Source organism: Danaus plexippus (genome assembly GCF_018135715.1).
Source record: "Danaus plexippus chromosome 13 unlocalized genomic scaffold, MEX_DaPlex mxdp_15, whole genome shotgun sequence".
NCBI lineage: Eukaryota > Metazoa > Arthropoda > Insecta > Lepidoptera > Nymphalidae > Danaus > Danaus plexippus.
In genome coordinates, this window is record NW_026869849.1 from 5,478,104 (window position 1) to 5,609,101 (window position 130,998).

Here is a 130,998-nt window from a genome sequence, read left to right on the forward strand (position 1 = left end):
TCATAACAGATGCAAATGCAAAGTTTATAGCTGCAACAACAAGTCACGGATCCATTGGTTCTCATTTTAACCCCGCTACTAAACAGTTGTGTACTCCCTAACCAATTTAAACAAGCCTTTAGCATAAGTATAAAAGCCTTCATTCCTAAAGATTGTATACTGGTAGCCACTAACCTGATCGCTAAGCTCCCTTTCACATTCCTCTATTTTTGGATTGGATTTGAAAAATCGACTCACAACACAGTTTTGCCCTTCCTGTTCGGTAAAAGAAATATGAAAGTGAAAAATGACAAATAAGGCAGGTGTCCGATAACCCGTGTTAGGTACTTACACATAAGCACAACTAAAGCAGCATCACATCTAAGTGTAGATCATCTGTGCAGAAACATTCGGAGAAGCGGCGGTATCAATTTGTGGATGCTCTAACGGAATATATCATGGATGTTTAGTAAACATTTTTATGTCATGGCAACTTAAGATGTCAAACAGGCACTATCGAGGGGAGGGCTATCACGTCCATTCTCTCTGTAAGATCATCACAGTTGAAGTCCCTCAAGCTTCAGTTTCGTCACGAGTAACTTTTTCAGCTTCGCAGGAGTCGATCAAAGAACTGTTTTCGCAGAAGATTTACACCATCTGTAAATCAGAATTTCAAACAACAGCCCAATTTGTTTTAGGCAAATGAAAACGCGATTAGATCCAAAATAAATTCGAGAAAATAGCGACCCAGTCTCCTTTTCCGAAGCTTCGAATTTGGTATTTTATTTATACCCACACTAGAATCTTGTGGTACCGGATGTTCAAACTTATTAACGCTATTTATTCTTTCTACTAGTCTCTCCCCCATCTCTAAAGTCGAAGTAAAATCTCTTATAAAAGCATAAGGTTAAGATTTACTTGATGTGCAGTGTTAATATTATATCATACGCACTTGTCGGTTTATAAGGCCAAAATTAGAGCAAAAAGATTTTCAAATACAAATTCACGGCAGCCTCGCATGTCCACGGCTGCCTCCTGGTTATGAGTTTTAATGAGATGATCTTATATCCAAAGAGATCAGCATGTGACGACCGACAGCCTAAAGTAGAACAATCTTTAACATGGCCTTGTAGCATAAATATACGGACTTACAAAAATTGCTCGACAGAGCTAATTGTTTTGTTTTCAAATAACCCTGATTATAACAATCAAAGTCTACAAGCACTACATAAAATAACACGTTCCCCATGAAGTCAAAGAAACTATGAAAAGCCCTGAAAATATCTTATATTTCTCCTTTTCATCTGCCTAGGCGCTTAGTACCTAATACCTATATTTATTAAATAACTTTTAACGAAATTGTTTCCTAAAATTTTCTAATAGAAAAAAAAAAAACAAATTTTACATAAATTTTCACAATACATGACATCCAATAAAACTTTACTAGCCTTAATTAGTTGAATAATAGCCTTATCCTATTACCGAGAGTTATAAAAATCGATAAGGATTATATTAGAATAATTAAGATATTATATTTCATAAAATCATATAACAATCATAAACAAAAATATTAAGTCTATTGTATTGGTAATGAAGAAGAAATATCCATATTGTTCAAGCAAAAAAAGAAATAAAAATGTATGTTTGCAAATAAAACACAACAATAGTACGTTAAATTACCCTATATTTCTTAAAGACTTAATAGTTATAGTTTGGTTCAGGCGGGTGGTGCGGGAAAGGGGGATGACCAAACGGTGGCGGTCGGTATTGGGGCCTGAAAGACGGTGGGGGTGGCCTCCATGGTGGGGGCCTCGCTCCAGGAGGGGGTGGTGGGCCAAAGCCAGGGGGTCCGAATGGAGGAGGGGGGAAATGATGAAATGGCGGCGGAGGGGGTGGGGGCCCTGGGGGTGGAGGTGGCCCAGGTGGAGGCATTGTTGAGGGAGGTGGTGGGGGAGCAGCCATTGGCAATGGAGGTCGCGATGTCAACGGAGGGCCAGGCGGCATCGGACTTGGCGTCGGTGGTGGAGGAGGAGCCATCAACAGTGGACCCATTATAGGTGGCGCATCTGCAAACAGCTGGTGAGGTCTGTCTGCATGCGATAAAGGATTTTGTGCTGCCAGTAACCTGTAAATAGAAAAACAGTAAACAATATTAATATTACATAGACAAATATTTTGTGTCATAAGAAATTATTGTTTATTGTCTTTTATTATGAAGACATATGGCTTACAAACATTACTGCTACTATTAATTGAATTTATAAACTTCCATATATTATGTTATGTTTATTTATGTTATTTTCTTTATTCACCTTTCAGCTGCGGAACCATGCCTTTCTCCCTTAACATCTTTCTTAAATGCATAAGAGACAGATATAGGACGGTTGCACAAGTACTGATTATTCATAGCCTCTATGGCCGCATCGGAGGCTTCGAAGGATGCAAAGTTTATAAATGCAAATGCTTTTGAGTTACCAGTCTCGGGGTCTCTCATAACCTGTGAATTGATACTTAATAACAACCTTCTGCTTAAAAAAAATATTGCTCTAAGGCTTTAATTGTATTGAATTTAGAATCAAAGGTTTAATAAAGTTAATTTAATTAGTTAATAATGTAAACTATTTCTCTTAACAGCACCTTTATTATAAATTGTATTATAAAACATACCTTAGGCGTCTGCAATATGACACCGAATGCAGAAAATGTATCATACAATAGTTTTTCATCTACCTCGGGATCAAGATTACCAATGAACACATTAGCTCCCACATCAAGGTTCTTCTGGTGTGCAGACGCTTTATTTACCCTTACAGGCTTTCCATATAGTTTTATCATATTCATGACCTACAAAAAAAAAAAACATAAACATAAAGAAAAAGAAAAAGCTAAATATAATAGAAAAAAGAATTATTAAAAACTCCTTCTTTGTTCTAAATTGAAAAAACCGGCAATATCTCTACATATCTAATGCATGAACATTTTACCGGCCAGAATAATAATAAAATTGCCTTATGTAGTCAGTACTTATTTTTTGTTATATCTAAGAAAATGATATTTAGTAACACCAATTAATATAAAAAAAAGGAATACTTCTGTAAAACAATACAATGGTGACATTCCTCATTTCTATAATAGTTCTTTTATTCATATCATGTAAAAATCTTGTAATCATTTACATTCACAAATGGAAAATATTAAATATTGTACTGAACTGTTATTTAAATGGTTCCTGAACACGACAAATATTCATTAATATTATACATTGTAAAGATATGTCATATTTAGTTTTGAACATATGAAAACAGAAAGTTAAGATCTTAATTGCACATATATTTTTTTTATTAAAGCTTATTTGATTTTTTACCTCACAATAAATAAAATATTTTGAACTTGTATGTAGATGAGAAAGATTTTCTTTAACACTTTTATTAACATATGTTTTCTTTGACAACAAATGTGGTTCAACATATATATATGAGCCATACATAGATAAGGCAAAAAAAATTGTTCTTATATATATAATATATTACTGTCAGATAACTATTCCCTTTTAAGTACCTTTATTGCATAATCGGCATCTTCTTCTCCCATAAATTCAACAAATCCATATCCTTGATGAGTTTGTGTCACTCGGTCCTTTGGCATATGAACATTCACTACAAAGAAAATTTTCTTGGTATAAAGATAAATTGTTAATACATTAAATAATATTTGACTAACCTATTCAGGTCCAATTTCACATGAATGAAAAGACACAATTACAATATAAAGACATCAGTAAATATAAGGGACTTTGTAAGAAATACAAAAATAAGATATATATGTCTTGTTTCTTTCAGAGCTAAAATGTGAATAATGTTTAAATTATGTTATGTTCCCTAGCACTATAAATAAAATTCTATACTCATTATATTTCAGATTCACTTACCGACAGGTCCAGCTTGAACAAATAGTTCCCAAAGCAGGCTTTCTGTGACTCTGTCGTCCAAACCACCAACGTAAATCGTTGCATCTGAAATAACATTGAAATCACTAATATATATGATGGAGAAATGGCAATGAATAAATAAACTATTAATCACATAAAGAAACCCACAATATTTTTAATACAATATATCATTATACATTATTTTTCTCTAAAGGCTATGGTTTTGAGCGGCGCGAACGAAACATAACCTTTTCACTACTTCGATTTTATATATTTCTAAGTTTGAGATAGAACAGTACCTTGATTTCTTTCTGCAATTGGTCCTGCAGCCATCGTGGTTTACAAATTAAGCTTTAAAATTATAGAAAATAATCATAATTTATAACCAAGTAAGACGCTAACCACTAACGCTTGTTTGACGTTGCAGAATGACATATGACATCAACGAGAATTTGACACGTATTGGGAGGCAGGCTCAATTGATGACAGTAAATAATCGGATTTATTTTATTTATTACTTATACTTATCTGTTATACCGATTTGGCAAAAGGACGACCTAATTCACACAATAATCTTGCAAAATATTATAATGAGATCTAAGACTTACGCAAGTAATCATTTAAATGCAACTAATATTTTCGGATTACTGCGCGTCATTTTACTATTTTTACAAAGTACATAAGTAACCGAAATGTCGGAAGTATGTAGTTTTCAAAAATAATAAAAAGCATAAATCGGGTCGAATTGAAAAACCTATTCCTTGTTGTAGTCGTTTAAAATTAAAGCGTAGTAATCCAAAAATATTAGTTTCTTCCGAAATATTTTTATTAAACATATATCCAAATGATTTGTGTATAATTATTAAACAGGAAAAAATATAATTTTATAGGTTATTATTCGAAATTAGTAACAAAATTATTTTTACTGTATATATAATTATAATTTTAAAAATATATGACTTTTAGCATGAATATTTTTTTAGTCTGTTATAACATATACATCTCAAACGGACATGATTATTGTTTTTAAATAATTCTTTTATTATGTATCTAAAATTGATAACAAAATATGTAGTTTATTTTAAAACTAAATGATTTATATTATAATTTTATTATTAATAATGTAGATTTTGATCACGGCAGGAAAGAAAGAAGAGTAAAGTGCTATGTTGTTTTGTCATCTCTTTCTTTTTCAAGGCACTTGCTATGTGCACACTGAATACTGATTATATAGTATCTATATCAGTAATACAGAACTTGTCCAGCTAGACTAAAGACGTACCGCTTCTTTTGTAGTTTGTTTATTTTTTTATTGTCATTATTATAATTTGTTAAGCATCTTTATTTAATTTCAAAACGAAAGTAATTTTGCTTTGTACTTAATGTAGATCAAATCAAATAAAATGCAGAGTGCCTCCGATATTATTTCTTCCTTGTTATGGTTCAAAGACGATTCATATTCAAATGAAGAAAACGATTCTCAAATAATCGAGCAGTTTGTTCAAACTGTGGAAGATTTTAGCTCTCAGTATGGAAGCGAAATTAGTGTATCATATACCGCTTTTAATTTAAGAGGCCCCCCGTCTAACTTTCCAGATTATGGAGATTATCCGCAAGCCTTTGTTATGGTAATTAGATTTCTTTCAATATATATTTTTTACTATTGCCGTAGTGAATTAAGTAAGTCGGCATTCTCGAGACATTTGCTTATAAAGACTGTAAACATGTATAAAAAGTAAAAATTTATTATAATTAGTAATTAATATTCAGTGTTTGTTTTTTTTATACTATAAAGCGGACCTATGGAACTTGGTGGGATGAAGCACCATCATTTCAAAAGGATTACATGCCCCAAAACAGTAGTGCAATACCAAGTCAGGATTTTGTGGGTATGTAGATATTTTATTATCATATTTTAAAATATTAACCCTATTAAACTATTACACATCTTTAGTATAACTTGCATATCTAATTTTTGTATTTACTGTTTACTAACATTACTTTTTATTTGATTAAACAGAAGTGTCATTTGAAAGGGCAGTGTTTCCGTTGGAGGTGGCAGTATTTGAGACATACAATCCTGGTGCGTTAGTTAGAATTTGGGCACTCGGACGTGCTTCATGGATTCTGTTGTGGGAAGGGGAGCCAGAATATGCAGGTGATACTCCAAGGATATTCAGCCCACCGATACGACAAATAAATGTTCCAACAAGGTATTTTTTCTAAGTATTTTCAATATGTTATGTGTATGTTTATATATATATACATATATATATATATATATATTTTTTTTTGCACACTTTAACAATCTTCCATCATCTAAATATTATTTATTTTATTAATGTTACCAAACAGAAATCACTCATAGCTATGGTTGCCTTTTGTACTCTTGTCTTCTGTAACATTCTGAACCTAAATTCACCTATAGTATTATTGTATTGTGCTATTCTATTCAATTCGAGGTAAGATAATATCCATAATAAAAATTAACAGTATTACTATTATTCTGTTATATGAAACACAAATATTTATTATTTAAGTATCAATTAAAACCAAATTTTCTATCAAGCATAATCATTTTATATTTCGGTCAAAAAACAAAAATTATATACAATTTAAAAAATATAAAAAATATTCTCTTAAAATTATTAATATGAAATGTCACAGGATACTGAGATTAGAATTCAATCACCGTCTCCTGCCGTACTATACAGAACTTGACGCCGTTCTGCTGAAGGGAAGAGAACCCGCAAATATTGGAAAAATAAAAAATAATTTTTCATATTCCACTCTATTCAAGAGGAGCCAGCCGGTTGTTGAGAAAGGTCAGTGCATATATTAACTTTACGTAGTAAAATACAAGGACAATATAAGCGCTTGATTGAATTAGTTCATTTTCATACTAAATACTTTTCAATATTACTTCAAGATTACCATAGGTCTAGATTAGGTAGCATTAACTGTACTCAGTTTGTGTTATCATAATTCAAATTTACTTTGATAAGCCAGATATTTAGATTTACAATGTCCTACTTACAGCGCTGTAAATAATATCTTCCTATTCCTGCCTGGTCGTTTACTAGCAAATGACGTCATGTACTTAGCTATTAATAAAATGTCACGTGACTCACGTGTTAATGCGAGTGAGATAAGATAATGATATATTTCTATTATTAGTTCTATATTTCTTATACGATTTTGGTATGGTTATGATTATTGTATACATATTTTTTTTATGTTACGTAAATAGTACTTACATTTTTTTAAAGCCTTACAAAAGTCAGTTCAATTGAATGCCTTGGCCGTGACTGCTACGAAGATTGCGCAAAATCTCGTTTAATTGTTTATTTGTTTTCCACGGAACTTGAGAAGTTGCTTAAGAATTTCGCCACAATTCATTATATATATAACCCTTCCGTTAACTTTCCTCTGTTTGATTGTTTTATAATGTTATATATTATTTAAAAGAAATACGTTTTTCACTTTCAGGAAGTTATAAAAATGGGTTGAATTTTATTAACATTTATCCAAAGTATTAACCTTACCTATTTTCATCACTTTGTATGAATTTTACTTCTCGTTATTAATTGAAACAAATCAATAAAAGAAAAAAACAATATTAATATATATTAATTTTTTTCATATATAAATAATTAAATAATATGTTATTAAAAGACGTCTTTTCGTGTACTGAATGATATTTTTACTTCTAGGTATGCTTCTTAATAAAGTAATTGCTTCAAATCTCCACGAAGACATAGTGCAGCCGACGGTTTTGTCCTCAGATAAATTGTTAGATAGAGGGCCACCATTAGGCGATTTTCAGAGACTCCCTGTAAGTATATAGAAAATTATCGTTACATTTAATTATATACTTATTCACATTTAAATAATAATTGTTTAATATCGATAAATAATCGATTTATTTTTTTAACAGTGATTATCTCGTAATCATTGCTCGCGATTCTCACAATCGAATTCGTCACTTAAGCAAATATTAGATTTATTAGTATACGAAATTAGGTAAGTGGGTAATGTACAGTAAATAGAATCGTTATTTTTTTTTTGTTATTTTTCCGTCAAAAAATACAAATGGACAAATTTATATCTTACTATTCTAAGGTTGTATGTATTATGCCAATCTTAAAATTAATGTTTTCAGTGATTTTTTTTAAATATCGAAATTAAGACATTCAGTACTATATATATATATATACATATTTATATAATTCGCATAGAAACAGTGACGTAGATTTATTATGTTATGACAGATAATATAATGATAGCGGAAATTCTCAAGATTATAAATAGTTTTAGTTCACAGTCAAGGTTATAAGGTTAATGTTATAGTTAAAGTTACAAAACAATTGACATGTGACTTAAGTATCTATATATGATGCTTCTTTTGTAAACCATCAGATTTTTGAAATAATTTTCATTGCTTTGTAAATTATTTCCGGTATAATAGGGATGTTAAATATTTCATTGCTTTTATTTTTAAATCTATGTCTCAATTTCCATAAAAAAATATTTTATTTAGAAATATTAGTATTTTAGATGACTAAATATACAAAAATGGAATAATTTTGAATTTTCCCGCTTAAACACTAACAATCGTCACGTAACTGACAGATGTCAATAACCGCAAAACAATAATTGCGGATCATGAATGCTTGCCCTTTTCGTGTTTTCATATTTTTACTTGTTTACAAACAGTCAAAATAATCACAAAGTCTCACAAAATCTTTGCAACCGCAAACTATTAAAAAAAAGCTTGTTTTTGATTAACAATCTAAAGGTGTTCAGTCACGCGAAGGTTATAAACTTATATTGAACATTAATTTGTATTCCACATATCTTTAATTATTATTATTTTTTTCAAACATTTTAAACTATTTTCTTAGTTCAATGTCAAAACAGAATTTATTTTGAAAATTTTAGGTCATCCTCATTTTATTTCATTTGAAATATTGGGAGTTTTTATCAATTATATATATACACATCAACAATGTCTAGGGATATTACATGAAAGACTTCTTAACCTTAAAAACAATTTACTGTATAGATAAAGTTTGTATATAAATCTTCTCCACTACTTCTTTCCAAATTCAAAAAAATAAATAAACTCATTTTGAAATAAAAGAATGTCGATTATTCGAATTTGGCCGTTGAAAAGTTACTTCATGTTACAATAAAACAATGAAGTTCTGGAAAATCAAAGGTCATTACACATTTTCTTCTTTTCTTCAATTTTCCTAATTTCAACGTGTGTTACATTCATTGTTATGTCACGTCGATATTTGACAAGGGAAGAGCAGATTAGAGCTGTAGGCATGTTGGAAGCGGGCGCTATACAAAGCGTGGTTGCTGAGACTGCAAACCGGCCAAAATGTAATCTCCCGGTTATGGTCACGATATCGTGCTACAGGCGATGTCGCTGAACGGTATTCAGGCAGATATCGCATCACCACTCCTAGACAGGACCGTTTTCTTCAATAATACCGCCAGGAGACAACCCAATATTACAGCTATGCAAATGGTTCAAAGGCTACAATCTGATCACCAATTGTTGGTTAGTGACCAAACTGTAAGAAGAAGATTACATGAAGCTGGTCTTAATTCTCGCAGACCACTTTGGTGTCCAGCTTTGTGGCGTGGCAATCGCGGACGGAGACTTTTGAGCTCGAGAACATTTCGTATGGAGTGACGAGCAATGGTCCATGGTGCTTTTTCCTGATGAGTCTCGGTTTGGATTTTATCCGGATTCACGAAGATCAAGGGTTTGGCGAGTTCCTGGTAGACGAAGCCGTTTCCAGCATCCACAAGAAGTCTATTCATATCAAGGCGGCACTATTGTGGTATGGGCTGATATTCGTAACACCGATTTGGACATTTGGATAAGAGGGAACGTGAATGCGCTGAAATACCACAATAAAGTAGTGGAACCTGTGATTATCCTACACAGGGTACAAATGGGTCAGGGGTTCCAACTCATGCATGATAATGCCAGTGCCCATACGGCTGAGCTGGTATCAACTGTGCTTAGGGAACATGAAATCAGGGTTATGGACTGACCTGCTCAGTTCTCCGACATGAATCCCATTGAACACGCATGGGATATATTACAACGAAGAGCTTGGTAAATTTTTCTCCGAATTTGATAACAGAAGAACAACTTTTCCTGCAGTTGAAAAGAACATGGGACCTGATACCACAGCTCGATTTGGATAACTTAATTTTGAACATAAATAACCGAAGCCGAACTCTAATTAATGTTAGGGGAGGAAATACTGATTATTAACTTTAATTAAATGCTTTTTTTTTTATTATTTTATGATTTTAATTTTCATAATATCCTACATAAAATCCATAATGTACAAATTAAAAATTCCACGCAAAAATAAAATCACAAAAAAATTAATTAAAAATCATTGATGCATCTCTTTTTATGTATTGCAAGTATAAACCGCAATATAAACTTCAGTTTCATGTATAATTGTTTCAACAAAATATATACAGAATTTCATGTAACAAGGTAAAAATGAAATATCCCTAGGCAATGTTGAAGTATATATACAAAAGTGGTTCAAAAATCTATCTTGAGGGACCACCACTACAAAAAATGTCCCAAATCATATCTCTAGAGAGATTCATGAGAAAAGCCTGTTATTAAAATTATATTGTATTCCAGGACGAGACTATATTATCGGTGATGAAATATTTAGATATGCAGTCTTTATGTAGATGTGCTCAGGTCAATACACATTTCAAAAGGCTGGCATCTGATGCCATATTGTATAGAAGTATTGATCTCCGACCATACTGGCATTGTGTGAGATCTCAGGTATGTGGAATGTATATAATGAAAAATACTCATATATTTATATGTCTTGTAAACTTATTGCTGATAAATTTCATTAGAAGATTTTATTAATTTTTTGTCGTTAAAAGGCCTTAGAAATATATATTTAAGAGCTTAGCCTTCAAGTATTCAGCCTATTAAGCCTTCAAGTATATAGTATTCAGTACAAGGAGCTGTCTTGAATATTTAGTAGTTGGATCCACGCCATTCCCTTCACCTATAAGTCATTTTAATGACATATTAACAAACAATCGCAAAAAATCTGCTAGAATTTTTTCTTACATTTTTTCTAACTATTAAAAGAATATCCTATTAAATTACTAGCAGATTATTGTTATCTTAGAACAATGATCGATTTTTATGCCTTTCACAGTTTTTAATTAGTTTATTGAAATTTTCTTATACAAGAAATGTGTGTGTTTTTTTATGAGATTAAATATCATGATTTGTAAGAATATTTCTTTTAATTAAATTAGTTTATTAATTTTTTTTTTGTTAATCATAATGTTATATTTCCCAGGTGCTTGTCAATCTATCAATGAAATGCAAATTCCTACAGAAACTTGATCTGTCATGGTGCGGCAGTCATTGCATGATACAGTCCTATTATGTTGTTAAGTTAGTATTCAATTATACGGAAGTTATTAAATTTCTATTATATTCTGTGTCGTTTCGTTTCGTTTCGTATTATATATATATATATATATATATATATATTGAATATTTATATGTATATTTTCACTGTTTTGTATGAATCACCAAGTTTGTGTTGAGTGAAACATGGAATTAAAAAGTATTATAATTTAACATAGCAATAAATACATTAAATATATATATATAAATATACAAATTTGGTATTTTATTTCCAGCTTCTTAAAATACAGCGGCTCTGAATTAACACATCTAAGGATGAATTGCTGTAAATTTGTTGACAACACCGTACTAAGAGCTATTGTTGACACTTCATTTAATTTACAAGGTAAGGAAATACGTTTTATATTTTTTTGTCATGTTCTTGGTTATTTTTTTGGTTTAAATAAAAAAAAAACTACTATTGAAACTATGTTATTGACGAGATAAAGAACTATATTTAATTTTTTATATTATTAAAAAAAATACAGTTTTTACGTATAGTATTGAACACTTCTGGTATAAATGTCATTAAAATTACTATTTGAAAAGCCAAACATACCCGATCCGTGGTTTGATTTGATTTCTTAAAAAAAAAAACCCTTAAATTATTATCAATTGTTCTGAGTGCATAAAAAAAATTAAATCGATTCTTAATTCAAAAATATATATTCTTGTACAACTATAATATCTTAATAAAATAAATGATTTTTTTTATTATTGAAATCATTACTTATTACAGAAAATTCATTAATATAACTAATTGTACTTTTGCTTTGCCATATATATCCAGAGCTATGTCTGCGGTCGGTGGTCACGTGTTCTGAATGGTCATGTTTATCTTCACTCACCAAGTTAAGGCGACTTGATCTATACAGAACTCACATAACTACATCGGCTGCTGTCTCCATTGTTTGGTCAAATCCATCGCTAGAGCATCTCAATGTTGGTATGTTATCTCGTACAATTTCTTTGTGATTTTGACATTGTCTATGGTATATAGCTGTAGATTTTTTAATATGTCAGTCCTTTTCAAATTAAAATAAAAAAATTGTACTCATATGATTTTAATAAATATATGTTAGCTGTTGGACCAAGCTTGATTCAAACAAGTTTTTACTTTTATAGGTTTATCCTTATTCTACATTTTTTTTATGGAAGATGAAAATAAGTTCTTTCTAATCCCAAAAACCCCAGTGGCCCATCATTTCTATTTTAACCATACTGTTTCTCCTTTTTTTTATATATCTTCTTCCCAGAATAAAGGCCTATTTAGTGCCTGTAGCCACTTTCTGTTAAAAATTGTCGAGAGACATGCAAAAAATTAATTTCAATTACTCTTTAACTCTCTCTCCCCGTACTAACGAAATAGTCAGATAATTATTATTCATCTATCTTATATCATATAATACATTGTTGGTCACTCTGAAAGTTTTTAACTCTTCAGGTTCCTGTAAAATTTTCCTATTTTATATTATACATAGTTGGGCTCTCTGAATACATTTAACTCTTCAGGTTCCTGTAAAATGATATCAGCCATGGATGAGGTGGCGCTAGCTCTGGGCGCGAACTGTCCTGACCTGATGTCCGTGGATTTTTGGAAGTCCTACTCATTAACGGCTATTGGTATACGAGCTTTGGGTAACTGCAAGAAGTTACAGGAGTTGGATGTAGGATGGTGGTATGATTTTATAAAATAAATATATATATACAGAATTTTGCTTACATTCACATCAATATTTTTTTTTAGTTTTACATATTATGTCTGGCAAGTCATACAAAAGTATTGTTTTAAAACCCATAGACATTATAATATGAGAGTACTAGCAAAAAAAAAAAACCTTATTTATCACATTCCTATATTTGACCTCGTAACCGCTAATTTACCTTAATAATTATTCCTTCAGTATAGTTATTTTGTTAACAAGGACTTAGTTGTTTTATCATAGAAATAATTAAAAAAAAAATCCTTTAATTTTTAAAATATTGTTTTTTGATAAGAAAAAAAACGTTATTAACAAAATTAAAAACATATAATTAATCTATTTATATATATGTTTAAACTTGATAAGTACTTTAATAAACACTGTTAAGATAACAAGTTGTTTACTTTGCAATTGTTAGGACGTGACATTGAGTTCTCAAACAAATGTTATGAGGAAATATAGAAATTGAATCTATTAAAGTAAAAGTGTTATTTACAAGTTAGATAAGCTAAATAACATATATTCAGATTATTAACTTATGAGTACTTAGCCACTGCAATGCAAAAAAAATATTATAAAGTATGGGAATCTTTATTCCTACATATAAAATATTATATCATTGTATACTTCAGAAATAAATCTATGCTCTTGTGTATTATTGTATTTGTAACTATTTTATTGTTTACAGCCTACAAGCTGGTAGTTCTGGCGAGTGGTTGTCATCTTTGACCGGTGGTGATCTGAGGAAGTTGTTCCTTGGTGCTCTCCGCGGTATCTGTGATAGAGATCTCAGAGTATTACTGCCAAAAGCTACTAAACTGGCCCAGTTAGACCTGCTCGGAGTCAGGGCTGTCAGTCCGGATATATGCTCAGAGTAAGTAGCACATGTATTGTAAACTAACCAGTTCTAAATTTCTCTTCTTGGACATACCTTAATGGTTTTTTTTTTATATAAAGAATACCTATACAAATCTGTTAAGTATTAATTAAAAAGGTTACATATTATTTTTAAATCACATAAAAAATGATACTAAAAAATATATATTTATATTTATTTTAAATTCATAAAAATAGTACATGTATGAGTTTTTTTCCCTATTATATCATACTTGGTAATGTTGCTATAGTTAATAAATATTTTAATTATACCTTTATGTTGAATATAAAAAATACTTTAAAATCTATCGTTTCATTTAGTCATGGACCTAGTGATGTAGATTCTTTGGTTTTCTTCTTATTATGTTAATTTATATATTTCACACCGCGTTAATAGTCTCAGTTCGTTTTGTTACAGCATTTTAGCGGAATGTCGCGAACTTCGCCTACTAGATGTTAGCTTCTGCGATCAAATACAAGAATCTCAGGTATCAAAAATTATATATATATAACAATTTTTTTTTATATATGTATTATTTATGTGTCTTAACGTTACATAATCTAATCCTTGCTCTTCATAATAGATAATACTGCACATAAACTATATATTATTATGAAATGTATGCAATTTTGTAAGAAGTAATTAAATTCATTAAAATCTTGTAGAGTTACTTCTTCATTAATTACATTTAAACTTATTAATAAAAGTCTTTATTGGATCTTAATTCATAATGTTCTTATGTGAAATTAATTCTAGGTGTTGGAGTGGCGCAAACAGTATCCACACGTCAGTATAAAGAGGTCATTTCAATCTGCAAACATGACAACGGCTCCGAACGCATTATTCCTAGCACCCAGCTTGGAATAATCACTGTAACCAGTGTTGCCAGGAAAGTTTTAATAATGCCCGCCGACGAGCGGTCGAGTAGTCCAAAAATAGCTACATAAATCTCTACAGAACTGTAACATATTTACAATACATGAATTTGCACCATCAAATAAATACAATGTATTCACATATACACAAAATGGTAATACGCGTGTATGTAAAATACGAAACACGAACTACATACAAAAGTTGTTACAACCTAACCATGCGAATCCAGGTTTAATATAAAGATAATTTTAATGACTTTTAAAAGTTAAAATAGAAAAAGAAAGCCTTTGACTGGAAAGGAAAATTTATTTTTTTAACTAAAAAAGTCTAAAGGGCTTATGTGGCAACACTACTGTTCAATAATAATTTGACTGAAGCTGACAACGGTCGCTCATCACAGATTACATATACGTAAAATTAACTTGACTCAACACAGATTATACAATACTAATATTATTACTATTTAATTTGACCTTTTTGATTCTCATTTCAATAGTTTATTTTAAAATGTTTGTTTGTCGTTTTTTTTTGTTTGTTATGAATTCAAAATTTTATAGTTAAATGTGATCTATCCGTCAATTAGTTAACAATCTCGTTTTCAATAAGACTGAAGTAATATATATTTAAGGTTCCTTTATAAGGAATTAATAATCACAAGAGTTGATAGCTAGAAGTCATATTTTTGTTTCATATTCATATTAAATAAATAAAAAAAATATTTTTTTGTTCATTTTGTGATTAATTTCGACTGAATAGAGGATACTGATACGTTAAAAAAGGGAGTAATATTATTTTTTTTTTTGGTAATTCTTAGGTTAACGTATCTTTGTGTAATGTAAGGATATTATTGTTGTTTTGTACTTAAGTGTTGTCTTAATTCAATGTAAATCTATATTATACCGCTTCTAAGTTACTTAAATACTAATGGCTAGTATCAGATATGATTTGATTATATTTTTCTAACTCTTTTATTACTATTAATGGGATAGTCACTAAGTACTATTGCCACAATTTTTTCAGTCACACTAAATACGGACAGTTTTCCGTTTAAATGGTCACACGATAGTGTGAAGTGTATGAATGTAACTGGCAACTGTATGTGTAGTCTTTGACAGTGTGAACTCATAGTAAAGACACCATTCAAAAGCTTATTCATATTTTCTATAGAAAACATTGGAAAACTATTAGTAGTTTTGTTTAAATTTTGAATAATATGTTAAGTGATATGTCTGTATTATAATTTAATTATATTCCTTTATAACCAAAAGCGTAGACGTTTTTAAGGACAGACTCTTTAAGTGCCACAGAAATGTTGGTTAAATTTGTTGTTTTAGTTTTTTGTCACAAGAATATAGTCTTTAAGGCTGCATATTTAACAGAGCTTTATTATTGAATCTAATTCATTGTATGATAAGACAGCTCTATATATATATTTATATATTGAGAACTATTTATTTATATTTGGTTATTATATTTAAAGCAAAATGTTCATGTTATAAAAGTACATATTATATGTCAGTCGCAGTCTGATATGTCAATTAGTTGTCTATGAGTCATAATGTAAGATAAATGTTTCTATGTATTATTTTAATTTACAAAATAAATTTTTGTGAATAAATATTTACATAATACTTATCGTTTTTTTTTTGTTTTATGTATATATATAAATATTTAAAGTGACTTTCTTATCTTAACTATAAATATTCCCATGTTATAAATAGTGTGAGATGTTTACGAGTTATTATTTAATATATATATATATATATATATATATATATATATATATATATATATATATATATTAAAAAACGAACAATCAAATGAGATGCATTGTTATGGCAAGCTGATAATAAAGCTATCCGCAATGGACACTAAACCCAATAAGCTCTAAATTAAATGTAAAGCTATGCCGATTGCTTAATAAACTTAATGAGGTCATTTAAAAGGGAACAGACTATATTAAATAGTAACTCGTAAACATCTCACATTATCTATAACATGGGAATATTTATAGTTAAGATAAGAAAGTCACAAGAACCAGTACTGAACGTGAAACCTCGTTAAACTCTTATAAATTATATTAACTTTGTGATTTTATTAAATAATAAAAATGAATATTGTGATGTTTATTTTACTTATAAATTTATCTCACGGTACGTGTATTAGGACAAATCGTCTATTAAATAGAACAACAATAGTGCATCTATTTGAATGGAAGTGGCTCGACGTTGCCGAGGAGTGTGAAAGGTTTCTGGCCCCCAAGGGTTTCGGTGCTGTGCAGGTATTGATTTATCATATATATATTATATATAGATATATATATCATATATATATGATATATATATTATATATAGATTTTTAACGATATCATTGAAATCACTAAGAGTAAAAACAATACATATTCATCTTTAGTATATAATTCCGCAGTGATACCTATTTATTATATTTATTAGGCTCCAATCACTAACGAATCATTGCTTATCACATACATAAAAAAAAATGTTTACCAGATAACAATAAATTTTAATACTTTGTAATACGAACATATTAACATTAAGACAAATCATTAATACCAAAAGTTTAATATCGGTAAACATTTTAGATTTCGCCGCCGTCAGAGAATTTGATCATAAAAACACAAAATGGTCTAAGACCCTGGTACGAAAGGTATCAAGTGATGTCATATAATTTGGAAACACGCTCCGGCAACCAAGCTGACTTCTTGGACATGACAAAGAGGTGTAACAAAGTTGGTGTTAGGTGAGAGATAATTTCTAATATAAAATAATAGATGGCACCACTGATCGAAACAACGGATCACATACTGAAACATACGCATAACAAGAAATAAATTGGATTTGACAATAAATTTATAAAATCCATGCTTAAATTATAAACTGCAGTAATACAGATTGCTATTTTAGATAAGAGTACTCTGTGCGTAATAGTAACAGAAGTATTCAATAGCTACAAAATAAAATCTGATTATAATAATTTCGTCACATATCTTTAGAAGTCCAGTATATAAATTCGCATTAAGAATGATACAAGAACTAAGAAACAAGCGATACCTTCCTTTTGTTAAATGCCGTAAAGACGGATCTCATTGTGATTGATTTCTATTCACTCTGTTTACAAAAACTCTTCTAACAGAGATAAATATTCTCATATTATATTGCGCCTTATACAAAACTGGATAGGTATAAAACTAGTGTCAAAAGAATGAATTTTGTCATTTTTATAAAAGTCTAGGTATAGATTATACAAATAATAAATATTTTTTATAGTATAAGTACATTATAGAATATGGAATTAATAAATATCAAGACAATTTTGTATGTACCTACATTCGAGAGGGAAAAAGGTCATATTTTGAAATCCTCAGAGAATAAGCGTTTCACGCGTGAAAAGGTTCTTATAACTTTTTCAGTAGACATCCTTGAGAAATTGTTTTTAAGAATGTTGGTGACTTTTTTAAATGAAATTATGTAAGAAAAGTCTTATTTTACACATCGTACAACTGATTGTTATCATAAAAGAATATACTCGTATCTATGCAACGTAAAAGATGATTCTAGAAAATTAATTATAAATTCACATTAAGATTTTGCATTAATACGTGTGATATTAATAAAATTATCTAAGATATCTTATGTTTTACGATTAAAGCGTGGCAAACGACCACGTACTTTATTCAATAACATATATTTATCGCTTGCTTTTATTAAATATCCCCCTTATACTGTTACCATCACGGAATACCCAATACTATTTCTGAATTTAAGATATCTCTTTCATGTTTTTTACCTTATTATGATGGAATATTTGTTTTAAATATATTACCATATTATAGGTCTTACTTGAAATAATGTATTGTAATTAGTTAGTGTATAATCAATGTTGGAATCGTTTCATGTTTTACATGAGACTGCAGCTAAATTGCGTTGATAATTACGACGTGGGCAAATTAATTAGTTGAACACAAACAGTGTATATATTGATGTTTGTATTATCATGAATAATTATACGGATTTGTATTAATGTGTTGTAATCGTTGGATAAATACACTTTCTATTAATGTCGTAAGCTGACTCGGGATCGATTTTGTTTGCTGAGCCCATGGCTATTGTTGGTTATCAATCAATTTTTCGAGTTAATATGATGTTTTATTTTAAATTTTCATATTTAAAATTTATAAACTAGTTTGTTTGTTATTACTAGTATAAAAAATACGCGTGTATGTGTGTGCACAAATACACACACACACACACACACATGTACACGCACAGCATCCGTAGTTATTATGCACAAAGCGTGTATAAAGTCTTCTGTGTGCTTGTGTGTTCGTTTGTTTGTACGTATTCTACTTCCTAAAGACTATAATATTAAAAATTCAACTTATAATACTTTATCCATACAAACTGATTTTCGCTGATTCCATATATATTGTTTTAAGTATGTACAAAATACTTCTTTTCCACCGAACGAAATTCCGATATCCACGAGGACGAGGATTAAAACGAGGGCAAAAACTAGTAACAATGTAAAATAATTTAAGGATATACGCAGACGTTGTTATAAACCATATGACTGGTTCACATAAGAGCAATAAAGGAACTGGTGGAAGCACTGCAGACTTTGACAAGTACAGTTACCCATCCGTCCCATACACCGCTGAGAATTTTCATTCATTCTGCATAATCAATAACTATTACAATGCTACTGAGGTAAGAAACAATCGAGGTAATGTGCAGAAATAACACAGCTTTAAAAGATTCATTAATTTTAACTAAACTGTTAATTAATTAACAATTAAAATATTAATAACTACATTAAAATTTATACGTGTTAACTGTTATGTATTTTGGGCCATAGCTACAATTTAGAAGCTACCTTCATTAATATGTAGTTTTTTTAAAGAGATTAACAAAAAAATATTCGCGGTAATTTTCAGACCCTATGTGGTTTACAAAGTAGAAGTTAATGTGATCTTCAAAAAAATTTTTTTTTAATATTCGCTTTTTGCGTACATTAAAAGTAGCTAGTATATTTAATTGTATGGATTCGTATATATATTGCTTTAGGCTGAAATACGGAATTGTATATTTTAAAATTGAATTTAAAAGCAATTACTGGGGATTTTGTTTAGTTTTTTTCTATTCCTCACATTTTTCAAGTATAATATTAGTTGTAATACGACTTCACTATCTAACATGTAAATACATTTATATTAAAAAAAAATATATACATGCATATGTTTATATTTTCAATGTTAATAAAAAAATTACTTCACATAAGAAATCTGAATTAAAACACATGAAGAACATTATATTATATACTTTATAATACAGGTTCGTAACTGTCAATTATTAGGACTGAAAGATCTCAATCAGACCGAAGAATATGTAAGACAAAATATTGCAAATTACATAAATAATCTCATAAAACTCGGCGTGGCTGGCTTAAGGTAATTACGTTTTTTACATTAAACAGTATTTCAAAACTCTGAAGTAATTTTCCATAACTGGCCTTTATTGCTGCACATTTTTATTTTTATTTTCCACCATAATATTTTAACGATCTAATTGTAAATATTTTCTGTTATTACTGTGCATATTTTCTTAAGCGTTACGAAGTTTAATAACGAAATTGAGGACCCATTAAAAGTTCCGTAAAATTATAAGATGCCATATTTTTGATGACATTTATTTATATATATATATATATATATTTAATACTATGGTTTTCGAAGTGTCTGAATCAAAAACAAATGTAAAAAAATATTTACTGCGAGACCACATCGCTTTTATAAACGTCATTGTAGAATAGATGCCGCCAAACACATGTGGCCAAGTGATCTCAAAGAAATTTATACAAGGTTAGACGATTTGAACCCTGAATTCGGTTTTCCACCAAACACAAGACCGTATATCTATCAAGAGGTAATTTATTATGGAAGCGAGCCGATACGACCTGAAGAGTACACTCCTCTTGGAGACGTCACTGAATTTAGGGTGAGTTTGAAAGATTCTTATATCTGCCGTAAAACGATTTTTTTTTTAAATAAAAATGTGACGAACATATTTTCAACAGGAAATATTATATTAAGGATTTTCGTATTTCCACAGACTGTAGCACTCTCATATTAAATCAAAGACGTCGAAAATGTGTATTTTTTTTAATAATGTTAAAAAGAGGTGTGGAGATAAAAAGAATTAATTAAGATAAGTATTCTTGGTGTTTTCTGGTTACTTTACTTAACCAAGGGCGATATGATCAAATCAGAAATAAATGTGTTGGCATCTTGAATCTAAAGTAGTATAAATTTCTGTGTTCACAGTGTAAGTGTTAAAATTGCAGCTTTAAAAGCAACTGTTCAAATTAATATTTTCTCTTAAGCAACTTGATACGGTTTCATGGAAAACAATGACTTTCACTTTACATATTTTTTGCTAATTCATCGTACAACAGTTAACTATATACCTACTCGTATATTTAAAAACTCTTCACGCCGGACATGCAATTAATCTCCTACAAAAAATTAATACTCACTTTGATGACTCATATATACACATATTTAATATTTGATTTAAAGAAAAACTAAAACTATTCATTTCCCTGTTAAGAATATCTTTTTATTTTATGTTTTCTTTCATTATTACCCTCTTAGTCAAATAGTAGTCCTGTAATGAGAAACTACGATATCAACATTTTATTTTCAACGTTACAAGTTTAATGTATTATTATTATTATTACCTACCTATAAATTACACACGTATCTGCTGCAAAACAAAACCAGACTATTACTTTTTAATCTCTTTGTTTATGGATTTCCTTTTATGAAAATGAGAAAACAAGGCTCCTACGTCTGCAGTAATCCGTGTCACCTTTAAGCGTTTTTAAGTGATAAGGGTCATCATTAACATTTTCATTGGTTGAACAAGCTATAAATTGATGTTTTCCGACTTAGTTCCCATAATAATGACCTTACACATTGAGTAAAATATTTCTATAATTTAAATATGTACTTAAGACGAATATATAATATTTCAAACTATAAACATTTAGGTACAACTTCAGTTTATTTGGATGATACTAAACATGTTTAAGAACTGGCCAGTTAGAAGCTGAAGCTGCTAGAAATTGGTAATAAAAACTTTTTTTGAATTCCATTTTACAACTCTTTGATAACCTAATGTAATATATTGCATTCATTTGTCATTTGTTTTTGTGAATTGGCGGCAAATCTTAAACTCTTGTTACACGAAAAAAGGACTCATTTTTTTGTTTTTGTATAGCAAAGAATGTGGTCATCACATATAAAGCCCTGTGGGGGCAGGGTGTTGATACGTGAGGATGGTTAAAAAAAACCACCCCAAAAGGAGGCCGCCCGATCCATTAAACCCCGGTGAGTTCCTGCGCTACGCGAAACGAATGAGGCCGCGGGAAAACGTATCGTAGCCTAGTCAACGGCTGTCCGTATATGGACCCAATGCTGTAGAAGAGATACTTCACTCTACATTTTGTCGCCTCCGGAATCCAATAGAGGCACACAACATCCGAGGACTTAAATTAAAGCTTTGGTGGCAGAAACCCCCGTCCGCCATGCATCCTGACGACAGTCCTCTCTGACGACAGAAGACTCTACGACGCTAATGACGCCGTAATGTAGACCCTACGTCGTCGACCCACTCGAATACAACGGATAGGGAGACAGTTACGATTGTGCTTCCTCTCCCTCTCTGCCGCCTACATTTTAATCAATTCCCTTTCGGCGAATACTGAAACGGCTTGCCTTCTCTCTTCATTGCAGAGCATCGAAGCAATGAGAGCTGGTAAAGAAAGGTCGGGCCCAACGATTTGCCCAAGATCCGCTCCAAACTCGTTCTAGGCAGGACATACCTGTCGTGTATGTTGTGCTGTGTCTTCTTCAACTCCAGAGTGATGGTAGGTGGTTATAGGCTCTTTTTGTACCGCTCGACACATATACCGAGCAATGCAAAGCAAAGCAAAGTAAATGCAAAGCAAAGCAACTCCACTGAGCAAATGGTCTGCAGGATCATATAACAAAGATCACCACCAAGGACGCAGGCACCAACGTAAGACAGCGTTCGGTACGCCGAACTACTTCAAGCGCCAGAATTCGTTGCCGACGTCGCAGAAAAGCCAAATTGCGAGATTCCAGAGAACCCACCCATATCGGTGTACCGTAGAGTGCCATGGAGCGCACGACGTTTACGTATAGTCGTCGACTTGCACTATCATCCGCCCGAGACTTCCAGCTGCAGGAACCAGTTTCGGGGCCAAGCGCTGAAAATGTTCCAAGTACGACGTATAAATGAAACTAACGCCAGAACATTTTCATTCACTGACTTTTGATTACTTTCGTTGTGGGCTTACTCAAAAATAAAGCTGTGATAGGCTGCGATTAGCATTTCTTAATGAAGCCTCATTTTGTGCCAGTATTTATAATTGGTTTAACGAGTTTAAGCGTGGACGTAGCAATCTCAATGATGATCCATTGGTATGAATGGATTTCAAAAAATATTACTAGAACATTTAGGCGTCAGGAAGCTTTGTACTAGATGCATTCCCCATACTTTAACCGACGACCAGAAACACCTTCGCATGGACTGGTGTCGCCAAATATTAGATGAGTTCAACGGCTTTGACTCAAATGCTTTATTTGATATCGTCACAGGTGATGAAAACTGGATATATTGCCACGAACTCGAAAACAAAACGCAATCAGCTCAGTGGGTTTCCTTTTTGAGGATCGTCCAACTAAGGTAGAGAAAGGAAGTAGTCGAAGAAAAAAGATGATTGCCTCATTCTTTGGTCGGAAAGGTCATATCGCGACAGTTGTGGTAAAAGATGGAAGGACAGTTACTGCAGACTGATATGTTAACCGCTGTTTCCCTGTTGTGTTGGAAAATATCGACAACAGCGTCTTCGAAGTAGGATCCTCCTCCAGCACGCCAATGCTTGAGCGAACTCATCAAAACGGACTGTTGAATACTATGGAAGATGTCTAGATAAGGAGTCATCCACCATACAACCCTAATCTGGCGCCCTGCGAATTTTATTTATTCCGAAAAACTGAAGATAAAATTCGAGGTATTCTCTTTTCGAGTCATGACCATGCGGTGATAACATACGAATATTCCATAGAAGAGACTCTTAAAGAAGAATGGGCCTACTGTATTTTCAGTGATTCCATTGAATGCGACGATGTGTAGAGAGGAACGGAGATTACATCGAAAAACAATAAAAGTAATGGCACCTTCCTACATTAAGCCGTTTTACATTTTCTAAACATTTTCATTGTTAACTATGTAATACTTTACAATTATTTAAATATGCAGAATAATAGGAAAAAATCATCAATACGAGCAATATTCGAATCTGAGATTTCCGAGATAACGTATAGCGCTTTTTATTCCTTTTGTAAATTACACTATCCTGACCCAGTCGAGTTTGTTATTTAGTTCGTTGCTCGAGTTTGTTATTCCTTTTACACGTCATATTTCAAAGAGAGAACTATGAATTAGGTTTTAAAAAAATCCTAATAAATGTTTTCAAAGTTTTCATCTTAGATGACAAGCTGTAAATATATCTGTACTGATATTTCATTTCAATATTCAATTATTTATATTGTTTTTTTTAAACTAAATGATGTAAGCTTTTAAATAGGATATAATTTTGAAAAGGCTAATGTTTTTCCATTATATTTAGTTATATTATTATAGCTCTTTAATAATATAATCCAGGATTGTAATCCGCAAATTTATTTAATTTAATATTAAACAAAAATGCACCTCAAACGAATTCACAGCATGAGAATATAAAATTTTCACATAATCCCTACGTTTTGCTCATATTTAAAATGAAAAATCAAAATCATTGAACAATAACGTCACATGTCTTAGAAAGTTTATGAAAATAATTTTAAGGTAATGTCAAGTTTTTAAGAAGAATGGAAGCAAATCACGTACATGCTTCCAAGTTCGTCATGTAATTGAAGTGTTAAAGATAACAGAAAGGAGAAAGTAGCAAATATAATTAGTTTAAAAGTTCCGGGTGGAAAGTTTGCCTCGTGCTGGTAGAAAATTCGAGGATAATGCATATTTTACCCTTTTATTAGGTTTGCGGTATATTAACTAAATGAAATCAAGTGCTTATTTCACTTGATTATAAAAGAATCATAAAATGGTTTGAGAATAATTAGATACTTATAAAGATATCCTACTGACCTTTCCCTTTCCTTACCACAAAATTAACGAACCGAAACCTCGCCTAAATCTCTAATGAAAAAGGAATTAATCTCAGAAAACCGTCTACTTTTCGGCCACCCTTGAAATTAACTTTCACGAAGATAGTTTATAAATTTATTATGGTATTAATCTTTAAGGTTGGCAATGAACTGAAGAACGTCTTTCGTGGAATTAACTCTATGAAGTGGTTAGTGAATTGGGGTGAGAAATGGGGACTGTCACCTGCTAAAACTGCCTTAGTTTTCATTGACAACCACGACACACAACGTAGCAGTAACATGTTGACATACAAAGAGGCGAGAGCTTATAAGGTTTGATGTTAAACTATTAACCACTAGCTTTTAATCACTGACTCAACTAGCTGTAACTTAGGTTATTATAAAAAAGGAAGTTGTTAATTAGTTTGTACTGAATATAATATAAGGGGTTTTCCAATAGGGACGCTTGAACTTTGACAGCTGATTGCGGCCATGTTGTTTGAGTGACAGCTGTCAAATGCAGTGTGTTATATTCATTCCGTCCTCCCAAACCACCATGGCAGGTTACAGTGTCGAGCAGCACGTGCAAATCATAAAATTGTTTTATGAAAATGGGTCTTCAGTTCGAGCAACGTTCCGCGCACTTCGCCCGTTTTACGGTCGCGATGATCGTCCTGCCGAGTCGACTATCCGTCGATTGGTGGACAAATTCGAGTCAACCGGGTCAGTTAACAATCAGCCGGTTCCCGTGCGTCAACGTAACGCGAGATCTGCCGAGAATATCGCCGCTGTGCGCGACAGTGTCCTCGAAAACCCGCGGCAGTCAATTCCGCGTCGCGCACAGGAACTCGGCCTTTCGCAGACGACAACTTGGCGAATTTTGCGTTGTGACTTGAGCCTGCACCCGTACAAGATCCAGCTGACCCAAGAGCTCAAGGTTAATGACCATAGACAGCGCCGTGTGTTCGCTGACTGGGCATTAGAGCAGTTGGAAGTTGACGCCGATTTTGGCGAAAAAATCATCTTCAGCGACGAGGCGCATTTTTGGATGAATGGCTATGTCAACAAGCAAAATTGCCGTATTTGGGACGAGACCAATCCACACGAGGTTCACCAAGTGGCAATGCACCCGCAGAAAGTGACTGTTTGGTGCGGATTTTGGGCCGGAGGCGTGATTGGTCCGTATTTTTTCGAAAACGATAATGGTGTGGCCGTCACCGTCAATGGTGAGCGATACCGGTCGATGATAACCAACTTCTTTTGGCCTGAAATCGAGAATATGGATCTGGACAACATGTGGTTTCAACAGGACAGCGCTACGTGCCACACAGCACACGCTACGATGGAAGTTCTGCACGAGCAATTTCTGGACATGGTCATCTCGCGCGGAGGCGACGTGAACTGGCCACCGAGATCGTGCGATTTGACCCCGCTGGACTTTTTCTTGTGGGGTTTTCTTAAGTCGCAGGTCTATGCCAACAAGCCGCAAACCACCGATGCCCTCAAAGTCAACATACGCCACGCCATCGATCAAATACAGCCCGATTTGTGCGCCAGAGTCATCGAAAATTGGACCTTTCGTGTGCGCGCCACCAACCGAAGCCGTGGCGGTCATTTGAATGATGTCATATTCCATACATAATGGGGTCGATAGACCTTCCAAATAAAAAAAAAATTTCGCAAATATCTTTCCTACATGTATTTTTTTTTTGCATTTCAAAGATCAAGCGCCCTTAATGGAAAACCCTATATTACTTTTATACGTAAGTCGTTTTTGTAAATACAGATTTTGATGCATTTAATAAGTACTGTGCCTATGTATAAATCTAACATCAATGGTTCTTATAGGCCGCCATAGCATTCATGCTAGCGCATCCTTATGGCCGACCTCGGATTATGAGCAGTTACTTCTTCACAAATAATGAAATGGGACCTCCTAGTGATGATAGTGAGAATATACTGTCACCGATAATACACGAAGTAATTGTTTTATCTATACTAAAATCACAGATAAAGCTATAATTATTTTCCTTTATCACAATAAAAATGTTGTTTGATATAATTTTATCATTTAAGAAACTGATTATTGTCACTGAGTTTGAAGATTTAAAAAAAAAACAGACATATTTTAGTACTTTTTATATATGTTTCAATGCAATTGATTGACTGTTGATGAGACTATTAACATTCAACGATTATTTGTAAAATCGTTTGCAAAAATATTTGAATTCGCAATGGGATTGTTTAGTACGATTCGTTAACGAGAGCCGAAGATTATTAAAAAAATATTAAAAACAAGATTTAACATGGACCGGAAGTAAATGTATTTGGGATACAAAAGTTTTCCCCCTTGGGCCTTGACCAATATCTAAACAATAACAATAGACCTTAATTTTCGAAAGTAGTATTTATTTCTTAAACTTTAATGTAAATGGGTCTCCATTGTATCAATTAACTGAAATCCCAATTGAGGAGATTAAAATACTTTTTACGCGTCAAAATGAATTAGCTTTACAAACTGGAAATTAAAAAAGTTCCTTCGGTCTGTTTTTGCAGATTGAAACGAATGAAATGGAACTAACTATTCATTTATCTTAAGAATTCAGACAATTCCTAATTATATTAATTAAAAAATTCATTAAGTTCATTATTATAGGATGACACATGTGGCAATGGCTGGGTGTGTGAACATCGCTGGCGTCAGATATACCAAATGATCGGATTCAGGAATGCTGTCCTTAATACAAGCATCAAAAACTGGTGGGATAATGACAACAAACAAATTGCTTTTGGGAGAGATGGAAAGGGATTTATAGTATTTAATGGAGACGAAGTTGAACTTAACGTTACTTTGCAGGTTTGTTGGAGTAAACTGAAAATTTATTTCCATTGTTATTCTTATGGGACATATATTCAATTATTGTATTCATATATCTGGGTATACACAATACACGTTTTAGTTTTGCTCGTATTCCAGACTGGACTTCCCCCCGGGGAGTATTGCGATGTAATATCGGGTTCGAGAGTTGAATCTCATTGCACAGGGAATAAAATATACGTAAATAATGATGGTAGAGCGCACTTTTATAAGTCACAATATGCTGAAGATATGCATATAGCTATCCATGTTGGCAAAGAGGTGAGGGTTAATTAATTAAAATAAAATTTCGCCCTTTCAATTGTGATGTTAATTTAGATAGTTTTATGAAATGATTTTTTTTTGGCTTAGCTCTTTTTAATTGAGAAAGTTAATTTATTTTTCAGTCAAGAGAACATCATAGAAAACGAGATAAATGATGAAGAACAAATTTATTATTTAACATAAAACATTGTAAAATACCGATGTTGGTTTGATTTTAATTAAATCCTTTTTCGCTATTTACACAATTTCTCGTATCTACCAAATTTCCTTGACATGGGTTTCAAATAAAAGGCCCTAACCATAACTGTACAATAGGTTTTATAAACAACATACCATATAACTGACCCTGCAAAATGGTAAAATGCCTTCCAAAATATTCTGATCTTATCTATACATATAATATTTGCAGCAATAATATATAAGTATATATAGTCATATATAAATAAACAACTGGACGTAAAAATAAAACATTAAATCTTTAACTAAACTTCTTGTAATTAATAATTCTACTACTTAGCGCCATATGTCAGATCCAGCATAAGATAATGGGCAACCCTTCTCAAAATCTATACAAAACCTTTTAGATGTGTAAATAGGCCTTAATAATTATTTAAAATCATATTTAAGATTATAAAATGAACAATAATAAATTGATTCAAATAAAATTCTATTTTTGATATTTAACTGGCGTACAATTTATTTAAAATCTCATTTTAAATCCAATATAAAAAGTAAAATAAAAACAATTAAATTCAAAAAAATAAAGCTTAATTTAAGCCTTAGAACCATTTTGTGCTCGTGATAATTAAGGTTTTTAAACTTGTAAATAATATTATGCAAATATCGAATTGCGTTTGAATTGGATATGTATTTTAATGTAATATATTTTGTTATATGTTTCACAAACAGTTTCTGGGTATTGAGCAGTATTGCAAAATGAAAATTGTTATTGTGTAATGACTAACCTAAATTTACAGATAAATATTAAGCGGTCATTACGCGTTTTTATTAATTTCGCTCTTACATATTTTAATGTATATGTTTTGTAAATTTAAAAAAGGAATTGTCAGGGATATACAACAAAAAAGGGATATAAATAAAACGGCATTATGATACGAGTACGTAATGATGATACAAAAATTTTTTATTTTACGAACTTCTATTATGTTCTCCTGAATATAATTTTGTTATAGTTACTATACCGATCTATTTATAGTTCAGCATATTGTGTTTAGTCTTCCTCTGTCCGTCAGGATGTTTTGTATCCATGGACAGGAATTGTAAGTATTCAACAACTGGAATACATAGTCATTGTCATCTCAAATAATTGTATCGTCTTGCCTTTTCAATTTGATCTCCAGAAATATAATGCTTTATGTCCTGTCCATGTTCAATGTTATTAGTTTCCGGTTCCTTTGTGGCCTATTCTGTACGACAAACTTAGTTTTGAAGGGGGTCCTACAAAGCAAAAGATAAAAATGTATTTTCTTCTGTATTTACGATAAATATTCAGATCGCTGCTGACTTTATTATGTCCTTTATTGACTTTGTAGGTTCTTAAGAGATTATCTAAGTACGTATTTATTTTGTTTTTTACGTTCATTTATCAATGAGGCCAAAGAAAGAAAGAAAATTAATTAATTTTAGATACGACACGGACATAATTTAAAAATAATCGTCAGTTTTTCATAAATTGTCTTGTGACGGAATACTAAAATTAGGAAAAAGTATGAGCCTAGTTCATTGTAATGCTGTATAACTGTAACTATATAGAATAGGTATTGGCGATGTATTCATATATAGTACATAAAAAACGCTTCGATCAAGAGAACCTACTTCTACCTCCACAAACATAAAATTATACTCTAAACTAGGTCTATTAAAATTATAAAATTCTATTTCTCAACAAGTATAAACTTATATTCCATGACGAGATTTAAATTTATCAATAAATTATTATTTTTTTTGGTATTTTTAGATCTTATCACAGATTAAATGGTACATTATGATAATAAATTATCTAATGAAATAATGAGATTTTATCTAGCCTTTTATAAGTAGCTTGTCAGCTGGAGAGTCAGTTGGTGGTAGGATTATAAACGCGATTACATATAGAGAAGGGATTTTGGTAAGTTGCTTCATTAAATTATTATTGTTATTAATATTTTCAGTGAATTGTTAGAGTTTTATTGTATATATTATAAAAGTGCTCTAAACATCAAATTATACATGCGCTTTATAATAAGAGATACATAATGTCTCCATAACTACGATTAAGATATAATGTTCGATAGTTAACAACAGGTTAGTCCTAAATTCGTCTTTTTTATAAGCATGTAATATAATTTATATACCGAAAAGTGAATATTAGGTAGGTATTTAAAAAAAATATCTATTAATAAAAACAGTTACAACATTTCTTATAGATAATAAAAATTACACGTGAAATGTTAAATAGAATTTTATGACAAATTTAATTATTAAATGAATCTTCATCTCGAATATCACAGAAATATTTTGTGCAATTATATAATTATACATAATATAATAATACATTATATTATTATACATAATATAATAATATGTACATTATATAGTTATACATAATATAATTATACATTGTATAATTGCACACGCATTATTCTTAATCAAGTCATTTTGGGGTTGGGTGTAGACTTCATTAGCAAAGTTAGTTTTCCATAACGTTTCTTAATCTAACTTAATTCAAGTATTATCATATATTTTGTCCCAAAACGTGATTTAAATTTGTAACAAAATTACATGAAATCAATAACCGTAATTATTTCAATCTTTTATATGGTTGCTGTTATTAGACATAAACATCTTGTGTTCCAGGAGCAAGGATGATGCGTTTCATCCTTTTGCTGTGTGCCGTGTCTTTGGCTGTTGCGTACAAAAACCCGCACTATGCCTCTGGACGTACCACAATGGTCCACTTGTTCGAGTGGAAGTGGGACGACATAGCAGCTGAATGTGAAAGATTCCTAGGTCCAAGGGGATTTGGTGGTGTTCAGGTACTATCTGACATAATGATTATTTATTTTTCGATTTACGAACGAATTTTATGATTATTACGTACTTTGATCATGTTGTAATAATTAAAAAATTAGTTTGCTCTTTGTAAACGCCACTTATCGAAGTTAGTTGCTCTTGTTACTTTTAAAAGTTCTTTCGAAACATTAAAATTATGTTAGTTGAGGGTTATATTAGTTGTTCTTATTAAAGATACATTTAATAATAAATAAATTGAGATTTGTCTGGGCCATTGTAACATCATTATTATTTGTTCGTAGTGAGATTTATATAAATAATAATATACACAATAAAACTGTTTCTTCTTCTTTCATTAACATTTAATTCTTTTATACATTTTGAAGAAAAACAAATTAGTCATGGATACATTGAAAGGTTTATTTTTTATGTTTCTTAATAATTTACTGGGTACCTTGGATTCCTTTCTTAATTAGTAGATGTCATTGAATGATCAACGTTAGGGTACTAAGACCCTGTGTTTGATTAAACGTACAAGGCATCGGGGATAAGAACTCAATTTATTTAATGAATTGTGGCTGATTTAATTAAATAAAAACTTTTTTTAAGGATATTTTGGTTAAAATATGTTTCCTTCTTTGCTATAAACAGCTGATAAATAAGGAATTAAGAAATGTTAATATTTAAGAAAAATACTCGTCATGCCTTAATTGTAGAATTTGTTTAGATTTCTCCACCCAATGAAAACCTTGCTATCTGGTCTCACAACCGGCCATGGTGGGAGCGATACCAGCCCATATCCTATCGTCTCGTAACCAGGTCTGGCAATGAACAACAGTTTTCGAATATGGTGCGAAGATGCAACAATGCTGGTGTTCGGTAAATACAAATGTTTACTTAGAAAATCAGAATGAAGTAACTTCTAAAGTATATAATCTAAAATTAAAATGAATATTTGCATGAAAGATAATTGAAATCTGGGAAATGAAAAATATATAAGAAGAGTTAAGCTAATTTAATATCGGTCCATTCAAACAATTTAAACTTCTTCCTTTATAACGGCGGGGAAAATTTAATTCAATGTATATATTAGAATATGATTCAATTATAAAGACATTAGATTGCCTCGTTTTTTTGGAAGTTTTATAATTGGTAGCGGATTACATCCTCATTGTAATTCATAATAATGTTAACATAACCTGTTTTTTATATTACATTAAAACTTTTCTTAAAAATACGGTTTTTATAAAAAAAATCTTATATAGGATTTATGTAGACGCGATCATTAATCACATGACTGGAACATGGAATGAGAACGTTGGAACCGGAGGCAGTACAGCCAACTTTGGTAACTGGCATTATCCTGGTGTTCCCTATGGCAGAAACGACTTCAACTGGCCTCAGTGCGTCATTAATGGCAATGATTACAGAAACAATGCAGCCAGAGTAAGTCATTTATTATACTAAAGTATTTGTACGCATCCTTCAAAAGCTGCTCGTTCAAATTTAACGCCTATGCCAACAAAGCATCATGAAAGTTCGGAATAATCAAAACTTTTCATCCTTCTATCGGAGACTGTGAATTTCATTATATTATTTTATGTTTAACTTTAAGTTATAGAGCAGATTCTAGACAATACGTATATTTTTACGGTCTATTCATTTATACTTTAACTAAGGTATTTCGCTTTTTTATTAACTTAAGAAACATCAGTAGTATCATATATATATATATAACATGTGAAAGTGAAACGCTATATAGATACATATGTATTTCATATGTATGAATATATATTATTAATTATAATTCACAATACATACGGTAAACTCTACAGTTTTACGACTCTTCAGGACAGCTGCAACATGTATTACTATTAGAACAATATTTAACTGATACTAATTAGAAGAGCGTGTGAAATTTAATTTTTAATAAGGGAGTATTAAAGTCAAATTATTTTACCACGGGTAGTGAAAAATCATTTAGTTAAATACTTATAAATTCGATAAAAAACAGTCATAAATCTAACGTTTAGCAAAAGAAGAAATTGTTTGAAATTAAAACAATTTCATATGAATGAAAATAATGTTAATCGAAATAGCAATAAAAAGTTTTTGTTCCAAATCTCTTGAAATTCATTTTTTTTATAAATTTGTATAGAATCTTCCGAATAGTCAAGCGCTCCAATTTATTTATTGTAAATATTACAATAGATGCCTTTTTTCATAATTTGGTTTTTCATGATATTTTCTTATCATTGTAATGTAATGGATTTCTCTAGAAATTAGAGGCCAATCGATATTATTTGTGATCATTTTATTTAGATAAGATCACATAGAATAATAATTTAATGAATTTAAGTAACTAAGATGTTTTATCCTCCTGTGTAACAAATTATTTACTTAATATACTACGTACTAAGTTCGCATAAGTAAGATACAAGTCCTTCATTTAAGAGTTTAATGCCGAACCTGTTGTAATTTATTAAAGTCATATCCTGTGATCCTGCGGGATTTATCTCGGGCCCCTTTTTTTATTGGCTCCCTAACTAACCATTACCGTGGGTTTTGAGATGTGTTCGTAGATTAATTAATATATCAATCAGCTGTATAGACATATATTGTTACAATTAAAATATTTTATAATAAATAGTACAACATACGGTGTCATTCAACGTAAAATGTTAACGTCAAATTGGAACATAAATTTTCAGTTTCGATTAAAGTTAAACGCAATAAATTCAATGCTATTTATGAATAAATTTCAGTATTTCACTTTGAACATACACTCATTTCAAATATGTCATATCAGATTTAGGAGGGTGCGAAATTAAATTGAAGGCTTTCATTGCGAAGGTACGAATACTTTATGAAATATTAATTTACTTGAATCTACACTTCGCCATATAAATGCAAATATGAAATATAAACACCGGTGACAAATAATGATTCAAAGATAATAAATCGGACGGTATCGAAAAATCACGTGAACTATTTACTTTACCTTTTAATACAATTTCTTTTAGGTCCGCAACTGTGAGCTCTCAGGTTTGAAAGATTTGAACCAGGGATCAGAATACGTCCGCACTCAAATTGTTAATTACATGAATCGCCTCATCGACTTGGGAGTTGCTGGATTTAGGTAAAGTTTGTTCTACAACACTTTAATAATAAAAAACAACAAATAGTACAGAATAAGTGATATATTTAGTTACGTAAAATTTATTTTACTCATTTGTGTCTTCTGTGATTATAGAATTGACGCCGCAAAACATATGTGGCCGAATGATCTGAGGATCATCTACGGCAGGCTAAAGAATCTTAACACCAGACATGGTTTCCCATCTGGTGCTCGTCCCTACATCTATCAAGAAGTAATTGATCTCGGAGGAGAGGCTGTCAGTCGTGATGAATATACACCTCTCGCTGCGGTAACTGAGTTCAAATATGGTATGGAGCTTAGCCGAGCTTTCTCTGGTCACAATCAACTTAGGTTCGTATACAAAATCACCTTTTAAATATGATAAGTCTTATTATTCGTCCAACTAGACAACAGTTAGTCAAGAAGATAACGTGCAGTTGAATTCCTCTCGTGGACGTCTGTTACGTCATTTTTATTTATATTATAAATAGATAACAACATAGATAGTCTCTCAATCAATACGTAGACTATTTAAAACGTACCTAAAATTATCGTTTATCATATTAATAAGGAATATGTTGAAGAGATTTCCTTTATTTTAGATTGCAATATATGTATATGGGAAAAAATTATTAATAAAAAAATAGGTTTAATATACATACAAGGTAATACATTTTCTCAGATGGTTGGTGAACTTTGGACCTCAATGGGGTATGTTGGGTTCTTCAGACGATGCTCTTACTTTCATCGATAACCATGACAATCAAAGGGGGCATGGCGCTGGTGGAAATATTCTGACCCACAAAACAGCTCGCAATTATAAGGGAGCTATTGGCTTTATGTTAGCTCACCCATATGGACGACCACAGCTTATGAGCAGTTTTGGTTTCCATAATACTGAGGCTGGACCACCAATGGACAACCGAGGCAATATTATTTCTCCATCCATCAATTCGGTTCGTATAATGATTTTGGTTGATTTTGGTTGATTAATGGTAAGATAATTTAGATTTTTTTTTTCAACAGGACAACAGTTGTGGCAATGGCTGGATCTGCGAGCACAGATGGCGTCAGATCTATGCCATGGTTGCTTTCCGTAACGTCGCTGGAAACACTCGTGTTTCTAATTGGTGGGACAACGGTAGCAACCAGATCGCTTTCTGTCGAGGAGGACAAGCCTTTATAGCTTTCAACCGAGATGGCTGGGATTTGAATCAGAACTTACAGGTATCAAATAAAATATCCTAAATAATAAAGAAGTACATTTCTAACTATCATAATAATAAATTATAAGGGTAAAATAGCTTTGATTACTTGATTTGATTGGTACTGATAGTAACTGTCTAAAATAGTTAATCTGAAACTAATCTCCTTTTAGACTTGCCTCCCGGCGGGTAACTACTGTGACGTTATCTCCGGAGAGAAGAGAAACAATCGTTGCACTGGCAAAACTATAACAGTCGGAGGTGACGGCCGCGCCCGTATTCACGTTGGAGCCAACGACTACGACATGTTCCTTGCCATTCACAGGGGCAGCGAGGTAACATAATTTATTTTATAATTAAATATTTTAAACATATGAAGAATGTTAATTGGTGTAAAAAAAGAGAATTGTTTGTATTTAAAAAAAACGTTTACTGATTGCTTGTTTTTATTTCAGTCAAGACTGTAAAAGGTGCAGCAGTTGCTTAAAACTACAACACATGTGATCGAAGTTAAAAATAAAAAAGTTACATCCACTCTATGATTTGTAAATAAATTATAAGATCCTAAACGTGTTTATTTCTCAATTTTTACATTTACGTATGTATAAGCCAGAAAACAGATGTCAAAATAATGTATCGAGAACTTTAAGGTAGTATACAAAACTTAAACTCTAAATTTAGTGTTATTCGATATAGCATAAAAGATTAAAAAAAAATAAACTATTCAAATTTTTAATACAAAGTAAAAGCTTTCATTCCATTTTTGAAGTAGTTCAAAGTTTAAGAATCCATAAATAAGACCAAAACATATAATTTTTTAATGACATATGACATGACAAGAAAATTATCATTTATTACCAAAAACTTTGACATAACTTGATTATTTGATAAAAAAATGTATTTGTATATTTAAAGACATACTCTAAGTGTAATTATAAATTTCAATCATCAAGACGTGTGGTATCGCTGGCTGAAACAATTAAAATTGGTATTAAAGAATAAATACACATTCGTAACATAGCTTAGCCCGACCTGGGAAATTAATTAGTATTATGACACAAAAACCTGCAAATGTTCCTTCATTACGTAGCTATAAAACATTTGTTATCCCTTAAATATAAGTTAAGTCACCACGTTAGCTCGTTACATATATTCCTTCGATTATATATACATATATCAGATTTGTGCATAACAAGTCGCAGTGCAAATATTTTCTGACACATAAATTCGTACAATGTTTATAATACTACTGGTAATACTTTTAAAATGAGAACAAAATGGATTCGCTTAAATTCAATTTTGAAATATTCTGTTGGGAGAAATTTTAAATTGTATTTTGAATCTTTCATATATTTTTAAAGCCTGGATGTAAAATCGCTTTGTTCAAAAAGGTTTAGAAATAGAGTCGTTAGATGTCATATTAGCAGGCCAGTATCCAGGTCAGTCGCTTCTTCTATTTAGCTTTTAAATTGTAAGAAATATTAGAACGGCTTCTACATCGTAATTGTCTTGTAAAGATAGATAATCCTTAATGAGATCTAATACTTTCGCAAATTTTATTCATTTAAACGAAATTAATATTTTCGTATTACAACGCGTATTTTTTTTTTAAACTACATACTCCCGATAAAGTAATTCGAAAATATTAGTTTCATTTAGATAGAGCATCCTTTGAGCACGAAGTTTTAAGTAATATATTATAATGAGACTGGAGGTATTTTTATGGTACATTTAGATTATCGATATTATCTATTCTTTTAAATGAAACTAATATTTAAATGAAACTATTATTTTTAAGAATATAAAATCCCATGTTCGTGACAACACCGCAAGACCTCGGGTGACCGTAAGCGCATTCTGCCAGCATTCAGACCGGTACGCCAGAAAATTAAGAGATGGATGGTCGTAGATGATAAATAACAGGACCAACTGACAGACATCCACATCTCGTCTGCTCGTGATCACGGTTGCTGAAAAGTCACCGAAACGTCGAGAGTATGTAGTTTTAACAAAAAATAAAGCTCGCGTAGTATATCCGAAAAATATTAGTTTCATTTAAATGAATAAAATTTGCGAAAGTCTTAGATGTCATAATCTATTCTTTCAAATGTTTGATAAAATTTAAACGATAATTTATTAAGGATTTGTAATAATGCAATAAACAACCTAAGCTTAAGTACTTTCTTTATATACATATGAGAATTAATAATTTTACAAAATACTCTATGAATTCGTTTAACAGATAAATAAACTAGTAATTATTTTCAACTGTAATAATCAGCGTCGATTTACATTGAAATTAAAACTCTTTGTTGATTTAATAGTGATATATAAGAGATAATATTATTATTAATCTTGGAACCGGAGACGAAACAGAATTCTGAACTGAAATAACTTCATTCAGTATGGTGACGAATAAATTACTAGTGATTTATATGTTAAATAAAAATACAGTGGTTTATGGGATTTTTATCTTTAAATCTGCTCATTTTAATACATTTGAGTTTTAACTAAATCTATGGAGCTATAAAGTCTAAATTTGAAATGGAAGTACTATCAAGTCTAGACTGCATAATATCTAGCGTTTTAGCTAGATATTAGCAAGTTTCTCGTTACTACTTGATGCAAATTCCCAATTTGGTGAAGTACTGTTATAAAATGTATTGCTTAGTTTGTATGCAAGATAGCGATAAATACTTGGATTTATTTCATTAAGAAACGCGATAGTTTCTATTGTATTGGTTGATTATGAGCATTATAAAAAAGAAAGAAAAATTCTAAAAAGTTTTGAAAAGACTTTAATAAATGCTATCAAAAATTTATTCAGCATTTTTTTTTATATTAAGTTCTGTTTTCTTACAACTCAAAGTTGTTTTTGCTTCTATTACCGGATGATGGTACGGTTCACGTTCAAAAATTCATGTTAATATCAATTTTTTCAATACACAGTGGTAGAAAACATTATTATCCTATCATTTGATTATTTTTAAAGGGACGCAGATTCAAGTACTGTTCGTCCAACTTCATTTATAACTACGTACGTAGTTAATTACATAACCTAAATTTTAAATATAGATATCACAATTAATAATTATCATAAAGAAAATATTAAAATCTATTTAATTGTAATTTAAACATTTTTGCAATTTGATATACTAGTATTGGGAGACAAAACAAATCCTTATAATCAAATGATAATCATTTCTATTGGAAAAGCGCATTTTTTTCTCTTTTATGGTAATTTGGCAAGGCAGTTTTTGCAAACAATTAAACGTAAGTTTTGTAATATATTGAGATTTGAAAAGGCTGTATTGAATACGATTTTAAGGGAAACAAATGCAATAACACAATCTATCGCCTATCTGACAAGAGAGTATTAATTGTTATGTCTCGGTGTACACTTTCTGAAATTATTGAGCCAAAAATGGATATCAAATGTTAATTAAATCATGTTAAACTTTAAAATAAGATTTAAGCAAAGAATAAAAAGCATAGCGCAGACTCATGATTTGTCATTCGGTGAGTGATATATGTTGCAAGAATAGGATTTATTGTACATTTTTAGCTTTCTACCAAAAAAATTGCACATAAATATAATCGAGATCAAAATGTTAAGTTTGCGTTTAAAAGCAATTTTTTTTAAATAAAATGTCAGCATTTGAGTAGTTGAACCAAGCAAGAAATACTCTATTTATATATTTGTAAATATATCAAGAAAACAAGCAATATTTAGGCAATTTGCCTTATTTTTACGTAGTTCGAGTTTAAATGAAATTTTCGTTCAATATCAAAAGTCAAAATAATTACATTTTGTATACAATTAATATTATACAGTAATATCACAATGTGTAGTCAAGGAGTTGTTATTACTGTCTTTACAACATTTCCTTGAACTGATTTCGGTAAAATGAGGATTTTGCAGACACCAAACAAACAGATAATTATAAATTTTGAGCGACAAAGTTTAAGTTTTAAGTTTTATAATAATCCGTTTACCTAGTATTTGTATACGAAACGTGATAAATAATTTTAGAGACATTTAGCTAAAAAGAAATAGGACTGTAATAATATTTTATTAAAAAACTTTTAATTAATTTCGTCCTCGTGTTATATAACGCTTTGAAAACTGTTAAAAATATCCTGCGATTTATAAAAACCACAGATGTGGATGAAACAATATGACAGTGACAAAGCCTTATATCATATAAGTCACATAAATGTCTCGATGAATTGTAATCACCAGTCCATTTGGTAAAAAATAATGTAAATTTGAAATCGTCATTGACACGATGTTCCTCACAATAAATTACTGTATTTTATTGGGTACACAAGATTTCCTGTTCCAAAAATACCTACATTCAAAACATGTTCACAGTCTTGCTCCAAGATCGGCCTTGGAAATTAAATTAGATTTCCAAAAATAAAGATTTTATAAATATGAAAAACTGTCATTTTCTTATATTCAAACTACTGAATGCGAATTCTTTACACTTATGTTTATTAAAAATGTAAATGTTGGCATATTGTACACATGTACGTAAATATTTTTTTTTAATTTCATGAGAGAAGTAGCCAGTACCTACAGTGAGCTTAATGGTACTCATTTAAAGCTGTTACAGCTAATGAACATCTGCTGAAATTTTAGGAAATAATATCTAGGATCATAATCATTTCAATATTTGATTATTTTAATGCAGTAAGTATTGTGGTGTTAAAGATAGTAGTGGTTAGTGTTGCTGCAAGAAAAATATTATATGACAATAAGTGTAAATCCGTAAGTAATCTGTAGGCCGTTAATCCGTAAACTTCCGTATATGATAATTCTGATGATTTTATGATTGATATATGTAAATAATAACAATTATTTACAATATAAATAGGCTTTCGGGGGATTTTGATTTTGATTAAAATTCAAATGAAATTCACACTAAGTAATACATTTACCAAAATCCTACGAAAGATAATAAATATATTCCTAAGCTTCTGGGGATTTGTAGCCACTCCTATGATCAAACAGTATTGGTTTTGTTTTTCATTACACTTTTATTCTGTAAAAGAAATGTTATTTAAAATTACCTATTTTATTTAAATAGTTAAATGCCCTACCATCGTTATTATAAATTTGTCACACATATTACTATTTTAACATTTTGAAGGTTTTTAAAAATTTTAATAAGAGATTTGTTATGTATAATACAATAATATAATGTTTCTTGAAGTTTTGCAAATAAAAATTTTGTTTATAAATCTGTAGACAATAATTTTTTCTCTTTAAGCCTTGTGATATTGTGACAATTTAAAAAAAAATCAGTTTTCGAAAGACTGCCAGCCCAGCGTTTTTTTAGTTGGCCTCTTTTCCGAGTTTTGCCGCCTTATTTGTATAGCCTGGTCAAAGTAGTACAATTTCAAATGTAACACCATTCAAAGAGTTTTACCCCTGGACTCTGGTCAACACATGTCCATTCGAAAAAATGTTTACTTCCTCAAAATGTATGATGAGACCCATTCGCCTTAGACAATCATTGTCCCTGTTATCAATATACATTTATTAAACCCGATTATCTTAAAGACTTTATCACTATATAAATTCTTTCACGTATTGAGAAAAATTGGTAAAGTTTAGAAGATCTTCCCATTACAATAATTAATTTGGATGATTTTTCAGCTTCACTTTTTAAGTTGACATTTGAACATTTTAAATCTTAATAAAAAAAAATATGTACACTGTAAATAAGGTCTCTCTATATTAATTATCAAACAGGCCATTGCTTGATGGTATCACACTCTTGTTCTAGACAAAGAGGCTGTTAAACATCGATGGCTCTGAAGCGATGTAGGCCATAATTTAAAACGAATAATCTAGCAGACTTGAAAGTTTTACGGATAAGTGTATAAATTAAATATTATTCTGTATGAAACTTGAATATTGTTCTAAAATTAATAATAGTAAATAACACTACAATATTTTTTTATCCAGCCAGTTATAAACTTTCCTAGTAGATTACGATGTATTGTATAAATTATTCAAAGAATTTTATATCTGTTGAACCGATTTTATACCTGTCTATGAATAATTTTATTCTGAGCAACTAATCACAAGTAAAAGTAATATGAAAAGTGTTCATTAAATGTACAAAATAGTTGATTATTATATTATTGTTAGTTTTAATTATAATTTTAATCCGAGATTTTCATATTCACTTATTTATTATGGAACCTTTCTGACATATATATTGTATCTATATAAACCAGACGGTTTACAATTTTATCATTTTTCCATTATGAATTCAATGAATTGTAGTAGAAAAATACTCTAAGTGTGGAAAAAATTAGCAGCAAACTATCGAAGCGAAAATAATATTTTTTTTCTATACATGAAATTCATAATAACAAGGGCTTTCTTATTATTGATATCACTAAGTTTCGTATGTTTGTAAATAGAACAAGTAATTTTTGTTAGGTTTATAATAAATATAAGGTAGAGTACATATTAATGGTCGTGGACAACTTTCATGTCATCATTATATTATATTTATTTTTTTTGTCTTTATAATATGATGAAATATATAAATGTTTTTAAAAACAACGATGTCATATATTTAAAATGGACTTAACCGTATAAAATTTCAATAATTTAAGAATAACTGCACTGCACTATTTGAACATAGGAAGCGTAAAATATTTCTTTTTTTTTTGTTTGCCTAGTTATGGTTTACAAAATTATTTCGCTAATATCATTATTCATAACAAGGCTTAGTTAAGAATTGTTACACATCTTATTTTTGTTTCATTCTTATGTACGTTTTTTTTAAACGGTATTTTCAAGTGAGATTTAAACATTGTTATAAAAGCGGATCTCTCCGAGTGGTGTGAGATTTCACAAAGAGAAAATATATAAGTAAAACTCTATACACATTAATTTACAAAAAAATAATAAACTACCTCCCCTTGGCCCGGTTTCAAGTGAACGTTTTTTCTCTGAAACCAGTAATAATTAAAGTTATTGATTTCCACGAATTATTCATTCAAGGCAAAGTAAATGGTATCGACATTCGATACAATAAACGAGGGGAAAAACCTGTTATTTAATACATTTGTAACATATGCCTAGGAGTAAGCGTTTATAAGCAAAAAAAATAATAATGTTATTACTACGCACTCGTCTTTTAGGTGTACAGTTACAATATATAACAGCTATCAAGATAGTTTGCAAAAAAGTAGCTCTATTTTTAGTTGGATTAATGCACTTTATTAATATCGTCGAACAAACGATATCGCAATGACATTTAAGTCACTTTGGCGATCGTCTTATCGTGGTATGGTACAAATGGTGTTAGAATTTTCGCATTGGCGCCAGAGCTATTTAAAATTAACAACAACAACAAACAGCAGCCAAGAAAATAGCTTAACCTGATCGTATATAATACTAAATGCTTATACAATATAGTATAAACATATATAATACTGAATTTACAAGGCATTTCAAGACAAAGACATCAAATATTCAGTATCATATAATGTAAAATTACCGTGCAAATCTTGAAACACCACATTGTTAATTATTATATGATATTAAAACTTTACTATCCATATAGTACATGTTTTACAAGAATTTTTCACGAAGAAAAAATAGGATATAGTTTAGTTTACTATTGTTAATTTATCGTTACACCTACCAAAGGCCAACCCACCCTCAGTCGAAAGTTAGCGGGCGCCGGCGACAGACGTGTGTGGCCCTCGTAGATATCTCCGTGAATTTTTAATATCGATGTTTTAAAACCTCTCCCCTGACATAGAAAAATACTTTTATCTTCAAAAATATTAACAGTAAAGTGAAAGTTTATGACAAATTTTTGTGAATGTTTTTTTTCTTGGTGTCTTAAGTTTTTGAATTGCTCAAGAGAAGAAGTCTCCGAGCGGACGTACTGAAACTTATTTATCAAGACGGTAAGTTTTATTATGATAGGAATTAATATCAAGGCACACCATCAAAACTATCTTAAATATGGTTCAAATTCACGTACTACAAATAACGTAACAATCTCACAAAGTTTAAAGTGAACAGGTGCTTCCGATAGATCACTTGAATACGGAAACTAATTAAGACAAATTATAATTCAGAACTTTGAGTTTTATAAAAATTAAATTAGTTATCTCTTATTTTTTCTTATACTTCTTAAGTTAATTTGTTTTAAGGGAACGTTTTAAATCTTTCGCCGTATGATATATGAATTCTCATACACGACACATCTAAACCTAACATTAGCCACATTAAGACCATACACCCACATCCTATAACACCACGATATTTAACCATTAATCACTTATTATATTATGACGCAATTTACTTTTTAATAATGATGAAAATTTTGTTGTGTAGCATGTGCGAACAAATAATAATTTTTACATAATAATGTCACGACCTCAGTTACATGTTACTTTTAAATATTAATGATACACCTATGTATGTTATTGATTCATTTAATAGTCGTGGCGTTTTAAGTGTATTAATTTATTTTATTCACATATTTAACTTCAGACAAAAAGATAAATAGTATATAATAATACTGTCAATGTATTTGTAAGCGATTTCAAAAGAATTTCACTACTCAATAAGAATGAATGTCAAAATATTCATTTGTAACGTCTACATTAATCTAGTTTTGTAATGTATACTGTTCGACTAAAATTAGATCGACGTGAGTTCCTAAGACAACTCCCTGTTTAGACTCAAGATACTTAAAGAGCCGTATTAATGGCTGGTGTTCTCCAATACTCATTTAAATATTAATAGAGACTCGCTTTTATGTACATCATTTAGTAAAACATACATTATTATTTTTTCATTTCATGAATTCGGATTACACGATCAATACTTTCTGACCTCTTTGTTTTGTTTTGTTATGTTTTTTAATAGAATTTTTTTATTAATTTCCACTAATAAAGAGTTACTTAGATGTAACATCTAAGTTTTAATTGTAAAATGTAATCACAAAGGTTACCTTAGGTAATTTGTTATGTGATACGAGCAACAAAGTAAATAAACATTCTCATAAATAACCTGATTTCGTGTTATGAAAGAAAAAAAAAGGTTTTTGTTAATAATTTGACATTAAAATTGTTCAATGACAACGAGTATATTATTTGAATTACTTCTTTTTGTGCTTTTTATTATTAATACTTTGTCGAAAACTACCTAACTAGAGGAGATAAAACAGTTCAGTAAATAATATTTCATCTCAACCTGGCATTTCAATTACTCGTTTTTAATAGACAAAGTTTATTGACAAGGCTTCATCAGTTGTCCTTCGATTTTGATAGTTTCTTCTACGTTTTAGTAGTAGACAGTTTACAGCAACAGTTTCAATGCTTTCCTTATTAACTTCAAAACATGGAATTTCTTTTTAAATTATTGTACAAAATTTCTATACTTATTATAATTGAAAAAACAATTATTTAAATATATACCTGTAAAGGATAAAAAAAATTCGAAAGAAATACTGAGCCGGATCAGTGACCAAGTTAATTATATGTAACAGTCCATAGAACCTTGATAGAAAACGGCCTTTTAAAACGAGGGTTAAAAAGATGTTATTAAATAGCACATACTTATTCATCAGTATAAAGAGAGTCAGTACTTTGTGTATTGAAATTTACTCTGGGTAAATGTAAATTTTCATGAAACTCGGTAATAACACAAACATTCATATTCCAAGTTTCCGTATTTCAAGAAAAAGAATTTCCATGTTTATCCATCTATGCACGCTCCCGTTTAAGTCGTTGGAGCTTCTTCTAACCTGTCCTACTTTTGAAGAGACGCTCACTATTCTGACAAGTTACAAAACGATTATACTCATGCAATTTTATGTAGTTCGCCTGTTGTTCATAAAAGAAGGTTTCGTTTGATAACAAAATTAAATTTCATATTTGTAAATTATAGCTATACATTCGAGTTTTTTATCCGTCCGGGAGTGATGTATAAAATGTTTTTTTATTTTTTTTATTCTGTATTATTTGCCTGTGTTCATACAGTTTTATATTAAAAAAAAAACTGTAATAGACATGAATGGTATGTGTAAGTTTATGAAATGATACATTTCCATTGAATTCAATAACTTTGATCACTTTAAAGGGAACAGATGTTCGTCTAAATGAACTCCTCTGAAATAAAATTTTAAACAACCCCCCTGTTTTGAAATTCTAATGGAATCTTGTAATCAGTCTCGGGAATTATAATTTCTCCTGCAAAATTTGTCATACAATCAATTTCCTTCATTTTATGAATTCAACCTGTGTATATACAAAGATTTATGTCTTTCTCTTATATTTTTGCGTTAAATTTATAGGTAAAGTCAAAAGTTTTATGATTCTAGATGTATAAAGAAAGTGAGTAATCTGAGAGGATTCAAGTAGAGAAACCATGAGTGAATACAAGTTTAATTTGACATTTAAAAAAATATTTAACTTAAAAAATACATCGTTCACACAAAAAAACTTTTAATAGAATGTATTCAATTTTAGAAGTATGTCACTCTGACAGTCTGACGTGAAATGTGCCGAGAGATTTTTATCTTTTCTGTTTTTAGTGTCTATAGTTAATTAAAACTTGAAAAAAGTAACTGTATTACTCAATAACAGTTACGAGATATAATAAAAAAATGCTAAAATAAAGATCAAATACTAAAAACTTATGCAGATTATTATTATAAAAAATTTAAATTTCGTTGTTTTTCACATTATTTATTGCGAAATTAAGATTTATTTAGAGTTATTAAAGATATTTATACAAAATCCTCTTTAAAAAAATTATATTTTATTAAAATAAAAGTCATAAAGGTGTACATACGTTACATTCTATTAAAATACAACACTATTAAAATTTTGCTACCTCAACTTTATGTATTTAAAGACTATCTTGTCTGCCAAATAAGCAAAACTAAACTTTGGTTATCCTCTTATGCAATTCTCTTATCCTCAATTTTATTGAATTATATATCATACCTCATTCATGCTGATGTAAAAAGATATAACAAGAATCGCTGAATACATAACACACCTACATAAAATATAAAAACGTCCAGTCCGATTGTTTCAGAACGAGTTATCTCTTGATTAAATTCGAAAAAAAGAGTGATAGAAAATATTTTTTTTTCTTAATCCAAGTGATAACTTAAAGTGTAGATCTATGAAATAAAATAAAGCCATGTTTTGCTCTTAAGTAATATCCCCATGTAACTTTTCAAATTAATATTTCTTATATGCTTTCACCGATATCCATATTAGTTCAGTTTCATTCAGTTTTTATATTTAAATTATTAAAAAACTATATGAAAGTATAGTAATGAACTTTTTAAATATCTGGCTTATTTTAAGCATCAAACGAGGGTTTCACAAATTAAATAATTTTAACAACGACTTTAACATTATTTAGCAACACAAATTGAAGTCCTTTGTAACTCCATCCACTGTACAATACAACAATGTTGTTAAGGAAAACAAAGATGGCCCGTTCAATTTTTATACCTCTACGTCTCTTTGTGTTTATTTACTTGCGTCGTTTTTGTTGTGATGGAGATGTGAAATGTTTATATATTGGATAAACATAATCATAAAATAAATATGTATCTAAAGTCTAAACTGTTTAAAAAACTTTATCATAATCTTATTTGTGTATTTATTTAATAAAAAGAAATTAAATAACTATTTCTTGAAGTTTATTCCTTTATTCCGCATTTATTATACACTTTGTAATATTTGATCGTAAGATTTTTATTGTTTGATAAAAAGTTTATTATTGATTTATATCAAGATTATATTAGTGATGGTCCATTCCATTTCTTTTGTCTTATTCTACTCGCCGCTCTAAATCTGTCTTTTCCCAAGAGAGACAACGTTTCCGTTTACCCACCTTATGTCGTGGTTGTCAGTCAGTCGAGGTGATTACTGGGTCTCTGGTGATTTGCCTGATGAATTATACATGATCAGTCATTCCATTTTCATTCATTCATTCGTTCATAATTCAACATTTAACTAATTACTTTAGTAACGATAATTTATATAGCCAAACAGAATGTATATTGAATTTTCTATTTTTATACATAAATTCGTAATAAGTAAAATAACTATAAAATTTACGTTAATCGAGTTAAGATTTATAACATAAAACGGTTGCGTAAACATTAAGAATATCTAATTTACATGGTACTGCGTGACACAATAATTTGATATCTAAGCCTACCTTTATTTGATTACGAGCATTACGCGCGTAAAAAATGTAACACAATAAGAAGGCAAACTCATAACACGAAAAGTAAGATATCCTTGCGATAACCGTTAAATAAACGACTGACTCCTTAAACTTAGAGAATGGAAATTATCCAATATTATTTAACTTTTATAAAGTCGTTAAAAAAAATTCAACTATATATGCATGTCGCAATACAGTCGGCAGGGGAGTAGGGATAAAGTAAAAGACGCACGGCAGATCAGTTAAGGCCAATACGACGGCGTTAACCGTGCGGTATTTGTATATTTACTCTCTATGTATTTTACATGTTCCAGAGTATTTGTGAACTTTTGATCAGTCAGTGAAATAAATATTAAGTTCAGTTTTTAATATTTATCTATTATCTGAATTATTGCATTTACTATGTAAGCATTCGATGGTAGGTTGACATAAAAATTCATAGATGTGTACCTTCTCCATTGATTATGTTATTATAACTAATTATATAGATAATATTAAAATCTTTAAATTATTCTGTGGTTTGTGTGTTGTTGGATTTGATGAACGCTTCTAATTATTGTTATTTAATGGGTTAATTAGTATATTCTATATAAAAAAAATCTCATTAAACTTTTGTTTAAGTTGGTTTCTTTTTTCGCACTCTCAGTATAGCAATCAATTCGCAAAAAGACATTTGTTTATCCCTTTGCTACATCTAATACGCCTTATTTATTTTGTTTACTAATTTGTGACTACCGGCGACAAATAGTGTTATGTATTTCAGTAGAACCAATATATCGAAATAGTTTATTCCTCTCTCCTTTTAGATCCGAGGTCAGAACACTCTTGATTTTCAGGTTACTCGTATTAACCAAATGGCTAACATTAAATTCGAAGTGTTTGTAAGACAATGCAAAAAATTTACTAATCTTTATTAATTGATTGAATATATTTTCTTCACACAATCTTAAATTCATACATGATCAAGTGACCTTTTATAAAAAAATCAGTCAAGATATTTCAGTTTGTGAATCCTTTCGGACAGATAGATCAGTACGTCTGAACCTATAAGGAGAATGAATATTATCAGGTTTGGTGTAATATTTATGAAACAAATTCTTTGCCTTCAATCATATAGTATATGTACTTAATTTGAATGTTTATTTATTTTCATTTATTATACCCGTTACATTATTATAACACCATTTTTGAATATACTAGTATGTCATAATGTAAATATATTTTTTAATCACCATCAATATGATATGGCTACAAAATTACATAACAAAGTTTTAACTTTGCAAATTATAATCATATTTAAGCAATTGAAATTGCCTCTTCTGACATCACATCAATTGCTTTTATTTACGATCTGAGTGAACTAGTTTATTGGACATTATTACATAACTATTTGTAGATAAAATCTTAGAACAAAGCAATTTAATAAGAATGACATGAATTGTAACCCTTATTTTTATGGATATAAAACGCATAATTAACTTGTTATTTGGAGTAATGTCCAGAACGTGACCAGGCAGAAAGGCCTTACCAAATGTAGGCGTCACCAATGTCACGAAAAGTGACCGGAATAACTTTAATGAACTAATCGAGCAACGGAAGATATACTAAACGGTTTTGGTCAGGTTATTGTAGAGGATAATAGATCATTCAACATTGGAAAAGATTTTTGAAAGAGAAATATTGTTGTACAATAAAAGGTGGTTCAATATTATCTTTTTTTACATTAGAAATATGATATTGAAATTATATATTTAAAGATATACGAATAATCGCTTATTATTTTTGTGTATAGAAAATGACAATTGAAAAGAAAGGAACATCTTTGGTAATTTTTACGGAATATATGTGTAAAAATATACCTCTTATTATATCATAATAAATAATCTTATTTTGCGAAAATTAATGAACTTTAAATTTGTAAATGAATTGGAAACTTTGTTTTATTAATATTTCTTTTTAAATAACACATATTTAAAATTTAAAACAAATGATGGAAATGTCTTAGAGATTTATTAAACGACTTTAATTTATTCAATATTTATCATAGACCATTAAAAGCATTACACACAATAATAAACCCAGATCAATGGGTGGATTTTTTTATATAATATCTCATAGCTAATTCAAGGTATGCTTTAAAATAAGAACTGAAAAAGTATACAGCAAACGAAGTTGCGCGTTTCCGTAGCCATTTTAATTAAGTTCTATATTAAGAGACATGTTTGAATTAATTATTATACACACATTAAATTTTATGAAGAGTTAGTTAGTGAATTGAAATCAAACATACTTAAATTAGTTAATATAAGACTTATAAGCCTTTGTATTTGATACCTTGTCGGATATGCTCCTTGATCTTTAAAAATAAGTGGAAATTCTTATTTATGTCGATATTATCTTGGCATATTATTTATTACGTTATAAACAGTAAACAAAACATTGTCAATAATACGTGTAGACAGACAATAAAATACATCAAATTGTATCTTTATATTATTATAACATAAATAAAGGTTTTGATAAATTTATTCATAATTTTCTATCAAGCTGTCCTGATCCGCGGATTAAAAATCGAAGCCAATGATTATAGATATCTTACAACTAGTTTGCAAATTAATTGAAAACTTCATTATTGTTTTCTATTATTTAAAATTCAAATGAAGCAAAAATTATTTTTGTCTTATGTTAGAATAAGTAAATATTACTTTTTGTTGTATCAAATATAGGATGAACAAGCAAAACAGTCACACCTTATGAGAATAATAACTCACCGCCCACGAGACCTGGACACTCTGAAAAGTTACCACTGCAATTCTAAACTTTAAATTGGGAATACGTTTTCCAGTCGCATGTATTTGAAAAATTACTGAAAATCTGACCGTAGTATATGAGAAAAAAACATTTAGAATGAAGCTATACCTCATCAGTCACAGGGTTATGCGAGGATATCATTTCAATAAGGGATTCAAGAAATAAGTTGACTTAATGATTTGGTGATTTTGGATTTATTATGTGATTTATTATATACACTACATTTTCACCCGAGGTTTCGATTACTTTACAGCGACCGTGATCACGGGTAGACAAGGTCAAAGTGTGAGGCTGTTTTATTTGTCATCCATCACACAGAAGGAGCTAAGCTAAGTTTAGTATTGTGATCTAAGACAACGGATTTTTAATTTTCGAAGGGATCCCAGGTGTTAGATAATTAGCAGTTATTTTTTTGTTTGCTCTTGAAGTAGCAGAATTGCAATGAAAGCGTTGCAAACACAGTTGTTAGTACCTGTGTACAGCTTTGCTACCACTATTCTGAAAAAGAAAGGCAGTATGAATAGTTACCTCCTGGGGAAAATTATTTTTTCGCATTAATTTTGGTTGAAGGTAAAAAAGGTACTCCGGTTACCTCACTAAAATAGGAAAGTCCCATTTATGTAAACCGATGCTTACCCCCAAAACGAAATTTATATTTAACTAAATAAAGATAAATGACAGTATTATCAAAGATTTAACCAAACAGAGGTTTCTGGATGGTTTTGTTTAATAAATATTTATTCAATAGTGGAGTTAATAGCAGTTTTAGCAGTTATATGTTGCCGTATATGATCTTAGTGTAGAGATTTCTCTAGAGCTGTTATACCGATTAAGCCACCATCAATATGTATTTATTGAAGTCTTACAAGTATACCATTATGATAACATCACTGGTATACATCAATCAATAAACTAGTAATAGTCGCTGCCCATTGATTCACTCCAGAAAATCTTTATGTTATTATATCCACTGATGATTTATAAGGTATCTTATGATTATTGAATTAAGGATTACAGATTGTTCCAGATATATAATTTTTATGTTGTTCTGCCTTCATAACAAACGTTAAGGTCTAACGAGAACTACGAAAATAAACGCTCCATATCAAGATACATTAAGTTTCAAAGACCCGGGTGGCCGAATTGATGTATTTATTGTTTTCAGCCAAATAAACGGTTTCTTTAATATTTATACGGTTAAGTATTTTTTTTATAATATTCGAGATATTTTGTCGCAGTAAGAGTGAGATGTTTGTTTTTACTTTTGATAAAATAAAATATTCGTGCATTTAGTAGTTTTAATTTGTTCAACACACGTTTCACTTCTTTTACCGCAACAGCGTATGTTGTTAGTGAGAATAATTTATGATTACCCTTGTATTTGCTCGAGTATATTTAATTTTTTTTGTTCATTCCTCTACTTGATTACAAACATTTATAAGGAATAAATGTTCTTCAATGTGTGTTTGAAATTAAAAAAATTATAGTATTTATGCTCATGGAATGAATATCAATATTATTTAGTGTAGTTTTTTCCTTTATGTTACAATCTTTCCTTTGTGTTCCTTTTTGTTACAATCTCCTAATATTATAAATACAAATGCTTGTGTATATGTGTGTTTGGTACCGCACCCTGAAACGGAGAGTTAAATGAGGTCAACGTGGTAATTGTTATAAAAGTTATTAAATATCGAAGTAATTCTATAAGTGTGTGTGCGCGCGTGTGTGTGTGTGTGTGTGTGTCTACATATAGCTTCATATATGGATATATTTATTGAGATTTAAGAGACATGCGAAAAAAATATTATCTGCCAACGTTCCGTGATGTTTGCAGATAAAATGAAAAATTTTTCAAAGCACTTCTGTTTTATTCCGTTACTATTTCATACAATTTCAGATATATATATATATATATATATATATATATATATATATATATAATAGTGACTCTTTGGGTGGAGCCGTGTTATAATAAGCTATAGGTCAACACGAGAATATACATATAACACACGTATAAATGATTAAATTGCAAGTGCTCCATTATATAACATGAAATATATCTGATTTTTAGTTCGTCATACAAAATATATGGGAGTGTTGCTACAAAGGCCTTCACTTAATGTCTGGGATCCAGGTTATTAGCACTAAGTTAGTGTATCTGACTGGTTGTAAATGTGGCTAAGTAACCTTTCGCGTTTCACTTAGAACTTACATCATGAATATGGTTCTGATATTGTACTTATTATTATTATACTTCGTTTAAATTGTGAGAGAGTAAAATATTCAAGTTTTTATATAGCATTAAGTGAAAAAATATTATTTTTAATACGTCCCAACGGTTTTTTGATATTTAAAGCAATTGATATAAGTGTATATTTAAGGAATCTTAAAATTATTTTACAATTTTCTTTCTGTAATAAACAATTGATTTTATTATAAAGAAAATGTGAAGAGGTACGTTGAAATTTTATAATAATTTAAAGTATTTTAACACAGGTTGTTATGTATTTAACAATATAAATATAAGTATTTTAATACAGTATATTTTTTGTAAGTAATAAACATATATCAGTTATGTATTTTAAATATTCATATTATTTGTACTTGTGTATAAAATGTTTTAAATTTTGTCACTTCTCTCAGAGTGCTTATTCTACGTTAATATAATGTTTAAATGGAATGTACTTAATGCATAAGAGTAAATCGCTAATAAACTTACATTATTATTATCGTTAATCTTAATCTTATTGTTACTAAATAGGTTAATGTTATTGTCTTAAAATGATGTTGTGAAATTGTTATTCTTATCATGTTGCTTCATTTTGTGGGTCTATTTTAATCACGTAATTAATATTAATTAGTGTTTAAAACCTGAACTACAACACAATATAACCTTGGAGTGAATTTAAGCAGAGAATAAAAAATGTTTTTTTAAGATTTTTGAAAAAATATTTACAATATATCCGATTGTCGTGTTAGACTAACTATGCTAAAAATATTTTAGGTTTTTCTTGCGTCACGCCAAAAGTTCAAGGTCAGGTATATTAGTGGGTTTATAGCCTGCCACCACTTGGGCACATATAACACAAGTGTTAGCGTGATTTGTTCTAGAATATAACGCGATGGTTAAAGGTATAGGACGAAAAAAAATTATTATTTCTTCTTACAAATGGTTGATACAGCGACAAGCTGTTCTCTGTAAGAGAGTAGACAATGAGATATAATTATGGAAGCTTTTATAAGAATAAATTGAGTGTACTTATATCGAGATGCAAAAAGTTGCATTGAATTTTATGGGGTTCTTTGTGTATATGGAGAATTAATGAATAATTGTAGTGTGTCTTTCTAACTTTGATTTTTATGTACATTAACCTTTTTGATGATTTTAGTTTGATTTTTTTTTTGTGTTTCATTTGTTGGATTGGGATTCCATTTATTTATTTTTCAGAATTTCCTATTATTCTTGATAGACCAATATTAATAATAATGTGAAGTCTAGCTGACCTGACAGATGTTGATTTACATATACGTTACCGGATTTTAAAAGGATCTGCAAAGTGGATAACGTCTAAAGTCACGTTCTCCTACTTGGTCGCATAAGAAGCACAAAGAATGAAAGAGGGAAGATATCCGCAACCCATTGGTTGTAGTTGTTATCTTGTACAAAAGGAATATTGCTTATTTTTTGTTATAATATAATCTTTCTGAGCAACAAAAGACTAGACAGAATTACAGAATTATATATATGTACATCTCAAAGTATTGCTTAAACGACTTAAAAATAAATAAATATATATATACATATATATTGCTGTGTCAGATTATTTCATCGAATTGATCGTTTACTTTCCAATAATTTACCAATGATTTGATCCCATCTTTGATATTCAAAAAATAACATATGGAGAAAGAAAATATATACAATTGACATACAAAGGAACTTTATACCCCTATTGAATATTTGTTACTTGCACATTGGACAAAATTTTTATAAATTGTTTTTTTCTTTTTTATTCATTATTATTTTGAACAATAACTTCTCATGGCTATACTTTTTTCTCTATTCATGAATCTACACTATCCACATATAACTTAAATACAGTGCTATTTTATATTCAAACAAATACAACGTTACGTTTAGTATACGTTTTAATATTTGTTAATATTTAACACGTATGACATGATTCAAAATATTAATAGGGTACTTAGTAACTGTCAGAACTGAATATGATAGCTGTTCTAATATGAGAATAAAATTTATGTTTAATATTCTTACATAGATATTTATTAAAATGAATTTATGAAACGCTATTAAAAAGCCAAATTATTGTATACCAGATATAAAGTCAACACTTCAGTAAATTTTTATTAATTCCATGTTTTTTTCTCAACTTGATATAATTCATTGCATTTATTCTTATATTTTTGGAGGAAAATTCCCAAACGGTAGTTATGAACTGAATAAATATTGATAATAAGACATATTCAGTATATATATTAGTTAATTACTAACTAAAAGTAGGGAAAAGTAACGTTCATGACCAGTTCTTTATAAGTGTTCGAAGTTATGTGGTTTGTTAAATCGATACTGTGAATAAATAATTTATTTTAATGAGAACTGGTGTTGGTGTGATGTGTAATTTAAATTACACATAGAATTATTTATCTTTTAACCATAAAAATTTTCATTATGCCATTGTTTTTTTTTTGCCTTGATATACTTACATCCTCTATTTCTTTATAAGTAACTTCTGTTAAACATGACGTTGTGAATACCAGACACTAATTTATCACCCGTGGTTGCAAGAACTAAGAGAGTTCTTATACGAGGAAACTGTGTTTAGTTATTTGATTCGGTTGCACCAGAATCACTGAAGAGTAAAAGTACAGTTGGAACAAAACGATTAATATGAATAAATTAAATTTAATATGTATGTATATCGCAGTCTTATTGTAGACTAGGTAATAACTATTACTGATGTAGTAACAAAAGATTACTTTAACATCACTTCTTTAAATCTAGTAAATTATAATATGCAAAACTTAATTGATACAATAATATTACTCATCTAAAAATAGAGCTTAAGATAAAATACAAATGATTGACATTGGAAAACATTATTGGAATATTGCCATCATATAACTAACACCAACATCTCTTATAAAAACGCTGACATGTGGAGAGGCCCGAGAACTAGCCTCAGAATCATTTGAAAATCAACATGATTTAACGTAGTGAATTTTATAGGTCGTGTCTTCGTTGATTGCTATTGATCGATGCCTGTTGATACATCTAAATGCGATATCGGCCCGCCCAAGCTAGTACAGTCACGTAAAATCAATAGATTAGTTTGTAATGCGTGTCTTATGTAAAGCTATGCTAGTACAACATTTCCTGTTTGTTTGAGTATTTCGAACCGATGAGCTCATCATAAGAGCATAATAATAAAATCTCATCGGATTAGGATGAGCTGTTTCTTGTTTTTTATAAATGTTATTTGAATTTCGTATTGGATTTATAAAAGCTGAAATGTGATATTTTCGTATAAAATTGCTATCATAAAATTAAAGAGCTTCTAATATGAAACACTGCCATTAAAATTATATGAAGCTTATGAAAATTAAAATAATCTTTGATGGATGCCTTTACTTTGTCTAAGATCTCGCATCTGAATTGTTGCACATATATATTTAAAATGATTTATGCTACACATATTTTTTATAAGACAAAATGATCAAAGTAAATGCTTCTGGTCTAAATGCTTTTAAAAAGATTACATTTGAATTGAAATGTAACCTTTGTACATTATTCGGGATAAGTTGCGGGAATTAAATATGCAAGAAAATGAAGGCTGAAAAGGGAAGTTTATATTGACTTAATTTTCGTCGAAATTCGGTATGTTTATTCTCTCATATGTAAATGAAAATTTTGAAGTTGAAGCGTGGCTGTTAAATGAATTTTAAAATTGATTGTACAAGTATAGAAAATTAAATTACTTCATTTATAAAATAAAAGGTTTCAAATGCACTTTTTAGAAAGTAAACCCTCTGTTCTATGAGAGGCTTAAGGATTGTACAAAATAAAATATATCAAACATATTATTACAGGACTTTAGATATTTTTGGAATTATTATTTATAACTTCAAAGTAAATAGTGGTTATTTTATATTTATGTTATATGAAGGGAAACGTGACATTCCACTTGATGTTTGGGGCTTTGGTCATTTATAGACATGAACGTTACGGTGTGTTGTCTCAGAGGTCTTAAAGGATTTATCGAGGAGCGGCGAGGAGCAAAGGGGAGAGTTGAAAAGTTAGGGCTCTCATTACTCTCACTCGGATGAAACACAATATTAATAAGGTTATCAAGCAAATTTTTGGTGGCATTAAGTCTTCTTTCATAAGAGTTTTAGATCAATCTTATTGCTATAGATCTATTTAATTTTTTCCTCGTAAACGCCGTATAAGCAGCCTAGTAAAAGGTTTAATTTATCTTTGGATTATTACTACGTAAAATTTATTAGCTGCTTTTCTTAATTGCGCTTTTCTGCTTTTGAACTTTGTTAAACCAAAAAACATTAAACGTTGAAGAAAATCATGAATTAAAAAAAGACCCAGTATTTTTTTTTATCATACACGTTTCACATACTCTTATATCAAATGGATGTAAAGTGCATCTTTGTGAAGTTAATAATAAAACAGACGATACGCTCTATAAATCCTTACATTGTATAATGTAAGTAATAGTAGATTGATATCATTGAAAATAATCTTTTATGTATGCTTTTTCCGTTATGGAATAACAATTTAAATGAAGTTTGTGCTATTTTATCTGTATTTGTCTAATTATTCATTCTATAACCATACTAAATTAAACCTGGCATTTGATTTTAGGTCGTATAAAAATACTTGCGTAATAATTTTTTCGTCACATTATACGCGGTCAAGAAGGGACTATAAAAATTAAGTTTATTACGTGGCTAATTACAATAAAAGTCTCTCGTTTACTTTGAAGACAAACTCCCGGAGGCTGTGGTCCGTCCGGGACGTGAGCGGAAAATGAATTGTGCCTTTCCGAGTTAATCAGATTCTACCTCTTAATTACTACTTTGTTCACAACAGCCTGCTAACTATATTTTCTTAAGCAGGATGACGAAAAAAATATAGTGTTTTAGAAGTTAAAGAGTAGGTAGTACCGTGCAGTACTATGTCATCGTCTATAACAACAACTATTTAAAATTGTTTTAATTAACAATAATAATCCTTAATTGATAGACATTCTTACTAAACTTTTGACTGTTGAATCAAACACGTGCAGGAAACGGTAGTACAATTACGACCGATGTACGTTTACCAATGAGTGTTTTGTTTGAAAAACAAGCTCATACCAGTATATGAAATACGACATTTGAATGCCTGTTTAGTCAGAAACATCTATTATTAAAGGCTTATATATTTTAAGACTAAATGATTTTAAGATGCGAATTATTTTCCGTATTCAATTTTAAGTTTAAGGTCACGAGGAACTAAACAATAATATGAGTCTCAGCATTTATGGCAATACATTCAAAATGAAGAAAAGTCGAATATAATTTTTTTTTCACTCCTTATATTTAATGTAATATTACAAAAATGTAGGTAGAATATAATACATTAGTGCTGTAAAAACTAGGAAGTCCTCTTTATTTATGAAGCAACATGATATTAAAGAGTGAAATATTGCTTTATATTCTACTTGTAAATAAACACATAAAATGAAGGAACACTCTGGTTTGAAATAAAACAGTACGTATATGTCTTATTTCAGCTTTAACACAACAAGTTTGTGTGCATATATAAATATATATGTAATAACGATTATAACAAAGAACCCATAAATTCCCTTATGTAAATCAGAGGTCAATGCCATAAATCCTTCAATATCGTAACATTGCATTATTAATGATAGTTTGTGAACCATATCAGTTTCGGCTTTCTATCGACAGACGATCGTAATTACTAAGCGAGCCTTATAAATAATGGATAAATTCAATTATGCTAATTGTTGGTTCAGAAGCTATGGGTTATTTTAATGTTAGAATACATAAAAACACTGTCTAATATACGTGCTCACTTTCTACGAAAATCAAATTAAATGTACATGATTTTTACGAATCGAATTTCGTTTATCATTGACAATCATCATTTATTTAGCGTAGCTTTAAAAATTATTTGACCTCAATGTGATTTAGTGATTCCGGCCTATTTCCTCAAATTTGTAAGGAATTTTGTGAAACTATCTTCATTCTGATTTCACAACTTTTAAAACTTTCGCGGTCTCTACGGTGAATTTTACCCGTGAAAGTTTGTACCGTAATGTATAGAATTTACAAACTAAGTGAGAGTAAAAAAAAAAGGTTCCTTCAGAAAATTTATTTAGAAAAGTCTAGTATTTAATATTCAATGTGATAACAAATAAAATAAAATTTTGGTAAAACATTTTTTACACATTTTGAAATAAATACATTCTCTTCAATTAATCGATACTAATATTATAGAAGCCAAAGTAAATCCGTGTTTTTTTAACCACTATATCTTTAAACCACTGATATTATTTGAATGAAATTTTGTGAACTACTTCTTTTTTGGAATTAGCTTTTTCCCGTGTATAACATAAATTAAGTTAGTACTTTATACAACTCTCTGCGATGACTTTTATGAAAGAGTAGTAAAGAAGATCCTAGAGTGTCAGAAATCAGAATGTCAGAAACATCTCTAAGCTCTCCTATTGTGTGCAATATTCAATAAGAAACTAGTTATATAATAGAAATAAGTTTAAATAAATTATTTATTGTTCTTTTAAAGTCTCGTATTTTTTTGATTTAATTATATTTTAAGGTGCTACAAATCTATAGTCTCGAACAATTTATCTTCAATGAAAAATAAATTGCTATTAATTGACGTCCTGTAAGTAATACGTGTGTGACAATATATTTAATTTCAACAAGTATATTTTTATTAATAACTCTTAAAAGATAACTTCGGAAACTTTACGCTGTATATTCGATTGATATAACACTGAAACTTTTTAACATTTCAATATTTCAAGCGAACAATGATCGAGTTGAAATTTGAAACGCCTTTTGATTGTGAATCAGACTAACGGGAAGCAAATGAAATGTAAACGTCTCGCATCGAATCTTCGTCTTTGCTTTCGAGTAAATTCTTGATCATCCCATTGACATGTTTATTCAAGTTCAGATTTATGAGATTTTTATTACGTTTTCGCTTGATTTTCTTCAACGTTTTTTGATTTTACGTTGTTATTTGTTGAGTGATTGTATTTGTTTGAGTAATTTATCTTGTTTGAAAGGTGCAGTCTTAACAGAACGTCGAGTTTATTTTTGGATAATGACCGGGACCAGAATTGTTTAAAGGTTAAATTTTATAGAAATAAAAGAGCCAAATATTTTATTCGATTCTGTTTATTTTTATTTTTATTTGTATATTTATAGTTCAAGGTTATTAATGTTTTTGCAAATCGCATATAGCAATATAATTTTTATGTGACGATTATTTTGAAATACTGTAAAAGTAAACGTAATATAAATTGGCATTGCCTGTTACCTCGCCTTTCTGAGGCTGCCTGATAAGGGCAGATGACCAAAGTTATTGATTATAACCGCATAATTAATCTGTTATTGATGGTTGTTTGGTAGCTCACAGTAATTAATTCTAGCCACAAAAGGGTTGATATATTTTAATTAAGGAAGATAATCAAATAAAATAAATATAAATCCTGCAATTTTTGAGTCTTTCAGGCTCGTTTACTTCCCTAATTAAATTGTTATGGCGCCACTTAAGTCACTACTTAAGCATCATATATATTTTATTCTATCACTATGAAGGTATCAAGTCAAAGTTTTCTTACAAGCTATCAATGTAATGCTTCCTAAATTTCCTGTTTAAAAAATGTCAAGGTCATCTTTGTTATTAATTAACCATGATCATAAAGAGATTAGACTTATATTTTACATTGATTTATTCCTTGGACATAGATATTAAATGTGTTTTCATAGTAATAAATATATATATATTTCAATAAGATGAAAAGGGTAGCTAATCCATTTGCAAGAAAGGGTGCGACCTGACGGAACATGTGTTCGAATATTAGAAATAAATATGTTTCACTCAGTATTGTAGCTATGGAATTTTCGTTTTATTTAATGTTTTATGAAATAACCACTTTGGAGAGTGTAAAGGCGTATATTAACAGTTGCCATTTTCAAACTCAAATGATTTACGTTAAAACATATTTTAACTGAGATTTAAAGTCTCATAAAAATAGGTAATAACTGAATTTAAAACTAAACCAAATAAACGTGCAGTTGAAACCTTTAAAGCTAGCAATAAACTTTAAGTTCAACATCAATCTGACATTCAAAACGTGTGATTTTAAATACTTGTTAAGTAAATGTTTGATATTAAGTCAGAGTTACTGAACATTGAAACCTGTTTCAACATGAAACAATTCAATCGAACATATCAGTTACCAATTAAAATTGAAGCGATCAAATAATATTTATGAAAGAGAAATATCAGAGATATGAATACCATGTTTAATTTTATCTTACTTATAACAATTTTCGTATGTTAGTCAAGTTTTAGTACTTACATTTATTTTTATATAACTCGTAACTTCTAGTTTAAACGTATTTTAATAGGTAGGACTCTTATTGACAAAAGTAAGAGACCTTTTAAAAATGTTCTTTAATTTATGTTGACACGTTTCATTATAGTGAGGATATTCAATGAAATTAAAGACATTACATATATATAAAACAAGATATCAAGACACATTTTTGATCTTCTAATTTATTTTTGTATGTATAATCGTAAAATTTGAGGGATAATAAAATTTAATACATGTGTTACGTATTAAAATATGTAACTACATTTAATATTCAGATATCATTGTTTCTGAATATTTTTTTGTAACGAATAAAATAACACATGTTACCGTGCATTTATGACCCTGTTACTGAATTCGATACGAAAAAGAACATTTTCACGGACAAAAAATTTCACAGTAATTCAAAAATAATTTTCTCTGAAAGTAAGAAATAGAAATTGAAAATGTGGGCTAATTCTTTAAGTAATTTGAGAATAAATATCATAATTATAAAAAGTTTTAGGTCTTAGATAATTTTCTTTTCCATTTTCATTTTTCTTTCCTTTGAAAATAACAGTACAGATTGTCCGTGCAGTGGATAAAATCAATTGACATTTTGGTCACAGAGCGCTTTATGCATCACAAGGCGTTATCTTAGTTTTCGCTCTTATTTTTAATTGCTTGCTGGTACATAAAAGTATAATATCAAAAAAGCTATAAAAACATTTATATGGCGTCAGTTTATATTTGTTGATACTACCTTAAAAGTTGTATAAATATATTAAGGACGTAATATAACGTAATTAAGGAGTAAGATTAAAAAGCAACTTCTTGTAGAACCATTTTACTACTGGAAATAAAATAATAATAATAAAATCCGTTCAAATTTTCAGATCTCCAGTAGTTGAGTATAATTTGGGGTATAAAAATACGTAATTATCCTTGTTTGTTTTATTTGATCTTGATTGAGAAGTTCAGAAGTCGTTTAGGACAACTTACAGTTCCATTTTTGAAAAAAAATCGATTGACAGGATACTATTTGATTAGTCAATAAGATATTCAAAGCTAGATTTTATTTAAACTAATTGCTAGATAAATATAATTTAAGTTAAAAGTGATGTCAGATTCTATATTTAATAGTATGTTTTATTTAAAAAACTGTTAATCGGGTCATCAATCGATCTGTGATCGCCTAAATATAAAATTCGAGAGCGTCAGCGATATTTATTTTTGAAATATATGAAATATTCAGTACAGTGAGGGATTTCACACTTAACCAATTTTTTCCTTTTACGCCAGCTTTGCGTGATAAGCGCTTATGCATGTTTAATGCGAAGCGCCTCTCCTACAATGTTCTATTATTTTTAGGCCACCTTACAAAACTCACATTATTTAGTGCAATAGGTCGCTGACGATCGATTACAACGGAAATAGAACCCGACTGTGAGTTTTATCAATGACCCAATTTCTTGGTACTATAATAAAACACATTATTTTGTCATTTTTAATGTAAATTAAAGTGCATTGTTATTAGTGGCAATTTAAAAGTTTCTTTGAATAGAATATAAGTTAACTGTAGCCTATAGCAATATGTGGTAATGTTTAATTAAACATAAGTGTATTAAATGGTAGGAACAATAAATATTAAGAGTGGAATTTTTTTCAAAAAAACCCCTAAGCCAATTCCGTTGAAGTGAAGTGTTGTAAAAAATAAGTGTTATTTGGGACGTGTGTCGTTATCAAACTCGTTATAATATAGGCCCATTATTAAAATAATCCTTGGTTATACTGTAGGGAGGAAACGAGTAAAACCGTTTGAAAAAAGGGACAGTAAAATAGACTTTTACTTTATATTTAACTTATTTTGACTAACAGTGTGAAAATGATGTATAAAATTCGTGAATAATGACGTCAATTTGTAGATATTATTATTTTTATATATATGTCTTTACACTGATGATGATTATTTACTATATACATACATTTTATTTTCCGGTTGACGGTGTCAAAGCCAATATCACCAACAACAACTTGTCTATTCTGTTTTCGTAATGGCTTATAATGAAGACTCACAGTTTTCAAGATCAGTTCTACATTTATAGAAAAAGGTTTAAAATTTTACTATGATAGTGAAGAACTCCTGTTTTACATTCTTTAATAGAACATTCGCATGGAATATTGATAAATATTCCCAAGAGTAATAGTAATATTTCATTTAAAATGTTCATTCAAGAGTGAAAAGCATGATAGAGTTGTCAATAGAAATTTTTCATTGACTCCTTTGTTGATATTTTAATTTTTACGTTAAAAATAATTCTAAATACTTTTCATTTCAATTCCATTTAAAGCTCATTGGAAAAAAAATAATGTATTTCTTCATTGTACTTAAAAGCATGTGAATTTTTTGTTACATTTTACTGTTATCGCTTTTCGCCGCTACATTTATTTTATAACAACTGTATGGCTTTTGGAATTTACTGTAATATATGTGTTCTACATACTAACGAGATGTAAACAATGACAATTATTAAATAATTTGCTCAAGTTTCCAAACACAATGGAATTTCAGAATTCAAGCATCTAATACGCTTCAACAATTCAAACTAATGCATAATAGTTTTGTTAGCGATTCTGTATTTATCAAGCCATTTATCAGGTGATTTTAGTAGGGTTACGGATAATCTTTTATCGTGATTTTAAGACAATATAAAATTGTTTCAAACAATATTTGGTTTTTGGTAGATATATTTACACATATTTAATTGAATATAAAAACTAAAAATTAATAAAATGTTCAAATAAATTATGTATGTACGTTTTTAAATAAAATTCTTTTAAATAATATAAAAAAAATTAGTTATTATATTTTTTATCTACTACAAATAAAGGTACATATTTACTGTATATGATTTTTCTAATAATATGAATAAGTTAATAAAACTCGTAACATAAATCAGATTTAGTATAATGAAATTAATATTTGTACTGAAAGAGATATGATGATAGGATCACGATTATCTGGAGACGTCAGAGATATTTTAAATTAATTACTTTCGTTTTTAATATGTGTCACTAAATATTCTACATAAAGTAGGTAGTTGAAGTGTTTTCAACCTTTGTCAAAATACACGTATAGTATTAATATAAGATAGAAATTTCACCAACAATCCAATAGATTGGATAGTAGTACGCGACTTACCATTCTGATGTCAGTCCTTCGGGAATTCAAGAAATAAGGGTTTCACGAAGATATATAACTAGGAAACTAACAAGCTGTGTGATATATATTTGTTAGTATTCCTATACTAGACTATTTATCTATTTTAGGTCATACAAATAGTGCTAAAATAAAACTGCTTTTCATACTACTCCTTTTAATAACTACTTATTTCTTCTTCTGTACATATTTTAATTGTGAATCAATTGAATTTACTTTTATGTTATTTCCGTTGTAGATAAGGTTCAATTCTTTGAAGTATTCATATAGTGATTAATTAATAGTGTAATTCCTTTAGTTTCTGTTTATTGAGAATTACGTTTCTGTGCTCATTGACCTGAAATGTTTCGTTCTAGAAATGGGCCCAAAGGGAATCCTATATTATTGATGTTTAATGATGTGCCGATATATTATTAGTACGTATTTTTAAAAACCATTCAAAGTGCTGTAATCATTTTACAATGTTATTCTAACAACATTGTGTGCCGTGACACAGCCTTTGTTCTACTTTAAGCTATCAATTTGAACACAAATTACTTCAGCATCAACAAGTGTTTTGTTTGCAACACATTTCATCAATTATTATGTAAAGGCAAATAATACTGTATTTGAACAGGTAAGCACAATAGGTATTTGTTAATTTCAGAATATTAAACGTTGCACATTTGGTTAGTTATTTGCATTGTTTTATTTTGTTATATAATAGCTTAAAACATTAGTTATAAGATATGAAACTTAAAGTTTTTAACAACTTTCTAATATACTTTGTTACACGCTTTGTTTTTATATATACTGGTATGTTTCAAAGTTTAATCTCAAAGCAAAATTTCATTTTAATTCACTTTTTAATATATTTTTTTAAAACGTTATACGGGACTGCAATTTATCATCCTAATTCTCTAATTTATGTTTTCTTTGCGAGAAATTATTTGGACGTTAATTTTTCTTAAATTAAGCTATTCTTTAATTTGAGGAAATTATATTTACACTTTTTGTGTCTTCTACTAATTTAATGAATACGAGTGTGTAATATATATGGGTAATACAATGCATACATATATGTACATATTGTAAACATTCCGATGTTGCAACCATTATAGCTATAGCTGTTCTATATTTTTTTGTGATTATCTTCGTTGTGTTTCCGACTTCCTAATAGTACGGAACTAACCCTTCAACTTTAGGGCAACGCACAGCTTAGACCATATGCAAAAATGTATCGGTACCACAAACAAACAATACTAAAGGATTTATTAGACTTCCAATATTGACTTTCATGTATGTTTGTAACTGAACTAACCAATTTTAAAATATGCAAAATTCTATATTCAAAGTGGTTTATGGGTATTGACAGTGAAACCAATTAACACGAAGGCTGAACTCGTTGGAACGCTCCAATAAGCTAATTGGCTTGTTGGCTGTTTTGTTTAGGCATAGTACAGATAACAGGCGAGTCGAATTAAATTACACAATAAATATTTTGGTTGTATTATTATTGTGATAACAATTTTTAGTTGATAGTACAGGAGTGATAACAGCTTGCCTTTATTATTTTCACTAGCAGTTGCATATGGTGTTGTAAGTTATTTGATTCATCATACTGTGGCTATTACAACATGTTATATTTTTATCTCATTTCAGGTGATAGATGATGTGATCTCTAGTTTTGGAGATAAGCGTTAGATAGATGGTTAAATAAATATGTAGAATATGTGTTGGCACTTATCTTTTTAATACAAAAAGTCGTGTTTGTGTTTCACAAAAATACAATACCCAAAAAGGGCGTGACAGCGGTTTATTAAAGGTGTATTTTTTATGTGATTAAAAATAATATTATGGGTATATAAAGTCACCTGCATATTTTATTTAGAAATTATAAAAATATAAAGCATTATTAGCAATACAGAAAATAAGGAATACTTGATTCTTAAGGACTACTTCAGCTTCGGACAAATTTTATCTTCGCTAACAAGCTACGATTTATGCTATCCTAGTATTTTCATTACATGTACAGAAAAATATAGACATCTAAATTAATTATATTCTTATTATTTATTATAAATGTTTATATATCATATCTTATAACCTTCTCAGGTAAAATGAAATCAAACAATAGTCATTTATATTTTAATAACATAAATGCTTATACTGAATTGGGGAAACTTTGTCATAGTCGAAGTAAATCTGTGTTGTTTTTATAGTAAGTAGTAGATAGTGCTGTATTTTAACATTTATGTGACTTTATCTATTCGTTTTCAGTACTTTAAAATAGCATTAAGCTTAAAATTTATATTTTATATAGTCTTAATGAGATCTAAGACTTTTGCGAGTATTCATTGAAATGAAAATAATATTTTTATATAGTCTTGTTTTTTCGTCACTTTCGTTTGAAACACACTCATTATGCTCTGTGTACTTAAATTCTATATAAGACGCTTAAGAGTTACGTTTCAATTAGAAGACTGTTTCGTCTTGTGTTGTAATCAATGGCAGAAGTGTCGGTTTCACTGTTAACGCATTACGCCTGTTTAATGAAATGGTCCCGAAAGGGTTTTCAAATGCTTTTACGGTATAATGGTTAGATATAGTCACCCTATTTGAAGAGGGTAAATATTGAAAAACCTTCCCAAAAGATGAACAGCCCGAAGCATGAAAGGAAAGCATTTTGGGAATTACTAAATACATATGTTACAATTTTATCCGTTGGTCAAGCGTAAGGTAAAAAGGTTTCATGATAGGTTTCAATTATTGATTTTACTATCATCAAAATACGAGAGACACGTTCTTCATAAATAGCTAGTGTAATGATTCAGGTCTTTATATATTCTTTTAGTTTGTTTTGTTTTATATTATTTTCCTCATTAATTAGCTGGTCAATAAATATATTTATATATTTTGAAGAATAATCAACTTTAAGCTGTTAATACTACGGTTTAAATTCTAAGTATAGTTCGAGAAAAGGCTTTTTCCTCTTTGACTTTTATAGTGTGGAAGAAAAGTGCAACTCGAGCCGTATTTGGATTAAGGAAAATCAGTAGTTTTTCGTCATTACGTTCCATCTATTCACTACAGATTAAAAAATTTTTCTTGTTGTTACAAGGGAATATTTTTTTGATAAAAATTTAATTTTATTCTATTATAAATTATTTTTTCATGAATATTCAAAGGGTCATAGCTAGACATGTAGCTTGTACGATGTGAGTTACGTTCACACTTATATTACATTTCGTGTAAGTGTGAGTGTCTTAAGAAATATAATAAAGAAAGGTCTCAAGGATTTTTCTTTTATGTTTTGTAAGCCAGTGTTTTCTGACTGGTCGAATAACCTTCCATATTTGTATTTTGTGGGTGTGCCATGTGAATTATGTGGTAAAAGCTTTTCTTCAAACTTACTCTTTCTTTGTCTTTTGCTGTTAATATTAACATACAGATTTTGATAAATGGCAAGCAAAAGCTCAAGTAAGCAAAAATGACTAGAAACTGATTTCAAACATTAACGATTTCAATTTTTAACAATATGTACATTATACATCTTAATAATTTATTGTATAAATAAATTATCAGTTCAGTTACTGCAATACTCATTAATTATTATAGTATTACTATTTAAGTTTAGTTTTGGACATTTTTATTTTATTATAAATGAAATGTATGTATTTATCTACACAACATACACATACTGCGCTCTAATGATGTAATTTTTAAAGACCACCGTGTTTTGTGTGTCTTTTTAGGAAAATTATTTCTTCATTCAATTCTTTAAAACTATTTTTTCTTTGCTTGGCGAATTAATAAAACATATAAAATTAGGACAGAGCGATGTTTTTACAAACCTTCGTTTGAGAGAGCCTACTGTACTTTTATTTCTAATTATTGAAAAAATTATCATGAATTTGAAAATATCATGTTATAGTACGTTACTAACAGAGAAACCCTGGTGATAAAATCTACATTGTGATCCAAGATATGCTATTAATTGCGTCGCCTAAACTAAGCCTCCAATTAAATTAGAATTCCCGTGTTCTAATTCAGTTAGAACACATTTAATGTGAACATACATGCATATATTTAAGCATTTAGTACCATATACCACCTACTACTTAATTTCCACCTTTAAGTGCATGGAAGACAAGTATTATCTAGTCAAAATAAAAAAAAAAATCGTTAGCTTAACATTGACAACTACCATAGTACTAGTTTATTTCAACCGCAACGAAAATATTATGTTATTTTTCATTTTAACCTAAATTTAGACTGATTCAACAAACGTTCTTTGAAAAAAACCGTGAAACATGCATATTGGTGTTGCCCGTAGCATTTATCACGCAAACTGTTTAATTGTACGGGTAAAGTAAACAAGAGTTATGACACATGTCTATTTTAAAACCAGATAGTATTTACTTTTATAGTTGAAATTCTGTATATGCACTAGAATTTCTAGTTTTATCACCAAAACAGATTCAGAATTTTGAAACAGCTTTATTTAAATATGATCAGTTGGTTTTAGGACATTGACTGTGTTTCAGATTTGTGAGAAAAATCTCGTCATTATCATTGTATACATATGTGAAGTTTGGTATTTTATATTTCTTTATGAATTAAAATTTTCAGACTCAGATATATGTTTATTTATACTTTTTTATTTTGCCATTATAAAGACATTTTTGTGACCATCACAGAAAACGAATCTAAAGCATATTTGAAGCTAAAAATTTCAAAGCATTTCCTCTATATAAGGAAAATTAAATTACGAAGTGGCAGCTAAAATTTATCACACATTTTTATCCCAAGGAAATCCAAGACCCAAATTGAGATGGATAGATGAAGTCCAGAAAGACAAATCGGTAACGTCTGCTGACTCTGGGTCAGCGTTTATCATATTAAGTGAAACTGACAATTTGAGATCTTGACATTTTATATTAGAAAATATTGCGTCGAGTAGAAGTTTCTGGAAATCTCATTAGGTATGAACACGTTTGCGAAATATTATTGAAATTTTAAATAAACTTCGTTTTGAGAAGGGAAGACGGAAATTTAAATAAAATAAAAGTTTAGTTTTAGCGAATTAGCCTTGATTACCTAGTTAAAGTTTACAGTCCAGTTACATAGTTTGAAATTGTATTAGCATAAATTTTGAACTTCATTTTGTGAATTTATTCGAAGTTAGTTTTATGAGTATAATCCTTGCAGGGATAAAGGAAAGATGACGATGTGTGAATTTTTTCATCACGGTGAAATATTTTATTAAATTCGTTTAAATATCTTAGATAATTTGTCCAAAAAATTTGCTAAACTTTTAACTGATCGAACGTGACCTATTTGCTATGACAGCTTTTGTCAATATATAGAATTATGTGCCGCTTTTCCGTTATGATAGTTTTTGTATTGAAAGTCTTTATCCCATGCTTTTCTCGCATGATATTTATTTTATATTTTGGTTGAAATTGTAATATATATACTACCAACCGGTATTAATGTGAGTTAAGCAACTTTTGCAGAAGTACAGATATTACTTTTCTGTTTTAATATAAATTTTTCTTTTGTTATTTTAGACAGAAAAGTAAAATATTAAATCAACCTCTTATCTAATCAATGGAATTGGAATATGGTATGGTCATTTTATTTTCCATTAACCCTAAATGATAAGGTGCCACCTATTGATAGCTGTTAGGATCCAATTGGACCCAGCGACTACGAAAGTTCATTCCTTGAGACCAATCACATTATCGTGAAATTCACTCCTGAGTATAACATTTGGGGTGAGGTCATGACCTCTTTTTTTTTACTAACGCCTACAAAATCTCTTCCTACTTTTAGTATGTTATCTTTTGCTTTATTTTGTTTTTATTAAACCAATCAAATATCTACCACAAAAATGTTTGGTTAAGAGTCAATATTTGAAAGTAAAGTATTGTTTCAAAAACTTAATGATATAATAAACGCATGAATATCGTACACGAAGCATATTTTACAATAAAAGCTTGTGCAGACTATGGATACTAAGAGCTCGTTGTTCCTTTGAAGCTTTTTACAACTTTATATCCATTATAATATACATCAGTGTTGATCCACTTTTATATATTGTGGTATTTTTTTATTATTTAATCACATTAAAAATAAAAAAAACAACAACACTAATAGTAGAAACAACAGTGATTTTGTTACTCTTTTTTATTGTGATCAATAATTTAGTAAATAGTTGAAGAGATAACATTCAGATTATACTTGATTGAATTGAATTGAACCAAAAATGAAATATGTGTAATAAGTCGTTTCTACTTGATTTAAATATGTAAAATGGGTAATTTAAAAGATTTATATGAAAAGAATTTATTAAGTTATGTTCTAATAAACAGATAAAGTTTTGGAATTGGTACAGTGGTAGCTCACAGACTATTCATATATATAGAGACGAAAGACGAAATCTCTTAGCATTCAATGGATTCACCGTGCGGCTTCCATTCCATCCATTCCATCGCGTTGCAAGGAGAGGAGCTTCAACAGTGCCTGGGACTTGCGACCCAGGTGTAGGCTTTACTAACGCGCGTTAAACGCTCACCTTCACTGTCCAAGCTCCTCTCTCTACCTAACCAAATTTGAAAAGAACCTACTAGGGCTGCCTTCGAAGTACGTTCCAAGAATGAATTGATGTGAGTTCTGGACAGGCCCAAGTCTTTTAGTAGGCTAAAGAGAGATTAAGCCGTTATACCTCTCACTCCCACTTCTACCGCGTATAAATCCACGACGAACCTATTTTGAGTGAGTTCGTTAGTGAGTTTGTAATATTTGTTGACCTTGATGGTATGGTCTTTGGAGATGTTGGTTTCCCAAGGAACCGTAAGCTCTATCATCACAACGCCCTTTAAAATTCTCGAATACATAAATATGTCTGGTCTGGAGGCCGACGCACAAATATCCTCGAAGATTTTGTATTGTTTTTCATACGTATCCATCATTATAGTCGAATTCGTAGCCGCTTTAAGGATGGAGTAAGGCTTGACATTTGATTTTATAGCCCTAGTGTCCTCTCTCACAAAACCTACTGATCGCTCGTTTGTGGTTATGTTATACCTTTGCGCTGTGACTACCGAAAGACTAGCTGCTCCACATATGATTTCCAGAACCCTATCGTGACGACGCGAGTATAGACCGCTATCCAGCAGTACCTTTTATTCCACTAACAATTGCCAAGCAGTTCTAACTGCCTTCCCACAGATATTGCAAGTCTTTTCGGTACCTTTACTCCATCTTACTAAATTACTCTGATCTGGTAGAGTTATCTGGAACGCATTGAGATAGAATTTTAGCAATGCTGGCGACTAATCATGGTTTAATGGTGCGCCATTTTAGTGCTAATGGGATGCAAAAATCTCCTATGTATTACCACTCGTTCTGCATTTCTAAACTCATTGCATGGATCTTATATTTATCATTCTCGTCTTGCCGAATAAAAGACTTCAATATATCCGTATATTGGACTTTCTTACTTGATCTACTCTGTTACTTTGTGATCCTATCATAGACTGCTTGTTGAAGTGAAGCCTTGACTCTAGTTCTGGGGCATCTTTGTCTTTTGAGAGCGATGTAACGACGTCATCCTGGGATTTACCCAGGTTTTATTAAAAAACATAGACGAGGAAAGTCTTAACGTCTTAATATTTTTAACGTAAAAAAATTACTTAAATAAAAAATATTAGGTTTCTATAAAATATTATTTCATTCGTATTGTTTTTAAGTATGTACCGCAATAACACAACAATATATAATAAAAAGAAAATTGATATAGCATTTTCTACTATCATATTAGTATATGATAATTTATATGAGACATGACACAAAATCAACTCATGACCCCGACTTGACCGGATTTCTCAAGCGGGTCATGAATTATAGTAGTATATTATCTTTTCCAGATTGTAGATGCAAAAAACTTTTAATATTTTTAATAATGATGTAATTTTCTTGCGAAGCAAATTTACCCGATACTAATTATAATTACGTTGTATTTTTTTTATTTAGCTTGTTAATTTAATAGAAAGTTTAAGAAGAACTAATTAGAAGACTAACGTTTGTATTAAGAATTGTTAATTAAGTTCTTTCGTCTCAGGCACATAATATCTCCGATTAGAAAATTTTATCCCTTACCATTTATTATATCCTGTTGAAATCACATACAGATCTTCAATCATTCTTAAATTTTAGTGTTAAAAAAATTAATATACATAAAATCTATTTCATTGATTGTATTGCGATATTATAGTCATTCTATATATAACTTTAATAAGTTGTTCCAACTCCTAATCTGATTTCTTCGGTTCATTGCTTTCTTTTATAAAAAAAACCTAAGATAATTCAGCTTATTGATCCCTTTTGTAATGGACCATTTTCTTTCCTTTTAACCTTTAAAAATAAGAGCACTTAAATTGAGGTCCAATGATTATAGTCTGTACGTTTCTGCCAATTGTGAATGTGGAATTGAAATGCGCCTTTCCATTTGTCACGTTCAACAGTTCCTCGCGTTGGAATTATTCCATTACAGAATTTTAGATATATAATTTTTTTTACATTCTATTACAAAAACCTGGTTCAATGTTAGAATTGTATCATTCTTTGTATGTATTATAAGTTTTTTTTTGTTTTGTGTTTGATAATCTACTGACATTTTTGGTAATGTTGGTAATTTATGTCGAAAGGATTTGTTGAATTCTGATAAAATATCAGATTTTCAATATTGAAATTGAGTTACATACAAAAAGAAAAACCTATTTAGTCACACACTAATAGTAGCTGTAACGGCCGCATGTAGGTATTATGGAAGAAGTAGGAATTGTGTAGATTTTATTTATTAATATTATTTTATTAATAGATTTCATTTACGTAAAGTAATATCAAACTCAAAGTAGGAGAAGAATCTTCAGAATATACTAAAAAATCTTAAGTAACCCTCTTTTTTATATTAAACTTAAAATAGGATTTTGCAATGAGATAAGTATTTTTATGGGTCAACTAAAAACAAGATATATAATGGATGAAAGGAAAAGGAAGGAAGGAATGGAAAGAAAAAGAATTTTTAAGTAAATATTTCTGTTAATGCGATAACTATACTTAAAATTTCGACATTCTTTGAATTCAAACAAATGTCAAAACTTTCATTTGAATTGTTCATACCATAAAAATAGTTTTAAGTATTTATTTTGCTTATAGAACGAACGAATATGCAACGAACAAAAAAACAGAAAACCTATACAAAACGATACGTTTTCTTGTACGCTTTACAGTATATCAGAGTAAATAAAATAATCTTGTTTTTTAAACAAAAATAAAATGAAATTTCACCTCCTATGACGTTTAAGTGGGTAGTGTATCTTTGAAGTATAATGCAATTAAAAATTTAAGCTATTGTTTTACTGGCTGAAACAAAAAAATTGAAAAATGTCGTTTGGATTGTTGAAGAACAAAAGCATACTAATTAAGGCAAGTTAGTGAAGCATCCTTTTATGTCACAAATTTAAAATTTCGTTAAGGGCTTTCTATATGACAAGTTTCACTCTAAATTTGTATGTCTATTTTTCGTTTTTTGCTACTACAGTTAATAAAGGTTAGCCCAGCAAAAACTATCTAATGTAAAATTAAGATAATATATATATTGAGTAGGTACATATGTTTAAATTTGAGGGTTAAATTTATTAGGGTTTAATATGATGGTTGCAATAAAATTGTGGTAATTTCGTATAAAACGCATAATTATGAATTTATTTTACACATATATTTAATAGTGAACAGTACGTATCGGTTACATGATCAGATTACAAACTTGTAGGTGCTTCCTAATGCCACTCTTTGTAATAGAACACACTTAGTCCGATTTACATATAATCAGTTGTTCAAATTAAGTTTTACGTGACATTGCGATGCAATGAACCTGATTTGTAAATACACACGAAAGAATCGACATAAAAGATATTTTAAAAATTTTGTTACGAATAATTTGTAACAGGAACTTGATAACAAAAAGTATCCATTTAACAAATCTCAGTTACTGTGCCATCCGTACGTAAATAGCTGCAATAAAGTTATAGTTGCGCTTATTAATGGAAGAACAGATAATTGTTTACCTAAAATACAATGAAAGTTTTGAAAAAAGACGGATAACTGTAACATCACAGTGTTATTTAATTTCAAAATGTGTATTTTTGCGGAACAAGTTCTGTTGTCGAAATTAAATGATAGATTTTATTTTTATGCCTTTTACATTTAGACATGTGTCGAAGTATGTTTATAAATGGAACAGTAAATAGTTTTTATAACATATTTAAAGATCTTCGGTTTATTAAAAGATATAAAGTGTGTTTAAAATACTTTTGGGCTAACATATCATAAGAAAAGGGATAATGCTGCTAAAGCTAAAAGGGATAAAGGAACTCATTTGATTTTGATGAACTCATCAGACAGACAAGACTTACAAGATACAAATGCTCTTCAACATACTATATAATTAATTTAAAATTTTTTCAACAATATTCTAAAAGGAAAATAAACAATGCGAACATAACATTAATGGAATTTCGGAACCTTTCTAATTTTAAACTGTCGAAAAAAATCGGATATAGAAATACATATGAGTTTAATTTTTTTATGGACATAGTTACTTTGTTACACAGTATAAATATGTATTAAAATAAAATACAAATTGTTTAGTATTTAGAGATATATTCACCGTCTATTTGAACGTTCCAACGATAAACCTTTTTTATAATGCTCTGGTGCAAATATCGTGTTACCAGACACCCGGCTTATAATTAAATTAAAGACTGTTTTTTTTCGAATGGCTCAATATTTATACCGAGATATTCAGAGTAAACTGTCGTTTGGGTTACAGCTACTTTTTAAAGCAGATACTTTTTTAAAATGCACAGTGAGTGACCAATATTGCGTTTACGAAACTTAAAAGAATATCTCGTAATTCGTACATATGTAATGGATATATATTGTCGTTTTGATATCTAAATTATTTTTTATGTTTTATTTTAAACGTAAAGTTCCAATGTAGTTTTCGTTCGCCTTTATGAAATTATTAAAACAGATGTTTAAAGTAACAAAATAAATCGAATTCACAGTCTCTCATTATTCCACAAAATCCAATATTATTTTAGAGAATAATTTGATTAAACATTTGAATACTTCAGTACACTTGTTACCGCTGGAGGGCTGCGGATATGTCACTGACCGACCTCTGTTTCGATTAACTTGCTTGGGTATCATGGTAGGCAAAAATGAAATTCATACCAGAAGATTATACTTTGGTAAAATGCTCTCGTTCATCTGTTACGCTTAATAATGCTTACAATTCATGGGCTTAGCATGTAAAACTAGGAAGAAACATAAAAACACATAACTATAACTCTATGGATGTTTTTATGAAGTCCACCTTTAGTTTTCCGTATTAAGTTTTGATAACAATATAAAAGACTGGACGGAGTAATAATATGAATGTTTAAAAACATTGATTTTGAAAGAACTGGTAGTAATAACAAAGATTTTATACGTATTTTCATTTATCAGTACCATTAAAATATTAAGATCTTGAACTTCGTACTAAAGTTTCTAATAATACTTAGTAGAACAACAAGCTAACACGATTATACAACCCCAGAGTACCGAATCTAAGACGGTGAAAGTAATTTATAAATTAAAATATCATAAAAAATATAATTATATATAAGATGTATAAAATTAGGATAGATCCTTTTATAAATCATTTAGTAATTTTGAATAATTTATTAGTGAAAACTATTTCAACCTCTTTTGTATTCAAGGAAACAAATGTGCAATATTTTAGAAAACAACATAATATAACGAAAACTATGAAATTCCAGAGTTAAATGAAATGAAATGTTTTCCTTTGAAAAAGACATCAAGTGGAAATTCGCTCTTCGAAACAGATTTAAATCTATTTTGAAATGCAACGAGACAGATTTTTACATAAAATTTCAAACGAGTTTTATTTATAAATTATTTTATGTTCTTTTGATATCAACGTCATCAAAACAGAAATTTTAATATCTTAATACATAAAAATCGTGACACCGAAAAGCGTATACAATGTTATTTAATATTGAAAGTATACTAAAAAAACGTATTTTATTTGACTGATGATTCTCGTTATGCGTATTTATGTACTAAGGGAAATGTTTATAAAATATTTGCCAAGCTAGTACATTCTATTTGTTTTTTGTTGTATACGAGTATATTTCAAATATTCTCACTCAATTCCACGCATTAGTAAAATAGAACATGCCTGTGATTTCATATGATAAATTAATTCTTTCAAGATCGTTACTTTTACGGCGCTGTAGGTTTATTTTTTCAAGTTCGTTACTTTTACGGTGCTGAACAGCAAAGTATCTATACAGATATGTTCTATGTGATTTTGTGTGCAATTTAAATATAAACATTGGATTTATTTTGAATAAGTGTTATACAAATTTAAATTTTAAAACAAATAGTAAGCAAAATGATTTTGATATTACAATATGTATTCATAAATATCTTTGTTCGTATTGCAGTGAATAGAACATTTTCAAAAGGTTGATTTTCTATTGTCGATTAGTTATTTCGTTTCCTTAATTAAGGATTTTATAATTGAACCCTTACTTAGCAGTCCAGTTTAATGTCCATATATTTCTGTTTTGTTTTATTCTGAAACTTAATACAACATAATATTTAATCCTTAGAAGTTGTAAAATCTAAGAATTTATTAATAAATATAAGCTTCAAAACAATTATAGAAGTAAATTGTTCAGGTTATACTCATTATTAATTTGCCTTAGGAGTTTTTTTTAAAGAGAAATAATAATCTTACATTTGAAGTATTGTTTGAAGCAGGTTTTAAGAAAAAACTATTCGGAACAGCTAATGCTACGATCACTATCACAATTATAAAAAAATATTACAAAGAGATGAGACTTATATATTATAAATATATATTACATACACATAATAATGTTGATTACAAAAATTTCATATAAATGAAAAATATATAAATATTTTAAATATTTAACGTTCAAATGTTCTCTTCCAATAACTTTAAAATACACTTCTATGTTCACTAACTCCATTTCAAGTCTATAACGTCATCCTGAACATTGATTGTGTAAATTTTAATTTAGAAATTTTTGTAGTCTTTAAACAAATTTTTTTACATTAAGAAACTCTTGATAAGTGAATAAAGTAAAATAATATTAACGACTAATAGACATATTTTTCTTTTCAACAGAGGCATGGCATGAGCGGTCGCGTGGGCGCGACATGCGGCGAGCGCCGCTCGCGCAGCCCGCCGCCGTCGCCATTGCAATATCCTTGCTATTACGCTTTGTTGACGCAGGTTTGTATCAAATATTTTGACAGAATCAAAGCCAAAAAGAGGATTCATACTTTAAAATCTCAATTTATCAATTAATTTTCGAATATTGTTGAATTTTAATACGGACAAACACATACACTAGATGCACTTTAACAATTCAAGATTACTCGATCGCTTCGAGGTTCGATTAGATAAGCTTTACCTGGTTTATTCAGTGAACGCTTAATATGTGCATAACTGAAGCTAAACATTTGTTCCGTTTCTATCTGTTTAGTTGGCTTAAAACACATTGGGATTTCAAACTGGTTTAAGGCTTTTCAGTATCCATAGATACCACAGTAGAATGTATATTTTGTATTACAAAAGTTCGTTACAAAAGAAATAAATTAAATGTATTGAAACGAAAATAATATTCAAAAATATTTAATATTCAAATTAAATGAGATACTTCTCGATCGGCATTGCGGCTGCCTGTACTCGTACTGGAAGTTAAAATGAAATCCTCATTATTTTTTTTCTTATATGAAAATATAACTTTTAATTATTATCAAAAATACATATTCAAACATGTAAAAGAGAAATTTTCCATTAAAACTTTTAATATACCTTTAATTAAGGGTTTTCAAAAATAGAAAAGTAGATTGAAGCCAAAACTTCTAAATAATAGCTCTTATCATTTTTCTTTTCAAAACTTTATAATAATCTCCGTTAGACCGAATATAGTAAAAATATATAATATAAAAATTATTAAACTGATTTCATGAGAAGCTCGATAGCTAGATAGAAATAATGTTAATAACGTTAGGAGACTTGCATTGCCTTTTGACAGTCTGCCTATATTTTATCCACACGTTTTTAAGCACAAGATTTATCACGTCACCCACATAGATGTTTTTTGTTATATATGAAACCTTTGTTTATCTACTATCTTTAAAATACATTACAGGTTCAATGGGCCCCGGAGTACCAGAGAATATAACTGTTACTTTCCTAAATCCGACCACGGTGCGAGTATCCTGGTCTACAACAGCTGATCTAGTTGAGAAATATGACGTCACTTATAAACCCTCTGATGCCAGGTAAGATGATTTCGCTATTATCAACTTATAGTTGAACTTTAATATCTATTCTATTAACTTTCATCTATGTTTCGATTCTTATATAATCATACATCCAAAATTGTTGCGCAATAATTTAATCTGTTAAAATATACATATATATTATTTTTAACTCTAACGTATCTTAATTGTTAGATTGTATAAAATTTATTTTAAAACTCCGTTTAACATATGAAAATTGTCGAATGACCTCTTGATTTATGAATTAGATCGGAAGGTTAAACTAACAATAACTACGATTTGCCAGGTTGAAATGACATGCATTATACGTTTATATAGTGATGTAATGTTGAATAAATTATGCTATATCCGAAGCGTGCTTTTCATAAGCTTTTGTTGCATGAGATCAATAATTTGTGAACATTTTTCTTATTGAATAAATCATCATTTTGAAAGTCTCACAGACTTTGTATTGACATCTTTTTTGTGTATAAAACTATTATCGTATTACCAATTGATATAGAGGAACAGTTGTTATTAATATGTTTTTAAATTTGAGATATTTTGATTGAAATAGAGACACATCATAACGGGTAGGTAGTCAGATAAAAATTGCAAACCGATTCGTATACAGCATAGCAGGTTACAATAAATATGAGAACAGATAATAAAATAAAATTAAATTAATGTGATAAAAATACAATAATATGATAACAGTCGTCATTTATACTTATCCTATTGGATATCTTTTTTAATCTTAAACCTAACAGTGCAATTTGATATTATTATAATAATATTAATAAGCTTATACTATTCCTTATACATAGTTTGCATTATTTCAAAGTTAGTATATGTTATTAAACGAGTTAACGCGTTTTGTCTATTTAAATAATAAGAATATTTAAAAGATATTATTTTTCCATCAGCGGTTTTAAAGAATACACTTCAAAAATTCACGATACATAAATGTATAATTCTTATTTTAAACAATAAAACCCAAAAAATATATTTATCATAAATTCAAACTAACCAGTTTTAAATCGTAGTCTTGCGTTAAATATTGTATAAGTATAATAAATTCATATACAGCCATTATAACATATCAACCTTATTCAATGTGACATGCAATGCGGGGTGGTCTCATTAACATGTTGAGGCCAGTCATTAATTGAAGCGCGCACTCTTTGTATGGGAAAATTCTTGACTATCAATCGTGTGGATTTTTTCAGGGTCTCCCCGTAATAGAGGCTTTAAGAGCCAGACTTACTGTCTAAAAATAACCATAAATCATAATGAAGTGAATTAGAATCAGGACTAATTGACATTTTTAGCAGTGATGAATACCAGGTAGTTCGTTTCTAGACGAGATTGGATGTATCTGGTTTATGATCTGGAGCCGAGTTTTGCTTTAAGAACAATTTTTGGTTATCGAACACGATGTTCAATAACCAAAGGGACTTAGAGACTCGAATAACTCCTCAAAAATGATATCTTAACAATCCGTGTATGCCTTTTGATACCTTTTTCATATTAATATGCCTCAGTCAGTCCATCATAGCTAACAATAATTGAAACCATCACTGAAGTGGGGTAATGCGCACGTTATATTCTTTCAACTAATTAGATGCCTTTTTCCAGCCTTCGAAACAAACAAGGTACTTTAATTGTTAAAATATTATGACCTTTGTCAACGTTCTTCTTAAGTACTTAATTTTGTTTATGACTCTATCTTTTCTTTAATTATCAGTTCAGAAATGGTTAGTGCGTCTCTTATAGACTGTAAGTAAAGAGGCATCGTAGCTATCTATTAAAACGGATATAGCTGTAAGTGTTATCTTCATCTGCCGATATTATATTTCTTGCTTTCGAAAAAGATTTCTTAGAATTCTTTCCTTTACTGCCATGATTACCTCCTTCATATGAACACTACGTAGTGACAGGGTATTTCTCGGTCAAAAACGGAAGAGATGTCATTGCACCTAACCATAGCCCGGCACAAAAGCATTTTTCTAATAGCAGCCGTATGGAAGACTTAAAAAATATATTTATCTTCAATAACAGCGCTTCGGTTTTCTTTATCATTTATCTCCTCATCCAATTCAATATAACAAAACATTTTACAATATATAACCCTGAAAATAAGACAAAACATGACAGATTCCAATTTCAAAATGAGTGTCCTCTCTATTAATTTTAATAATCACAGTATTCATGACAAGACAAAGTTTAATTTAATTAAACTGTGAATCCTATATAATGTTGAATACGAAAATTTTGTTCAGAATGATGTAGCTATTCAAAATTCATGATGGTTACTATAATATTAAAAACCATTTATTACTTCTTTAATGGCTATCGCAGTCAGGTTAAGGGTGAAATTTTTGTAGAAAATAAAGAGAACGTATTCAGTCTCAGGTGCAACTAAAGTATATTGCTGAGCTCAGTTTTAAAACTCGCTATATGAAAATACGAGAACATTTATGTTTAAATTAACGTTGCTTGTGCATTCCTTACATTACTACTATTTTTATATACACTGTAATAAGTTTTATTTATTCATTCATAAAACGGTATGGTAATTGTTTTAAACCATATTGTTTTCTTTTTAGCTATTAACGAGTTAATTCATTGATTTCGTTCATTATGTCCGACTATTCTTTTCCTGACAATTTTGGTCAATCAGCACTTTATCCGAGGGCTTTTTTAACTTTGACCTGGCAATAAACAACTTAGTTGTAATCAGATCCACAAACTGTCTAGTAGATCTATAATTATTTCATTAAGATTAAAATCTAAAAACTCAGAGTATTAAGCAGATTGATTGAAATTATTTGAATTGAATTGAATTGCAGTAAAATATTAGTTTCATTTAAATGAATACTCGCGAAAATCTTAGATATCATTAAGCAGATTGACTTTATGATAATTTGGATGCCAGCTCGTAACTAGTTTTCCAAAACTCACAAAAAATTTGTGTGTAACCAGAAAACTCCTCGGAGCAAAATAAAAATTTTATTTCGTTTGTAATAAGTACAACCTTTACAAGGTCCTAAATATCGTCGACTAATCGATTTTTTGTCATAATTAGTTGATTATTTCAAGTTCATTAGTAGAATAGAAATGTTCATGATTTTGACATTTTCCGACGATAACCTTGAGGCGTCTTCACGTCATACTATGTCTGGCTAATATATATATCAATACATATTGGAAAACAAAGTCCCTCGCCGCGTGTGTCTGTCCGCGATAAACGGAGAAACTACTGCACTGATTATCATACAATTATCACAGAGTGATTCTCAAGGAAGGTTTTAGTATATAATTTGTTAAGTTTGCGTCTTTACTTCCGTGTACATCAACGATATTTGTTGACGATGTCGGGAAAACATGAGCCGTCTGAGAGCTTTTAACGAAAACGCTGCCTAAAGTCTTTGAGATATAACAAAATAATATATTGTGTGTCTTATATAGGTTTATAGAAAAGTCCATGGTGGCATATGTCTATACCTTAAGGATAACATACCATATCCATTTTACAACTTTTAAAAATTGTTATTCTTAAAGCGTTTATTGGAAAGCTATTTACATAAATCCGGTATTAAGTCTTATCAAAATAAATTACTTCATTTTCAAGCCTACATAAGTATCTGTAAATTACTTTTTAAATCATTTAAATCGTGCGTACCATTTGAAAGTTATCATAATATAAGTTTAATAATTCTGAAAATTAAATAGGCTATTTTATATTTTTATAAAGAGCTTGTGCGAAGCCGGGGCTGGTTCCTAGTTTCAAATTCGAGCATAAACTCTGACTAAGTAACAATTACGCGTTAATCCGTTATATTAATTCTCTCAATAAGGAAACAAATTTTAAACTTTTCTTAATATGATTATATAGAAATAAATTTAAATTCATTAACTGATTGAAACAAAGATTGTCATAATATCATTATCATAATGATACACATAAAGTGTTATAGAAGCATTTTGTTGGGGATCTTTTTATTATAAAATAAAAAAAAATGTAAGATTCTTTTATAAGAAAAATAGAAATTGCTAAGACTGAGAAATTACGACTGTTGATATAGAATTCCGATTTCAATTAGCTATTCGATTTTTAAATTTGTACAAGATTCCTATGAATATTCAAGAACATTCAATATGGTCCCTAAAATTATAGACGCTGAATTTTCATGAAATAATAAAATTTACTTCGTCGAAAATTATGTCGTTCAATATATTTATTAATATTTTCAGTTTAAATTGTGAGTTCGGGTAGAGCAATTAACACTTTTTGTGTGTCATTTATTCTACAATAGTTAAAATAAAAATAAATAGTTAATCGTTTCTAATGGAACCATTATTATTTTAGGCTTCGAAAATTTTACGGTTATACCAAAAAAATTCATGATAAATTTTGTGAATAAAAAAGTATATGCAAAATGTCAGTCTAGCATGTAAGTAGTAAGTTATCTGATGAAAAATCAACAGAAATCTAAAGCGAATCTAAAATAACAAAAACAAATTACTAAAGCACAAAAGCTACATAATAGAATCGACAAATGAAAGAGCAGAAATCAAAGCGTCCAACGACAGGTAATTTAGCCACTTCCTGAGGAAAACTAGTGGTTCGGTCGTTTAGAGAGTTTTGCCAATTTGAAGTTTATTCAATTTCTAAAAGGTTCGTTTTCTTTTTATATGTTTTAACTCTATTTTAACAATTTGTAACATATTATTTCGTTTACACAAGTTAAAGTAACATAAATAAGTTTTAAACTTTATTCAATTCGTGTTCAAATCGGATGTCACAGGTGCAAAACGATTTCAGCTTGCTGGGGTCTTTGCATTTTTGATACCTTGGAAAATAGCTGATATTCCAGTATTATGGAAATGATTATAACTGTTGAAGCCAACTAAAGCGAATTTACATCGTCTTTTGTATTGTGTGTCTTGTATCGTGGGTAGAAATGTATTGATTAAATTTAAATAAATTGTGGAAGATATTCTTTATATAAAACTTCTAATTCACTGAAAGTTATAAATATTAATAACCTCGTACTCTATATGAATTTTTAAAAGAAATTATGTTTCAGAACTGAAAAAGTATTGACTATCTTTATTTATAGGACCTTTAAAACTAATTAAGCCCTTTATATAAGGTTTAACTGTTGCTTTACCAAGTTGTCGTTATTATGCGGTACTAAGTAATAATATTTCTAACATCTTGTTGGTTTGTCTCTCTTTTTCTTCTGTTTTGAATACTTTTGTTAGCAACGAGATTGTTTGTCAGAAATATTTACACTTCCGTGGTTAAAATCCATTTACATACTTACTAGTAACGTCCAATATAAATATGAAGTAACTAACCATTTTTATAACTTATGTGGACATAAAATATAAGTCCAGACTTAGTAATATTACTACGACATAGTAAGAAACAATGAATTATTTTACACAAACAAAGGTTAGCCAAAAGCTGCTGTAATAAATCTTTAACATAATGAAACGTTTAAATAAATGATATAGACAAGAATATTAATGTAATAGTCATTCAACTATTCCTTTTCCGTTTCTCTTTCTTCGCCTCATTTGTTCAGCTTGGAGATAGGAAGCAATGAAATTGACTGATTTTCCGTTAGTTACAGAGTGGTACTAGAAGTAGCTGGTAACTCTGACGCAGTGATACTTAGCGGACTGGAAGCAGACACGCAATATCAAGTAACAGTCGCCGCCTTGTGGGGCGGACACAAGTATAGAAGCAGGCCTATAGTCTTCCGCACGCTGGGTAAGTAAAATTTTATCGAAGCTGTTATAGATAGCACTATATTGGTCCCTACTAATTGTTCTAAGACTTACGTGAGTTTATCTGTTTATTTTTTTCATACAAATCAGAATATGTAAAGTCAATAATGTTGAGAAGAACATCAGATAACGAGACTCATTTAAAAAAAGTAGAACTAGTTCGTCACTCGGAATCTGTAGAATCGATTATTCGTTTTAAATATAGAAATTGAGACCTTTAAACATTTTTAAACTTGCCAATTCTAAAATCGCATATTTGGCACTTGGTGTAGTAGGCACAAAATTTCCTGAAAGAAAAAAAATTATGTAAATCTGATACTGCATCGAAATTTTTTATTCAGGATATGCATCGAGTCCTTCAGAAGCACAAAGTTAAGTTTGTCACAAAACCACTTTTGTAGTCTGACTTTACGTCAAGGTACTTTGTAATCCCTTTTACTTGTTTTCGTTAGCTACAAAATGTCGGAAAGCGTGTGGAGATACATAAGCATATACGGGTTACTCGTATTAGATAAAGTCAAAGATAGTTTAAAACAAGCTCTTTTTAGTGAGCATTTTGCAATTACACTTTATGAATCTTCATCATAAAATACAAATATTTAGAATACTTCACGCTTTTTCTCAAATTTTAAAAATATCACAGGGGTTAACCTCTTAAAAGGAGATCAATGCTATGGATAGCGTTACTGCTAAAAAAATTGTCATTTTATTTATTATACATAAGTATTATTGATATAAAAATTATCGTCTTTCTAATACCATTTACTATACAACAGTCAGAATTAAGTCTTTTTGATTGTAGCCCGATTATATTGAATAAACATACAAGGTAATATAATAACTCTAATATATTTTTATAGTAAGAGCCCACCTGACATATTAAATTAACGTTCTCAGAATGTCAATAACACAAACGTGTAACGTATTTTATTGATGCAAAATATATACGCAAGTTTTCCATTCAAATTCACTTACTTTATATATACATATTTTTAAATCTCATAAATACCGCATGGTGGTGTCCTCGATTGCATTTTCTATATACATATATAAAGCTGAACAGAAATATATCTTACTGCAAAAATTAACAGCGATTACGCATAATATATTATATATATTTCAGGTTAATATATTTTAGTAAAAGGAATCAGGCAAATTATATTTTTCGGATATACTACGCGTGCTTTATTTTTGGTTAAAACTACATACTCCCGACGTTTACTTATCAGAATATCCAAAAAATATTAGTTTCATTTAAATGAATAAAACTCGCGAAAGTCTTAGATCTCATTAGTCAAATCATGTTCTTGGATGAGTTGTAAGATTGAGATTAAATTAACTAACGACCAATATAGACTTATATCCTTATTTCTTGTAGAAGAAATCATTTTTATTTTGTAAGGACGTTCATTTTTTGCAAGCTCCTGCTAGATAAATGTGTTATAATAAATAACCATGTTTTTTAACAAATATATATATATATATATATATATATATATGATGAATTTAATTTCCGACATTGCTAGCGTTAAAATTAAATATTGATACGTTGATTGAGTTGAAACTTAATTTTAGGTTTACATTTCATCTTACACAGTAAACTAGGTAATGCAGATTTAGCTTATTAATATTTCTACGTGTTAAGCATGTGTCAAATAACTGGGTCAAAGTGTTATATGAAAGGAGTAATAACTTATGTAAGGCGTGGTAGTGGTTTTTCTGATTATTATAGTGAGTTCAAGATAATTTAAATTTCAATTATATAACATAAAATAGTTTGTATTAAACAGTTATTGAAATATTTCTATACAGAAATCGAATAAAATTTCATTTTTATTTTATTTATTTTAATGTAAATTTCCGTTTGCATTGAGTGATTTCTATTCGAAATTTTTAGAGGTGAGTATGTACGGAAGAACACAAAATAAACAATAACATTAAATGTTTTTTTTTTGTTGTATAGTCTTTTTATAAAACAAATTTTCTATAATGTATTATAATGAATCCTCGATTGTTATATTGAAATAAATATTTGATGGAAAAACAAGCTGATGCTTCAGAAATATTTAAAATATTGTTGTATATTAATTCACGGCTCTCCTTTATAGTATTTTACGAAATGTAAAACATTATTTTGTAAATTCCCTGAAGAACAAAAACCCTTCTTACAAACGGGAACTATGAATAACTTATCTCTTTGCAGGGAAACGAACCGAATAAATGCATTTTATATTTTTCTTTCAGGATATATTTATTAAAATTGTAAAAAGTTTATTAAGAACAACCCCTATTTAATGTGATATAGTTAATATAGTTGTATAATGTAATGAAGTTAATATATTTTCTAAATAAAAGTAATAATTTATAAAATTAACTAAATATACGAAATAAATTATTTAATAAACATAATTATGAAGTCTACTATTAAAAAAAATGAATTTTAAAAATTCTAATGAATTATTAACAAGTCGTGGTGGCCTGGAGGTTAAAGGACCGCCTCTCATGCGTGAGGGCGCGAGTTCGAAACCTGGCAAGTACCAATGTGATTTTTCATAGTCATATGTACTTTCTAACAGTATTTAGACGCCACTGACGGACGGTGAAGGAAAACATCGTGAGGAAACCTGGACTTATAATATCAAATTATAAGTTTGAAATCGCCAACCCGTCTTGAGCAAGCGTGGCGATTAATGCTCAAACCTTCTCCATGAGAGAAGAGGCTTATGCTCAGCAGTGGGCTTCCGATAGCCTGATGATGATGATGATGATGATGATTAACACTGCAATTTTTTGTACATTTTTGATTCATAATTAAAATTATATTAAAAATATATAACTTATAAGATTTCGTTAGGTTTTTCAAATTGTCTATCGAACTCTTTCATTTATTTCTGAAGTTTTACAGAATATATCATTTTATCAATCATCATTATTTGATCGTCAATAGAAACGTATAGAAAAAGTCATTATTTATTTGTCTGTCAAATATTTGTACTTCCTAAATAAAAAATAAGCTGTTTTCAAATACTAACTTATGAATATATATGAATGTTAAGATATAAATATAGTACGTATAGTCTTGTATAAAAGAATGCCTAGTTTAAAGTAATAAGATTTGTTATTATCTTGCATGCAAAGAACTCGTTCTGTTAAAATTATTTTCCTTACCGTAAAGTATGCGGTATTCACTACATTACATTAACCTTTCGTACTGCTATGTTAATATTAAATAAGAATACAATTGTAATTTTCTCATTGTTCGAGGGTTCTGTAATTAAAGAAAAAATATGTCTTATTTCTATTAAAAAAAAATACTTTAATTCTTATTAATTATTTAACCATGAGGTCATTTTCAATTAATTGACTGAATTGTCTTAAACGGAGGCAATTATTTTTTATGCTTTATATCTGAAACTAATAATTTATTGTGTATTAATGTAGCACGACTGTGTTTATATATTTCAATAAAAAAGGAATATACTCTTACTCAAACAAGAAGCTTTAATTAAGTAGGGCGAGTATGAAGTAAGTACTATAAAAATGCACCTGTTGCGTGATAAACATGCGTGTGTTTCGTCCCTATGGACATGTATTATTTAGCCTCTACACCACACAGTTGTTTTTCTTTTGTAAATTATGACTTATATTTATTAATGCATGTTGTTTCACTGTCGTTAACAAAAAATATACATTCAATTTAATATTGTAACTTTCTGCTAACGTAAGTAATCGCTAATTTTGTTTCACATTCATGTAGACGCTTTAATTTCCTTCGAAATTTATTATTATAAGATTCGTATTATTGTCGCCTTTAAATCTTAATCTTTGCTTGACTTGGAAAATATTGAAATGCTTTTGAAGTGAATTATTTTTTACCCAGCTACGTGATCATACTTGTAATGGATAAAACGTCTTTAACCGGAAAGAAGAATGAGTCTGATTTATTTTATGTTTTACAAAAAATAATTTGAAAATTCATTGCGAATAACATTTATTTTAATCATTACTAGTATTAAAATATTTATCCGGTTATAAACTGAGTGGCAGTCAGAATCAGTGACGCTATTAATTAATATAGAATAAACCGCAGTGGAAGTTTTATAACTCGTTACAGTCCTTACCTGATAGTAATTTTATTATAATACTATCGACCCGCCCCGGTTTCGCACGGCTGCAATGCTGATCCTAAATATACTACAGAAAAACTGTGAACGTTGTGTATAAAAATAAAGCTGCCCGCTGCGTATTCGCACGGACAAAAAATTTTAATCATATGTCCTTTCTTGAGTCTCAAACTATCTCCTTACCAAATTTCATTTAAATTTGTTCAGTAGTTTAGTCGTAAAAGCGATCAGCCCACCTGAATTTTCCGATGAAAATGCGTCATTTACCCGAGGTAAAACGTTGCCTATGTCCTTTCTCCGGTATCAAAATATCTCCATACCAAACTTCGTGCAAATTGGTTCAGTGGTTTAGACGGGATTGAGTGACAGACAGACAGACAGAGTTACTGTCGCATTTATAATATTAGTATGGATTATTAATGTCTTTAATATTTAAAATAAAAGGAAATAAAAATAGCAATATATGTAATCCTCACGTGTTTATAAAAAACCAGACTCTTATAAACAAAACAAATGATATGAAGAAAAAATAAGCTTCACCCTTATAGATGAAATTGCTTTTTTGAAATAAAGAAAAATAGTGGTTTAACAAATTTTGTTTATATTAAAAAAAAAGAATATGAATACAGAGCATTGTATAAACATTCGATCTCAATGTAAGTATAATTTAATAATCAAATTTTACTCTTCCTAACATAACATTCCTAAGTGTTTAATAATTTATGTTTAATATTTTGGTCTGTCCTGAATAAATCAAGTAACGATAACTATGTTCCATTCCCTTTTTGAAATAACGCTATCAAGATAGAAGAATAGAAAAATACTCTTGACATAATTTTTAGTTCAACAAAAAATTAACGTTTTATAATTTGTATCCTTTCACTGTCTACTATATGTCTTTTAATACTCTTAAAGGAAATTTCTTTATATAATGAATACTGAAGGAACTGTGAACGCGCTTCATGTTAAACAAAAAAAACAAATAGGTCTATACAAAAAATGTTAAGCAATGCTAATATAAAATAACTTGGTCTCATATTGGAACATCTGCTCTTCCGAGATTGCCAAAGATTCAGCAATTCATAAATAGTTTCGCAACAAAACTTAATATTATACTGAAATAAAAAAAGACGGTAGATCGGCACGTTAATGCTTAAAATATATTTATTTGATTTTCATATGAAGTCAAGTTTTTTTTATTTCTAATACTTTGACGACAAATCTTCATTTTTTATTATTGGATTAAAATCTTGATAAAATATTTTAAAATGATTTGTCTTTGGGCAGTACTTGTTTGGATTTTTAAAAATCCATAATTATAAAGCCGTGTGTGCTAATTGATAAAATATTTTTTTTATACCAGTAATATTTTGTATAATAAAATGTCTAAACTCCAGCATGATAGACTCTCAGTTAATGTGTAAAATAATTTTATTAGAGTTAAAATAAAATGGTAAAATATTTTCCCTTCTCGAAATGTCCAATAGAAAATACTACATGATATCCAGAAATTACTTCCTAAGTTATTTTTATGTTCCTAGTAGGTTTAGCTTTGAAAATGAACGCATATAGCGTCAAATATCCAAGTAGTTATTTGAAAGTCTGTAAAGGGTTTTGACTTTACACGTAGGTAAAAAATAATAAATTTAAGTTGTAGCCTAAATAAAAACGAAATGTGCCGTGTTACTTTATACTGGCTGCCAAGATTCATTACAACCTTTTATATTGTCAATTAAAAATATACGTGTTTCAAACATGCTGGTGCTAAATTTCCTCGTTGGCTTGCTTCCAGATAGTTCATTTACCGCATATGATCTTCCGGATGCACTCTTGACGTAACACAAAAGGGGTCTTATTCTGATGTACTATTTCCTTAATGGCTTTTTATGCGAGAAAACTGTCCCAGATTTTTGAAAGATTGCAATTATTATGGACAAAATTTGTGAAGTTTACAGACATTATTTTCTCATTAAAACTCGTTTTAGTAAAATGATTTTAATAATTTTGTATCAGAACAGAATTATTGTCGCTTCTCGTATCTGACTTGACATGTAAATTAGTTTTTTACATCTTGAAGGAAACATTTCTATACAGCGCCTTTTCTTAAATTTTCATTCGAATTCTTTTAAATATTTTACATAATTCAGTTTTTGCAAAATGTATGATATATTATTCATATAAAATTTATATGTGGGCTTTCCTCTATTAACTCATTTAAAGTAAATATGTCACCACGACAGATGAGTATTGAACTGAAATCTTATTTGAAACTTGATTGCAAATGGGTTTTCTGTTCAACATTGTCATAAGGAATCCTACATAGTACAGTAATAATGAAATTACTCCCTCATGTCTATAACTTGCTTCTTGATGAATGTTTTTAAACCTTTTTTTATTGTAGGTCAACAAATAGGTTTATAAAAATTATAGTAAAAACTCATAACAAATAATAAATGAAAATAAATAAAGAAATGAATTGGACGTATTCGGTATATTGCACGTCATTCTTTTTTCTTCAATAATGAACAGATCTAGCGCATGAACTACAGAATATGGTAGCGCATGAAATACTGTATCGAGCACGAGTGCTATGACCGACATCTAAATTTGGCCTCGACATTTGCAAGCTTAGTTTGAACGGAATTTATTTTAAAATTTTACAAACTTTTTACAATTGTGCAATAATAAAGTTTGAAATGAAACATTACCTTAGAGCAAACTTGAGTTTGTTTATTAGCAAGTTAACATTTATTCATTTAAGAGGTAGCTGCATTCAGAATGCGTTCAGTTGTTACTTGATATTTTGCAAAAAAAATAAATTATATATATTAGAATAAGCTTAATAAATGTCTATATATATATATATGATGCATTTTCTTGTAGTACAATATACAAATATTTAATTCTTTTATTATTTTGACACTATTAGTTACAAAATATACGTCAATTTATTTGTTTACTTCAAGCATCTTTATAAGCAATACTTTCCTTAACTGGACCAGACTTGACCCCAGACGAGACCTCTCAGCATTCCATGGATTCAACGTGCGGGCGCCGGGTCCATCGCGTTGCAGGGACAGAAGTTTCAGCAGTGTCTGGGACTTGCGATCCAGGTGTAGGTTTAAGGGCCCCCTTATCTAAGGCGCGTTAAAGGCTCACCTCAATTGTCCAAATTCCTCTCTCTACCTAACCAAATTTGAAGCGAACCTACTAGGGTTGCATTCAACTCACGTTCCAAGAATGAACTGATGTTAGTTCTCGACAGTCCTAAGTCTTTTAGCAGGTTGTAGAGAGATTTGGCTGTTACACCTCTCACTCCTACTTCTACCGCGTACAAATTTACAACGAACCTATTTTTAGTGAGTTCGTTACTCAGCTCGTAATACTTGTTGACCGTGATGGCATGGTCTTTAGGATGTGGGTTTCCCAAGAAACCGTGAGCTCTATGGTCACAACGCGCTTTAAAATTCAAGAAAATAAAAATATTGTCCGGTCTGGACGCCGTCGCATAAATATCCTCTGGGATTTTATATTGCTTCTCATACGTATCTATCATTATAATCCAATCCGAAGCCGCCTTAATGATAGAGTAAGGCTTGACGTTTGATTTTGTAGCCCTATTGCCTTCTCTCACAAAACCTATTGATCGCTGGTTTGTGATTATTTCTTTTTGCGCTCTTGCTACCGAAAGTACTGTACTAGTACTGCTCCACGTGTGATTTCTAAAACTCTATTGTGACGGAGCGAGTATTGGCCGCTATACAGGAGTACCCTACATCCCACAACATGCTTAGCAGTTCCAACTGCCTATCCAACTGCCTATTTGGGGTTACGTGTCAGTACTGCGAGATCGTCAGCGAAGGCTAAAATGTATTCTGTGTATTTATTATTGAAAGATTGAAATATTTTAGCTATAGTGTTTGTTAAGGTTATCGGTCTAGTATCTTTCGGATCCGTAATTCGATCATTTTTGGGAATGAGGACAAAAATTACTTTCCCGAAGGACTCCGGGATTTGCTTCCTGACCAGATTTTACCCTATATATTTCTAAAATGTTTACCAACCGATGAACATTTTTTAAACAATATATATGGGATACCATCTAGTTCTGGTGCAGATTTAGACGATTTTTCCTTGTTCTGATAACTTATTTTGTCTATCGTTGGTGAAAAGCCGTGGAAGTCGACGCGAGGAATTTCCGGTTTTTGTCTGTCAGGATCCCTATATAGTCTGATACTTTCTGGCACTTTATATGTGTTTTTAAAATGGTTGTAAATTTGTTAGTTGGCCAAGAGAAGGTTTCCGCTTTCTTTCTTAAAAATGGTTTTGGAATACACAAAAGGGTTGTTATCAAAATCTACTTCTTGCTACTTGCGCGGTTTGCGTTGATATTCCTTGAATTAATTTTAGAATTGACCTTGACGGCCTAGCTTGCTAGTAACAATGTTATGATTTTTTGGCAGAATTCGTTTCACTAATTCGATATAATATAGACATATAATTCGTCATCATATTTTTGGATTCATTATTATATACTAACTACATATACGTTTGAGTTAGTAAACATTTGGTAACTATCTTGAACTAATATTTGTACTTGATTATATTTGTACTCAATATGAAGGGTCTCAAATATATATGCCAATATTATTTGGAGTACATACGTATTTGCCTAGTATTACTAAATACCACGCCAACAAACAGATTATTCTTAGTGAAAACCTGTGAAAAAAGCGATACGATGTTAGTCTTAAAATACATCTACAGTGGTGGAAGTATAAAACTTTGATAACTGGCTTTTGAGCTTCGAAAGTGCAAAGCTCCAGTAAAATTATATTTCGACCATCAAACTAGCTCTGATGTTAAAGTTCTTCTTTTTGCGATTTCAGTTTTATTTTGGTAGGTGATAATGAAAAGATAGTGTTTCTATATTGTATTTCGTAACATTTTTACACTCCGAATTTAGATTTACAAATCTAGAATCAAAAATATACAATTCTAAACCAAGTCAAATATATTTTTTACATTTTGTATTTAACTTTGATTCAATATTTTAAAATATAAATTGAATGAGAACGTTACTTTGATTCAAATAGTTTTTATTAAGTTATTTTCATCAACAAATAACATTTAGTTTTAATTTTTTATAGTATTGAATTTGCAATTCTATTGTGCATCTTATGGAAATATCATGTGCTTTTAGAATGGTTATTCAATTGTTTTGTAATGTCTAATGCCAGTATCTTCTATGTACAGAGCTCCCTCGAACGTCACCGCAACAGGACGGGGGTCTAGAGTCAGCTCGCTCCTCAGTGACCCCCCCCGATCCTTCGCCAACATTTCCAACGGTAATTTTAATACTTATTCATAGAATACTTATACATACATTATTTGTTCAAGTTCATTTAATAGTTCCTATTTTTAGCTTATATTTTATTTAACAAATACGTAAAGGTTGTCAAAGGTCAAAAGTTACCAAAGCAATAGTTAAACAATAAATCATTATGATAAAAGGTTGTGTTAAATTTCAATATTGAACTTTCAATAACATTTTCAAGTCAAATAATCTAGATGTATTTTTATATTTGTTGAAATATATATGCATATTATTTCAAAAGAAATTTTAAAAGTCTCAACATATAAAAAGTACGTGGGTTAGTTCGTTAAAATTCTTGCTTCTCTTAAATATTTGCTTCGCGCCTAACAAATTTCGTCTTAGGTGTAACTTAAGCGAAAAATCCTCGAATGTTCCCACGAACGCGTTTAGTTTGATATATTACTTTGTAAAAAATAAAAACTCATTTTGGAGGTAACACGCTTACTCATACATTTCATGTATATACATTCTTTGGGCACTAAGAAAAGATATTTTTGTTTATCATTCTATTATACCAAGCCAGATTTTCGAAATACATTTTTTTTATGAAACAAAATCTTCTGTTTTATTAAAACCCTTTTCGTCATGGTTCGCAATTAATAATTGTCTTTGTGTATGGTTTGTGATTTATTTATGTATAACGAATGAAACGAAGAAAATACAAAAAGAACTATGGAAATATTTTTTTTTTTATTTTCGTAGAATCTCACTTAAATTAGCAATAATATAAGACCTAGCTAAAGTAATATATTCTTGTAATTATTTTGTTTGTATTATATATAATTTTATATACACTTAGCTGACTTTTGATCAAAATTTTGCAGATCACGTTCCTAAAATTCTGTTCATTAACTTGAACATCTAAGTTAGGGTAATCCATGTGAGCAACGTAGCTTAGTTTTACCACTTTATTAGATACACGAAAAGAACAAAATTGGCTTAAATTAAAAGATAATATTGACATCACAAGAAATATTACGTAATACGATTAATTTGCTCAGTTTCATTAATGCTAGCAACATTGATATATAATCACAAAAAGTGGAACTAAGATTAATATTTTTTTATAAAAAAATATGTGTGTCACGAAAAGGAAATCATTTTATAACAATAGGAATGTCCAGCTGATTTTTATTGATTTGGTTATATTCTATTTCGTATCTTGTTATTTTAATACGAGTCTTGTAATCTTACTAATATGAGAGACTGAAATAAACTTTTAATTTTGCTTGTTATGTTTTTGAAATCTTTACTACAGAACCGATGATTTTGGAAATTAACTTAGAGCTTATATTAAGTCCAATAAAAGTTTACTCATACATGCTTTATTTATATAATGATTGGAGTGTAAATTTATTTTTTTATAAGAGATCGACAACATTTTCGGTCAGAATAAAAAAAAAATGCTTTATTTCCCAAACAGATACGAGGCGTGGAAATTGGGATCGTAGTTTTAATACTGATAGTATGGATCGGAGCTATAGCTCTATTCTTCAATAGATGGGGGAAGATTCGAATGTTGCTGCCATACCAACCCGACTACAAGCAGGAGCAGCTGAAGGTAATACACTCAATAGTAACAATTACGACGAAATTACATTAAATTATGGCACATCAAAAATTAATGCATTTCATATTACTCTTTACGTAGTACTAAATTTCGTTTCTGTTCGCTCCATTTTGGATAAAATTTTGACAGGTTGAAGGACGACCAAATTCTACGCCATAGGACCCGTGGTGTGTTTTCATTATATCTAAATATAATTGCTACTAATCCGGTAACAGAACGGTTAATGTAATGGTCCTACTAAAATTTAAAAGCCTTTAGTTTTGTAAAAATTGCGCCTGTAAAATGATATTGTGAATAATTTTCGTATCAGAACGCTATATCGTCAACTGTTATTCGTATTTTAGTTGCTATCCCTGTAGATAACGCTGAAACTTTGCTATTGTGTTCTAAAGCATGTATGTGAATTCTACTAACAATTTTTAACCCTAAATATTAAATCCAGAAAACTTAATCTAAGAAACTTATATGTAAATTACTTTCATGATCCCCGTTAGATAGATTAGTGTTAGTTATATCTATGAGCACGAATTAAATGAGCTTGTTTCGTAATAAACTTCTAGTTAGGTGGAAAGGTCCCGTGATATAAAGGTACTTTATTATGCATCCATTGCATTTATGTCACTTTTATTGAAATGACTGCGTCTCAGGTGCCCGGAAGCAGCGCTTTGGCTGCAGCAACGGCAGGCGGAACCTGTGGTGCTCATTCAGCACCGTCAGCATGTTCGGTAAATATGTTATACATATATTTTTAAAACATACTTTTTATAATTTTCCCCTTAACAAAATTAAGTAGATGTTATATTAATATTTCCTTTCTGATTCTTTCAATCCTTTGCTAGACAGAATTCGATTATAAAAAACATTTGTGTTCTATATAGTTTTATCTGTTTTGCTATAACATTAGGATATTGGATTCCATTCGAATGTAAGATGATTTTATTGTAACAGCACCAAATAGCTGATAGTTTCGCTTACACAACCACATAAACGCATTTTATGATATTAAATGTAGTGACAAATTCTTAACAAAGGTTCGCTTAACCTAGAACTTGACACCTCAAGGTAAAGGTATAAGATTGCAGTATACAAAGACAGGCTAGCGTGATTCCTATTCAACCGCATTGCACCATTTCTATACAATAAAGGTCGAGAAAATCTTGCAGTTATCGATATATATAGATCTAACGCAATTTTATTTCCCAATTAATTCATCGAAGTGTAATGCAACGAAGTGTAATGCGCATTTCATTTTTAACCCTCAATATGTTTACTGAATTGGTTTACAAACAACATTGTGTTTGGTATACTTTTAGCTTTGCAGCTTTATAAACGAAATCGTTAACATACGTGCCTATACATTTTGTATCGGAAGTACGGAAAATTCATTTATATTTTAATATTTGTTGTTTGTGTCAGAATAATACAGTATGTGTATTGGTATCGCGGTTTTGCACGCAATGGTGAAATTAAAATAAAATCAATAATTTTAATATTTAGTGAACGTTTGTAACACATTGAATATGTATTAAATAACTTCATAGTCGTGACATGTCAGAAGCTTACACGTTTAGGAACTTTGATCTATGATTTATTTTTATTATTTTGATTCGTTATACCAAAAACGTGTAAATAAAAATACTGATGTCAAAGTTACTAATGATGGAGCGGGCAGCTAAAGTTCTTTTAATGGATTCCGCAACTTATGGAATTGAAGTAGCAAGTTCTTGGGTAGCTAATGAGGAACTTAATCCAACAAGTCTTTGGGTATTAAGGTACTTTGAATTAAAAATATGACTTAACAATCCTTTATCCCCCACTCTTTTCTTATTAAAAAATCAAGAATATTTAAGATATATTCGCATAGACTACGTTTTTCTCAAATGTATTTGAAATTTTAGTTATATATTTCATTTTAAACTCGTTTTTTTTTTAAGTTATGCATTCTTTAACAGGTCCTTAAGCGTTTATTATTAATGATTGAACGAAAAGTCAAAGTTTGTTAATTATAAGTTCGAAATTCACAATCAAGAAGTTTCTTAGCGTCTTAAGAGGATATTGTTTACCAACTTGTTTAGTGAAATCTAATATAGTATTTACTTGAAACATTTAGTATTATTTAAAATATCTGTTGCACTTGTTAAACTAGTTCCTTAATATTCTATGTAGAGAATTCTGAGACTTAAACGAGTATTAAATTTATCATAAGGGTTAATATTGAAAATATTAGTCGAATAAATGAGAGAATTACTTCCGCAAAAATAGTTTTTTTTTAATCACACATTTCACTTTCATATTTTAGAAACATTGAGCTAATGATGTTAGGTTCATAGCGTAGGATATAAATGTATATTTGAAATATATATATGTATACATATTAAAAAGTAATTAATTTATTGATGATCTAAAATATAATTAATAATAATAATAATATATTCTTTATTGCACTAAACTAGAACCCTTAAACTAACAACTATTACAATTATCTGTGAAATCAGTACACAGGGTACATTAAGATTTCAATTATTTCCTGTCCAAGGTCCTGTTCTACGTTTAATTTAAAACTGTCATTAACCTTGCAGCGATTTCAGACCACAAATAGAATAAATTTATTATAATATTATGGTTTAGTCATGTTCACAGACTTCTATTAACTTTTTATTACTAATAATAGTGTTTTTTACATTTGTCAATACAATAATTTACTATTCTTAAAAAAATTATAGAGTTCTTAGCTATAGATTGCTATTATCGTTTTCAATTCGGGTTGAATTAAAAAAAAAATACGCCGTTTCAAAAAAAAAAGCTTTATTTAAATGTTTTAGCTAAGCAAGTCATTGAGACACTTTTTTGTCCTAAATATTCTCGAACAATATAATGTCCAAATACACATGCAACTACGCAAAAGTTATTTACACAAACAGTATAATTGCTAAGTTGAATTTGTTCAACGTACGTTGTATTTGTTCTTACTAAATTTAATTATTAAACAAGAACATAAAAATATAAAGTATAGCATGATTATTTACAGCACAGGATAGATGTAATTGTAGAATTAAATATTTTTTTTAGACTATTACATAACTAACCGAACAACATAACGAATTCCATGATAAAATGAAAAGTTTACAAAAAATAGTGAATGTGTAACTATGGTTTAGTACAATGATATAAATACAGTAAAATTACCAAAAAGTGTATCACAGCAATGTGTAATAAGAGTTACTAGTTCATTATACCTTTACACATTTTTATATAGGACAGAGTATTTATAAAACTAACATTTTTTCTTTATTATTTATTGCCAAAGATATCTCTAAGCTGCTGTGCATACAGTAAACGACTTTGTAAAATAAACATGAACAAGCTATTATGAAAATATTGTGTAATATTTTTGCTGTGTACATATAATTTACAAATATTTATAATATAATGAGATCTAAGACTTTCGCGAGTTTTATTTATTTAAATATTTATAATATATTTTCATCCCTTTTTCTGAAATGAAACGTTAACTATAGTTGTATTTAATTAATATTAATATTTAAGTATAACGCTACAATATTGTAATGTTATAACAATTATTTAAATTCTTAAAATAAAGTATGAGAGCTTTTATACCCAATAATTTAATTATACTACAGCAACAGAATAAGTCCTATAATAAATAATTAGATCTAAAATCCAAAGTAAAATCATACAATAAAATAAACGTAAACTTGGTCAAAACTAAGAATATCATTTATGTTTTTGTATGACGTTGCAAAATACCCTTAGGCTAATAAAATGTGCGGGACAATGCTCTACAATCAGAAAGAGCACTAAAATTGCGCTACAAGCGTAACCCGAAGACCCATTCGATCGTAACCGCGTGTCAGATTGCGCGGACATAAAAATCGTATTTCAAATCCAGATATAAAGATAATTCATGTTTTTATACAGTCAAGCAACATCTTTACAACATGATGCTCTTATTTGCCTAGTCATTGTAGAAATTCTAAAATAGTAATATATTATATTAATCTGTAATCCAGTTAGGATAACGTTTTAAAAACATTGATAGGATAATGTTGTTTTAGGAGGGAAACTACTTTTGATGTCGATGCAAATAGCTTGCTTTATCTGAGATGTAATATTTGTGTATTAAGCCGTAGCAGCTGTTTCTATTTATACAGTTAATATTTAAAGGAAATACACAGAACTTTTCTTCTGAGTATGGTGCGTTTTATTAAATGATTACATTTTCATTATTTAAATAAATTCATAAAGCATTTACACTTAATTTCCAGCCACTTTTTGTAATTTTAACTTGAAGACAAGGGAATAATAAGACATATAGGTGAAATCTATAAAATGTACATGTATATTTTTAAAAAATATAAAATATATATGTGTAACATAAACATAAAAGATGTTTTTGAGTATAATTCGTTTCGGAACCACATTTCTATTACCATCTCTATTTCATTTAACAGCGTCGTATTTCTGCGGTATCGTAAATCTCACAGTTACCACGATCATTAACTCTTTTTACAGCGCATAGCTTTATGTATAATCAGTATTATGAATGACCATATTCATGATCCATAAAAATGCGCTCATTTGAGATATTTAATTAGTAACCATTTTATTATTATAGGAGCTTAATTTTCTTGAAGGATTTTTTATAATTATTCTGTATGTCTCTAACTGTGAGCGGTGATTAATATGTTTGGTTGTATTTAAAGTATAAACATATATATAGTGCCTGTTCTTTATTATCTCTTTATTCAGATATACCTTAAATGTAAATATTTTTTTTTTTATTTAAGAAGCAACAAATTGTAGTGTCATGAATGTGTGACATACTTATTTGCCTTCTCACTCACAAAAACATTAATAATTTTATAACAATACATATAAAAAAATTAAACAAATAATCCCTCATTAGCGGTAAGGGCCTCTGGTGATTCTATTTTTCTTCTATAACATTATCATCTCAAATAAGTTTTGTGTGATTAGTAATTTTATTTCATTAATATACTTATATTGATGATATTTTTTGTCACAATTCATGAGAGAATCAATTCACCGACCTAATAAATATTTATGTGCTATAGACCTCTATTCACTCGAGGGTATTCGTTCCTACGACAATTATTTTTCACGGACCCATGGATACGGGATAGAAAATCAAGTATAAAAAATGTCACGGGTATCTTATTTATTTATACCCTTTATATAATATTCGAAATATACTACCAAGATTTTTATTACCTCATGAATAAATTAAAAATTTTTATCAACTGAACACTCAGGATTTTTATTGTTATTTTAGTTACCTAAACTTTAAATCCTTTTGATATTAGTTTTGGACATTATTTCGAACAAACCAAACACAAAAACTTTCGTAACAAAATTTTATTTATTATAAAATTGAGGAAACTGTCTGTAACAAAAGATGAACAAGGATATGATAAATGCACTTATATAATAGAGAGGAAACCTCTCAGCATCCCATGGATTCATTGTGCTGGTGAAGGTCCATCGCGTTGTAGGGAGACGAGCTTCAACAGTGCCTAGGTCTTGTGGCCTATCTAACGCGCGTTAAACGCTCACCTCTACCATCCAAGCTCCTCTCTCTACTTAACCAAATTTGAAACGAACTTACTAGGGCTGCCTTTGGCGCTTGTTCCAACAATGAACTAAGGTTGATTCGGGACACACCCAAGTTTTTTTGTAGGTTGTAAAGAAATGTAGCTGATAGAGTTTGAAGAGGTATAAACTTGTGAGTTCGTTAGTGAGCTCGTAATTCTGTTGACCTTTATGGCATGACCTTTGGGGATATTGGTTTTCCACGGAACTGTGAGCTCTATTAGCATAACGCGCTTTAAAATTCGCGAATATAAAAATATAACTGGTCTGAATAAAAATATCCTCTGGGATTTTATCTTGCTTCTCAAACATATCCGTCATTATAGTCCAATCCGAAGCCGCTTTAGTGATAGATTAAGGCGTAATGTTGATTTTGAACCCTACTGAGAGCTTGTTTGTGGTTATTTCGTTTGTTGCTTTGGCTACCGAAAGACTAACCAGTTTAAGTTGATTTAAAAAAAACCCTATCGTTACGATGAAAGTATTGAACGCTTTCCACGAGTATCCTATATCTCACCAGAAAATGCTTAGCAGTTTCAACTGCCTCCCCGCAAATGTAGCAAGTTTTTTCGTCACCTTTATCTCATCTTACTAAATTACTCTGATAAAAAGAGACATAAAATTTTAGCAGTTCTGGCGAGCAGTCATGAATTAAGGTGCGCCACTTTAGTGCTAATGGGATGCAAAAATCTCCAATGTGTAACCACTTGTTCTGCACTTCTAAGCTCATTGCATAGATCTAATATTTAGAATTCTCGTCTTTGGCCTTCTTACTTGATCCTAACTATACTTTGTTACTTTGTGCTCCTATCGTAAACTGTCTGTGGAATTGCAGTCTTGACTCTAGCTCTAGGGTCTAAAAAAATCTTTGTCTTTTGGGAGTGATGTAACGTCATCATCATGGGATTTCGTCAGGACATGTCTCTTGGAAACTTTTTAGGTTCATCCCAAAATTATTGCTATCCCTGAATAAGGCAGACAAATCAGCCAACATCGCGAGCCCGAGCCACAACTTCAACACCTTTATGATGCTTGAATCTAACTTTGATAAAACGGTTTTATTAAAATCATAGACGAGGAAAGGCCAATTCAAACGTGATATTAGATAATTATCGTAGATCCAAGCTCTTTTGATGTTACTTATCGGTTGGTTATCGACCTTGTTAAGTTCGTTCAAAAAACTATCTGATATTCCTTCTAAGGATGGAGTACGACTTATATATATTTTACCACCAAGAAATTAAAAAGGAGCCTTTTCCTTGACCGTAAAAAAGGATTGAGCCCTAACGATACTCTAAAAAGTATATCTTGTATTCCGCCTATTATTTCATTCAAGAAAGTGGTGCAATAACCACAATTATATAAATATTTCTTACTTATTTAATTATAAGCTAAAGAGTAAAAAATACTAGATGGAAATGGAGAATTCTCAAATACGATCTTTTCTCATACAAGCCTTCAGCTACATATTATGATTCATATAAACTTAATTTAAATTACTAACCCACGGAGGTAAAGATACACATATAAAAAAAGTTGATTTGATGTATTCATTTAACTTAATTTTCTTTAATTTTCAGCCAAAGTCATGGGAACAACAGAATCGATTGTTTCCGATTTTGTGTCAGAAGCCGTATAAGATTAGATTTAAATGGGTCAAGCTCAGAGAAGTGAGGAATTTTTCACGTCGCTCAAGTTCTTTCCAGCTACATTAGTGTTTGTTATGGACAACCGCACTATACACATAGTATTCCTGGATTTTATGCTAATATCAGATCCACCCCAAAAACACCTCTGACTTCTGTCTGGTTAGGTCTATATCAAAACTATTTGCTACTTGATCAAGAGTTTGGAGACAAATAACACTTTGGAAAAAATAAGCAGGTTTGAATACGATGCGACAACTCTTTGTTTCTTATTTCAGGTGGCAGGTTTGATTCTTTATTTTGAGAACCGTCAAGAGCGGACGCTATAACTATGTAGCGCTATAGATGTGACGAAAAAGTACTTTATTATGAACGCTACAAAACTTATCCTCGTTTCACGGCCCACTGTGGTCTAGCTATAAAAAAACAAGTATTCGTTGAAATATATTCTCGAAACGTCAAAATTTCATGTAACAGCTACTTCCATTACTTTTCAGTCTTATATACATGAAAGTAAAGGTCAAATCATCAAATCAAATGACGCACACCTACAAAAAACTTAAATGCCAGGACACCGACGGTGGAAAAAGAATATTTATTTTATTAATCCAAGCTACTGCATGTAAAGTTTCATAAGTCTAAATGTTGAACTGTTGTACCGTCTCTATTGTTATCCTATGTTAGCAAATCTGGAAGTATATCAGATCAAAAATATATTTTGTACATAAAAAGAAATATATGTATGTCGCCAAAATTGCATTCATGACCTTTGTTATTAGTTAAGTATTTTATACACGAAGATAGATGTGTTATAATGAATATCATGGTATTAATGATTTCTCTACGTTATTTATTCTACTAGAAGTTATGATCTGTATTCAAAAAAATGTTAGTTTTGTAAATTTACAAAAAACTATAACTTAAACAATAATCGATTAATAAACAATGTTAATCAATAACAATTTTTATAAAATACTAGGTTGCAATGTTAAGTTTGGGTTATCTAAACATTAATTACTAAAATATTCCTGATATTGAATATAGTAGGAGTACATCGATTTATAAAATATTTTGAAATTGACAAGAGTCACTTACTGATAAAATATAGTTTAGGTACTTATTTAAAAGAAATAGTTACTTAATTTTCTACAATTTAATATAAGAATGAAACTGTTGTTGTTGCTATCTCTTCCATAATGTTAAATGGCTAAAAAAGCAGTGTGTGTCTGTTTTTATATATTTTTTTGGTCTATATCCAGATTTATTTAAAAAGTTTATAAGAAATAAAATTTCTTCAAAAATCAAATAATATATCATTGCGCAGGTATTTGGTAAATAATATTTTACTCTTCTTTCATGGCGTGTCACGTGCTACGACGGGTATATTGCAAAATTTTGTTTAGCTAACCAGTTAAACCTTTTTAAAATTGCTTCACCTTTACTATTCCACTAATAAGTTAAATATTATTTCTTGTCACAAAAACTCAAAACTTAGAAGTTTGGTTTATGTATTTTGTAATCAATAATTTATAACACACAATTATATTTAAAAAAATTGTAATTGATTGATTTTATATGAGATGACATAAAATTTTGAAAACACATTATTTCATTTTAAATTTTTGAATATATTTCCAATCTTTAAAGGTTTTAAAAAACAAAATACTCAGTGTATACTCCGTCATCCAAACTAAAATGTACTCTAAACAGTTCATTGTTCATTTAACACAACTTAATTTTCAGGTATATTACATAATAATGTATAATGATAAACAAAGTTTTTTACAATTAATACGTACATCTTCCTAACGCTCCCCACCACAAGATGGGAATAATAAATGACCAGGAGAGAGACACCTTCCTAACCCTCTGCTGAGTATAGCTGTCCGCTAAAGCAGTATTGCCATTTCGTCGGGTATTAGAAACAAAATTTCAAAAGAGTTCACTTTGAAGCGACGAAATAGAATACAGTTGAATATATAAAGTTTCTTAGCTTTCATAACAAAATACTTATTAATCGTATTTATGAATTTGTTATAAAATGAAACAAATACAAAAATTCCCTGTGATAATAATGTTGCAGTTTTTTGTTGAAGTTACTATTTTTAACAGAGTAAAAATAATTCAGCCGTTAAAAGGTAATTGACCTGAAAATAAAAATAAACGTCTTATAATAAAAAAAATATAGGTAGCACATATTTTCAAGATAAAATATAATAAGCGCAGCGGCGATCGTGACAAACAACGTGGAATTAATATAGATGATATTTTTTTTACATTTTCATGTGTAACGTAAATGATGAAAAAAATTAAAATTGCTCTCAAATTAATAAATACGAAGAAATTTTTCAGAAAATAACTTGTAATATAATATTTGACAGCCTTAGACTCAGATACAAATGGCAATGGTAACTCTTAAGCTAAATTCATACTATTTGATTAATTTTATACAATGTTAAAAATTTTATATGATTATTATATTGTAGTCATAAAATTTTACATTTTCATATTTTTTATATTTTAAATTGAATTTAAAATTTTACAAACACCTTAAATATAAATAAAGAATAGCCATGTAACAGATAAAAGCAAACGCAAATACAAGCGGGATTGAAAGCTGGGAACTCCGGAATATGCGTTCCAGTTGCTTTTACAAGTTAAGCTCTCATACTCTGACCAGTGTTAATGAATTTTCCGCTATACAGTCCTGTTCTAATTTTAATTCATGAATCAGCTCTGTACTGTCTGATTTTAATACCTAATTACACTAACAACTATAACTTATTTAAATTAAATTAATATATTTCGGATATACTACGCGGATTTTATTATTTTAAAACTACATAATCCCGACGATTCGGTTACTTTTCAGCAACCGCGATCACGGGCAGACGACATGATGATCCGTGATCATCATTTAAATGAATAAAACTCGAGAAACTCTTAGGTCTCATTAACTATTACTTATTATGGGGAATAAGATTTTATTTTGTATTAAAATTAACAAGTAAATTATGAATTTATTAGAATGTATAGAATTTGTTAAAGTTTATTTCTGGGTATGATATGTTAGTTAGATATAATTCTTCGTTCTGAATAGTTGTTAGCATGCGATCTATCGATAATCTTTCAGATTAAGGTTAATCACTATTTTATGATAATGTATGATCACCACACCTCTAGAGTGTCTTGATTCATACATTGAGAGTTGTATGTAAGTTTGAGAATTATACTTATATCGTTCAATTGTCCTATTAGAAATATGTTATTTCCAATCACATCTGAAGTACGTTTACGGGGTCTATTATATTGCTTAGCCATATCGTAAAAGGTTGTTCGGATATGTTAAGAAGTAAGTCATTGAAGGAATAATGCTTTCATATTAATATATGCTTAAAATTACAATTACTACAAAAAAAAAAAAAAAATTGTTCAACAGTTGAATGACTTTCTTATCATAGAATTCAAATCACCTTGAGATCGCAATAAATGTAGAACTTTTTCTTCACATTTGTTACAGTTTTTAATCTTTGTAAAGGAACAGAGAGTGTTTTTTTTTACTTAAAAATTGTATTTAGTTCATACAATTTTATATTACAAAAACAACGTAGACACCCTAACTGGAAGGTTATATTAAATAGAGATAATCTAGTTACAGGTAAAATTAAACCTGGCCTTATAATTGTAATCAATTACTAGAATATACATATTTTATATGGAACTAAAACACTATAATAGTGAAACTGATATTGCGATGTTTACAAAATCATTAATTAAGTTCTAATAAAAGATCATTTTCCTTTCCCTTGTTATAATTGTCAAGGACCATTTTTTAAATTGGTAAGAGCTTGGCTTATATGGATTTGCAGTCAAATCCTTGCTAAGAAACATTGAAACTTCACTGTCATTTATTATTCAGGATTATCTTCTTGGTATTGAAAATAAAATGATAAAGGAAAAAAAAAAGAAATTGAATTACGTCGCTTCGACTTTAGGATATATATTTAGGGTAATAAAAAAAGCTCTTTCAGCATTCCAAAATACTTAGTACACGTTTTAAATAAAACTACATTTATCAATTTAGTTATTGTTGGCAGACAGACTGAAATAAAAATTGATTAATAATCCTGGTTTAAGGTAAGTTCAATTCATGGCTGCGTTTGTGTTAATAGCATTTTATCTTTTTTTTTCCCCAGCTTATTTCACTTTATGTGTTATGTTTAGATATTTTATGTCTATATATGTCATAGGAAAATACAAATATAAAGGTTATACTTAAAATTAAATGTATTTTGGCCTTTAACATTAATTGTCAACTGGTGATTAAAACCTGTTGAGTAAGTTGGCAGAACACTAACTACAGATTCCAAACGCCAGTGCCTCGTTATTTATAACATAATAATAATTTGTTACCCACAAATATTGACTAGCCTAAACTTGAAACTCTGATTTCGAAGGCAAATGGTCATTAGACATGTTTCTCTTCTGACGAAGATTATCCGGATACATATACATATGTATATATAACTCTTTAAGAAAAGATGGTGTTTTAAAAAATAAAAAAGCCCCGTAAGCATTTCCCATATTTTACTATTATAATAAAATCTGGAGAATTTATTGGGGAATGGCGTATGATATTAATTTGTATATTAAAGGGTTAAATAGAATTAAAGACTTTTTCGAAGTCTACATACGATGTGCATAGAGAAGCTTAGTGTCAATTTCCCTTAGAATAGCTATGTGGTGTACGCTTCTAATCTGTCGTGAAATCCGATCACTAAATTCGTCGGCTATAACGATTACATCCAAAGCTCTTACATTAGTGGAAGCCATATAGAGGTAAAGCGTTATAGGGTCTAGATTAGACCTTTGTTATTTTTGGATAAAATATTACTCATGTATCTTATCCTATGAAGTTATATATTATTAAGTTCTTTCAGAGACATAAGTCATAATTTATATTATTACATACTTTACTACACATCGCATGAAATAAATCCAGTCTAATCTCTTCTATGTTTAAATGTTTCTGAGGAGGTTTGAATATAATCGAAGTTTAAAAAAAATGATTGTACATATCATTGTCTCACGCTAATACAATTTTACACAACACGCTATTCATTTGTTACTACATTAATTATAAGAAAAACCTTTATTTAACATTTGTTCGCCAACTTGTTTAATTAGGTAGAGTAACTTCATAGCTATTCGGATCACAGAAAATGCAAATGTAGACTTTATATTGAGTGTAGTGAAAGTTATATTTGTAAAATTTTTGTATATTAATTCATTAGTTCGTGAAATACACTATTAAATTCGAAATGTTCGGTACAGAAACCATCACATCCATGAAGCTTTACTGCTTGTGCTTCGTAGAATATATAAAAGTTCCTTACGTATTGTTTTATGTTAAATTTATTACATGGGTATAAATTAAATCAAAAGCTCTTAAGGTGAGAAATGTTTGTTTTTGTAACCCATATTTCTTATTTTAGATATGGAATTAAAAATGACGATTAAACAATCAAACATTTTTTATAAATATCCTATAAATTGCAATTGGTCAATTCAAAATATTGTCCAATAAATGTATTTATTACATTCACACCATAGAAATGACTAAAAGCAAAATTGCCTCCAAAGGAATTATGTCTGCTGAATTCATTTTAATTGTACTATATAAATATCGTAATTATTAATTGACTTAGAAATCTTAAGCTTTCACTAGCAAAGTAATAAAAAAATTGTCGGTACTCAAAAACGAAGTTATTTTTTTGTAATAAAATTTATAAAGAGTCGATTCTAATTACTTTATAAAGTTAATTCGAGGGAAAATAATTTTCTGTGTTGATTAATTTAAAAAAGTTTTTCCTACAATCGCTTAAAAGATTTTAAGAGTTATTTTTTGCTTAGAAGCAATGGAGAATAATATTTATTTATTATATTTTTGTGTTAATAAATAGAACTATAGTCGAATTATAACAATTTCATACACAAAAACGTAATAACATTATCCTCTAATGAAATAGCAGACATTCTCTGAGGTAAGTGTATAAAACTGTCGCGCAATTAAATGATTGCCTGTAATTTTCTTTTATATAATTGTCTTTTAATTGAAATAATTGAATAAGGTCTAAATGTCATCATTTTTGCTTATGATAATAGTAAAATGAAGTGATACTTGTGGGTGCTATCAAAACAATAATAGTATCAAACAAGTTTCCTCCAGTACTAAAACTAATGTAATAAAATCGTGACTTGGAAGACTCATTATTGTTTTTTAATTTTATCTTCGTAATTTTTCACCCCATGATAACAATTTATAAAAGTTAGGTTTTGTTTAACGATCCGTTACCAAACTCTTTTACAGTTACAATATATCCGGATGATATTTGTTGCTATTTCAGTGTATTTCTTTACAGAGTGAATTGCTGTTTTCGTGTAACAAGCAAATTCAGTTAGTTATTGACTTTCAATGGAATGTCACAAAATGGATAGGAGTTTTTTCTCGTGGCCTTAAAAAATATGGTGCGCAGGACGTATGCTGTCTTCTGGACCGTTGCTTCCAATATCCTCGAAGGAGTGCTCGAGACTGCGGCTGTCAATTCGCCCTGCTGCATGCAGCTCCAGACGAAATTACTCAGAGCAGCTAGCGGAGTCTCGCCCGCGGGAGACCGCGGGCTTACCCTCAATGCCAATCCCGGTGTACGGGTTACGACCACCAAGTAAGCTGTAGCACGCTTACTAGTGTGTACCAATTGCCAGTGACGTCACGCAACACGTATTTGCTATTCTGACACGCACGCTCAAAATTGTATGGTTTTTGCACAGGCAGCTCTCATCACAGTTGGATTATCACAGTTTCTGGAATTTTCGATGGCAGGATCGTTTTCTGGATTATAACTCATTTTATATTCCTTTTTAATAATAAAATAAATTTATTTAAAAATAAATTTATTTGAACGTACGATTTGTTTTAACACCCTTTTGAAATTTTTAACGTTTTGTTGTTGAGTGTCTTTATTATATTTTATCAAAATGTATCAATTCACCCATTCTTTGAATTACGTAAATGTAAGTCCCTTTCATGATATTGTACATGATTTTAAAATAATAATGGTTCGATTTTTTATCTGGATTTATATAATAAGTTATTATAAAATGTGTCAACTTATTGCTTAACAGATTTTGAACTTACTCTTGACGATTTTTGATTCCTCTTGTCAATTTTGCGATATTGATTTTGTAGGGGATGACAAAAAAATATATATTTTTGACTAATACATCGTCATTGACTGAACTGAGAGAAAAAATGAACAGCACTACTTCAGCAGCTGGTGTCATTTATATTTCGATATGAACAACGTATCCTTTACTAGATGGAAAATGTAACTTTCGCATACCTTTGCAATAAATTTAGCACTTAGCACATTTATGAAATTTATTTTCCCCGTGACGATTGAGTGGATTAACTGTTGAAGCGTGGAATTCATAAAAAAAAATTACATATATCATAAATGAACCTTTTAAGTTCCTTAATAAATTACATTCATAAAATCACTAATCAAAATAGGAAAATAATGATAGGAAAAAACGTCTACTTCTATTACCGACATAAAAATTTTGTAGAAAAACTATAGCTTTTTTCTAGAGAGAAAATACAAAAAAGGTCCGAAGGGCAAACAAGTTTTTGTGTTTGTTTAAAAAAAAATGAACTCATCGCTTTCAGTATGAATACGATTTTTCTTTTATATTTATTCTTCCGTAACATTAAAGCCGTTTAGGTTCTTCTTCCTGTACTAACTCACGGATCGCGTGCACAATAACAACACTGTCAAAGTTTGAACATCGCATATTTTATTGGCATAAGAAATGTATTATCGTGCCTTGGATAATTAAAACTTTGACTAAACTTATATATTCAATTTATATAACAATGGCGCCGTGACAAGCATGAAAAATTTTATTTCTTTAAAACGTCCTGAAGAAGTAGCACATCCTATTTTAAATTTTTATTTATGAAGATGAAAAACTGAGTTCCTCAAAGTTATATCCTTAGGAATTAAGTTCCTGTTATATAAGTGACCAAAGTAAACAAACATTTAATATTATAACTAAAAATATGGTATTTAGGTTTATATTATGACAGTTGATGTACAGTATAGTGAGCCAGCCATCGTTTGAACTCGGCTAACTTTCTAAGCTCGGAGTTCTGAGGAATTTGATAATGAAATGGGAGTCCTAAAGGCTTTAGATGTTATTAATTACTACCGTAACGATGACCATATGTTATTAACAAGGCTGAACCGAGTAATATATAATTAGAAATCAATTGACTTTAGATGAACAATTGAATAATAAATATTAATTTCATTTGAAAATGGAATTGTTTTTTGTCTAAGTATAAAACATTAGATGCCTTCATTTATAAATATATACAAATATATATCAATCAGAGTGACTTTGCAAAAAAATTCAGAGTATATAAGGCCTTATACGATGATGAAAATCTTCTTCTACAGGGACATTTCAATTTTGCCACTATCTAACATACTATTTGATCTCCGGTTTTCGTATAGAACGTCAACCGGAACTGATTATATTTCTCATTATTAGATCAAACTGCAAACCAAGTCTTACATCAAACATTTTTATAATAAATTCTTTTGGTCCCAATAACTTATAGTATTTCGTATTTAAAAATGTTTAAAGAACTAAAAAACCTTTTCATCATTTCTATTATTTTAGTATTTAAATTGTTTAGTAAATAAATCTCCAAGAAATCCTTGGTTTTTTGCTGTATTAAAAATTTAACGAAATAGTGCAACTACTTCTTTTATAAGGTGTCGGTGGAAGTGTAAAAAAAAATTGTTTTGAATATCAAGTGGTTTTCCCAGAATTTGGACCATTTAAATAAAACAGTTCTTTACACTCAATATTATAGGTATAAAATATGTAGTTCTTTACTAAATTTAATATTTTCAGCACATGCGTTGGTCTCACACTCACACACAGAGCCTTGAATGCGAGGAAGGGTTATTGGCGCGCTGTAATCGTCCTCGCATCAACTCTGCTATCTTCGTTTCAGCCGAGCCCACTAGTTTCGCCGGATTTGATCCTAGCGAATTCCTCAGACGACACGGATCACAATCTCAATTGTGCCGTAAGGCCAGGTAATAAGAATAAAATTGGTATGTGTTGTAGAACGAGTATGTTTACACATTTTTACGTATATATTGTTTTCTTTTTAAGACCTACACTTAATTTTAAGATTACTTTTGATAGTTTAAATAACATGTCGTATTTTTTTATTTGTAACTTTCAATATGAACTTCACTTTATTTTGTCTGTTGATGTAGAATGATTCCCATTATTCATAAAATACTCATGTATTCTAGACAGTTAACATTATATTTATCCTTTTAGATCAGCGGATAATATTCCTCTTACGACAATGAGTGATTCTTCAGAAAGGTTATGTAAAATAAAGGCTCCCCGAGAAGAGACAATCAACGAAGAAGCTAAATCTGAAGACAGTGGTAGTGTTGAGACGGTCAGACATTTTGGTCTGCCGATTTTGTCCGTATCAGGACCATCTCCCCCAGATGAAGACTACGACCAGATAGATGAATATCTGTAGCATTTCCATACAAGTTTCCAGCTCAAATATGTGCTGGAAAAGATGCGGCCGCCATGGCCGAGTCCGGCACAAAGCCCATCGATGGAGGACTTTTCTTAAATTCTTGGAACTATTGTGTTTTCAGTGTGAGTGATTCTTCTTAGTGATTTAAAGCATAATACTACATCGAAATACAAAACTTATCTATTTAATCAAACGTGTCTATTTAATCAAAGGTGTCTTGACGAGGGACCATAAACTGTGCCCGAGCTCTCTCATTCTACTAGTGATACTTTAGTACATAATTTCAAGTCTCTATTGAGTGTTATTATAATATTACGAAATAATTTGATTATCCTATAAATGTATTGCAAATATAAATAAGAATTGCACAATAAATTACATATATCTATCTACATTTTATTGTGCCAGGTTATACATGAATTTAATGTCTATGATAGTATTCTGGTAAGCAATTTTTATGTATCGGCTAAGAAATAACTATCTATGTTATAAAATTATCTTGAGTGTCTTAAAATATGTAGTGACTTAGTTTCTAGTTCATTTTTATAGACGCATAATTAGTTTTCAATTGCCTGTAGTCGTAATTGCATTTGTCTTAAAGACTTATTCTATGTCGTTTAAATTAGATTAGAATTGAAGGTTGAACTTTGGTCCAAGAATTGTATTATCTGCACACATGGTGTTTTAGACAGTAAGCGAGTGATACATTTTATATTATAACAACAGATTCTACTACATCTATACAACTTCGTGTAAAATTTTCTATTCTATTCATAGTAATTAGAAATAAATAATGTTTATCTTGAAAATCAATTTCCCAAGCATATTGTACTATAGATTATATATACTTTTTAAATCATTAAGTCAATTAATCATAAATAATTAGAAAGTTTAATATTTATGCTAAATGGCACTAATTATATCTATTATGGAAACAGAAAAGAGAATATGACATATTTGAAACAAAATTAACTGGGAAGGGACCAGAAGGTATGTTAGGTAATTTAGGAGTGAGGGCTACTTTGGCCGGACACCTGTTCTCGAAGTTAAGACTTCATTATTCCCTCCACTATATATAGACTATCTTTCCAACACAAAAAAGCACATTTGACATTATCATATTATATTCATATATAAATTAAAATTATGTAGATGAAAAAAAAATATTGCGTAAATTTTTGTCCTTTTGAAACAAATAACATTTCAATCTAATCGATTCAGAACAGTTGGTTTGACGAAAATCGATATAAACTGCTATAATTAAGCTTTTAAGTCATGTCTGACATTAATTGAACGTTAGGTAGTGTAGGCGTAATGTGAAGAATTTATTCATTTTTATAATACTGTAGATTTAATAAATAGCCTTATACTAATAGCGAGTTAATAATATCCTTATTCCCGTAGTGAATTTTAATCTTCTACAATATTTCAATGTATGTAGTCTCTATATACTGTAGTCACCTTGTGCCAATATTAACTGTATTTTGGTTGCCCATAGACATGTTGCATTAATTAATATATTTTGATAACATAATACAAGTTATATTGAAAGCATTTCATTATAGATATAAGTCAACAATTAACATAGATCGGATTACTGATCATTTTATATTATTTAGATAATAATAAGACATTATAATAATATTCGTAAGATGTTCATTGAATCGGTATATTTCACCGATCGGAAAGATTTCTGTAAGGTTAGTTATTTTCTGCTCAGTCAGACGACCCATGGGTTGTAAAATCTTGTCTTGGTCTTGTTTATACCTCATATTGTAATCCTTACCGCTTCTTCGAAAGCTATATCCAATAAAATAAAGATAAGCCTATCATTATCAATGAGTAATAATTTAGCTTTTTCATTTTATTAGAAGTGTATTTTATCATGGTGGAATTCAAATGTACATATCTTCACGATGTAAATCAATGCTAATTATTCGATTGTAAATGACATGAATTCTAATGTAATAATAAAATTACTATTTATATCCTTGATTCTATTTACTATCACAAAGAAATAAAGTACTATAAAAATAAAGCTTGTTTAATTAAATTTTTTGATTCCTCTTTTTTGTAGACAACCATTTTAATGATTTTATTACCTTAATATTTTAATATAAGCCTACCAAGTTATTTCGTTAATTATTTTGATCACGCATGTTTGCGACATTCATTATTATATTATCATTCAGCCACCAAAATATTTGACCTACCTGTACTACTTCTAATCGCTATTATGGTACAGTTTTGTAATAAGTGAAAGTAATATGTAAAATTAAAACAGCATAGTTCAAATATATAATTTAATTCAATAAGAAACTCACAAAATCTAATTTAATCTAAAAAAATTTCTATCTGCAAGAGTAATAAAAATAACTGTAAGTCGTATTCTAATTCCAATTGACACTAATTGATGTTGATTTAAAGTAAGTATAAAAAAAAGGGATAATTCTATGTTAAATATAAAATATCTGGCTAGGATAAACTATTACGTTTGTTTTTGTGCTAAGAGTAGAGAGCTGACAAAAAAGATGTTCTCAATCCTCACTGGTATCCAGAAGTTAACTATGTATTTATATTTGTAATTAAATTCACATTAAGTACTTGTTTTCAATCGTGAGACCTTAAGTAAATTAATTTTTAATATTTTATTTAATCTTTTGTGAAAATGGATTGAAGTTCTTTGTTTTTTGCGTTTTCAAAAACCCTTTTCACTTTTTAAAAGTCTCTCAAATAGACGTAGCCCTGGTTAATATTTCAAATAAATTATTTTCTACAATTACTAAATTCATTACAATAAGTAAGTAATTTAATGAAAGCATCCGTACAATTTGCTGCACTAGCGAGTGGTCGCATAGCATCGTCTTACTATACAGTACATTTGTTACTATACATTCCATCAAACAACATCGCGCTCGCTTAGGGGAGAATAAATGCAATGTATGCAATTTAAATACATCAGTTACACAAAAAAGGATGAACTGTAAAAATTGCCAAACATATTTTGAATTTATTATTCATCATACAGCTAGGACGCCTATTGGACAAGGGCAAAGGATTTATGCAACTTATAAGAATAAGTTTTCATCTGCATTACTTGACTGTAAGGAATCTATTGTATCTAAAAAAACCGAAGACACTGTAGTTTCTCTAAGCGATCGACCATAAGATGTTCATAACAATTTATCTTTAGATGTCAGTGAAAAAAATTGTAAAGAACTGAGTAATTTAAATCATAGAAAATCATCTATAAGATACTTATCTAGTTTCTTTAAAACAGTAATATAAGAATAAGATCAAGTACAGAAGGAAAACTACTTAATTCAGAAAGACAAGATTGAATTTAGGAAAGTTTTAAATAATCTAGGGCTCACAGTTAATTTATAAGATGGAGACGCTACGGCTAGTAACATTAAACGTCTCTGTATATGTAATAAAATGTACTGGTTAGAATACATCATAAACGTTAATTTACTCGAGGGAAGTAAATTTACATTTATTTCTAATAATCAAATTGGATGATATTAGGCTTAATACAATAACTAACACAGACTATTTCTCTATGCAAGGTACATTTACCTCCACCCATTAAATAGAACGTTGTTGAACGTTGTAGAAACATTGTTGAGAGTATAACAATTAACAAGCAACCACAGACAGTTCTCTTATGAGATTTCAATATCCCTCAATGAAAAGGACTCAAGACTATAACAATAGTGAAATGGTTTCACGGAATAACATTTTTTAATAAAAGAATTACGGATTTGACAATTCTTTTTCAAAATAACTGTGTAAGTATAAACCTTTGTCAAAGTTAGATGCGAGCGTCGTGAAGGTGTTGATGTTGGGGCTCGGGCTCGGGCTCGTGCTACCGGCTGAGTCGTCAGCTTTATTCAGGGATCGCAATAGTTCTAGGATGATTCTAAAAAAGCCATCGGAGTTCTATAAACACCCAAGAGTTTCCAAGAGATATATCCTGGAGAAATCCCACGATGATGACGTTACATCACACCCAAAAACAAAGATGTCCCAGATCTAAAGTCAAAACTTCAATCCCATAAACAGTTTATGATACGAGCACAAAGTAACAGAGTAGGGTTAGGATCAAGCAGGAAGGTAAAAAATACGGATATATTAAAGACTTTTATTCGGCAAGAGGAAAATTCTAAATATAAGATCCATGCAATGAGCTTAGAAATGCCAAACGAGTGGCTACACATAAGCATTTTTTGCAACCCATTAGCACTAAAATGGCTCACCTTAATTCATGTTTGGCCACCAGCAGTGCTAAAATTTTATCAGACTGATTTAGAAGGACGGGGTAAAGGTACCGAATAAATTTACTATATCTGCGGGAAGGCAGTTGAAACTGCTAAACATTTGCTGGTGGGATAAAGGTACTCCTGGATAGTGGTCAATACTCGCGTCGTCGTGATAGGTTTCTGGAAATCATACGGGAAATGGTTAATCTTTCGGTTGCCAGAGCGCAAAAAGAGAAAACCACAAATTAGGGAGCATTAGGCTTAGTGAGAGAAGGCACTAGGGCTATAAAATTAAACGTCAAGCTTTACTCTCCCCTCAAGTGGCTCTGGATTGGAATATAATAATGGAAACGTATGAGAAACGACGTAAAGTCCCGGATGAAGTTCCAGGCATTGTTAAAGCTCCTTTTCCTGGAACCCGGCACACACGGTGAATTCATGGAATGCTGAGAAGTTTTGTCTCATTACTTTCAGTACTGATAAACTCAAAACAAGTGACTGTGTCGCGTTCGGTTGACAAAATTTCATTCTCATCTGCAAATTGGGAACATAAAACCAGGAACATAAAACCAAATTAATACATGCAAAGGCCAATGTTAGGTGACAATAATAAATTACTTTCAGTAACTGTAATAATGATCAACATAATTAATAGAAAACTACCTTTAGTAACATAGGAATGTATGTCTAAAAATAAAGTGAAGTATAATTTAAACTATTTGGTAGACGAATAATTTAAAAAAATGGTCCAAGAGAGACAAATATATGTGGGATCATTTTTAAGACATGTTAGGTATTGTTCTAATTATGAAATAGAATGAATATTAAAGTTGATCTAATACTTTCGCGAATATTCATTGAAATAAATCTAATATCTTGGAATTAGTACGCGTTTTTAATTATTTTATATCAGACCAGACTAGAATGCAGACGAGATGAGAATTCTCATTTCGTATTCCCCTGATCACGTTTGCTGTAAAGTAACCGAAACCTCTGGAGTATGTAGTTAAAATAATTAAATACGCATATATAATGAGAAAATATTAGATTTTTTAGACTGCACATTAGAATGAATATTAAGAGACAAGTGTAAAAATTCAATCAAAATAAATAGGAGTTAGTTTTGATCATAAAAGAAGTTGTATGATACATATGAACTATGTTTTTTACTCCATTTTAATTATAAGAATTTATTTTAAGTGCTTTTTAAACACCTTTCAACTCATGTATTTTTCAATTTGACTTTTAAATTTTAGCAGAATTTTATATATCAAGAAAAATAAATAGAATTGAATGGTTACAAAATAATTTTAAAAACATTTGGCCTTTAATTCTAAAACAAATGATAGTTACAAACAACTGTTAAAACTTCACTGCACTCCTTCACTGTCCAATCGTAGAAAGTTTATGTTTTCTTCTAGTATTGTAAATGAAAGCGTTGATGAGCCCAAATTTGTGAAACAGGTTCGGACTCGTGATAACGAAATACAATTAAAATCAACATTAATGATGTTTTTGGGAATAACATCTCCCAAAATGCCACAATCATAGTAATAGCAATTTATTATAAAATATTGGCTTAAACATTTTTAAACAATCTCTGTAAGGCTGTGACTTGTCTCCCTACTTAAGGTTACCTATGTGGAATATATTACGAAATATCGTTTTTTATTCTTTAATTCGTTGTTACTCTTGAATATGCTTTAAATATTCCTTGTAGTTTATATCTTTATATTTTATACTACATTTCTTGCACATAATTTCTTCTTAACATAAAAATTTTAGTTTCTAAATTCAAATTGATAAAAAAGAAAATGCTCTATTTTTTATTTCCAATACCACGCATGTTGAGTGGGACTTGTGACAATTTATATAATTTTAGAATCCAACTTTTGTGCATCCTTGGCTTTCAATCAAAATAAATATTTATATTAACAAACGATAATCTCAAAAACAATCTTAAATAAACAGAGAGGCAGCCATAAACTACACAGAAGTATAGTAATTAATAAAACATATTTTGTGAACGGTGCTAGTGAATTATAATATCTTGAATTGTTTAACAATTGCGTTAAACCGCGAGTAGTCCTAAATGGTATAAATGTTAAATGAAATGAGACGACATTGATTTATAAGACTGACAAATACCGATTACAATACATTATTTATTAATGCTTTATATTTTCTTCTTTATATTTATTTTATTAAAACAAAAGGAATACGTAACATTTACAACAAAGTTCTATCTCCAAACTAATTAAAGCTGTCATTAGTTTTAGATAAAATATCCATCAAACAGATCCATTTAGCTTTAGAGATCTAATTAGAGACTATCGTTCGGATAAATAATTACCTACTCCAATAAATACATACCATTTCATATGTAAAAAAGTTCTTTTATATACATATTACATATACTTACATATATGCATGTATATTAAATTATCCGTGAATATTGCTGTTGTTTAAGAATGTGGTTGAACCGTCGTTTAATTATAAATCTCGTCTGGTCCATCTCGCATCAGTTCTTACGATCTGTCTCGTTTAAGTGATAGCCATTTAGACCGTTCGTGCACAACTCAAGTTTAATGTTTATAGTTAGTTTTGATTTGCCGGTTTAAATGGGTCGGATATTGCTTTTTTACAGTCTCATACAGGATTTACCGTGTGTGTCTTAGCGTAAGTGCTTTCAATAAATAAAACCTTATCCACATTGCTACTTTAAAAGTAAAACTAGTATGTGATTTTGTTTTGTTGGATTCAATGGACATATTAATGTCAGAGTTATAATATTTCAATAAAGTCATGAAGCATATTTTATGCAATTACTTCTTTTAACTGATTTGATAAGCGAACATATAATTAAAACTTGCTACTATAAAAATAATATAGAAATTTGATAGGTGATAGATTAAAAGAGAATTAATATAAAATTATATCCATGTCTTTCTTACTAAGATTTAAAGGCTTCACTCTATAAGAATCTACGGCATGCACCTTTTTTTTTAGCACATGTTAGAAACTATGCAATCTATTTCACTAGTAGTTACTATGAAAATTTTATTTTGTCACATATTCGATCATCTTTAAGCGTATTTAAGAAGTTTATTTTATGACAGTGGAATTTTTCGAAAATATTTATCCCTTCGACAACTTTATAAGTCCAGTTTAAAAGGTAAATACTACGAATTCAAATCTTGAATTGACGATAGATTGCAACTTATACGTCATATATGTTTCAAAATTATTTACAGTTGACATAAATGTGTCAACATTCGCACCCACTGAGAATAATATTCATTTTTTACTTAATTATTTTTAAATAATATTTTATCTATTTACCTAAAGAATTTTCGTACAGAAGTTCAGACGTAGGGAGTTCTAATAAACGTAATCGAACAGGACGAGTCCATTATTACATTATAACTTATTGATACATCAAATATCATAATTTTATGGTGTCAAAGTATTTAAAAATTTCTCTAAAATTATTTCCTAATGTTCATGAAGTTGTAAAATAGTATATTTGGATAATTCAAAAGTTGCATCTCATGAAAAATATCATTCATTTTCTCAAATATGTACTTGAATTTAATAAGAATACAACTATAATGCTACCTAAATAATCCAAGGTGATTGAAAAATATAGAATTGTCTTAAAATATTTTTTTAGAAAAAGTCAGCACGAAGAGGTAAAATTTAATTCAAGTCACGTCTGCTGCGCTCGTAATATTCATAGTTTATTATACTTGAGTCGAATTAATTATTGAAAATTATGTTATTTTAGTAAGAAAAGTAATAAAATTATTATAAATATATATAATATGATTCAGCTCACTGTTTCTGGATTGTTTTTGGACCACATGAAGAAAATAAATAAAAAGCAATTAGATCCTAAAACTTTATTATAGCCAAGTTTGATTTGCTAAAGAATAATGTCAAAAATGGCATATTCATTTGTTTTTTTTCCCCATTCATATGAAATATTTCTAAGATAAATTAATTTATATTTCTAAATTAACTGAATGAAATCATTAACATATTAGTAATGAAACTAATTCATATCGTTACTTCAAACTCCTAACGTGATAAGTCTATATGTATAAAATTTAAATACTGTTATAACTACATTTATAGCGTCATATTTAATATTACCTAGTGAGTCATTTTAATAAAAAAATTAAAATTTACTATGCAAAGGACCGTAAGTTTAATCCTTTGAAACATTTTGAAATGTCAATCAAATATCCAAATCAACAAACGTCATTGAAATGCCAACATAACTCATGAATGTGGAACTTATGCAGATTCTATATGGCTGGTCATATGAAGATGACGTCAACAGAGTCTGAGAGTTGTCATTCCTAACACGCTATGATTCGGAACCAATGTGCATTATTCCTAGATATTTAGCTCGGATGCTGGAAGGGTTGAAAGTAGTTCGTTTGACAATGAAAGCGATATTTATACATTAAATTTTAACTTGCTTCATAACAAGATAGATTATTCAGTTATAACTCCTAATATGCGTTTTGTTTTTTTTAATTTTGAATTTTACAGATTTATTTGAATTGTTAGATTAAATTTTTACAAAGAGAATAAGTTTTGAAATTGTTGTGTTTGTTGGTTTAATAAAATAATTAATGAATATTAATACTTACGTATAGATAAATCGAACCAACCAATCTGACCTTCTTCTCTCAAGAAGACTTCAGAAAGAGTAATGTTATTAACAGAGAATAGATTTAAATTTCCAGCAGATTATCAAATAATGGAGTTAGAAAAAGTGGGACAAATGTACCTGAAACAGGTTTCTACCATTGGAGTAAACGGCTTTCCCACACATAGAATAAAGCGAGAAAAGTGAATATTTATTCAGGGTATTTTATATATAGGATGTCTTTACTTTCTTAGAAATTGACTTTTTAAGATTTATGAAGTCCAGCTCCTAACAAAAGCTATTATATGCGTTAAACTTCCATAACTCCACACATGTTTCGGATATGCTATATCGCTGATCTTAAAAATTAAATGGCTGTTCTTTTTTTGTTTATTGAAAGCCAATAACGTTATATACATTTGTAACAGCCTGTCTATCTGATGCCCAAGAATGCTATATTAATCTCAAAGTTTAGCCGTCTTGGAACCCTTATCTTACAGATTATAAACCCTAATATAATACAATGAACTTTCACAAAACCTCCATCATCATTTAAGACAACCCTGCTATAATTGATCTGATTATATGAAATGTAAATAGACAAACAATGAGTTCTACTGTGAGACAATCGTCTGAAAGTTGGTTAATTGTTCGTGTTAATGTACTGTGTGGGATTATACTGACAAAATAACATGCGTGAAATTGTTTGAATAATGTTTTGTATCGTCGCCAACAAAACTGATTAATTATTCAATTTGGTTGGCTTATCGAATACCTAATTGTTATACTGATTTATATTATCGGCTAAAGTCACTGTCAATAAAACAATCTATATAGGAATAATAGTGTTTACTTTGTAGTTACCCTAAATTCAAAGTTTGTTAGTAATCATGCTTACAAACTCTATGAATTTTGATTGCTACCCAAAATTGCTTTTAGGTACAGTAAACAATATGAAAAGGTTCCAGGTATTCTTAATTATCGGCTAAATAATAAATTTAAATCGCAAAACTAACATCACTACTAGTTTTCGTAAACCCTTGATGTGAATTAACGTTACATTATTATTGTATCAAATAACTGGCAATTAAACTTTAGCTGTAATAATTATATGTCAATCAAATCTCAAACTGTGTAATATATTAATATCAAAAGCATACTTATGAAGAGAAATTACATATTTATGAGTTAACAATTTGACTTTGACAAATTTATTTTGCAAATTTCTTAGTCTTATGTCAGAAATTAATCTAAATGGAACCTAAAATTTACATGGAAAAGACTTTTTGTTAGGAACAAACGTCATAATGAAATGGTAATGGTAATGGTAATGGACAGATTGCTAACAATATTATATTATGTCAAAGGCTCGCACGACGTACGTAACCGATCGATGATAAGCGACATTGAATTATTTATTTGGTTTATGCATATATAAACGAAGCCACTATAACGATTTTCTGTTTGGTATTTTAACGTAAAATATTATACTGTTACATTGTGCTCAACGCAAATTTTGCATATATAAATATTTCAAAAAAATATCAAGTACAAAAGAATCATATTTAAAGCATAATAGAGTTACCTATTTTTTTTTTTCTATAATACGGGATCAATTATGCAATACATTCCAAGAAGAAGTATATTCGAGATACGATAAAGCATCTTTTTGTCGGAATAAAAATATATTTGTATCCACAGAAGAAGAAGTCAGTTAAGGATATTGAGATTATAAAAATACAATATGCTTTTTTGTCAAAAGCATATTGTATTTAAAGCATCGATTTTTTATTACCTTTGTGCTTTTACCAAAACAGTTTAAAAATCCTTTTCGTTCAATTTATTTTTGATAAGAATAGAATTTACATTTATATTATAGCTATCCGAAATCATGTATTAGAAAAATTGTCAGTCTAAAACATTTTATCTTCAAAGATTAAGTTTTAGATTGGGGGATGAAGTTTAAACAACTTTGGTCTTTAATGTATTTATGTACATTTGTTTCTTCATGAATTCATTTTAAAGTAAGATCCATCCAACGGTGGTACTTCTAACACCAGACATATAACTGTATTTCCTTGAGATATATGTATATTTAAAAGATAATTTCAAGAAAGTTGTATCTATGTATATTTCTTCATTATCAGTATAACTTTTCTGTAATATTTCAGTAACGCTTATATGTAGTTAAAATACATTCTAGTATAGTAGTCTTATGTAGTACATTTTGTTAAAAACTTGGATATGAATGTTAACGAGCTAGTAGCGTCAACGAAATTCAATTATTATCGGGCACAGACAAGATTGAATCAGTATCCTAGTTTACTATGACATCCTGGGACATAACTGAATTTCTCTAACAATTAATTAAAACCGACGACATTGAAGTAAATCAGTAAAACATAACTAATTAGCAAGTATCCCACAACATCCTAAAATACTTATGATTTGGAATTAGTCGGTATAAAAAAATATGTTTCTAACCCCTGATGCGAAAATGGGATTTTATAAATTTGCGGTCGATGTCAACCTTTGTGTGTAGGTGTGTCTCTAGTGTGTGTATGTGCGTGTGAGTATGTTTGTATATGTCTGAAACGAATCTAGAAATGTGAAGCGTTTTTTTTTCATTTGAAAGCCTTTGAAAGAAAGTTTTCTTGCGGGGTATCGTTAGCTGTGTTTAGCTAATATCGATCCAGCAGTCAGCAGTGTAAGAGTATCAGCTCTTTTTTCAAAACGATGTAAGGCGTTTTTAGCTAATGATAACTCAATTAGTTACTGCTTGTCGCGTTTCATTATAATCGTTAAATGACTATGAATGCGAGAGGGTTTCTTAAAGTATAATAAAAATTTGTTACTTTCAGTTAATTATAAGTAAATTTATTACATTTTCAGAATATATTGCAAAATATAATATAAAAATTATTACAGCTGAATATTATTTTTTCAGTAAACTCCTTTTTCTTTTCAATACATTACTATTTCACTCTACAATCAAAACTGAAATAAATGAATATGCATTCCTTTAATTTATTTTCCTTTGAGTTGAAGTGATATACACGATGATATGAGTGATTATCTTTATTGTTATGTCTTTTCATAAATGAACTTTTTTTCGCTTGATCTATTATTTTATGTATATTTAGTATTTTATGTTTGAATAACTAGTGATTCTACGGTTAGAGGTTAAGTTAGCAACCCTACGTTTATACCATAAGTTTTGTATATAATTAAAAAGTACTCAGTCTGTATTTTTATTGGCTCGTATTTATAATAATAATAAATAATTAAGAGGAAAAAGATGTTTCAATGAAATTAATTATGTTTAATGTTTCAGTTTGGTTTTTACAGTAAAACTATACATTCATTACGCATTGCATAGCAATAACAATTACAAATGTGATATCAAACTATAACATTCAAAGATAAAAGTTCAACTAAACTAAAAGTTTATTTTTATTTCAATGTACAAACTAAGAACCCTAGTCGTAGTTCCATGATTCATTCATTAATTATGTAACTAAATTTAAGACTCGTCATACTACAGATATTATATGTATCAAGAAATTATTCATTAATATTTTGTGAGATCGTAATATATATTCTTATTATAATATTCACCTCAAGGACTATAAGGTAAATTATAAAGCTATTAGGAATTCCATCAAAACAACATACGTATCACCGTTTATTATGATAATTTGTTGTTGTTTATAAGATTTTCCGAGTTGTGGTAGATTTGTTACTTAAAGAATATGCCTACAGCCTTGGAAGGTCAATTAATTTCGAATTTTTTTTTAAGAGATTGAGATATAGAAATAGAGAAGATATAGAGATTTACATCAAAAACGGAGATATAATATGTCCTATTTAGAGGTATACGTACATAAATTCAGGACAGTTATATACAAGTGTCAGGTCCTTTTGAACTCACGCTTAACAAAAACAACGTCTATATGCCTTGATATCAATAAATAAAATGAGAATCAATAGTAACCTTAAGCAAAAATTCACTTAAATCTATTTTAATGCCATCAAATCCACATACAACGTTTGTTTTTAAACTGCGACATCGATGTTAAATATCAAAGGGAAAAATCGTTAACGCGAGTTTCTTCTATATGTATATTGTACCAAATAAATAATTCCATAATGTCACCTATTGATCGATCGTGACCACCATGTGTGAGAATATGCTATGAGTAATTTTGTCAATAACTTTCGTTTGTATTCTTTTTATAGTTTTGTTTACAAATATTTTTTTTTGTATTAGATTAAAATTCTGCAATTTACGACTTTTACTTTCTCAAGAAGATATTTTCAGATGTTGTGCTTCAAATATAGGTATAGAAAATTATAGAACAGGTACTATGTTTTAGATCACAATTGAAGACAAGACTTATAGATGCAATATTTATTTTTGTTGTTTTGTCCCTATAAAACACAATAAAATTTTAAGTTTGATAAGATTATTAAAATACTTTTTCTAGAAATTATATTATTCTTAAACCCTTATTTTTCAAATAAATTTATATACAAACTTAAAAGCAAAAATAAAAAAATAACTATAAATAAAAAAAGAGTTTCAAAATCCGTACATATAACGTTTTAGTTATGTTTGTCTTTTAAGGGAATGCCTCTAGCGACTAAAAACCATAGTGATTCCTTCGCACCACAGGAAGGGGGAGGCTGCGGTAAAAATTTGCCATGGCTATTGAATGAATACCTGGGGATAAAGCACACTGATTTTAGAGTCTTGAAAGAATGTTTTCCTTTATGTGGTGATCGTGAGAGTAGGTCGACCTACAAGTATACAAATTCTTCTACTCTACAATTCAGTAACAAGCTGCTCAATATAGACTTGGTTTATAAATCTTGGTTTGAGAACTACCATTGTAGCGTTAAGCGGCTTGCCCAAAGGCTCTCATTTTGAAGCTTTGCAATTTAGAATATCTATCTATGAAAGATAACCTGAAGACGCCTGCTTTTGAGCTTGAAACCATTTTCCTGTAAATCAAAGATCTGGCACAATTTAGATGAGGTTGTTAGCTAATATGAAAATATCTAGGCACTAAAGTCTTCTAAAAATACTAGTTTTTCAGAATTACACAATAATTAGGGCATATCAGTAGCCTCACTGAGATATTCAAATGGCTGAGAAATGTTTTCGTCACTGTTTTGTTATAATTTGCCAAATAATTAATAATCCAATTAGCAAATTTCAAGTCTCATTGACAGTATTTGAAAGAATAGTCGTTACAGATAAGGTTTTAACATTTATAGATTTAGAAATTAATGTGGAACAAAAACCTTTTATGGTAAATATTATTATTGGAGATATTGAATCTACTATTTGTAAACTAAATGGCAGGATAATAGTAATAATAACTTCATGTTTGAAAGGCATAGCATATAGTCATAGTTGAATAAATACAGTTACAACATTTGAAAAAAATATTATAGTATTTTACAAGCAGCAGTTTAAGTCAAATTTTGCAGAATCAAACATAAACTAGATTTATGTATAGCTATTGATATGAGTGTCAAATGCTTTTTTATTGTCGCCCGCGTAGCCGTCATCGTAAATCGAGAGTTTAATCAAATCATAGAAGCTATAACTTTTATTACTGTCCCACATGATGCCAGCAATAATGCCTCTTTCATTATAAAGAAATAAGTCTTTTCTCCATTGTGTTTTTATATTTTATATAAGTTAGTTAGCTTTTGTTTGAATCAGTAATTAATTAAGTCTTAAAGCAATACTCGTATGTATATGAAAATAAGTTTTTAAATAATTTGAGCACAGCCGGTCTTATATTTAAAATTTAAGTACGTAATTAGTTTTATTTTAATAAATATATGTAAGTATTACTCATTGAAGAGATGATATTTCTTTTTGTTTCAATTCATTTCATCTAATTTTAGAGACAGGCGGAATTGGGGCACATCTGAGCTTTACAAGACTATGAATGAATCCTAAAGCGATTGATATTTTATTAGGGTTATAATAAGTTATAGTTGCGACTGCTATGTTTGAATGGCTGTAAGAGATTGAAGATAATTTCCACTCGGTTTTATTTCCATCGTAAACTCCGTTCAGGTTGTTTTTAATGTATTTGTTAATTACGTTATATTTTTTCTCAGCTAAGTTAATTGCCAAGTGCAAGTAGAAAATTTCTTATTTATAAATTAAACCAAAATTTTAGCTTGCTTTAAATATTTTTTGCATAATAATACATTTTTCTATGTGTATAAAAATATTTGTCAGAAAGAAATGTAGCAGTGGCTTGTCTACATAAAGGTAACGTAATCCGAAAGTGTCATAATATAGTAGGTATATTCAATATAAAATTAAAAAAAATCGTAAATTATAAAAGACGTGTCTGAATTTAATGCATAGGACCTAATTATTATTATTTTTATTATTTGTTATGTAAGTGAAATGCATATTATTTGTTAGAAATAAATAACTTTAATAATTTTAAAATTAAAGTAGTAATTTCAGTAACTACAAATAAAAACAATTACACATAGCATTTAAAATATACTTTCACAAAAAAATTAAAATTAAAAATTATATTCAAACAGCTATGAATATTATAAAGCGTGTACATATACCGGTTACTTAAAATAATAAAATAAAATACAGACAATAATAATTGTTTACACCCCTTTCACCTATAAAAGTACAACGTAGAAGTATACGTGGAAAAGCTCATCTGTTGTCACTGGATTGCAGCTAGCTTTTAACTAACTGTTTCGTTTTAGTACCCTGCTGCTACAGACAACCGAGATCAGAATAAAAGTATTTCTACTCGTAAAACGTTTTTAATTGGGTTTTAGTTCTAGATACTTTATTTTTTCTTATTCAGCTTTTATATTCCTTAGTAGCAATAGTAGATACATATTCGAGATTTAAATATTTTTTTATTCAAATGTATAAATATACTTGAATATAAATATATAGCGGCTTTTATACATTTAGGAAATGGAACAATGAAATTACCTAACTATCAATTTATCAAAGTATATGGACTCCATTGGTCTTGTTTAAAGTATCGTGTAAAAAGGATGAGCTCGGTGCTTAAGTAGGAGGCCATTTATATAACTTAGTGTTTCACTATAACCTTCTTTTATTGTCACAATAACTTAGGTAAATAATATGTGGTATATGAACTAGGAAGTTTTAATATATATATATATATACAGACAACTTAGTTAAATTACAGTGGTTTTGATTGATTTCATTTTTTGAATTGATTTTCTGCTCCTTATTTAAATTAAAACACCATTTTAATAAACTAACGGTTATTTAAATAGAAAACTAGTAATATACATATATGATAGCAAAAAAAACCTTGTCGAAATTTGTTTCAAGTGAATAAAAACCATCAATAACATGTACATATATTGAGAAATAAGACTTGCAGCAAATATTCGTTACCGAAGTTGAAAATTTTCTCAGAAGTAATTAAAAGTTTTACATATATCAGATCCCTTATTAAGGTTTGCATGTGCTTGTTACGACCTTTACGTAAAAGATATGTAATTTGTTATAATTAATATCATATTTAATGGTCGTTAATGTATGTATAGAATACATGGAGATAAAATAAAATATATTGTCATAACGAAATGTGTGCAGCGGGTGGTTGTTATATTTATTTACAAGAAAATGTAATATAATTATCTTACACGACAAAAAATATAAGTAGGTTACGAAATGTCCGAGTAGTTGTAAGCATGAGATTTTTTCTTCATTAGTGAAGTGAGCGGATATTAGCCTAACTGCCAATCATGTGATGGATGGACGCTGAAACACATGATCTGACCCTACTTGATAGAGTAATTAAATATAATAATGCCTGTGTAAGAACTTCCTTCCTTCCTTCCTTTAATACAGCTAATTTATTTTTATTTTGTTAATTACATAACCAAACAGAAGCTGCTAATATGACTCCTAAATATAACATTTTATTGTGTCGTGTGTTTAGACTGTTAAAATGCTACTAAGACAAATTCGAAAGATCTTTATTGAATATCTTGCTTGATTTACGTGTATAAGACTTAGAGATATGTGAAAATATTATTGTTGTAAGTATTTAATTTTTCTACATTAAGTACAAAAATCACAAATGATTTGATTTTAAAAAAGCTATTTTTTTTAGATTATCTTGTATTTTTTTTTATAGTACGTTGAAAATTTATCGAAATAAAGTATGACTAACGTGTTATTTTTTTCCATATTGTAGTATAAAAGTTCCATACAAGCAAAATGGACATAAAATTTCAAAATGTGAAGTGAAAAGTTATGTTACGTCATTAAAGTTGATGATTTACTGTTTTATAGATTCTATGAATAATGGCTCTTGCTAACATTAATATTTTATTACGACTACATGAAAGATGATTTAACATTAAAACTAAACGCAAAAAACTCGATCCGAATTAGTTTTTTTGAAAGAATCTTTTAAAGAGTATTAAATATTTGAAAGCTTCCGTTTTACTTTATATTTTGTCAAAATTTTTATATTTTTCAATAAAAATAATAATAAATAAAAAGCACTGCTGTAATTGGTGAGGAAAGGTTTAAAAATATACTTTCACATATAGAAAAAACTTTTATTACAACGAATAGTTTTAAATAGTCCAGTCAAAACACCGAAAACATTTATTTCAGAAATACATCAAATAACAGTAACACTATACTATAAAATTAATCTTTGGCAAATATCAAATGGAAAATCCATTTGTTAGTGCTCTCAACTAAGGGAAAGGTAGTCGGCAGTGTACTTACAATGACATCACGTGTTATTAAGTTTTAAGTATAAACAGTACAATATAACACTTTTGTAAACTAGGGTATTACGTGTATATAAATCAAACCTTTAAAATATTAAATCGATAAGCCAAAACAATATTATGTTATGAATGTATATAAAATTATTAAAGTAATTACATTTAAATTAATATTACAGTATGGATTCCTTCTAACTGGTAACTTGCGGAATATTTCGTTTCATTCGCTTTACTTAACGTCACTCACCTTCCATGCAGCTTAGCAGTAGGGTAAGTGGTACATAGCTAATTCAGTATGTCACAAGTTTTACAGTGAATATTTTCTCAATTGTTACCCATAATAATTTTATCAATATAGCCTCACAGTGTTTTCTATTTCGGATGCTTTTCAACATCACAAAAAATATATGAAAATATTGACAACCTACTCAATATGGACATTAAAAGGTATAAATATTTTTATTTTACACCCTTATGTTTAGAATTTTAAAGAAAGTTTATATAGGAGAGAACCAGAGTAAAATAAACAAT

The 130,998-nt window shown here is 29.5% G+C and overlaps 5 protein-coding genes across 6 annotated transcripts; 4 read left to right on the forward strand and 1 right to left on the reverse strand.

Moving 5' to 3' along the window:
* Positions 1–1,646: 1,646 nt before the first annotated feature.
* On the reverse strand, positions 1,647–4,542 carry LOC116769949 (splicing factor 3B subunit 4). The gene is made up of 6 exons (XM_032661181.2): positions 4,207–4,542; positions 3,908–3,991; positions 3,538–3,635; positions 2,647–2,823; positions 2,292–2,476; positions 1,647–2,104 (listed from the first exon to the last, which is right to left on the reverse strand). Exons 1-6 carry the CDS (start codon positions 4,238–4,240, stop codon positions 1,678–1,680), a joined length of 1,005 nt encoding a protein of 334 aa, XP_032517072.1. The 5' UTR covers positions 4,241–4,542; the 3' UTR covers positions 1,647–1,677.
* A 605-nt stretch (positions 4,543–5,147) lies between these two features.
* LOC116769948 (F-box/LRR-repeat protein 4) lies at positions 5,148–16,489 on the forward strand. The gene is made up of 13 exons (XM_061527766.1): positions 5,148–5,535; positions 5,703–5,796; positions 5,928–6,120; positions 6,575–6,732; positions 7,621–7,742; positions 10,599–10,751; positions 11,290–11,387; positions 11,639–11,748; positions 12,193–12,348; positions 12,915–13,080; positions 13,794–13,979; positions 14,400–14,469; positions 14,739–16,489. Exons 1-13 carry the CDS (start codon positions 5,311–5,313, stop codon positions 14,847–14,849), a joined length of 1,842 nt encoding a protein of 613 aa, XP_061383750.1. The 5' UTR covers positions 5,148–5,310; the 3' UTR covers positions 14,850–16,489.
* Positions 16,490–16,655: 166 nt separating this feature from the next.
* Positions 16,656–28,451, forward strand: LOC116770406 (alpha-amylase-like). Its single transcript, XM_032661869.2, has 10 exons — positions 16,656–17,139; positions 17,461–17,618; positions 19,417–19,585; positions 20,210–20,325; positions 20,683–20,872; positions 25,270–25,443; positions 26,959–27,090; positions 27,767–27,967; positions 28,088–28,249; positions 28,375–28,451. Exons 1-10 carry the CDS (start codon positions 16,969–16,971, stop codon positions 28,405–28,407), a joined length of 1,506 nt encoding a protein of 501 aa, XP_032517760.2. The 5' UTR covers positions 16,656–16,968; the 3' UTR covers positions 28,408–28,451.
* Positions 28,452–30,270: 1,819 nt separating this feature from the next.
* On the forward strand, positions 30,271–36,177 carry LOC116770401 (alpha-amylase 4N-like). Its single transcript, XM_032661863.2, has 10 exons — positions 30,271–30,380; positions 31,109–31,287; positions 31,992–32,143; positions 32,530–32,710; positions 34,288–34,403; positions 34,518–34,754; positions 35,086–35,359; positions 35,430–35,630; positions 35,782–35,943; positions 36,064–36,177. Exons 2-10 carry the CDS (start codon positions 31,117–31,119, stop codon positions 36,073–36,075), a joined length of 1,506 nt encoding a protein of 501 aa, XP_032517754.2. The 5' UTR covers positions 30,271–30,380; positions 31,109–31,116; the 3' UTR covers positions 36,076–36,177.
* A 7,140-nt stretch (positions 36,178–43,317) lies between these two features.
* Positions 43,318–114,787, forward strand: LOC116770151 (fibronectin type III domain-containing protein 5). 2 transcript variants are annotated; one of them, XM_032661506.2, is made up of 9 exons: positions 43,318–43,555; positions 77,812–77,919; positions 78,845–78,977; positions 84,596–84,741; positions 94,139–94,230; positions 95,683–95,820; positions 96,477–96,554; positions 112,092–112,279; positions 112,533–114,787. In XM_032661506.2, exons 2-9 carry the CDS (start codon positions 77,844–77,846, stop codon positions 112,744–112,746), a joined length of 1,065 nt encoding a protein of 354 aa, XP_032517397.1. In that variant the 5' UTR covers positions 43,318–43,555; positions 77,812–77,843; the 3' UTR covers positions 112,747–114,787. The 2 variants fall into 2 exon arrangements, with proteins under 2 accessions (XP_032517397.1, XP_061383801.1); XM_061527817.1 differs by having other exon boundaries at positions 84,602–84,741.
* The last annotated feature ends 16,211 nt before the right edge of the window (positions 114,788–130,998 follow it).

Bases quoted from the DNA above. Each gene is read 5' to 3' on its own strand.
- LOC116769949 (XM_032661181.2), bottom strand. From the start codon at position 4,240: ATGGCTGCAGGACCAATTGCAGAAAGAAATCAAG. The intron at 3,992-4,206 runs GTACTGTTCTAT...ATGTTATTTCAG, and splicing joins AATTGCAGAAAGAAATCAAG to ATGCAACGATTTACGTTGGT. The intron at 3,636-3,907 runs GTAAGTGAATCT...TTTTCTTTGTAG, and splicing joins TGTTCAAGCTGGACCTGTCG to TGAATGTTCATATGCCAAAG.
- LOC116769948 (XM_061527766.1), top strand. From the start codon at position 5,311: ATGCAGAGTGCCTCCGATATTATTTCTTCCTTGTTATGGTTCAAAGAC. The intron at 5,536-5,702 runs GTAATTAGATTT...TATACTATAAAG, and splicing joins ATCCGCAAGCCTTTGTTATG to CGGACCTATGGAACTTGGTG. The intron at 14,470-14,738 runs GTATCAAAAATT...AATTAATTCTAG, and splicing joins ATCAAATACAAGAATCTCAG to GTGTTGGAGTGGCGCAAACA.
- LOC116770406 (XM_032661869.2), top strand. From the start codon at position 16,969: ATGAATATTGTGATGTTTATTTTACTTATAAATTTATCTCACGGTACG. The intron at 20,326-20,682 runs GTAATTACGTTT...ACGTCATTGTAG, and splicing joins CTCGGCGTGGCTGGCTTAAG to AATAGATGCCGCCAAACACA. The intron at 25,444-26,958 runs GTTTGATGTTAA...TGGTTCTTATAG, and splicing joins AAGAGGCGAGAGCTTATAAG to GCCGCCATAGCATTCATGCT.
- LOC116770401 (XM_032661863.2), top strand. From the start codon at position 31,117: ATGATGCGTTTCATCCTTTTGCTGTGTGCCGTGTCTTTGGCTGTTGCG. The intron at 32,144-32,529 runs GTAAATACAAAT...AATCTTATATAG, and splicing joins TGCAACAATGCTGGTGTTCG to GATTTATGTAGACGCGATCA. The intron at 32,711-34,287 runs GTAAGTCATTTA...AATTTCTTTTAG, and splicing joins ACAGAAACAATGCAGCCAGA to GTCCGCAACTGTGAGCTCTC.
- LOC116770151 (XM_032661506.2), top strand. From the start codon at position 77,844: ATGCGGCGAGCGCCGCTCGCGCAGCCCGCCGCCGTCGCCATTGCAATA. The intron at 77,920-78,844 runs GTTTGTATCAAA...AATACATTACAG, and splicing joins ATTACGCTTTGTTGACGCAG to GTTCAATGGGCCCCGGAGTA. The intron at 112,280-112,532 runs GTAATAAGAATA...TTATCCTTTTAG, and splicing joins CAATTGTGCCGTAAGGCCAG to ATCAGCGGATAATATTCCTC.